Source organism: Schistocerca gregaria, chromosome 6, assembly GCF_023897955.1.
Source record: "Schistocerca gregaria isolate iqSchGreg1 chromosome 6, iqSchGreg1.2, whole genome shotgun sequence".
Taxonomy (NCBI): Eukaryota; Metazoa; Arthropoda; class Insecta; order Orthoptera; family Acrididae; genus Schistocerca; species Schistocerca gregaria.
The window spans coordinates 126,519,442-126,657,056 of NC_064925.1; the positions used below are offsets into that span (position 1 = coordinate 126,519,442).

The 137,615-nt window shown below is 42.0% G+C and overlaps 1 protein-coding gene across 1 annotated transcript; it reads right to left on the minus strand.

Annotated features, from left to right (window-relative positions):
• Positions 1–40,905: 40,905 nt before the first annotated feature.
• LOC126278763 (odorant receptor 59a-like) lies at positions 40,906–101,083 on the minus strand. Its single transcript, XM_049979040.1, has 7 exons — positions 100,829–101,083; positions 88,359–88,502; positions 78,248–78,762; positions 71,315–71,414; positions 67,780–67,893; positions 57,813–57,968; positions 40,906–40,965 (listed from the first exon to the last, which is right to left on the minus strand). The coding sequence occupies exons 1-7, from the start codon at positions 101,081–101,083 to the stop codon at positions 40,906–40,908; spliced, it is 1,344 nt and encodes a 447-aa protein (XP_049834997.1).
• Positions 101,084–137,615: the final 36,532 nt, after the last annotated feature.

Sequence of the window (137,615 nt, forward strand, 5' to 3'; positions counted from 1 at the left end):
TCACAGTGAATGGTTATATTCGGCTACAGGCAGAGTACTTGCAACCATTTACTAACTTCATGCTGCCAAACAGTGATATCATGTCGTCGGGCCACAGTTGTTCGTGACTGGTTTGAGAACGTTCTGGATAAATCGAGCGAATGATTTGGCCACCCAGATCTCCCAACATGAATCCCACCGAACATTTATGAGACATAATCGGGATGTCAGTCACCACATAAAATCCAGGGCCTAGAACTCTTCTGTAATTATGGCCGCCTGCAGTGGCAGCTTGGCTCCATCGGTAGGTGACTTTTAAAGATTTGTTGAATCTGTGCCACGTCGGGTTGCTGCACTGCGCATGGCGAGAGAAGGTCAGACATTATATTAGGAGGTACCCAAACGTCGTTCCGGACCTAGCGTTCTGTGTACATTGGAGTGGAAACAGACATAGGAGGTATCCCATGCTTGTTGCCACCTTAATGTACGTAGAAGTATTTTCTGGCCATGACTGACATTTGCATAGTGTTGCGGACATCGTACAGTTTCTGTTCGTGGTGAAATACAACAACGCAAAGTGCAGGTTCGTTTGTCGTCTGTATTTACGTTCAAATGAGAATTTATCGCGGTGTTTTCATATTTTTGTCTAACCTCTCTAAGTCATCACAGCAGACAACACGAAGAGCACTTCCACGAATAAGATAGGGGATGACGCCACTTGGCATAATGAAGCTGATGCCGCATCGGAGCCCTGACATTCGCGAGTAGTGATGTTAGCTACAGAGCTATCCTGACACGACTCACGACAGGTGCCCAAAGCTTTGATTTTGCGACAACTTCTTTCCTTTATGAGGATACTTGTGAAAATTTACCGATGCGTTTGAGTCCCGGCCCGTCACATAATTTTAATCTACCAGGAAATTTCAGATTAGAGAACAGTCATCTTAAGGCTGATAGACTCACTCACGAAACGCAGAGACCTTCAAGATTTACGAAACGACATGACACAATGATGATGCTCTCGCAAAGTTATGACGTTGTATGTTCATTATCACGAATGAAATGTTACCCCTGCAAGCATTACCAGAGTCCACGACATTAACCTCATTTGTACTGAGACGACAGTCAGTATGGGGCTTGCAGTTGGATCTAAACGTATCAGGAAAATCGCAGAACTCTGTAGGTTGTACTTACTTGGCGTCTTAATCCAAGCACTTTGTCCCAGCGCATTGATAGGCGAGACTACTGTCTTCGAGCGGGAACTGATGTTAGAAATGTCGTGACTCACATACTTTGGCTTATGCAGACTATTAACTGACTCAGTCGAAGTTTTATGAGGGATTTCAGTTATGTTATTCACGCTCCTCTGGTTCCATGTCAGCTATGAGCAGTTAACCGAATCGCATTACCATGTGACATACAGAACATAGATGTGGCGGTGCATATCAGACAGACCAGCATCCCTTGCAGTAAGATATTCAGTTACTGGCCAAGCATCCTAACAGTACAAGCAGTGACACGTACTGCACAATTAGTTTTGCACTATTCTTTCCTTGAGATTCTCATGCATGTTAAATCGGAATTAAGTGCGAGGAATGAGCGCACCATTTTAGACGCACTGTGTCCTTACACTGTACTTATAGATCCACTTTATCACGAGAGAGTGAAGGCACTGTGTTCTCCTCTTCAGAACACTCCTACATCCACACACGCGACCTGCTTCCCATGCTTGCTATTGGTGAAACCGTTGATGTGAATTCGTCAGTAAACTTCAGCAGAGGTTTGAAGGCCTTTCTCGTCAGCAGATTTAATCGGAGAGGCCTCATTTCTGAAAGGAAGGCAGTTTGGGTCGCTTAGATTCATCCTAAATTACATTCGAAGAGTCCGCCCATATAGCTGAATGGTCGACTGCCGTCCTAAGGTGCCCGGTTTCGCTTCCCGGCTGGGTTGGGGATTTTCTTCGCTCAGGGACTGGATGTTGTGTTGCTTTCATCATCATTTCATCCCATGCCGCCACGGTAGCTCATCGTGTTCGCTCAGAGAGCTGGTTGGCCTCTGTAATAAAAAATTGAGAGAAAGGATCAACAACCAACTTCAATGGATATCATGTGACGTCCGCAACGACCAAGCACAACGATAAACAACGAACAAAATGCAAAATAAATAAATAAATGAACTGGTCAGCACGACGGACTGCCGTCCTAAGGGCCCAGGTTCGATTCCCGGCTGGGTCGGGGATTTTCTCCGCTCAGGGTGTTGTGTGTCTTCATCGTCATTTCATCCCCATCCGGCGCGCAGCTCGCCCAATGTCGAGTCGAATGTAATAACACTTGCTTGATAGCGATCTGTTATACTATTTCATTTAATGTAAAATGATTTGAATATAGTTATATTTCAAATTTCATCAGATAGTTAAATAGTGTAATATTAAATGGTCAGCTGAAGTCATCAGTCATAATTATAGCTTATTGAGTATAACAAAATAACGAAACAAGCTTTCGAGCTGTAATTGATTAAAACAATTTCTCTTAACTGTGTAGTGTTACAGTGCTAAACTCGGTGTAATAAAGTATCGATTGAAGTGAATCAGCACTGATCTTTTAATGGTTTTCAAGGGCCCCTAGTAATGTGTAGTTGTTTGTGTTGTTCTGCAATTGTCAATCTCGTTGCTACATACTGGAATCAACGTCAAAAATATAAAATTCGTTATCAATATGACAATATACTTCATCATATCGAAATCAATGTAATGAGTCACAAAAATAATAAATTAATCTACTTCAATTTTGATAAACCCAACTGTGATTAGAAATGAATCAAACACCTTTGAAAATCGGTAACAACAAAGGTAAAATCGTGGTACATTCTTCACCTACCTTATGGGTAGTAGTTGCACAAAGTTCCAAATTATATACACAATTTCAATAAAATACAGAATTAATTTAGCAAGAGAAAGGGATCGTATATCGTAAAACACTTAACCCAAACCTTAGCTATATATCCCGTGTTAAAATACAGACGTGAGGAATCTTTTCTTGTGTTACTCAGTACATCCCCATTGAGAGTAACAGAAGAATTTCTAACTGTCAAACACAAATAGGTGGTTGATTTCCTCAGAATGCCAGGAATTTATGTTCTACCATAATAATGGCGAAGTAGAGTAACGATAAAATAACGCCTCAAGAAATATACGTAGACTGTTTCACTTGAGGACGGTCATCTGGTTTTAAAATTGAAAAGAACGTATAAAATAGATCCAGAGATAAATAAAATTCAAAATGGTAAGTTATTCTGCTTAATGAAGTTGAATAAAGGTTAAATACAATTCATAAAAGCAATTATTGAAATACATAACTTGTAGGCTGATTCTGTTACTATGAAATAGTTTAAAAGACAGTGTCCTGAGAATGTATTTAAATTTTGCAATAAAATTAAGGGATAAGCAAAGGCTGCACCACAAAACCCACTAATTTCTAATATTAAAATTCTACCTACTCACTGTAAGACATCTCAAATTACGTCATCCTTCAGTACATTGCGTACTTAGGAATGCACAGCAAGTGAAATGTTACACCTACTTCAAAGTTAGACTGTGGTTTCACCTGGAAAGATGGTAGCATAAACTAACCAGTCGGCTTGGAGTATCACTGAAACCAGGCCAAGAAATCAAAATACTAATGAAAATCTCAGAGCATTAATTTGTGTCATGCCCAGTACATACCAGCCATACATATCAGGAAGGTGTAGAGATAACAAATCTGGCCAAAAGTGGGTTGCTCACGTGGTAGGAAGGTGTCAGCACACTTAAGGAGTCAAAAAAACAATACGTGTGAGAATAGCGAGTCAATATTCCTTACAATTACCAAATTTATACTACACATAAATCAAAGCAAACACAGGGGGAACACACATACAAAATTCTGTTCTGACTAGCCCATGCGACCAAATTTACTATCATCATTTTCCCTAAAATAACAAATGTGCTTGGCAGTGATAGTGGTATCTTTAATAGTTTTGAATAGTTGTCAGTAATTAAGGTCCTCTATGGCCTTAATAACTGATATATTACTTACAGAGATGTTTACACCTGTAATGGGCGTCTTAAAGCTATAAGACTTTAAGGTGAATGAGTTCCATAGACTCACTTCATATCAAACTCAGAACAATGATATGCCTCAGAACAAGCAAAAAACCTGAAAACAACATGCAACTCATACATTATTGTCGCGTTTAATTACAGACTCTACGCCCGCCGGTGTGGCCGAACGGTTCTAGCCGCTTCAGTCTGGAACCGCGCGACCGCTACGGTTGCAGGTTCGAATCCTGCCTCGGGCATGGATGTGTGTGATATCCTTAGGTTAATTCGGTTTCGGTAGTTATAGGGGACTGATGACCTCAGATGTTAAGTCCCATAGTGCGGAGAGCCATTTGAACCGTTTCGAACAGCTTCTACACAATTTCTTTAAGGGCTGAACGTCATATGAAACAAAATAAAAGTTATTCCTATTAACTTAAAAATTTCTTAAATTACCTCATGAGCTAATGGTCCTAATGCACATTGCATAATTAAATTTTACAGACTGACTGGCACGTACATTAAATAAAGCAAATGACGTTTAACAAGGCTGGAAAAGTCACTGCTCAAGATTCCAGACAGTATTGCAAAATGAGGATCAGCTACGACCTTAAATGTTTGTGCACCGAATGCACCTAACGTTAAGCTCATTCTAGACGTCATACAGTTCCATTTATACTCATTAACTGCAGAAAACATACACTCCTTTCCACCCTTACCGAAATCCCAGAACCACAAAGTAAAATCATCAACATATTCCACCTCATTACATCATACTTATAATCAAACATGAAGTAAAAAATAATTGAAGGAACAGATCTGTGACAACTAGTTACTGTCCGCCGAACGAAAAAGTACTAGACTTATTCCACGTCAGTTATCTTACACAGAACACTGCTCACTACCTCATCAATCAGTTCAGTACCAGTCTAAGTCTCTTCGGTAGAAAAACACACGAAAAAATTTTAATTACCATTAAACCAAAGAGTTAAAATGTCAAAATAAACCGGGAAAATATACTACAAAATGTAGAGTAATTGGCGTGAAGAAGCACAAGGCTAAACCCCGGAAAAGGTGAATTAAACATAAGTGTCTACTAAAACGGAAAGCCTAAAAATGTCCTCTTCCTACTAATGAAATTTCAGATAAAGTAAAGGAAAGAGATTACTAAGTTCACCAAATACCGAATGGTTGATGGCTAGAATGTGAATCAGCGCACATACTTGACTGACAGACTGAAGGCAAAAGAATACTTGGACGCCGTGGCGAAGATAACCTATAATTCAGTGTGACGTCGCTAAAACATAATGGCGCCACACACACGCACACACACACACATGATGGATGGGTGTGGTATAGCACCGAAAGGCACAGGTGTGACGGGTGCATAAGGCAGGAGTAAAAGGGGAGGGGTGAGATCACGAATTGATCTCCTGTGCCCTCCTCTTTATCTGAGACTAGCTCTTGCAACTTATATCCTCAATTATCTGTTGGATGTATTCCAATCTCAGCCTTTTTCTACAGTTTTTGCCCTCTACAGCTCCCTATAATACCACGGAAGTAATGTGTCTTAACACATATCCTGTTATCCTGTGCCTTCTCCTTCTAAGTATTTTCTGTCACATAAGACAAATCGCCCCTATCATAGAGGCCTTCATTTCACTCTGTCCACCTGTCCGCTCTTTCCTCTGCATTTAACAGTGGCATTCCCGTTACACTCTTAACGTTACCACCCTTGCCTTCAGTGTCACCAAAGGCACTACTTTCTCTATTTCTTCACATTTTTTATGTAGTCATTTCGTCTTAGGTTCTCAAATCTTACTGTTTATTTCATTCCCGGGGCCTTGTATTGCTGTATTCCTCAATTTCCCCGAACATTTCTGTACTTCTTTCATCGATCATCTGAAGTATTACTTCTGTTATCGTTTGCTCCTTCAGAGTTACCTTCCTTGTGCCTGTATTTTTCATTCCAGCGTCTGTGATTGCCCGATTTACAGATGTCTTCTTCAACTACACTGCCTACTGATCTACTTCTGTATCCCACTTCTTTGTATATTGGTTCTTCCTGACTAATCTCTTGAACTTCAGCCTACTCTTTATAACTATTAGATTGTGATCAGAGACAGGAAAGGACTTGGAAGAGCAGTTGAACTGAATGGACAGTGACTCGAAAGGAGGATATAAGATGAACATCAAAAAAAGCAAGATGAGGATAATGAATTGTAGTCGAATTAAGTTGGGTGATGCTGAGCGAATTAGATTAGGAAATGAGACACTTGAAGTAGTAAAGGAGTTTTGCTATTTGGGGACCAAAATAACTGATGATTGTCGAAGTAGAGAGGATATAAAATGTAGACTGGCAATGGCAAGGAAAGCGTTTCTCAAGAAGAGAAATTTGTTAACATCGAGTAGAGATTCAAGTGTCAGGAAGCCTTTTCTCAAAGTATTTATATGGAGTGTAGCCAAGTATGGAAGTGAAACATGGACGATAAATAGTTTGGACAAGAAGTGAATAGAAGCTTTCGAAATGTGGTGCTACAGAAGAATGCTGAAGATTAGATGGGTAAGTCATATAACTAATGAGTGGGTATTGAATAGAATTGGGGAGAAGAGGAGTTTGTGGCACAACTTGACAAGAAGAAGGGACAGCTTTGTAGGACATGTTCTGAGGCATCAAGGGATCACAAGTTTAGCATTGTGGGGCAGAGTGGAGGGTAAAAATCGTAGAGGGAGACCAAGAGATGAATACACTAAGCACATTCAGAAGGATGTAGTTTGAAGTAAGTACTGGGAGATGAAGAAGCTTGCACAAGATAGAGTAGCAGGGAGAGCCGCATCAAACCAGTATCAGGACTGAAGACCACACAACAATAGCATTGTGATCTGGGTCTATAGCTGCTCCTCGGTACGCCTTACAATCCGATACCTGATTTCGGAATCTCTGTCTGACCATCATGTAATCTAGTTGAAATCTTCCCAAATCACCCGACATTTTCCTAATATACCGCCTCCTCTTGTGATTCTTAAACAGAATATTCCCTATTATAACTGAAATTACTCTTTATTCTCTCTCTCATTCTTTGTCCCAAGCCCATATTCTCCTGTGCCCTTTTCTTCTACTCGTTTTCCTACAACTACATTCCAGTTCCCCATGAGTACTAGATTGTCATCTCCCTTTATGTGCTGTATTAAGCTTTCAGTATTCTTATATACTTTCTGTATCTCTTCATCTTCAGCTTGCGACGTCGGCATGTACCTCCTCCGCCCTCTTGGACAATTCCGTTTACAGAATGAGGGCGACTTCTTACGACGGAAGTCTTGGGCCGCCAGTGCCGATAATTAATTAAAATTTAAGGACTGACGCGGTCCGAACCCGGGACGGAGGATGTTTTTGTTAGTAATCAAATGCGCTACCGTAGAACAAAGGTCGCTAGAGATGTAAAGGTTGTAGCAGTGGATGGGGGCAAGGAGGCGAGAAAGGACAAGAGGGGAGATTGGGAATTCGCTGCCAGAGCTCGTAGCGGTAAATATGTTTTCTAAAGCGACCAAGGAGAAAACATACGTTTTTAAACTCACAGCTTGTGATACATTCCACTAGTATGAGCCAAGTACGCGTAAGTAGAGAGTAAGACAATGCTACTGACAGCAAGTTAAGCACCAATAACTATCAGCACAGAGTAACTCCTAATTTGTAAGTAATCGTAAAAGGATCTTAACTGATATAAGACAAGTAACAAGGTTTCATAAGATAGAGTTCAGATCGTTAATACAATACCTGACTTAATTTTGAAACAGAAATAGCAAGAATGGCGGGTACAGTAGAATTTTCTCTTTTCAGCATGGTAAAGTGTAGTAACTCGAACAGGTAAACGAAAACACACAAATTAAATTTACAGAGGTGTCCTAGAGAATTTCCGTGTGTAATCTCAACAAACTCAAACTCAAGAAGTATTGCTACTGTTTGAATTGACACACAATATAGATGGTCCATGACAACACATATTTTTACACGAAAAAAAGCCGAGGTGTCAAGGGGTATTGCAGCTTAAGTTGCGGATAAAAGTTACGCTGCTTAATACAGAGGAGCAGCAAAAGAGTGCTTATTAGTCTCATCTATCACAGCAGAAGGGAATATCGTGAAGAAATGCAGAGGAAAGGCAGTTCACTAGACATAAGAATTAAACATACGCGAATTTTTTTGAACTCTTATTACTGGTGTTCTGGAAGGAAAGATCAGACATAAATGCTTATAAACCGACAATGGACTTAGCTCATCTGCAGAGCAGTGGAACAATAGCTACAAAAATTGGATAAAAATTCGAAGTGTAATTGTCCATTGAACAATAAAAGACACCGCAAAGAGAAGGTGCACGTTCTATATTTGACAACAAAATGAAACACCCAACAAATCAGAGCTGCAAAATCAAAATATAACAAAACTTTAGGTAGGTACTTAACGTATTCTTTCAAAAGATGCTCAAAAATAGGTAGATCAAAAGCCTTGTCAAGAAAAAAGGTATTTTAGAAAGTCCACGTCCTCATTTCTATAAGGGAAGTGCAATACTTACAAATTCTAAAACAAAACTCAATATTGCAAACGGATGAGAGATGGCACCTTCAAGCACCTGAAAAATCTTAAGAAATACTTAAACACTCCACAAAATAAAAATACGCATGCACCTCCTCACAAACCTGTTAATGTTTATAACCACGTAAAAAAACCACATAAGCTCATTGAACCACAACAGTTATTGCACCTAGTTTAGTTGAAAAAGAAACTGGATTCTTTCTCTGGAGGTCTCTAATGTTCACAACCATTAAAAACAAATACCAAACATTACAGTTAGCTAAACAAATACGTTATACCATATACATTCTTAGAGAAAAACTACAAGTCAAAACACATGCAGTAGAGAAGAGATCCTTCAAAAGAAAACGGAATAGTTTCCCACAAAGTTTCACAGCTGTTTGTACTCACTTAAGTCGTATACAGCAAATGATTTATGAATCATATGAAAACTAGGCGTAATTATGGAAGACAAGACGAATAAGGGATGAGAAAGTGGCAGCACTATTTTGCATGGTGGTCAACGGTATGTACCTTACGCAATTTAAATGACCCAAAACCATACTGTTGCCTCAGCTCGAAACTCGTGCAGTGGTGGAATGGAATATGGCTAACTGCTAACCTCTAAGCTTTAAATAAGCCATTTGACTGACTCAAGCGGTCTTTTGTGTACATTTAACAACATTATTAGCATTCAATGTATCTTCCTTAGCTTCCACCGGCCGCGGTGGCCTAGCGGTTCTAGGCGCTTCAGTCCGGAACCGCGAGACTGCTACGGTCGCAGGTTCGAATCCTGCCTCGGGCATGGATGTATGTAATGTCCTTAGGTTAGTTAGGTTTAAGTAGTTATAAGTTATGGGAGACTGATGACCTCAGATGTTAAGTCCCAAAGTGCTCAGAGCCATTTGAACCTTAGCTTCCACAACAAAACATTATCTGAACATCAGAAACAACAGACACAGTCCCTGTCGGCTGCACAAATAAACTCAATAACTGGCGAATAAAACTCTACGTATGTACTCAAAAACATTCGTATCTTCAAATAAAAAAGTTACACTCTCTTCTGGAGAATAACAGCCGGAATCCAACATATCCACACTTAACAGTTCACAATGATTCAACAGAAGAGTCATCCTTAATCATAAACTATAACTCACATTACATCGCTTAAAACTTCGTTGCTTCTTGCATTGATTTAATCAGTTACAGCAACTGCCAATTACGATAAAACAAAAGGCTTGGATAGAAAAATTGCATAAGGCGGAAACAGAAAGTGTAGAGAAACAGGATAGAAGAAAAGGAGAAGACGGACAAAATTCAAGCCTTCATGTGTCACACAACATCCCAGCTGTTCCAGCAGCTTAAGCGCTTGTCGTGTAATTACTGCTGTGTACACACCTGGAGCCTCATGACGCCTAATAATCTGATACACAATACGAGGCTGGATAGAAAAATTGCATAAGGCGGAAACAGAAAGTGTAGAGAAACAGGATAAAAGAAAAGGAGAAGACGGACAAAGTTTAAGCCTTCATTCCGCAATCTGGCGTGTCACACAACATCCCAGCTGTTCCAGCAGCTTAAGCGCTTGTCGCGTAATTACTACTGTGTGCACACCTGGAGCCTTATGACGCCTAGTAATCTGATACACAATACGAGGATGGTCTGAATCTAATGGTCTACCACTGTTCTTACACGACCTGGATGGCAGATAAATCGTCTGTGCCTGTTCTTGCAACAAAAAGAGATTCCCATGGAGGTTCAAAGGATTTAATGCGCCAGTGATTTCGGAAACCTTACAGAAGCCGTATGGAGCCACAGGGAGTTGCAGAACCCTCAAGGCACTCACGTCTCTAAAGCAAGGAGGACGAACCTATTTTTATCAGGGGTCCCAGAAATGGTGCTTCAAGGAAAGGTGAAAGAAAGTAGATCGGAACATGGCGTGAAAGCGAAACAGAAAAAAATGTCCATTAACGACCAGTAGACACTGTGGTTGCAAGACATATTTTTTGCCATGTGCAAATGTCTGGACATTAACTGAAAACTCTCAAAAATATACCTGTAGAAAGTTCTCCTCACAAAATGAAATCAAATAGTGTAACTTACCCACATTTTAAAAGCAAACATAGGGGTGGCCTGAAGCAGAGCAGGTCCTAAACAAAAAGAACACAAATACTGGCGCTCCAAGAACCAAGAATGTGTGACGAAAATGCATCTGATAGTCGAAATAACACCTTTTCACAACTCAAACGGACAAATGGACACGGAAAACATCACATGTTCAGGTGCCGTTTTTATCGTAAAGCGTACATAGTCGTCTTCGTAAAAAATGTGCAATCTGTAGACAATAGTCTTATGTCAGTGCTGGAAATAAATCCAACCGTAAATATATGCAAATCACGGAAAACACTAGAAAAGCTAGTACCTAATAATCCACTAACCAACGTAAAAAAAGATAGCAGGTGAAAATACTTCCCAACAAAATGCAGTAACTGAATACCCTACGAAACTTACTCCAGAACCGCCAACTTCTAAATATTGAAGGAAAACAGGCAGACAAACAGCAGTAGAAATGACTCATAAAATAATAAACTGGAATAGCAACACTACCGAAAACCCAACTCTGAATTGAAGTTGTAGGTACAAAAGGCACTAGACTTGCGCTCCCAGACGGAAAAACTTCCATAAGCAAAACGTTCATGAAATACACACACCATTTAAAAGATGTACGTAATCTACAATTTTTAAGGTTCGGCATTGGGATCTTGAACCATGCTTTAAGCGGAATTAACAAATTTACTCTTAAGTTCCTTGGCGTATATATGTTTAATTTTTTTATGAATTTAAAAATTTTCTTTTCAAAAAATAATATATGTACATTTTCCCCAGAAATTATTCAAGAGATTTCTACAGAATTTTCCCTGTTTAATCTGGTTGCATACAGTAAGCATCTCTCATGATGTTTTCTGAATATATCGAAGAATAGTAATAATTTTAGTTATAATTCTGCGAGTATAATGTATAAGTCGTGCAAAATTCCAAGCACTTGTCCCATATCCCATGTTACACTCAGAGTTTCAACATTTACTCTTGAAACAACACTCATTATGTTTATAGAAATAAGTGTACAATATTTCATGATTCTAGCCTTCACAGATTATAAGAAAAAGGTACATAAACTTAAGAAAGCAGAGTTTTCAGAAATTAACTTAAAGTTCAATCTAACGTTTTTCTTATGTCGACCCTTTAAAAGGCCCCAGATTTGTACCCGGGGTCCTCTCTCCCTTCAAGGCCCTGTTCTCTTTTTTTCCTTTACTATATCTTCAACTGACTTTTCAGTTTTAATGAGATACTGTAAATCTATTTTTCTCAAGATGTCTTGAGTACAATTTTAAAGCCATTCTCCCTAATACCTTCATCCTCCTTACGTTTCCATCATTAAATACACGAACTGCATCATAAATTGCAATTCTGACAATTGTGGCATAGGAAAATTTGTTTCTAGGGCATGGTTTCCTAACGAGTGAATATAGAGACCGATTTGAAATCTTGTTTTTGTCATGAACACACATTTCTAGACTTTCACCATCGGCCAGAAACCTGTAGCTGGGTTTGACAATACCCAGGATACAATTTGGAAGCCTCTCCATGTGAATGTAGGGGTTATCATCCCTCTGTTTCCAGCAGATATTCATACTTCCGACCTAATCTCATTATTGGTTTGTTGCGGTTTCTAACGTCTTGCAGTCACTAAATTCCGGAAACGTAAGGTTAAAACTGTGTGTCGGACTCACACACGAACTCGGGAACTTTGTCTTTCGTGGGCAAATGCTCTACCATCTGAGCTACCCAAGTACGACTCACGCCTCCTCCTCACAGCTTCACTTCTGCTACAACCTAGTCTCCTACCGTCTAAACATTACACAAGCTCTCCTGCAAAAGCTGATTATCTCAGTATTGTGTGGCAAATGTTAAACTCTACCCTACGAAACAACCGATGCCTGTGATAGGCAACAAGAGACTCTGATGGGTGGAGCTGTAACAAAGTACAAACACTCTGAATGGCCACCAGCTTTGACATAGGCAAATTGTGGACAGACTAGAAACTTCCTGGCAGATTAAAACTGTGTGCCCGACCGAGACTAGAACTCGAGACCATTGCCTTTCGCGGGCATGTGCTCTACCAACTGAGCTACCCAAGATAATGGCAGAAGTAAAGCTGTGAGGACGGGGCGTGAGTCGTGCTTGGTTAGCTCAGTTGGTAGAGCACTTTCCCGGGAAAGGCAAAGGTCCCGAATTCGAGTCTCGGTCCGCCACACAGTTTTAATCTGCCAGGAAGTTTCATATCAGCACACACTAAGCTGCAGAGTGAAAATCTCATTCCGGAAACGTAGTTTATCCAGTTTTTTGTACATTCCTTGTGACCGTGGCATCACTGAATGATGAAAGAATCCAAGATTAGCGTAAATCACCGTCAGTATCACAAGGCAAAACAAGAAATGATTCTTCATAGACAAAGCAGCTGGTCTGTTATTGTTTCTAAGATACGGAACAGAGTCCCAGATGATCTATAAAATCAAAGAGTTTATATCACAGCCTTCCAGATGTATCCCGTGCAAGCTTGCTTGCAAGCAGTCCACCGAATCATCGTCCAGAGAGCTAGTATTGCAGCGTTGATTCAAAAAGTGGGCGAGGCAGGAAGGTCGTATCACAAATTTAATTACTTTTTCATGCACGCCGGATGCGTTGTTGCCATTGAGACTTTGTGACTTATTGTTCATGAGCTCTATTAATGAATAAACGTAAACTGAAAATTGACATTTTCAGCTAATTTCATGAATGTTCCCACGTAGGGCGTGTAGTCTGCTCTGGAGGTGGCACTTTCTGCTAGTTTGTCGACACTTACAGTAGCTGTGGCGCATAGACAGCGGCCGACGGTGGCAGTGTTACGGCAGTGTTACGGCCTGGAAGTTCGCACGCGATACCCGCGCAACAGCGGCATGGCCGCTTGTAGCACGGCGATGAAGGTAGTGTCCCGGGCATTAAGGTTTGGACCCTCACGGAAATGGCAGCAAGAGGCTGTTCGGTGGCAAAAAAGCAGCGGTGTGAAGACAGGTGGGCCCCGGGCTGCAGCTTCATCAGGGTCCCGTATGCACCGTAGCGGAAAAGCAGCGTCGACAGCAACACTGCACTAAGCAGATGGACGGCGCTTGTGGGCGACGCAGGTGGGCGACATACGGCTGGGCAGCGGCGCCTGTAGGCGACGACAGCGACGGGGTAGCACATTTAGTGCGGCCCTAAGGTTGATGTGAACACAGGAGCGACACGGAAGAATCGCGCGTTTTGAAATGCCCTGTGAGCGCGGACGACTTTGCGAGAGGTAAGGCCGGTATTACACTATCAAATTTCGTTGTCAAACATTTTTGTCAAATGTCGTCCAGTATTTGATCAAATCTAGGGCCTCGCTGTAGATTTGATCAAAGAAGTCGCTTGTGTTCTGTTCATTGCAATGTGACATGTTAGCACATGGAGCGCTAGCATCGCTGCAGCTTTCTGTCGTCTGCAGTGTTTTTATAAACATTGCCAGTAAATAAAATTGGTGTGTGCCGATAACTACAAAATTAATTGAGATGTATGAAGCTGATGAGGCGCTTTACAACGTGGGGCACCCTGAATACAAAAATAGATTAAGAAGATTCGAGACCTGACCTGACCTGAGATAACCTAACCTAACCTAACCTAACCCTCTCCTGTAGCAAGGAATCGCAGTGTTACAGTGAGCCTGTTTTCTGCAGATGTAGCAGTTCTTAAGTGAATATTGTGCTTTGTGATATGAGGATACACTTCACTGAGCACATACTGAAATGTATGCTCATCCATTCTTACGTAATTCAGGTACGACTTGAAGCCCTCCACTATAAGCTCGGGCAACAAGTTGTGTTGAATGCTTTTATCGTGTCGTCGTAAAACCCACGGCTTCACCCAGGTATATTTCCTTTTTTCCCCGCATCTCTTCCGCATATACACAAAGTGCAATTGTTGTACATGCAACTGCTGCGGTTAATAACAAGTTGTTGTTGTCAGCAATCTTGAACTTTGACGAAAAATATGATGACAGTGTAATACCTCTTCTAGCGCTACGTCAAAGATCTTTGTCAAATATATTTGACGGAAAATTTGATCACTTCTTTGATCAAATCTTTGACAAAGAAATTTGATAGTGTAATACTGGCCTAAGGCGCAAGTGTGCCAACGGTTAACTACGGCTGGCAACTAGTGCGCAAGTGTCTGTCTACTGCTATGGAAAGCGCTGTGGACTAGGGACAGTGCTTCCTGGCCGGCAGCGAACTAGACTTTGCCTCGGAAACCAGTATGTGCTGGTGCAGCACCTGTTGTGACGTTAGCTGGCAACGAAGTAACGGTAGGGAATACATATAACATGAACCGAAAATGAACAGCCACTCTTTGGAAAAAAGGAGGGGTTCGAATTGCGCGTCCGACACCAATGTAGCAATGCAGCATTGGGAAGTAGGCGCTCAGAGCTGATGTTTAATGAGAACCGGAAATTGCGATAACTACAGAGCATATACACTTGGGTGACAGGAGACAGAGAATACATCTAGTGTCGGACCTCCTTTTCCCCAGGGTAATGCAGCAACAAAACGTGGCTTGGACTCAACAAGCCGCTGGAAGTCCCCTGCAAGCTGTCCTGCCTATACAGCTTGAGTCACCTTACGTTACCGCTGGATATATTTCGTGAACCACATCAAATACTGACGAACCGATTCCATAGACCGAACGTGAGAAGAGGGGCTAGTGTAATTGTTTAATACAAACCATGCAAAAATACACGGAAGTATATTTTTAACACAAACCTACGTTTTTTTAAATGGAACCCCGTTACCTTTGTTAGCACATCTGAACATATAAACAAGTACTTAATCAGTGCAGTTGTTTGCATTGTAAAATGTTGATTACATCTGGAGATATTGTAACCTAAAGTTGACGCTTGAAACCTCCGACGCTCAGTTGCGTGTTGTAACAAACACGGGCCACGGTCGGCGAGCAGCATCAGCAGGGACATGTTTATGATGACGACCTTGTTACCAGTGTGGCTGTAGTGCACTGTTATGGTTTGGTCTAGCTGTCGTAGTGTCCGCATGTAGCGCTTGCTGCTATTGTTATTCTGCATTCGTCTCCGCACGCAGACCAACTGTAGTACACCGTGTTACCATGCGTCTGTGATAGTGTAATATTGTAGGAACTGTGACCATGGTGTATTCGAACTCTGAAAAGGCGGAGCTGATACTCATCTGTGGCGATTGTCGACGAAATGCAGCTGTAGCCTGCAGGGTGTATGCAGAACGGTACCCGGACAGAGAGCATCCAACGTGCCGCACATTGCAAAACATCTACCGCTAACTGTATGCAACAGGTATGGTCGTAGCACGCAAACGGTTCCGTAGCAGGCCTGTCACAGGAGAAGCGGGTGCAGTTGGTGCGTTAGCTGCTGTTGCCATGAACCCACACATGAGAACACGGGGGCGCTGATGACCTCGATGTTGAGCGCCCATAAGCCCCAACACACCACCACCACCACGGGACATTGCGAGAGCCGGTGGACTGAGTCAAACAAGTGTCATGCGCATACTGCATCGTCACCGCCTTCACCCGTTTCAAGCGTCGCTACATCAGCAATTACATGGTGATGACATTAATCATCGAGTGCAATTCTGTCAATGGGCATTAACAGAGAATGCGTTGCAGTTCTACCTGTTTACCGATGAAGCGGGTTTCACAAACCACGGGGCAGTGAATCTAAGGAAAATGCATTACTGGTCCGTGGACAATCCTCGCTGGCTCATACAGGTAGAGCGACAGCGACCGTGGACTGTGAATGTATGGTGCGGAACCATTGGCGACCACCTCATTGGTCCTCACTTCATTGAAGAGGCCCAAACAGCTGCAACATACATCGCGTTACTACAGAATGATCTGCCAACGTTGCTCGAAAATGTCCCACTGGAAACGCGTCGACGTATGTGGTATCAGCATGATGGTGCACCTGCACATTCCGCAATTAACACTAGGCTGACCCTTGACAGGGTGTTCGACGGGCGTTTCATAGTACGTGGAGGACGCATAAATTGGCCAGCCCGTTCTCCTGATCTTACATCTCTGACTTTTTTCTCTGGGTACGTTAAAGGAGAATGTGTACCGTGATGTGCCTACAACCCCAGAGGATATGAAACAACGTATTGTGTCAGCCTGCGGCAACATTACGCCAGATGTACTGCGGCGTGTACGACATTCATTATGACAGAAATTGCAATTGTGTGCAGCAAATGATGGCTATCACACTGAACATCTATTGGCCTACAAGTCGGGACACATTTTATTCCACTCCGTAATTGAAAACGGAAACCACGTGTGTACGTGTACCTCACCCCTCATGGTAATGTACATGTGCGTCAGTGAAAAAGACCAATAAAAAGGTGTTAGCATGTGGGCGTAATGTGCTGTTCCAGTCTCTTCTGTACCTAAGGTACATCACCGTTCCCTTTGGATCCCTACGTAATTCGGTGCCCTCCGATATACACGATCGAACAGCGTAGGAGTGGTACTCAAGCGTCAACTTTAGGTTACAATATCTCCGGATGTAATTAACATTTTACAATGCAATAAACGGCACTGATTACGTATTTGTTTATATGTTCAGATGTGCTAACAAAACTAACGGGGTTCCATTTAAAAAAACGTAGGTTTATGTTAAAAAACATACTTCCGTGCATTTTTATGGCTTGTGTTAACCAATTACACTAGCCCCTCTCCTCACGTTCGGTCTGTGGAATCGATTCGTCAGAATTTGGTGTGGTTTACGAAATACATCCAGCGGTAACGTTAGGTGACTCCCCTGTATACCCATCCACAACAGAAGAAGTGTTGTCAGTGCAGGATGTCGTGCACGAACTGACCCCTCGATTATGTCCCGTAAATTTTTATTGCGATACATGATGGTCGCTTTGGGTGAGCAAAACATTCGATCGAATTGTCCAGAATGTCCTACAAACTGTGGGCCAGTGACATGGTGTATTTACATTCATAAAAGTTCCATCGTTGACCTCTCGATTATTTCCCTGAATGTTTGATACGATACACGTCGGGTTCTCTGGATGGCCAAATCATGTGCTCGAACTGTCCAGAACATTCTTCAAACCAATGGCGAACAACTGTGCCCTGGTGATATGTCGCACTGTCATTTATAAAAATTCCATCGCTGTTTGGGACCACGAAGTTCATGAAGGGCTGCAAATGGTCTCCAAATAGCCGAATGTAATCATTTCCAGTCAATGACCGATTCATTTGGACCAGAGGACCGAGTCAATTCCAAGTAAACGCAACCCCCACCATTATTGAGCCACCTGCAGCTTGCACAGTGCCTTGATGACAACTTGGGTCCATGGCTTCGTGGGTGCTGCGCCCCACTCGAACCTTACCATCGACTCTTACCGAATGAAATCGGACCTCAACTGACCAGGCCATTGTTTCCCACTCATCCAGACTCCAACCTGTATCGTCACGAGCGTAGGGGAGGTGCTGCAGACGATGTCGTGATATTAGTAAAGGCATTTTCTGCCATAGCCCATTAACGCTAAATTTCGGCGCCATGTCCTAACGGACACGTTCGTCTTACGTTCCACACCCATTTCTGCGGTTATTTCAGGCTGAGTTGCCTGTCTGTCTGCACGGCTATTCCTCCAGTGGAAACCCTTCCGCAGCACCATCTGAAATAATACATCTTCAACTTGTCATTAAATGGAACTAGAATATTCTTAGGACTATTATTAATCCCGTCAATGTTCTGACTTACACCATCACGAATTAATGTTATCTAAAATAAACTGAACTTAACTTTACACAAAGAATTTAAAGTACTACTAGGGCCAAAATCATTTAATGGAACAACATTTACCTTTATATTATTATAATAATATTTAATAATTTTATAGGACTATTCCCTTATATTTTTACTAGAACAAGACATTTCGCATTAACATTTGCAATCGCTTTGCCTATATGATTAGGATTTATGTTATTAGGATGAATTAATCATACTAACCATATACACTCCTGGAAATTGAAATAAGAACACCGTGAATTCATTGTCCCAGGAAGGGGAAACTTTATTGACACATTCCTGGGGTCAGATACATCACATGATCACACTGACAGAATCACAGGCACATAGACACAGGCAACAGAGCATGCACAATGTCGGCACTAGTACAGTGTATATCCACCTTTCGCAGCAATGCAGGCTGCTATTCTCCCATGGAGACGATCGTAGAGATGTTGGATGTAGTCCTGTGGAACGGCTTGCCATGCCATTTCCACCTGGCACCTCACTTGGACCAGCGTTCGTGCTGGACGTGCAGACCGCGTGAGACGACGCGTCATCCAGTCCCAAACATGCTCAATGGGGGACAGACCCGGAGATCTTGCTGGCCAGGGTAGTTGACTTACACCTTCTAGAGCACGTTGGGTGGCACGGGATACATGCGGACGTGCATTGTCCTGTTGGAACACTAAGTTCCCTTGCCGGTCTAGGGATGGTAGAACGATGGGTTCGATGACGGCTTGGATGTACCGTGCACTATTCAGTGTCCCCTCGACGATCACCAGAGGTGTACGGCCAGTGTAGGAGATCGCTCCCCACACCATGATGCCGGGTGTTGGCCCTGTGTGCCTCGGTCGTATGCAGTCCTGATTGTGGCGCTCACCTGCACGGCGCCAAACACGCATACGACCATCATTGGCATCAAGGCAAAAGCGACTCTCATCGCTGAAGACGACACGTCTCCATTCGTCCCTCCATTCACGCCTGTCGCGACACCACTGGAGGCGGGCTGCACGATGTTGGGGCGTGAGCGGAAGACGGCCTAACGGTGTGCGGGACCGTAGCCAAGCTTCATGGAGACGGTTGCGAATGCTCCTCGCCGATACCCCAGGAGCAACAGTGTCCCTAATTTGCTGGGAAGTGGCGGTGCGGTCCCCTACGGCACTGCGTAGGATCCTGCGGTCTTGGCGTGCATCCGTGCGTCGCTGCGGTCCGGTCCCAGGTCTACGGGCACGTGCACCTTCCGCCGACTACTGGCGACAACATCGATGTACTGTGGAGACCTCACGCCCCACGTGTTGAGCAATTCGGCGGTACGTCCACCCGACCTCCCGCATGACCACTATACGCCCTCGCTCAAAGTCCGTCAACTGCACATACGGTTCACGTCCACGCTGTCGCGGCATGCTACCACTGTTAAAGACTGCGATGGAGCTCCGTATGCCACGGCAAACTGGCTGACACTGACGGCGGCGGTGCACAAATGCTGCGCAGCTAGCGCCATTCGACGGCCAACACCGCGGTTCCTGGTGTGTCCGCTGTGCCGTGCGTGTGATCATTGCTTGTACAGCCCTCTCGCAGTGTCCGGAGCAAGTATGGTGGGTCTGACACACCGGTGTCAATGTGTTCTTTTTTCCATTTCCAGGGGTGTATTTACACACCTTGTACCACAAGAAACGCCACCTGCATTAATATCATTTATAGCAGGGATTCACAACGTGCGGACCGTGGACCCCTTCACCAAATCGTGTAAAATAATGAGTAAAATTATTGAATAAAAAAGTGAAAATAAAGTTCATCACTATTTGTTTTTTTCGTGTGAAAAACATGTGTACTTTTACTTCAGGTCGTATCCCCATGCAGCCTTCGCGTTTCCTAAGTGAGAACGTATACACAGTTTAGTGCTGGAGAATGCTGCTTCTCAGATCGACTATTTCGCACAATACGGGGGTCGTTTGTGCGCCGGCTCACGGCGCTAGATGCTCTGAAACGTCTTACGCATGCGCGGAGCGAGTTTTGTCGACCAATCACAGCGCTAGCTGACACGTATGATGTTTTTGTTGGAGCATTATTTACCAACAGCTGAAGATGAGACGCTTCAAAAATACGAATGAGTGGTCAACCCATTCACTGTATCCAAAAATCCGAAAATTCTATCATCAAATGAATATGAGTTGTTGATAGAAGTTGCCGCAGACCCTACTTTGAAATTAAGTTTTGACATTGACGGTTACTCACACTTTTGGATCCGTTTGGATAACAAGAAATACTACCCCCTTGTTGAAAAGGCAAAACGTGTACTTCTTCCGTTTACCAAACGTACATGTGTGAATCTGGATTCTCGATCTATGCTGCCCACAAAACTAAGTACCGAAGCTGTCTAGATGCGGAACCAGACATCCGTCTCCAGTTGTTAAGAAATGAACCCAACTTTTCAAAAGCACCCTCAACCATCACATTAGGATTCCATTATTATTAATACAGACTCATCTATAGTAAAGAAGAAAGCATTTTTCTTCATAAATGCTCAGTGAACGTACCTGAACTATAACTCTGTAGGAATTTATTTTCTGACTCCTATCATCTACAAAATAATTATTATTTGAATTCTGTAGGCATTGATATTTTTGTTACGAAAACTAAAATGATCTCTAAAGCTAATTTATTTTCTTTATAATACATTCCGTCCTCTCAGTTAAAAATATGGCCTGCCTATATTTCAATTACAATTACTTGCTATTACTCTGACACTATATTGTGGCAACTGGCTGCGAGCGTAAACAAATGAGGACTTTTCACGTATCACCTTGTAAAAGGTAAATATCCTCTGCCAGAATTGTTTCTTTGAGGAAAAAAGTCTTACGTTCAGTGAAATGTTTGGTATTCTTAAATAGAAATAAGAGAGTCTGTTTGTTTTCCTAATCGATTTACAGTAGAGGCTGACTGCGACGATGTAGTGTCCAAGTAGTAGTTGAAGTTGTCAGCTGTGGCTAAACTGTAGCCACGCCACCTGCCACTTGCCAGCTACCAACTGACAGTACATTCATTGTTGCAACGCCGACTGCTAGTTGCCGAATATGGACTCACAGCTTCCGTTCAGTAGATACGCAAAGACGTCAAAATAACTAGACTATCCGAGCTATTTACATGAGCACGAAAATCGATTGTAGAACTGGAATACGGCTTTATAAAAGTAGATTTCCAGAATCGATTTTGAAGTGTTTACCTGCGGAACTGGGACATCGGCTTACGAAATCCGGTTTTGGAAACGCATTTAAACTGGGTGAATGTATTCCCACACATTGCACAACAGATGTCACAAAAGCCCATTAATGGCAATTACTTGGCCTCTTTTCTTTCGTGATGTCTTTGTATCCCGGATCATGGGTCTGCCTCTTTTCTTCACAGCCGCGCGGAAAGGCCGCGCAGTCTCAGGCGCCATGTCGTCGTGGATTGCACGGCCGCTCCCGCTGGAGGTTCGAGTCCTCCCTCGGGCATGTGTGTGTGTGTGTGTGTGTGTGTGTGTGTGTGTGTGTGTATTATCCTTAGCGGAAGTTAAACTTAGGTTAATAGTGTGTAAGACTAGGGACTGATTACCTCAGTAGTTAAATCCCATAGACTCTAGACACATTTGAACATTTTTCTTCGGATTTCACGAAGAACCACACGCATACACTCACACACACACACACACACACACACACACACACACACACACACACACGACTGTTACAAAATATGCATGCTCCTTACACAACAGTAGCCAAATAGCGGAAGTGAACAGACCACAAGCGGCAACTTGTCAACAGAGAACAATTTGGACGTGACGTTGATTGCTGTTGGAGGAAGGCAGTTGACATGTGTGAAATGTCAATTACCAAGTAATTTTAATCACGCTAAAGTCTGTTGAATAAAGCGAGTAAATCCACTAGTAAGTGTCTGGATACAGGAGGATTGAAATTGGATCGTTAATTAATTTTAAGTTGTTTTCATTTATCTCTAAACTAAAGACTATTGATACTTAAAGGCGGGGAGGGGGGGGGGCATTGGGGACATGACACTTGCATTAACAAGGTTTCAGTTCACATGGGTTTTGCTCTGAAATTTAAAGTTACTGAGCTCTTGTCTGACTAGGGATCTGCCATGGATTTTCGACTGAAGAAGGGGTCCGCCAGCTGAAAACGTTGGGAAGCCCTGACTTACAGTATAAATTGAAACAATTAGAAATGTCATTCGACCAGGTACACTAGCAATACGACTAGCATCAAACATAACTGCAGGACACTTATTATTTACCTTATTAGGAAACACAGGACCGCCGGCCGGTGTGGCCGAGCGGCTCTAGGCGCTTCAGTTTGGAACCGCGCTACCCCTACGGTCGCAGGTTCCAATCCTGCCTTGGTTATGGATGTGTGTGCTGTCCGTAGATTGGTTAGGTTTCAGTAGTTCGAAGTTCTAGGTGACTGATGAACTCAGATGTTAAGTCCCATAGTACTCAGAGCCATTTGAACCAAACACAGGACCATCTATAGCAATAAACTTAATTTCACTACTAATTATTGCACAGATACTTTTATTAATCCCAGAATCAGCAGTAGCCATAATTCAAGCTTACGTTTTTTCAATTTTAAGAACTTTATATTCTAGAGAAGTATATTAAACCTATGTTAACATCTCACTCAAATAACCTATTCCACTTAGTAGACTATAGATCTTGACCACTAACAGGAGCAATTGGAGCAATAGTCCTAGTATCAGGATTAACAAAATGATTCCACCTATTTAACATTAATTTATTTATAATTGGATTGTATTGTATTATTCGAAAGAACCATTTTTCTTTCTCATGTCATCCATGACTTGCACGCGGCTACTTGCTTTTCGGCAAGCGGCACCTGCTCTCGCAAACTGCGTCCAACTTTTAGTTTTTGCCCCTTATAATGTTTCACCTGATTCCCAAACACTGTTGGAACCGCCGTCTAAACTTAACCACGATGACGAAGTCTTCTTCGATGCTGTGCTGGACCACCTCAAGACAATGTCTGCTGCTGGACTCCCTGCCTCGGATTATCAGTTTAAGTATCTCGTCGTTCCGACTTCCATATGTTTGGCCCAAGACAAATCGCTCCGCAGGAAGCAGTGAGTAGATGATGGGTAGGTTGCTGGTGTAGCAAGACGATGACTCCGACCTCGACAAATATGTGGAATCATGCGGGAGTACAGGCCCTTTCAGTAAGGTGGCGTAAGACAGTAGCATTGAAGGGAGATTATGTGGAATAATATGGTTTTGCTGCCAAAAGTATGGAGAACAACATGGTGTACCGGAATCCTGCTTTCATGAAAAATGTGTTTTGCATTACTTATTAACACCCCTCGTAATTGGAGTAAGTGGGAGTGGGGGACGGAGGGATCGGTTAACGTACACCAAGGTTTAGCCACACGTTCAAATGAATGTCGGTTGCGATAGAAACTAGCGTGGAAATTTGCATGGAATTAGTGTTTTGCACGACGACCACCCAGTCTATAAAATGAAGAGTAGAACATTATGATTTCTCAGCTACTTGTTTGTGATAATACAGTAGCAGCCACTGCTGATGATTTGTAGACCCTTGTACAAAGTATGTAGAGTATTTTCGCTAGGCTCCTATCTAAGAGTTTCGTATTAAAGCTTTGATGTTTAGAGGCTACGTTTACTAAACTTTCAGGCTTCATACCGCTCGGGATTTTCGGGGTCACACACTATGCAGTCTTCACTATTTCTTTAGTGTGGTTTATATAAAATGAGACTCAAGTTTTTATCGGTCATTCTTCTCGGTATCTCATGGTTTACAGACTACAGTATGGTGCAATTTAAAGTTCTCGTAAGTTTGAGGGTTACGAGTCTCAACCAAGACTCAGGATCTAGTTATATTGTAGAACGCTCTTTTCTCATTCATTGCTTCCTTTTTTCTGTGCGGCTACATGAAAGCAGTTCTAGTGTAGAGCTTCTGTTGCTAGAAGCCACAGGGCTCGCGGAATTTTCTCTTGAGAGATGAATGTTTACCGACGCAGCCTAACCTCTTCATCACTGTAATGTGAAAGCTGAATGTGAAATAAACGAACGTAATCGGTTGCAAATATATTAAACTTGGTGGTGCACGTGATGCCACATTACTACTGGAATCTAGATGAATCGGTAAATCTGTAGGCAAATGCGCAGCAATGTCATAGTAGCAAAAACCACCAGGTACAATATTTTTGATGGAAGAATCTTTCTATTTCAATAAATCATATTATTGGCACCAATTAAATATAATCCACGAAACGGTCCTTTTATTTTAATCGAGCTTTAACTTCCCTAGAACCTACATATATTTAATTTTTTGTTCAACTCAGATGTTGTTCAATATTTACATATTTCAGGTGAAGTTTGAATCTATTTCTTCATGTAAATAAATATTCAAAGAGGCATGATTATGCGTTTGTATCACATATTTATTTTCGCGGTACCTTTGTGCAGGTGTCTGTGAAGAAAATGAATAATTACAATAAATGTACTACCGATTGAATTTTTGCTATATTAGTGATGAGCATCATGACATACTTTTTGCTTCGGCAGTAGTTCATATCGACAATATAAAGTTCGATTTAATGTTAATGCTTTCTCGATTTAAAAAAAAATCTATATTGTGGAAACTAATTTTTCACATTTACTACAAGTCAAACCATTGTGAACAATGCTCGTGTGAATTGCGGCTGAATCTGAACAGTTTTGCATTTGATTGCCGTTCACACTGTTTGTTAGGGCATCTTAGGTTCCATTTTAACGCTGTGTCGGTCCAAACAACTTGTAGCACTAAAATCTTCTCCGCAGTTCAGGCTTGAGTCTTCAGTAACTTTCACGTAATGTTTTTGGAAGCTATACTGTACTTCACCACCAGTTTCTACTTTGGCAGTCATTTTGTTGTTGTAAATAATGTATCGAAATACACCCACAAACATTCATTTACTTTAAACGGGCAGTAGCGTTTCTTGAGAGTCAATACTTAAAGCGATGATTTTTGATTGACGTTAAATAAGCACTGACAGGTCAATAATATTTTGACAAATGTCAAAGAGCAACGAACATGCTTCTCTCTGAGCAGAACATTTTGAATATGTCAATGAAGTACTCCAATCAAATCAATAAACAGAAAATAATTAAAAAAGTAAATGATGTGACGCTACTCAGGTCACCAGCGACAAAAGTAACAGGAATATACATTAGTTTTCACCAATCCAGGGCTGAGTACAGGTGACAGAGAACCGCCAAAAGCAAAATAATTTACATAAACCTTAACGTATCACTACGCCACGAACACAGATCTGATTTTCGAACAGTGTAAATAGAGAAGCAGTACATAGATCATTTTTGCTTTGTTACACGTTTGTGACTCTGCACCTCCTTCTGTAACTTGGCAGTAAGTATAAAGGTACTAGAACGTCGTACCTTTTCCTCCATGTGACTCTGACCTGTAGCCTACACTTCCAGATCGCAAATGAACTGTAAAAAACGTTTGCATGTTAACGGGTGACAAGCAAACCAGACGTTTTTTTATATATCAGGCTCTACAAGCCACCAAACAATAGACTTTCTCGGCAACTGCCGTAAATTTCATAGTACCACGTCTCCATGCTAATCTAATGCCGAAATTTACGTTGGCTTTGACATTAAACGATTCAGTTTCTCTGTCATTATGTACGAGTAAAAACTAGCAGCAAACTTAGTGCAAAGTTCACGTGGCGCGCCTTACGCGACCTTCGGGAGTGACTGTTACACTGCTACGTTATTTACGAGTGTGGGAAACGACGAGTGCGATGACCCAGTTTAAATTACGCGTACGTCTCATGTATCCACTAGTCGTACTGAATATACGGTTAAATGTTACCTGATTATTGCCGCAGTTTCTCTGTTATTTAGTCATATCTCTGTAAAATTACTAACCTCTAGAATGTTAATTTCTTACGGATTAAGCTCATTAAAAGTATTCGCAGTTGCGAATATGGATAGCGGTCAGCTGTATAACGGAATGATGGTACTGAAAATTTGTGCCGGATTTTCAGCTTATAGCGAGCGGTAGCCTTACAGGCAGGATACCCAAGCGTGCTTCATGGCCAGACCCAATCTACCACTTATCGTCAACTATTTGTCTACAATCTTCACTAGTACACCCATTATGTATATTCCTGTAAAGAGAGACATTTTAATGGAAAATCACTTCCCCAAATTAAAAGTCTCTCCTGTACGGGAAAATATACGAAGTGGTCCATTGATAGTGACCGGGCCAAATATCTCACGAAATGAGCGTCAAACGAAAAAACTACAAACACGAAACTCGTCTAGCTTGAAGGGGGAAACCAGATGGCGCTATGGCTGGCCCGATAGATGGCGCTGCCATAGGTCACATGGATATCAACTGCGTTTTTCAAGTAGTAACCCCAAGTTTTCATTACATATTCGTGTAGTGCGTAAAGAAACATGAATGTTTTAGTTGGATCACTTTTTTCGCTTTGTGATACATGGCGCTGTAATAGTCACAAACGTATAAGTACGTGGCATCACGTAACATTCCGCCAGTGCGGACGGTATTTGCTTCGTGATACATTACCCGTGTTAAAATGGACCGTTTACGAATTGCGGAAAAGGTCGATATCTTGTTGATGTGTGGCTAGTGGGATCAAAATGCCAAACGGGCGTGTGCTATGTATGCTGCTCAGTATCCTGGAAGACATCCAAGTGTCCGTATCGTTCGCCGGATAGTTACGTTATTTAAAGAAACAGGAAGTGTTCAGCCACATGTGAAACGTCAACCACGACCTGCAACAAATGATAATGCCCAAGTGGGTGTTTTAGCTGCTGTCGCGGCTGATCCGCACATCAGTAGTAGACAAATTGTACGAGATTAGGGAATCTCAAAAACGTAGTTGTTGAGAATGCTACATCAACATCGATTGCACCCGTACCTTATTTCTATCCACCAGGAATTGCATGGCGACGACTTTGAATGTCGTGTATAGTTATGCCACTGGGCACAAGAGAAATTACTGGACGATGACAGATTCTATTTAGCGACGAAGCGTCATTCACCAACAGCGGTAACCTAAACCGGCATAATATACACTATTGGGCAACGGAAAATCCACAATGGCTGCGACAAGTGGAACGTCACCGAACTTAGCGGGTTAATGTATGGTGCGGCATTATGGGAGGAAGGATAATTGGTCCCCATTTTATCGATGGCTATCTAAATGGTGCAATGTATGCTGATTTCTTACGTAATGTTCTACCGATGCTACTACGAGATGTTTCAATGCATGACAGAATGTCGATGTGCTTCCAAAATGATGGAAGTCCGGCACATAGCTCGCGTGCTGTTAAAGCGGTATGGAACAGCATATTTCATGACATTGGTCGTCGAAGCACCATATGGCCAACATGTTCATCGGATCTGATGTCCCCGGATTTCTTTCTGTAGGGAAATTTGAAGGATATTCGCTATCGTGATCCACCGACATCGCCTGACGACATGCGTCAGCGCATTGTCAATGCATGTGCGAACATTCCCTCGCTCTTGAGAGAAAAGTCGTTACACGTATTGCCAAATGCATTGAGGTTGACGGACATTATTTTGAACATTTACTGCATTAATGTGGTACATACTGGTAATGGCGGTGTAACAGCATGCGTTCTCAGAAATGATAAGTTCACAAAGGTACATGTAGCACATTCGGACAACCGAAATAAAATATTCAAACGTACCTACGTTCTGTATTTTAATTTAAAAAACCTACCTGTTACCAACTGTTCGCTTAAATGGCTCAGATGGCTCTGTGCACTATGGGACTTAACATCTGAGATCATCAGTCCCCTTGAACTTAGAACTGCTTAAACCTAACTAACCTAAGGACATCACACACATCCATTCCCGAGGCAGGATTCGAACCTGCAACCGTAGTGGTCTCGCGGTTCCAGACTGTAGCGCCTAGAAGCGCTCGGCCACCCCGGCCGGCAACTGTTCGTCTAAAATTGTGAGCCATATGTTTGTGACTATTACAGCACCATCTGTAACAAAGCGAAGAAAGTGGTCCAACAAAAACATTCATATTTCTTTACGTACTATACGAATATGTAATAAAAAATGGGGGTACCTAATTAAAAAAACGCAGTTGATATGCGTTAGACCTATGGAAGCGCCATCTAGGGGGTCAACCATTGCGCCATCTGGTTTCCCCCTTCAAGCTAGACAAGTTTCGTTCTTTGTAGTTTTTTCGTTTGACGCTTATTTCGTGAGATATTTGACCTGGTCACGATCAATGGACCACCCTGTATAATGGAAGTACGAGTGCAGGTTGTAGGCACAGGGTCGACGAGATATGGAATTTTGGGTCTGCCTATGAAGGGTGATTCGACAGCCAAATTGTACGACAACTGCTGGCGATAAGCGGGAAATCCAGGTTCGAGCCCGGTTTTCGAGCCATGTTCGGCGCAAAATTTCGTTGTCGCCTTTCCATTATACAGCTGATGATTGTCCATATTCGCAGTTACGAATACATTTCGTATGTTTCATAACGGCTGCAGTCACCGTGGAGCCCGGACCTTCGGACATGCTTGCAAGTCCGAAGCGACATTGCATTATTCTTCTGAGCGACACAGGCACTGCAGTATCGTATCACTGTGAACACTGTTTACAAACATTTCCTGTTTAAAATCAAATTACTGAAAACTTGTATACCCGGCTGAAAACATTCATTTTTTAAAAAAAGTGTGATTGTATCTTTTTTTCTCTTTTATTAAATGCGTCAATTCAGAGAAAAAACAATAACGATACAAACACTCAAGATTTGATGTCAAACGACATGGACAGTTGTATTCAATATTCGCTTACAACATTTGGATTTGCGAAGTATCATCTACAGAACCGCGTCACCTGTGCATTTGACTTGATATTCAATAACAAAAAATTAAACCCTCACTACAATTAAAGTAATGCTTCAGCGCTGCAGGCGTCAGCTTTCTATGGAAACAGCTTCCCAGTTTACTTTGTACAACGCTTAGATGACTCCAGATATCAGCTTATGAAACGATTACAGTGTGTAAGGTGCCAGGACATGGGCACTTACACGTTAGCTTACCAACATTAGTATTAATAATAAATGGACTGGCAAGGGCATCAGATCATGACTATTGAATTATGATAAATATGAGGCACTCTCGAGCAGAATTCCCTGCATGTCTGCGTGATTAACTGAGTAACTTAAAGTGTTGGTGAAAAGTGTCGGAAGTTGAGAATTGTGGACTATAAAGTCTGCAGCTGGCCGTAGCTCGCCGGGCCGCCGTGGGCGGCAGGTAGCGGTCACCGGAAACGCGGGACAATACGACGCTTTTGGGGATAGACCGACATCCGAAGCCACCAGTGCTGGGCAACACGTGGCGAAGACGGGAACTTCGTTTTCCGCGGGGTGTTATGACCTACACGATCATTGAGTAGATCTCAGAAATGGCGTTGGAGGGATTTCAGCGATTATAGAGCGTTCGACATTGGCCGAAACTGAGTATTCTTCCGCCGCGTTTTCGTACCCGTGGGAGACGGGATAATTGTGGAGGGAGTGGACGTCGCCCTCAGCCATCTAGCGGTGAGGACTTGGAGACGGCGTCTTGGCCATCATCTTCGAAGGGAGATATACGGTCTGTGTAGCAGCACTGCACCAACGCGCGTTCCGTGCAGAGTTCTGCGGTTGGAGCCCTTTGTGTGCTCAGAAGCGAGATTTTCACCAACGCTTAACCACATTCAACAACTTACCTAATATTCTTGATATGGTAGTTATGCTTGTGAGGTGCCGAGTATTTATCAACGCAGCTGCCGGTAATAGGGGCCCGTAATAGCAAATTCTTAATGTGCCATTCTCAGGAGTGTGTGGGTGGACAAACAAATTCACTCCTTTTTTGTAAATTTTGTTACTTGGAGGGATGTCAAATTAACTGCCAGTATTACAATCGAATTAGCTCCTGTCCCAGCAAGCTTTACATGTACTCTAGTCACTGCACAGCTTGCCCGGAAGGGAGGGAAAGAAGGTTGGCGGTCTTCTCTCTCAGCGACTGACAAATAAGTTTACAAGTGCTTTTCACGTTTTGAGACCAAACTGTCTTGCTCACTAAACTGTCCTTTCAAGACCTCTTTATAGTGTGAAATACGACCTCAAGTTTTATAATTCTTAATAGCCCATATCTTAATGACCGCTATCGTCTAGGACAGGGGGCGGTCAACACCGAGGTTGCCAGCCCATGACCACTATCATATTGATCACCACAAAATGACTAGCAAAACGAACCTACGGTTAACCGTTCTACTGAAAGTATGCACGTAGTTACGAGAACCGTCGGATAGTTATGCATTCAGCCTGCACATGCAAATTCTCGGTATTAATCCTTTCGCGGCTACGAGGGCCGAGCGTCCTGGCTGCCCGGCCCTCTATCGGGAGGAAACATAGCGTGCGCCTGGCCGGCGGGTGGCGGACTCAGCCCTGTGGTCGCTGTAGGCTGCGGCCACTGCAGGCTTCCCGCACGTTCCGGCGCGCGCGTAACCACTGTTCTGTAATGTTCATTCTAAAAGCGGTGTACTATGTGTGGTCATAGTTTCTGGTAACCACGAATGATAGCTTCGAAACTAATCAACACTTCCAGATATATTTTTATTATGGGCTGAAAACAACTGGTTTAGAAAAATTATGAGAACTTTTTTAATAGTAATTCCTGTAACTATAGACTTACACTGTCGATGTATGTATCTACAACATATTAAAATTTCATTAACATCGAAAGAATATGTCTCAAGATATGTAGTTTTAAAGTGAGTAGTGCGTAGCGAAAACGCCCAATACTAGGACGATACTAGTTACTATCTTAAACAACAAAAACTTACAGATATTTCAAACCAAATTGTGTCATGTAACCGGACACAGAGTTAAAAAAGAATATATCTGGATAACAGGCCCTTGGCTTCGTTTACAATTAGGGCCTAAAGTCGATTGTCCACAGTAAGAAATCGGATAGTAAACGTCTGTCTTCTCCTTGCTCACGGTTTTCTTTTTTACCTTGTCACGTTCAGTACGGTTTACTTTAGTGGTTCTCCATCCTTAGTTTTGACGCAGGCTTTGGACTGCTGCTGGCTGAGTTAAAAACCAATTTTTTTGCTGTCATTTACTTTCTTTATTTTTTATTTTTTACTTTTCTTTCCTTGAAACGTACTCATTTACTAAAACATCCTAATATTTCTTTAGTGTGTGATATTTTTTGAAACATGTGACCATGCAGAGAGCCACATCTCACTCTTTGCATCTTATGCGTGTCATTTTTCGTTGTGAATGAGCAGTACATACTACACAGCATCTCTCGGGAATCTCCTTTTTCTCCGTTGCTACGAGGAACCCTGGATAATGTCCCTCTTTATTCTGCAGTCGGAAAGGGCTTTCTCCTTTGCCTGTCTGTGGGATCGCATTGTTACACACTTGGCTATGAAATTTATCAAGCAACTGACATTATTTCCAGTGGTATTTCGCTAGTGGTATCTTCTGATGCTTTTGTGTTTCAAAAATAGTTGTTGCATTAAGCACACACAACTCAGTCAAATAAACCGATACTTTCTTGTGCCACTTCATTGTCTTTCAGGTGCACTGTACAGAAGATAACAGCATGACTCTCTTATCAGTTGGACCCACAGACTTATTATAGCTGAGAGCACAGGTAGGTTTCAATTTGTTTGGCCCGTTCTATGTTCTTTCTTCTCTGTCTCCACAAACTCTGCTCCATTTTCGGTGGAAAGCAGTGTAGACAATATAATCCTAAATATAATTGGTTTGTACCTCACAAAGGACGAGAATTTTAATCCCAGATCGGCTACGTTTAATTGGTATGTACTGCTTAAATCGGAGCCTTCCTTTGGAAAGTAGCAGACTTTCCTCGATCTCTAGATTTTCAAAAGGTGCTACTGCGTCGCGGCATTTATTTATTGAGTGATCAACAATGACACGTAATTTTATAACAATATGTTGAGATGCGGGGGAATTTATTTATTTATTTATTTATGCATTTATTTTACCTGGCAAGATTAGGGCCTTCAGGCCCTCTCTTACACCTAACCAGGCATACTCAGATTGAACGAGTTACAGTTTCTACTTAACATTAAGGACATATAGCCTAATATGCAGTATTGATGTTAAAGAAAAAAATAGATATTATAACAGTAGTACAATGATAATTATAACAATAAAAAAAATTATAACAATCAATAATAATAATAATAATAATAATAGTGATAATAATAATAATAGTAATAATACTAATAATAATGACTATGTATATGAAAGCAAACATACTTTTCTTTTCTGAATGTCAGTCCCATTGTTAGTTGGGAATTTTCTCGTTATGTTCTTGCAGCTTGTGAGTTATTCTCATCGAGCAGAGACATAAGACGATAGAATGGGGTGAAAGAGATATATAAGAGGTAGATAGGTTAGAGGAAGAGAAATAGAACGGTAAAATTCGAAGCTGTGATGGAGAGGAGAAAGAAAGAGATGGGAGGGGCACAAGAATGGTGGCTATACCGTCCCTAATATGTAAGTTTTGAGTTCCCTCTTGAATGTTGAGTAGTTCTTGATAAGACGCAGATCACAGGGGAGCGCGTTCCATAGTCGTATGGCTGAGATGGAGCATGACACGGAGAAAGATTTTGTGTTATGTAAAGGTACAGCCAAGATGATAGACGTATCCGATCTGGTGTTGCGATTGTGGAATGATGATAGGTGTTTAATGTGAGAAGATAAGTATTGGGGGCACCAGTGGCTAAGAAATCGATGAAGTAAGCACATCGTGTGGAGATCGCGTGCCTTATGTGGGCGTATCCAACCTAGCTGGGAGTATGAAGGACTGATATGATCATACAACCGAATATTGCACACGTATCTAACGCAAGCATTCATCACTAGCTCGAGGCATCTAGAATTTTCACTATTTGTGCCGTGTTGAACTACATCGCAGTAGTAAAGATTAGGCAAGACTAGCGTTTGGACTAATTTGTGTTTAACATGGGTTGGAAATATTTTTCTAAATTTTTGAATTGCATGTAGGGAGGAGAGCGATTTCCGGCAAACTGTGACTGTTTGTTCTTCCCAGTTTAGGTGTTCATCCAAGATTATTCCAAGGTCTTTTACTGCTTTTTGGTATGGTAGTTGGGTACCATTGAGGAGTATTTTAGGGACTGTTTCGCGAAAGTACCGGCTGATTAACTTTGGGTGAGATATAAGTATGACCTGGGATTTCTTAGGGTTTAGTTTCAGACCTAGGTTCTGTGCCCATCGAGAAACAGAGCAAAGATCTGCGTTCATACTCGCTACTGCGCCAGCAATGTTTTTGGGGCTTGCACTTAAGTACAGTTGGATGTCGTCGGCATAAAGATGGTAGTTGCAGGAGTGAATCACTAAAGAAATAAGTCAGTTAAGTGCAATAAACGCAGGATAAACGTGTACCGGTCCCTGGCCATTATGTTAGAAAATATGGGTGTTTGAAGCAAACATTCTGTCGACCAAAATCAATCACATCTGACTTTTTAATTCTAGGCGTAAGCAGAGAACACGCTAGGAAGCAATAAAATTCTGCTGGCTCTGTATGCTTCCAGCGTGCTGATCTCCTGCGTATTGTCATCATTTTTTTGTAATAAATTTATAATAATTATTGATCGGTGTACACATGCCATAAACGAATTCCATGTGCATGAAGTAGAAAACAAATCTAAATGACTTGCTGACTCTTCGAAATATGCTTTTAACCTGCTGAATGTGTTCACAAAACGGTGTCCTTTCGTCACTGCGAGATTCTCTGTCCAGTCGCAGTTTCTTCTTCCAGACAAAGTTTCACTCATTTCATCTCCTCTTCCGCCTTCAGAGGAAGAATCTTCTATTCGTATATCGAGGATTCAGCAATACGTCCAGACGCACCCAACTCGTTGTCGGAAGAAAGCTTCGAAGTATCACTACATTCTTCGTCGCCTCTATTCATAAGAATATCCATGATCTCCTTGTCCTATAAATTGTCCCCCGACATGGCAAAGACTACACAGACGAAAGCTGTCGTCTCACCAGAAGCGAAAACAGGACTGGCCGAATGTTAGGGTCGTAAGCAGAAAGGGCGCAGGGGAGGTGAAAACTGAAGCGCTTTCCTACGTTATAAAGAAGACCAGATAATGACACTGTTGTCAGAAATGCGAGCGAGTAGCCGTTCTGTTGTGTACGTTTACGTGCACGCGATTTCGGGCGTAAATGAATGCCAGTAGCCATCTAGACTTCCTGCCCAGTGGGCGTACATCTGCCGGGCAAACATATTATTTGTCTTGCCATAAGAATGTGTAACTCGCTTTTTGAAGTTTCTCTTACTTTATGGTAAAGGCGACTTAACTTCTTCAGTCGCATGTTTTTGGAATGTTGAGCTAATTAGCAACTAATCAAATAGCTTCTGTGACTTAGCTAACAAACAACAGTTATAGGACACAACTTTTCAGTACTATCGTGAGACGAAGACTGAGAATACAATAAAATCGAAGGTAAATATAAACATAAAGGTAAACGTCACACACGGATTAGGCCTTACGCCTGTTGCGATTGGCCGAGTGCTATCAATCTTCATTTCATGATTATAAGATTATAGTGCATTCAGTGAGAGCAGTTACTTCCTTCAAATGTCTAGGAGTATGCCTAAGGTGCGATTTGAAGTGCAACAACAAGAGAAAATTAGCAGCAGTTGAGGCAGATGTCAGGCTGTCATTCACTGGTAGAATCCTCAGGAAACGCAGTCCGCCAACAAAGGAGATAGCGTACAAATAGCTTCGACCAAATCTATCTTGATCATTGGCCATCAGTATGTGATCCTTGTCTTATCGGTCTGATAGGAGAAACAGAGAAGATCCGAAGAAGACAGCACACTCCTTTGCAGGTTGATGTAGATAGAGCGAAATCGCCACGAAGATGACCAGCCAGTGCCTGTGGCAGACGCTGAAAGAGAGGCGTTCTACTCCGCGGTATGGTCTACTGCGGAAGTTGCAACAGCGTACGCTCCTAAAAGGCTCAACCAATACATTGCTTCCTCCTACGTATACAGGGCGGTCCATTGATCGTGACACACAGTTTTAATCTGCCAGGAATTTTCATATCAGCGCACACTCCGTTGGAGAGTGAAAAATCTCATTCTTAATTATGTTGTAAACTATGACCAGTTATCAGATTTAAATTGTTCCAAAGTAGAGGTTGCCAAAGTTGAACTGATATTAGAATACAAATTTAAAATGAAGAGTACTTTATTTTACCTCTATTAAAGTTACTATTGCACAGCTGGCAGTTGTCCGTTTTCACAAAAACATATTTACACAGATAGCTGATATGGAAGCGTTTCTGATACCTGTAGACTGTCAACTGTAATCAGTAATCATCAGAGGCCTACTGGAGGAGTTATGCTTAATGCCATTGAGGAAAAGATTCTCCTCACATACACGTGAACATAATGAGTAAACATTGTTCTTCCTTACCGTTTCTTCTGTTTTAGCTACCAAGCCGCTGTACAAAATTATCAGTGACGCTACCCTAGAGTCTCCTAATAAACACGAATATCATTCAAAACATAAGTTATTAGATTTATTAGTCACTGTTAATGTGGCTTGATACATGAAATTCTCTAGTATCAAGATATTTCCAACCCTCGTTTCGAGGGTCAAACTATTTACCGACTGTGAAAGACCTTTTGACAGAACTACTGGGAGAACTTCCCGTGACAAGGACTGATATCATGTGCCGTAAGTATGACGGAGTTACACTGCCAATGCACTATTTCCTGATGGGTAGACTGATCGTGCCTTAGCTATTTCTTTGTCACGAACATTTCTAGTCGTCAGTGCCTTACATTTCTGTTCTTGGCGTTAGGTGAAGCGTAAGTTGTGCTATGTAAAAGTTAATACACAGATTCATACACAGAAGATATTATTTGTTGGCGTGAACGACGCTAAATGCTATCAAGAAGAAACAAAATGCATATACGGAAAATATTACATGTTGACGTGAACGACGCTAATTACTGTCGAAAAGAAAACAAAGTGAGAAGAGACGAGTTAATAAATGACAAAATGAGTTATATTAGACGACTTTAATTGCAAACTCGTTTACTTGGAGTGTCTTTTTCATTCACCTTAAAAGAGATGTGGGAGTGCTCTTCCACCCAATCTCACGCCCTTTCAATCCTGCTGTCATTTTCGTAGGTCGACATTACGAGGATCCTTCTGCGACAGCCCTCTTCTTAGCTGATTCAAGGCTTTCGATATAAACAATGGTAGCTGCTGCCAGCTTTGTAGAGAATTCGTGACTGCTCGCTGGCTTTCTGCTCAAATAAATTCGATATTCTTGAAGCTTCATAAGGAATATAGTACTGCATTATATGAAGTGTTTTTCATTCCTGTATACGGAACTGCTGACTCTCTTCCAGCTTTACAGACGCAAGCGTGTTGGCTCGGTATGCAACAGAAGGGCGGCTTTTGAAATACTTAAATGCCCCAACCACATGAACAAAGAAGATAGTTTCAAGTTGCCGAGGGCCTAGCTCTTATTGGTTCCAGTCCATCAGGCGAGTTGGCTAGTCAGAAGCTCCTGAAGACATGGGCTCAGCAGTACGCACATGCAGCCACAAGAGAACTGCCATGTGAATCTGACGTCTTGCTACACGAAAATATAACCTCTTCGTACAAGCTTCCCTATCAGGCAATTGCCAGAGCAGCACAAGCAGTTGCCTAACGTGCAGACACCCATTCCAGAATGTGACATTCGTTGTCACCTGACAACCGAAATATGTCAGCATTTAGGGAAGACCTTCCCCAAACCAAACAGTTCCGTCCCCCTGACAGAAAAAAAAGGTCGCGGCAAAGATGTTGACGCTGCGTGCCATGAAAAAGGATTTTATTCATTGTAATTCATTGGTCTGTTTTAACATATGTTGTTACCTACTAGCCTCTTTTTCAACCTGTACTCTGTTCCTCACTTTACAAATTTGATTGTTGTTTGTTTACTTTCAGTACCATGAATCATTAAAATTGATGACTGAAAAGATGGGTCAAAACGCAGTATAGTGGCCACACCCTTTAACCGACAAAATTAGCCACTCTATTTAATACTGCTTTAATTGCGTCCGTTTGACTATAGGTCTAATTATTTATTTCTATTGCGATTGCAGCTGCAGAACAGTTTGCAAGTGCAGTGCTGAAAACTGAAACCAATAAAATATATAAATAACGAAGCACAGGGTCTAATATGGTTACATATGATAAACGCAATTTTTAGAAGCATTACTTACAAATTATTTAAAAATCAGTTATTACTGAACGGCATGTCGTCGTCGAAAAATTACATGACATATTTAGACATACACTGAGAGAAAAAACGCTACAGGAAAAAATAATTAATGTAGAGAAGTGCAATTTCGGAAATACATACGTCTATGTTGTATATTTAAGAGATTAACATTGAATATCACAATTTAATGCCCGAGATAAGCCATTGAAAAGTGAAATTAATTAAATAATAAACAGTGTAACTGCTACCATTTAAAAAGCATTGTGTTTTTCTGGTACTGTACGTCAGTTTGTGGGATTGAGCTCCATGTTTTTGCACTTGGTCAGTCAATATGGGGCTGGTTAATGCTGTTAGTGGATGATGCTTGTGTAGTCATCTAATGATGTCTTGAAAGGTGTCAAACAAATAACACACCTTACAACGAATTCCCGAAACAATTCTGGTTAACTCGATATGTCACACAACATAGTTATGTGAAATTAAATGAATGTTATTAAAAAGCTGATGTCATAAATAAGCCAGCATTTTGTGAATATACACCAGTAACACTCATGCTAGTAACTGCTCGCTAATAATTTTCCCTACCCGAACTACGAGATATAGTTCTGAGGGAAAGAGAATTTTATGATGGCAATGCCCGTCCCATGTAGGCTGACACAGTTCGCCACTGGACATCTAGCGGACAAAATGAGACGCCAGCCGCCACTGCGTAGGTCATCGGCAAAAGCTGCCCCTTGTCCCTTTTCTTAACGCCGACCCTTCAGAGAGCGTTTCTAAAGGAACACGGCAGGGGATGCCAGAAGAATGTCTAGGGGTAAAACATCTGGAGGAACCCAACATACCGAGCGGCTCTAGGCGCTTCAGTCTGGAACCACGTGACCGCTACGGTCGCAGGTTCGAATCCTGCCTCGCGCATGGATGTGTGTGATGTCCTTATGTTAGTTTGGTTTAAGTAGTTCTAAGTTTTAGGGGACTTGTGACCACAGATGTTAAGTCCCATAGTGCTCAGAGCCATTTATTTGAACCCAACATAGAACATAGGTGACTCACTGTAGCCATCTGCCTTAAAAACACCCATGAAAGAAACAGCTGTTTATCTCAGTATTGTGTGGCAAAAGTTAAACTCTATCGCACCAAAGAAACGATTCCTGTGATAGGATACAAAAAGAACTCTGGTGTGTGGAGCTATAACAAAGTACGAACGCTCTGACTGGCCAGAAAGGAAATGCGTGGCCACCAGCCTTGACATAGGCAAATTGTGGACAGAGTATTTGCCGCTCTTCTCTTGGAGAAATCGTCGAGTGTTTCAGCAAGACGTCTCCCGCCGCACTGAGACGATTGCGAGAGTCATTACGTGAACACTTGTTCACAGGCCCGTCTTAACTCCTGAAGAGTTAAAACTGCAAAGTCTCCTAGTATGGAGAATCGCACCGAACACTGACAGTTAACGCTTGCGATCACTTTGAGGGCGACGGCGTACGTACTATTCCCGCCCAATAGCGTGTACCATGACAGTTAACTTAGCTAGGGAATAACTAGGAGTCTTGGTTTCACCGAAAACGTAGGAAATGTATCTGACTGATGTTTAACAGTTGAGAGAGATTTAGAATTGATCCTCAGGCTCACAGCTCGCGCCGACAGCCGCCACTGCCGCCGCCGACACAAGGTAAACACACACGCGCCCGCACCACGCCAGCAAGTGATATACAGTTGACAATCAGAGCTGCAGTCGTCATCGTCTCTTCTATTTTTTTTTTATTTTACATTCAACCATGACATGTAGTTAAACATATTCACGATTGTTGGGCCCAATTGAAGCAGAAACGCGAGATGTCCGACCTGAGAAATTGATTGATAAGCCACTGCAGAGTTATGAATTGTTTTAATTGTGTACTTCTTTTTGATTGCTCTTTCCCGACGTTTATTCTATGCTGCGTATTTGCGTTGTACATTTTAGCGTAATTAATATCTCTGGTCCCAAGTGTATTTAATTTGTTTGTATTTTTATCGAGCCTAGACATGGTCATCAATCACGTTACCATTAAAGAACTTTGTAATGGTGAGGAATTTCCCTTCACAGTTGTGAACACCCAGTATCAATATTTTACCATCTTGTACGTAGTTCTGTTAACATCATGAACTCATACTTGGAGTAAAAATGAACCTTAATAACGAAAATCATATAGTTACTCCTGAAACTGTAAACTAACGTTTCCTTTACAGGGAATGTGGTGTAAGTAACATTGAGATCATTATCGTATTACATCACTGTCCTTACTGCTGAACTCTTACGAACTCTACATGTGTCAAATGGTGTCTTCCTACCTTGCAGGCCATAGGTTCAACACCAAATTCCTAAAACCCTCACAGAGCTTCCTTGTGCAACTGTGGTAGGAATCAGAACCAGTCACACACATGTTAAAGGAAAAAAAAACCCTTGCATTCAGTATCTGCTCTAAGAAGGGTAGAAGTGGGCATAGTAGGGGGTAGGTGAGGTATGAAGGAAGGAAGGAACAATTTTTAAGGAGCGAGCAAACGATATGGGCATTTAACAATATCAATTTATTTCAATTAGTCGGGAAACATTATTATACTTTACTCTTATGTAACCTAGAGCGCTGTCCCTATGTGCATAGCAAGGAACTGTGGCAACGATTTTGTTGGAAAGGGTGTTAATGCCGTCACCTTCAGACACGAAAAAACTTCTACTAATTACATAACACTGATTATTTTTATGTGATAAAAATACATAATTGTCTAATTTTGTCTGGTTGATGTGTTTCTAACTACAATAAAAAAATTATTAACTTGTTTACAATAAATTTTATGAATACCATACAAAATATATATGTAAGTGAATGGATCTATGACATATGAACATGTTTTGTGTGGCCTGTGGCATACATCAAGTCCTATATGTGCTCCAATATATCATTTTCATGTACTTGAAGAATCACTGGTTCAGACGCTGCAGTCGACTGAAGTTTTCTAACGTTACTTTCGTTTCTCTAGATTGAACAGCATGCTGAATATTGTGTATGAAGCATTTAGTGCCTGCAACAACAACAAAATGCGTTAATGACGGTTGAAACATTGTTATACATGCGCAATTACATAAACGGAAGTAAAAAAAATAGAAGAAATGGAACTCCGTCGACTTGCTATAAACTGACAAAACCTTTATTTCGAACAAAAATGAAATTATTCTCTGCAAGATTTTCTTGCAGCGGCAGCGGTTAAATAGTTTTCGTATGTACTCCCTTAGTCACGCTTCTGCTCTGTTGTTCTTGAACGCAGTGTTTAATTGCTGCTGTCACGTTCCATTCCATCGAATTCTCTGAAAACCTTGCACCGATTGATAGAAAAGATTCGACGGAAATGGTATTCAGCATTCTTGCAGGGGCTAAAGTAGTCTACAGTCTACCAGTAACATCTGTCCCTATTTGGTCCCTACCCCAAGGAAGAACCTAAGAGGTATTTTACAAATTTGGAACAGTTCGACTTTCTAAGCCCATTTGAGCTGATACGTAATATTTTTCCTGTCTTGTTTCATTGTACTGATAATCACTTTGAAATTACGCCGCAATTTATGAATTGTAGTTACCAAAATGCACGAAGCTTTTAGTCCGTTAGTGAGTTACGTTTCTAGATCGATATCCATACTCTGCACACCAATATGAGGATCATATCAGAGAGCTCTTCCGGCAGTACAAGGTATTGTAGTTACTTTTCGTTTCATTCATGTAAGAAGCGCGGGAAAACTGGCTGCGTAAATGCCTCTATGTGCTCTGTAATCAATATAAGATTGTCTTCGCAACCACTATGAGCGCAGTGTGAAGTGGCCTGTGGTATATTCCTAGATTCCTCAGTTGCGAATCTTTGAACATCGTAAGCAGGCTTTCACAGGAACGATTGACCAGAAACGTCTACCGAAGACGCTACAGAGTGCCAAAGTTACAGCCACTGGCACCTTCCACTAGCCCACCCCTATGGCAACAAATGTGACCTTATTTTTCATTCTGCGGAGCTATAGGCTAGACGTGTCGCAATGTTCTTTTGTTATTTAGTGATCACCTGTTCGCGACTGATTCCTATTATCGCCAGTGGAGAAGAAGGGGCTAGTCGCTGCGTAGGAAGGTGTTGTCTCTTACGAATAAGACTGTCTGTTGCCTCCATGGCTGATTGTTTGAACACCTGTTTCCATCCACAGTTTAGTTTTCTTCTGGTTTTAACATAATCTGCTTCAAACATTTATTGGCTCTCCTTTAAATTCATAGGTATTACACAGCATGTGGCGCACATCCTTATACACTGAAGGGCTAAACAAACTGGCACACCTACCTAATATCATGTAAGGCCCACGCGAGCACGCAGTAGTGCCGCAATAATACGTGGCAAGTAAGCTCGAAACCGACACCATGAATCCTGCAGAGCTGTCCATAAATCGGTAAGAGTAGCAGGGCGTTGATATCTCTTCTGAACAGCATGGTTTCAGGCATCCCAGACATGCTCAATAATGTTCATGTTGGGGAGTTTGATGACCTGTTTAAACTCAGAAGAGTGTTCCTGGAGCCCCCTCTGTAGCAATTCTGGACGTATGGGGTATCGCATTGGCCTGCTGGAATTGCCCAAGTCCGTCGAAATGCACAATACACATGAATAGATGCAGGTGATTAGATAGGACGCTTACGTGTGTGTCACCTGTCAGTCATACCTAGAAGATGTATCAGGGGTCCCATATTACTCCAACTGCACCAGCGTGAATAGTCCCCTGCTGACATGCAGGGTCCATGGATTCATGGCGTTATTTCCATACCCGTGCACGTCCATCTGATCGATACCATTCGAAACGAGACTCGTCCGACCGGGCAACATGTCTCCAGTCATCAACAGCCCAGTGTCGGTGTTGACGGACCTAGGAGAGGCGTAAGGCTTTGTGTCGTGCAGTCATCAAGGGTACACAAGTGAGCCTTTGGCTCCGAAAGCCCATATCAGCGATGTTTCGTTGAATGGTTCGCATGCTGACACTTGTTGATGGCCCAGCTTTGAAATCTGAAGCAATTTGCAGAATGGTTGCACTTCTGTCACGTTGAACAATTCTCTTCAGTCATCGTTGGTCCCGTTCTTTCAGGATCTTTTTCCGGCCGCAGCGATGCCGGAGATTTGATGTTTTACCGGATGTTTTACTCGTGAAATGGTCGTACGACAAAATCTCCACTTCACCGCTATCTCGGATATGCTGTGTGCCATCGTGCGTGCGCCGACTATAAAACCACGTTCAAACTCACTTAAATCTTGGTGACCTGCCTTTGTAGCAGCAGTAAGGAATATAACAACCGCAAGAGATTCTTGCAGTTCATTCATACTGAAAAGTGAAATAAGTGATTCATGTAATGTTAAAACAACAGCTGATTCCTCAAACTGGGGGGCTATCAAGTATGGGGTCCCACAGGGTGCGGTCTTGAATCCTTTGCTGTTCTTGATATACATTAATGACTTACCATTCCATATTGATGAAGATGCAAAGTTAGTTCTTTTTGCTGATGATACAAGTATAGTTATAACATCCAAAAACCAACAACTAAGTGATGTAATTGAAAATGATGTATTTCACAAAATTATTAAGTGGTTCTCAGGAAACGGACTCTCTTTAAATTTTGATAAAACACAGTATATACAGTTCTGTACAGTAAATGGCATAACTCCAGTAATAAATATAGACTTTGAACAGAAATCTGTAGCTAAGGTAGAATTTCCAAAATTTTTAGGTGTGGCCATTGATGAGAGGTTAAACTGGAAGCAACACATTGATGGTCTGCTGAAACGTCTGAGTTCAGCTACGTATGCTATTAGGGTTATTGCAAATTTTGGTGACAAGAATCTCAGTAAATTATCTTACTATGCAAACTTTCATTCACTGCTTTCGTATGGCATCATATTCTGGGGTAATTCATCGTTGAGTAGAAAAGTATTCATTGCTCAAGAACGTGTAATCAGAATAATTGCTAGAGCCCACCCACGGTCATCCTGCAGACATCTATTTAAGGATCTAGGGATCCTCACAGTAACCTCACGGTATATATATTCACTTATGAAATTTGTTGTTAAAAATCCTACCCATTTCAAAAGTAATAGCAGTGTACATAGCTAAAACACCGGCAGAAATGATGATCTTAACTATGCAGGGTTAAATCTGACTTTGGCACACAAAGGGGTAAATTATGCTGCCACAAAAGCCTTTGGTCACCTACCAAACATCATCAAAATCCTGACAGATAGTCAACCAACATTTAAAAATAGATTAAAAGAATTTCTAAATGACAACTCCTTGTACTCACTGGCTGAATTTTTAGATATAAATTAAGGGAGGAGAAGGAAAAAAAAACTAGCTTAAACATTAGTGTCATGCAATATTTTGCGTAATGTAATATCTTGTACAGACATCTTTTATTAACCTGACACGTTCCACATCATTACGAAGTGTCGTATTCATGATCTATGGAACAAGTATTAATCTAATCTAATCTAATCTAATCTTGTTGTCTTATATAGACGTTGACGACTGCAGCGCCGTATTCTACCTGTTTACATAGCTTTGTATCTGAATACGCATGACTATACCAGTTGCTTTGGTGCTTCAGTTTAGATTCCGAAGACGGCCGGTAGAAGACCGAAACTGATTACAGTTTGATAATTGTTCTGCGATTATTTCTAAAGCCAACAAAAGTATGTCTACAAAAATCATGTATTCTTCTCGCTAGTTGACAACGTTACAAAAACTGATTCGCTAATAGTATACAAACGTCTAGTACGTATTCGTGTATTGAAAATACGTAAATCACCAGTATCCTTAACGTCCCAGCTTACATTTGAAGTAGAAATCACCATCGTATTAAATATGTTAATTATTGTTGTTGATTCCGTTATTATTATTATTATTGTTATTATTATTATTATGATTATTATTATTAACCTAATGCATGACTCTCTTTCTGAGCTCAGTGCAATGTTATCTGTAAAAAGAAACTCCTGTGGTGCATGATTAGATGATGGAGATTGCATAACTGTGTCTGGTAAAATTAATTCGTGGAGGATTAAATACGGCATTCTGTGGGGGTAGTACGTAAAGCTGTAATAGTAATAGTTTTCTTCTTACTTATTATTTACTAAAGGCAAGCTAATTTACCTCGTCCAGCATACCAACGTCCAGTTTGTAAGAACCTTTCTGACAGTTAAACATGTGAGCGGAGGTGAGGTAAACCGACACTCGATTGCCTTTCCGACTGATTGTTTCAATCCGTCAGAAGGGATCATTTGAGTGAGCGCTCTGAATCATTGTGATGCCCTTTTACCTGTCTTGCTGATATATGTATTGTGCTTGCAGGTCTCCAAATTGCTGCTCGTTTCACAGAACAGATAAACCAAACGAATACATTTATATTTACACTGACCACCACCAGTTCATTTTAGCAGTATAGTACAAAAACGGGACAAGTAACTAACAACATCAAGCCGGATTATAGGTCTGATATTATATTCAATTTTCTTATTTATAATTTTAAATTCGGCGTTGGTGCAAGTGTAAAGACAGGAATACTGATATTCGTTGATAACAACTTACATTTTAGAAAGAAAAACAAGACTGAAACTAATCATCAAATAGAAAACTGCAAGAGATAGTTTGATGAATATGCCAGAATAATAATGAAAACCCCTAGCGAGTTTCATCAGAAGGTACAGATGAATAGATTCTGGCTTACAGTATAGATTTTATTTTCGCGTCTGGACTGTTCCTTAGCATAGTATCAACACAGAGGGTCTAGTTTTGTATGATATGACATGTAAGTTGATCAATACTTACACAGCATGTATGAAGTAGAGTCAGCAGAAATTAGATTTGCAGTGTGAATGATAATAAAACTTGGGAAACATGTATTTCAAGTGTTAACAACGTTAATTATACTGTAGAAAACTATTTAAGCAATTCGAAATATTAAGCCTCATTGATTAGTGCGTATGATTCTGTATAATACGAATTTTGGCGAAAACAAAGACGGATAAGAAATCTAGAAAAACTAAAACGTTCTTAAATGTAGCTCATAGACATATAATTTACCTCTAATATTCATAATAAATATCCATTTACATACAAAGTAACAAGTTGTCACGAAATAGGAATTTAAAAATAAACCGAAAATTTGGTATATGTAGATTTATTTTTTGAGTGTGTTTAAAACTAGTGCGGTAATTTAAATAGATTGTTAGCATGTTAGCATCAATTTACTCAGAAATAGCGTTAGGTCAATTATTGTAGAACAGTTGAAGGATTTTACGTTGTCCCATAGGTGGAACGTTACATCGTATGGGTGTTGAAGCTGCTGTTTAGTAGTTGGTAAAGAAATTTCATATAGACGTTGTTGGATTTAATATTCCCGTTTACTCTACGTCAGTGTGGAAATTCCTGGCTGCTTTGATCTTATGCGCTGCATATGTTACCCAACTTCTGAAGTTGGTAACTGCATTGCAGCAAAGGTGATACTTCAGAAAACACACGATTCGATAAAATAGATTAGAATATCATGTACTTATAAATCCAAAACTTTTTGAAAAAAAAAATGTGTTCAGTGCAACAGGTTAATAATGTCTGTTCTCGAACCAGTTTGATTTTTTACGAACGTTAAAACGTGGTAACAGCTAAAAGTAATTACGTTGGTGCAGTTCCCATTAACTTCTTCTGCGTCGCAGATTGTGGCATCTTGTACACAGAGATGACCCAAGTCATGGGACAGAGAAATGCACCTATACAGACTGCGATATTATCCCGTAGATAAAAGGGCAGTGCATTGGCGTTGTACTCAGGTGAGTTATGTGAAAAGGTTTCCGACGTGATTATGGCTGCACAACGAGTATTAACTTCATTTGAACGCGGAGTGGCAACTGGAGTTAGACGCATGGGGCATTCCATTTTGGATACTATTTGCGAATTCATACTCCTAAATCCATAGTGTCAAGAGTGTACTGAGAATATTAAATTTCAGGAATAATCTCTCACCACGGTCAGTCCCTTGGCCGAATGTCTTCACTTAACGGTCGAGAGTAGATGAGTTTGCGTACCTATGTCAATGCTAACAGAAAGCAACACAGCGTGAAATGACTGTAGTAATCGAAGTGGGACGTTGGACGAATGTAGCCGTTAGGATAGTGTGGCGAAATGTGGCGTTAATTGTCTGTGGGAGCTGACGGCCAACGCGAGTGCCTTTACTTACCAGCACGACATCGCCTACAGGGCCTCTCCTGGGCTCATGACATATAGGTGGGATCCTAAACGACTGGAAAACCTTGGTCCAGTCAGATGAGTCCCCTACATTGCTAAGAGTTCAAGGCAGGGTTCGAATGTGGTGCAGACTCTACGAAGCTGTGGACCCAGGTTGTCAGCAAGGTACTGTGCAATCTGTTGGTGGCTCGATATGTTGTGGGCTGTGTTCACATTGAATGCACTGGGTCGTAGGGCCCAACTGAAGCGATCTTCGGCTGGAAATGGTTATGTTCGGCTACCTATGGACCATTTTCAGCTATTCATGGAGTTGTTGTTCAAATGGCTCTGAGCACTATGGGACTTAACGTCTGAGGTCATCAGTCCCCTAGAACTACTTAAATTTAACTAACCTAAGGACATCACATACATCCATCCCCGAGACAGGATTCGAACCTGCGATCGTAGTGCCAGACTGTAGCGCCTAGAGCCGTTCGGCTACCCCGGCCGGCGAGTTGATGTTCCCAAACAACGATGTGCCATGTCACTTGGCCACACTGGTTTCAGGAACATACTGGATAATTCGAACTAATTGATTTCGACACCCAGATGGCCGGACTTGAGTCTCATAAACATTTACAGGACACGGATAATACTTCCGCAATTGTGGACGGCTGTAGAGGCACCAAGGTTCAACATTTCTGTATGGGACTTCCAACGACTTCTAGAATCCATGCGACATCGAGTTGCTGCACTGGCAAGGAAAAAGGTCAGACACGAAATTAGAGGGTATACTATGACTTCTGCCACTTCACAGTAAAGTGAAACACCAACGTGTGGGCTACTATTACGTTTTTGCGAGATGACGCTGTCTGCTAGCGAGACGAATTTTATGTAAAACTGATGTTGGCTGCCAGTACACGATTAAATCCAATAACGACAGCATAGACGAGCTCCTCGACAGACCGTAAGGCCCTACGGATATCTGCAGCCCTCGTGTGATCCACTGCCTTGCGGCATCACGCAGGTGCGATATGGAGGGACATGTGGTCAGTACACCGCTCTTAAGGCCGCTTTGCAGATTTTCCAGACCATGGAGTCGCTGCAATTGGTTCAAGTACATTACTGACCATTAAAATTGCTGCACTTAGAAGGAATGCAGATGATAAACGGGTATTCACTGGCCAACTATATTATATTAGAACTGACATGTGGTGACATTTTCAGGCAATTTGGGTGCATAGATCCTGAGAAATCAGTACAAAGAACAACCACCTCTGGTCGCAATAACGGCCTTGACACGCCTGGGCAATGAGTCAAACAGAGCTTCGATGCCGAGTGCAGGTACAGCTGCCCATGCAGCTTCAACACGATACCACAGTTCATCAAGAATAATTTTCTGTATCCAGAAAGCCCCGTACAGTATCTGCAACATGCGATCGTACTTTATCTTGCTGAAATATAGGGTTTCGCAGGGATCGAATGAAGGGTAGAGCTACAGGTCGTAACACATCTGAAATGTAACGTCCAGTGTTCAAAGTGCCATCAATGCGAACAAGAGGTGAACGAGACTTGTAACCAATGGCACCCCATACCATCTCGCCGGATGATACGCCAGTATGGTGATGACGAATACACGCTTCCAATGTACGTTCACCGCGATGTCACCAAACACGGATGTGACCATAATGATGCTGTAAGCAGAACCTGAATTCATCCGAAAAAATGACGTTTTGCCATTCGTGCAGCCAGGTTAGTCGCTGAGTACACCGCCGCAGGCGTTCCTGTCTGTGATGCAGCATCAAGGGTAACCGCAGCCATGGTCTCCGAGCTTATAGTCCATGCTGCTGCAAACGACGTCAATCTGTTAATGCAGATGGTCGTTGCCTTGCAAACGTCCCCAGCTGTAGACTCAGGGATGGAGACGTGGCTGCACGAACCGTTACATCCATGCGGATGAGGGCCTCGGTGGTCTCGCGGTTCTAGGCGCGCAGTCCGGAACCGTGTGACAGCTACGGTCGCAGGTTCGAATCCTGCCTCGGGCATGGATGTGTGTGATGTCCTTAGGTTAGTTAAGTTTAAGTAGTTCTAAGTTCTAGGGGACTGATGACCACAGCAGTTGAGTCCCATGGTGCTCAGAGCCATTAGAACCATTTTTTTTATCCATGCGGATAAGATGCCCGTCATCTCGACCGCTATTGATACGAAGCCGTTGGGATCCACCACGGCGTACCGTATTACCCTCCTGAAACAACCGATTTCATATTCTGCTAACAGTCATTGGATCTCGACCAAAGCGAGAAGCAATGTCGCGATACGATAAGCCGCAATCGCGATAGGCTACAATCCGACCTTTATAAAAGTCGGAAACGGGATGGTACGCTTTTCTCCTCCATACACGAAGCATCACAACAACGGTTCACCAGACAACGCCAGTCAACTGCTGTTTGTGTATGAGAAATCGGTTGTAAACTTTCCTCATGTCAGCACGTTGGAGGTGTCGCCACCGGCGCCAACCTTGTGTGAGTGCTCTGAAAAACTAATCATTTGCATATTACAGCATCTTCTTCCTGTCGGTTAAATTTTGAGCACGTTATCTTCGTGGTGTAGCAATTCTAATGGCCAATAGTGGTTTTCCTCAGTTGGTATCACGAGGTCGACTGCATCACGTAACCAGTCCTCTCATTCGAAAAAAATCCTTGGAAGTACTGCGAATCTAACGGGGGACCTTCACGTTCAGTCATCTGCTCTGACCTCTTTGCTAGGGACACGGACTAACCACAACATGTAATTAGTCATCATGGAAAAAGGTTAACAATCTTACGCTTTCCTGACATGCATTATTATCACCAGGAAGGTACGGACAGAAGAGATGTCGCCAACCGGAGCTGCACAGCTTATTTCCTCACCTCTAGAGAGTCTGGTAGTATGGAGTATCACGATGAGACCCTGAGAACGCAGTCGTAGTGGTGACGTGGTTGGCTAGAGTGTTGTGGTAGAGCTAGTGCCAAGGCCAGATGGTTCAAATGGCTGTGAACACTATGAGACTTAACATCTGAGGTCATCAGTCCCCTAGAACTTAGAACTACTTAAATCTAACTAACCTAACGACATCACACAAATCCATGCCCGAGGCAGGATTCCAGCCTCCGACCGTAGAGGTCGCGCGGTTCCAGACTGAAGCGCCTAGAACCGCACTGCCTCAAAGGCCTTGTGGCAGAGCTGTCAGTTGGTGCACGGAGACTAACGAGATGTTTCTGACCAGAGCCGTGAATGAGGGCCCCAAGAATCTGATGTGGTGTGACACTGACAGCCCGACCTCAATAGGGCTGGCACCACGTGTGACCACTATGTGACAGACTGTTGGTGCCATTTCCCAGCCGGAAGGACAGCGATCCCAGCTGAGGCGGCGAATGGCGCTTCCACATATTACATGAAACACTAGTTGACTAATTTTGCATTTGACGTTCGAAACGATCGTGGTTTTGTGGCTGATGCACTACACTGTGTACTACACAAGCAGCGCATTGGGTGTGTTCGCTAGCAGCGAATTCTGCACGGAGGTCCGTAGTTGTTGAGTGACAAGTTGTATTTGTCTACTGACGTCACACAGGAGGGAGTGTGTGTTTGCTTTGAGCCACAGGAGCTCAAATAATCACACAGGAGGGAGTGTGTGTTTGCTTTGAGCCACAGGAGCTCAAATTATTAACTAAGCACTGTGAGTGTGATTATTCGTATTAATCCTAGAGCTTTTTGCTGAAATTATGCCATGGGAATGAGCCAGTTGTTTACTCAATTCCGCAGAGAATTCATCTTGAATAACCACATAGACCCTATGATCACACTGCACGATTTTACTCTCTATGTTGATATTTTCTAGGAAACCTACATCCACCGATTCGATAATTCACAGTACTTCAAATCATCCTCTTAAGTATAAACAATGCTAAATAAGATGCGTGACGTACTTTATCTCGCGAGACACTTGATAAACAGTACCAACTCATAGCTTTACGTAATGGTTACAATGCCAGTTTTCTTAGTAATATTAATAAGGGTATTATAACGAAACGATATTCTGATTCGAGGTCTGGTCGTAGTCATGTCATTACACTCCAAGCCCGCGGTTACACCAAGCTCCTGTTCTATGTCAAGATCTCAGGGAAGATTGATGCCAGTCTCATAGCAAAAGCCACGAATTTCTCTCGTGTGCCAACCTCACATTTCAGAGTAGCACTTGCAACCTACGTCCTCAATTATTTGCTGGATGTATTCCAATCCCTATCTTCCTCAACACTTTTTGCCCTCTGCAGCTCCCTTTAGTGCCATGGAAGTCAGTCCCTGATGTCTTAACCAATGTCTTATCATCCTGTCCCCTCTCTTTGTCAGTGTTTTCCACATACTCCTTTCCTTTCTGATTCTTCGCAGAACCTCCTCATTTTCAACATTCGTCTGTAACACCTCATCCCAAATGCTTCGATTCTCTTCTGCTCCTGTTTTCCTACAGTCCATGTTTGCCTACCATACAATACTGTGCTCCAAACGTACATTCTCAAAAATTTCTTCCTCAAATTAAGGCCTATGTTTGATACTAGTTGACTTCTATTGGCGAGGAATGCCCTTTTTGCCAGTACTAGTCTGCTTTTGATGTCCGCCTTGCTCCGTCCTTCATTGGTTATTGTGCTGCCTAGGAAGCAGAATTCCTCAATTTCATCTATTTCATGGCCACCAATCCTGATGTCAAGTTTCTCACTGTTCTCATTTCTGCTATTTCTCATCACGTTCGTCTTTCTTCGATTTACTCTCAATCAACATCCTGTACTCATTGGACTATCCATTTTATTCAGTAGATCACGCAATTCTTCTTCACTCTGACTCAGGACAGCAATGTCATCACTGAATCGTATCACTGATATCCTTTCACTTGAATTTTAATTCTGCTCCTGAAACTTTCTTTTATTTCCATCATTCCTTCTTCAGTGTACAGATCGACTAATAGGGCGAAAGACTACATCCCTGTCTTACACCCTGTTTAAACCGATCCTTTCGTTCTTGGTCGTCCACTCTTATTATTCCCTCTTGGTCCTTGTACGTATTGTATATTACCCATCTCTCCCTAGAGCGTACCTCTATTTCTCTCAGAATTTCGAACATCTTGCACCATTTTACATTGTCGAACGCTTTTTCTAGGTCGACAAATCCTATGAACGTGTCTTGATTTTTCTTTAGTCTTGCTTCCATTATCAACCGCGACGTCAGAACTGACTCTCTGGTTCCTTTACCTTTCCTAAAGCCAAACTGATCGCCGTCTAATCCTCAATTTTTTTTTCTATTCTTCCATATATTACTCATGTCAACAACTTGGATGCATGAGCTGTTAAGTTGACTGTACTATAATTCTCGCACATGTAGCAAAAGAGATATCCCCTACGGAAGTTATAGCACAGGCCATGGATTGTAAATGTAGGCGTAAAGAATGTTCTACCGCTGATAAATTAGTTGCATCCTGCGTTTATATTATCCAATGTGGTGACTGTCCAGTGAGATCCATCTGCCAGACTGGTAGGTCATTTAATACAAACTTCCGGGAACATCTTAATTTGGTCATCTCGAAATCAGAGTTAAGCGCATACTTTCACGAAACGGGGTATACAATCACAATCATGGACCACAATTTATCTATTATGCACCATCAGGAGAAAGACCTCATTGTCATCATCGTTGAAGTGGTTGAAATTGCTCGCAGCAGGAAAATACACACGTTATATACTTTAAATAACCAGGTGGAGCTAAGAAACTGTGGTACTACATGTAATTTTGATTGTTTAAGACGTGGAATGTAATTTATTCGATCACACGACTTTTCTATTCAGTTCTGGTAGCTTATTCTCTCATTAATTATATTTCCAGCATTCTTACTAATACAAGGAACTTCCTTATGATAGTCACATCTTGGTTCTCACTATCTTCTTTGGTTCTACTGTTACGGCGTTTCCCACCCCATGGACTTCAAAATCCCGTCGCGCTCCCACTTGTGGTCTGCCATGGTAAAGTAGCACCTCCGGTCGTATGGCCAGTTTAGTGAACGACTGACCACGTCCAGTGCTATACCCTCGCAAAAACAAACTAAATTTCGTGTTGGTGCATTAGGACATTCAAGTTATGTTAGACGGTTAGTTAATCTGTTCTTCTGATTCCTTGATTTTTCCTAGTAAACCGAGTCCCACATTATCTTACGTTCATTCTCGTTAGTCACTAGCTTTTGGTTCAAATGGTTCAAATGGCTCTGAGCACTATGGGACTTAACATCTGTGGTCATCAGTCCCCTAGAACTTAGAACTACTTAAACCTAACTAACCTAAGGACATCACACACATCCATACCCGAGGCAGGTTTCGAACCTACGACCGTAGCGGTCACGCTATTCCAGACTGAAGCGCCTAGAAACTCATGGCCACACCAGCCGACTTAGCTTTTGGCAAATCCCTTAAAACTTATAAGGCTTAAAATACGTTTAGTCCTTCACCTGCGTTCATTTTGCGCATGGATGCGGTTAGTTCGTAGACTACGAATCTCTTTGCCATAGTGCCTAATTCTATACACTATTCACCACAAATGCTCCGTCGATTATTATTTGTTGACTGCGTATCCTCTTCATGGTGTTGACTTATGTGACAACGAAAGATGAGGGCATCTCCAAGTGCTAATATGTGTGACATTAATATTAGTAATTTTATTAGGTCTATGTTATTGGCTCTCCTTAATTGTCTATAATATATAGATTACAAGATTCCTTCCCTTTCTATGTATAACCACCGAAATTCGCTGCTTTAATGCAGTAAAATCAGTCGTGAATAAATCATCAATTAACAGCTGTTTGAGGTTCTATTCACCTTCAGTTGACTTAGTTTCAACGGCTGTGGCTGCCCGTCTTGTAAAGTTGTGTGTGAATAATTAGAATAAGAATTTATTGAGATGCATGCATAGATATTTGGTAGAGAGTTGTGGTAGCAATGTGGTGAAAATATTAGTAGTAGACCAAGTAGTTTTGTGTTACAAACCGAGTTAAGAATTATTTTACCGGTGAAATTGTCTCAGATATTATTACTTGATACGGCCACAGACCAAACATTGTACACTGAAGCGCCAAAGAAACTGGTGTAACAAGCGCATTCAAATACAGAGATACGTAAACACGCAGAATACGACGCTGCTGTCGGCAACGACTGTATAAGGCAACAAGTGTCTGACGCAGCTGTTACATCGGTTCCTCCTGCTACAATGGCAGGTTATCAAGATTTAAGTGAGTTTGAACGTGGTGTTGTGGTCGGCGCACGAGCGGTGGGACACAGCATCCCCGAGGTAGTTATGAAGAGGGGATTTCCCCGTACGACCATTTCACGAGTATACCATGAATATCAGTGATCCGGTTAAACATCATATCTCCGACATAGCTGCGGCCGGAAAAATATCCTGCAAGAATGGGACCAACGACGACTGAAGAGAATCGTTCAACGTGACAGAAGTGTAATCCTTCCAAAAACTGCCTCAGGTTTCAAGTATCAGCGTGCGGACCATTCAACGAAACGAAGGCGCACTCGTGTATCCTTGATGACTGCACGACACAATGCTTTACGCCTCGCCTGGGCCCGTCAACATTGACACTGGACTGTTGATGACTGGAAACATGTTGCCTGGTCGGACTAGTCTCGTTTCAAATTGTATCGAGTGGATGGACGAGTGCGGGTATGGAGACAACTCATGAATCCATGGTCCCTGCATGTCAGCAGGGGACTGTTCAAGCTGGTGGATGCTCTGTAATGGTCTGTAATGTTGTGCAGTTGGAAGGATATGGGACCCCTGACACATCTAGAAACGACTCTGACAGGTTACATGTACGTAAGCATCCTGTCTGATCACCTGCATCCATTCACGTCCATTGTGCATTGCAACGGCCTTGGGTAATTCCAGCAGGACAGTACGACAACCCACACCTCCAGACTTGCTACAGAGTGGCTCCAGGAACACTTCTCTGAGTTTAAACACGTCCGCTGGCCACAAAACTCCACAGGCATGAACATTATTGAGCATATCTGCAATGCCTTGCAAGATGCGTTTCAGAAGAGATCTCCAACCTGTCGTACGCTTCCGGATTTATGTTAACCTTCTTGCCAAGTGATGTGTACTGAGACAAATCGAACACATTTTTCAGTATTGATTGTTTGGTTCTGTGTAAACATCTTTACGGTGTATCTAAATAGAGGAATAGCGCTAAAATTAGACCACATCCGTTCAAGGAGGCTCCTCACATCTGTTTTCACTCACTTCGGAGTGTAGTTAACCAATGGCGCCACAGGACCCCAACAAAAACCAAATATAGTTGTTAATCCAGAATGAGATTTTCACTCTGCAGTGGAGTGTGCGCTGATATGAAACTTCCTGGCAGATTAAAAATGTGTGCCGGACCGAGACTCGAACTCGGGACATTTGCCTTTCGCGGGCAAGTGCTCTACCAACTGAGCTTCACTCTGGACAGTTTTTTTTTTTTTTTTTTTAGTGTAGCATGCAACCAGTCACCTACTAAATCTGCAGCCATTTTGTGCACCATAACTAGTTTTCGAAACACTACAGGCTCATCACCAAATGGAGGTATTACAGGGTTTTTCTAGATCCGTGTGGAGCTTGTCCAGTGTCGCGGTTATTATATTCCCGTAAACGAACGTCGTATCCTCGATTGTTGCATCCAGCTTGGTCCCTCTTAAGTTGAAACTTCCGGGCTGAGAGGCACTGGTCGATGTATAAAATTTCCACCTTACGTTTCGTCTCCATCTGCCACCGAGGCTTCAGGTACTGTCGCACTTTTAGAGCAGTGGAGGGCACCACCATTCGTCACGTGATGTCGACGGGACGCCTACCTTTGGAAGGCGTCGTCATTCTCGATTAAGAAAAATCGATTGTCATTCTGCTGGCGGAACGTCGATATCCATATTTTGTCCAACTTTAAAACTTCCTCTTTTCTATTAAAATTATTATGGTGTTTGTAAATCTCTATTGCTCTTTTATACATGCGAGCATGATAATGGGATGTTTGTGTTAGAACGCTTGTCTCATTAAATTTAATTTCGTGGTTCCCATCTCGAATAACATGCTCAGCTACGGCCGATTTTTCGATGTGTCCTAAGCGACAACCCTAGCTAATATATGCGATAGACTGGTGGACATTTTGAAGGCAGAAATAAGGAATACCTGTCAGATCAGAAAGGGAGAAATTCCTTCTTCTTTTGCTGAACATGTACTTATTCCAGACAATTCTCAGAGGGAATTAGAAGAAGCCGTAAGTTTACGTATGGAAATAAAAGGCTGTAAATTGGATTTATTATAAGAACTTAAAATTTATTAACATCTTGCTAAGTGAGACGGTAACATTTTGAATAATCAGTAACCCACGAGTAAGTACTTCCTTGACGGATTTAAACATCTGCTCACGGTCTCATAATACGTGCTTACCGATCGCCACTAACATGGCCGAATGTGCCGTTTTCTTCAAAATACTTCCTCTCTATCGTTGAGCTACTTACATTTCTCGTGGCTTTTTCAGTCCATGGTCCTACAGTTGGTACTCTAAAAAATTGTGTTTCGTAATTTTGGTCTTTAAGCCCCCATACAGTTAAGCGGAAGGTTTTCATCTCCTGCACGTTAAAATGTCCGGCAGTATCACTCTGCTACGTAAATGCACAAGTGTTTTGCAGATAATTGTATATTTAATGTATACGTCTAAAATTGTTGCATTTGGTACCGGGCTTCTATAAGAGACGCAGTGCTAACACGGATATATTTGCATATAGCGTCAAGTGCATTCCAAATTCTCACTATCGCTTAAGCTTCAGTAATGTTAAGCTGAAATTTCTCTTTTTTGGTGACATTGTTTTAGCTCATATTTTTATCTTCTTCTCTCACGCATTTGTAACAGTGGTCCTTTATAAATAGAGCTCAGGATTTTGCATGCTCAATTTGCGTACAGTATTTCTCTGTCAGCAAATGTATTAGAGATTTTATACGTAATGTATAGTACCTTTGAACAGTTGGCCTTTATCTCTGGCATATTGAGTACTTATGTTATGCAAGCATTTTATTCTTTGGAATGCTGTTATCAGTTTATGTAGACAAGAGCCTTTACCAGTGGACGAATACATTTGTGCACTTAATCTGACGTACGCTGAGTGTAATCTGTCTACTGTCTCAACCCATGGCATGTGATGTTTCTGATTTTCATATCAGTTTTATCTATGATAAGAGCCACTCGGCTTGTAATGCAATTTACCACGATGTGATGTAACATGTGTGTATGCTTAACTCAAATATTATTCTGTTATAATATTGTGTTATGTATGTAAAACTAGTTTGCAACTGTTTATATATATGTTTTGACACCACTGCTTCTGAAGAAGATATTTTTATAAAAATCGAAAGCTAGGTCGAGGACTAAATAAACGTTTGGTTTGCAACTGGTTGACTGACTTTTTTCTACATTTCAAACATATACAGTTGCTGAATCGAAGGTACGCTTAAGAGTTTGAAGCAAATAAAGCTGATTTATTGTACGATCCACGGTAGCACACTCCACCAAGTGGTGAGGGGAAGCAGGTACCTGCAGGAATGAGTTCCTGGAGAGCGTGACGAGTTTTCCGACCCTGACGCTGAGCGGTCGCGCGGCCTGCAGCATGAAGATGCGCAGCGACCTCCGAAACGTCTCGTCTGCCTGCGGCCAGTCACAGCTGAAGCCAGAGAACTGCAGCCGATCCGCCTGCAACAGCACACCACAGGCCACGGCGTGACAAGCGAAAGTGAGACGTTTCCCCTTCACAGCAAGAGGGCCCCGGGGGTTTGAATTAATAGAAATCGTGTATTGTCAGATTTCGTTTCATAGTCTTCCTACAATTTAATGTGTAGCTATACTCGATATCCAACTGTGTTTCGCATTTCCGCTGCTTCCGTCTCGAAATGCTATTATGAGTGTCGGCCTTTTCGGTAGAGCATATCCCTAAGCGCTATAATGATCCGTATATTTATTAAATAAATCACCCAACGAAGGAATTATCCGAATGGGCCTGAAATAGGTGGGTATGACGCGTACATGTGGTGTACGTGTACTAACAAACAAATAATTACAATTTCAAAAAAATTGGATGATGTAAACAAGTGAAAGAGCAAAAGCAACCATATAAGACAGAGTCATGAAATACGAGGTAATTGTCTAAAAGTGTAAGCATTTGCTATATATTTTATAATTAAAGTGCTACGTTACTTATTTATGTATTATGCAATATCTTGCCTACCCCCATGAACCGTGGACCTTGCCGTTGGTGGGGAGGCTTGCGTGCCTCAGCGATACAGACGGCCGTACCGTAGGTGCAACCACAACGGAGGGGTACCTGTTGAGAGATCAGACAAACGTGTGGTTCCGAAAGAGGGGCAGCAGCCTTTTATGTAGTTGCAAGAGCAACAGTCTGGATGATTGACTGATCTGGCCTAGCAACACTAACCAAAACGGCCTTACTGTGCTGCTACTGTGAACGGCTGAAAGCAAGGAGAAACTACAGCCGTAATTTTTCCCGAGGGCATGCAGATTTACTGTATGGTTAAATGATGATGGCGTCCTCTTGGGTAAAATATTCCGGAGGTGAAATAGTCCCCCATTCGGATCTCCGGGCGGGGACTAGTCATGAGGACGTCGTTATAAGGAGAAAGAAAACTGGCGTTTTACGGATCGGAGCGTGGAATATCAGATCCCTTAATCGGGCAGGTAGGTTAGAAAATTTAAAAAGTGAAATGAATAAGTTGAAGTTAGAAATACTGGGAATTAGTGAAGTTCAGTGGCAGGAGGAACAAGACTTTTGGTCAGGTGAATACAGAGTTATAAATACAAAAAGTGGCTGAAGTGTCTCTGAGCATTATGCGACTTAACATCTATGGTCATCAGTCCCCTAGAACTTAGAACCACTTAAACCTAACTAACGTAAGGACATCACACAACACCCAGTCATCACGAGGCAGAGAAAATCCCTGACCCCGTTGGGAATCGAACCCGGGAACCCGGGCGTGGGAAGCGAGAACGCTACCGCACGACCTATAAATAGAAAATCAAATAGGGTTAATGCAGGAGTAGGTTAATTAATAAATAAAGAAATAGGAATGCGAGTGAGCTACTACCAACAGCATAGTGAACGCATTATTGAGGCCAAGATAGACTCGAAGCCCATGCCTACCACAGTAGTACAAGTTTATATGACAACTAGCTCTGCAGATGATGAAGAAATTGATGAAATGTATGATGAGATGAAAGAAATTATTCGGGTAGTGAAGGGAGACGAAAATTTAATAGTCACGGGTGACTGGAATTTGAGAATAGGAAAAGGGAGAGAAGGAAACATAGTGGGCGAATATGGATTGGGGGAGAGAAATGAAAGCGGAAGCCGTCTGGCAGAATTTTGCACAGAGCATAACTTAATCATAGCTAACACTTGGTTCAGGAATCATAAAAGAAGGAAGTATACATGTAGATACTAGATGGTTACAGATAGATTATATAATGGTAAGACAGAGGTTTAGGAACCAGGTTTTAAATTGTAAGTCATTTCCAGGGGCAGAAGTGGACTCTGACCACAATCTATTGGTTTTAAACTTTAGATTAAAACTGAAGAAACTGCAAAAAGGCGGAAATTTAAGGAGATGGGACCTGGATAAACTGACTAAACCAGAGGTTGTACAGGGTTTCAGAGAGAGGGTAAGGGAACAATTGACAGGAATGGGGGAAAGAAATATAGTAGAAGAAGAATGGGTTGCTCTGAGGGATGAAGTAGTGAAGGCAGCAGGTAAAAAGACGAGGACTAGTAGAAATCCTTGGGTAACAGAAGAAATGTTGAATTAAATTGATGAAAGGAGTAAATATAAAAGCGTAGTAAATAAAGCAGGCAAAAAGGAATACAAACGTCTCAAAAATGAGATCGAAAGGGAGTGCAAAATTGCTAAGCAGGGATGGTTAGAGGACAAATGTAAGGACGTAGAGGCTTATCTCACTAGGGGTAAGATAGATACGGCCTACAGGAAAATTCAAGAGACAATTGGAGAAAAGAGAGCCAATTGTATGGATATCAAGAGCTGAGATGGAAACCCAGTTCTAAGCAAAGAAGGAAAAGCTGAAAGGTGGAAGGAGTATATAGAAGTTCTATACAAGGGCGATGTACTTGAGGACAGTAATATGGAAAAGGAGGAGGATGCAGATGAAGATGAAATGGGAGATACGATACTGCGTGAAGAGTTTGACACAGTCGAAACAAGGCCCCGGGAGTAGACAACATTCCATTAGAAGTACGGACAGCCTTGGGAGAGCCAATCCTAACAAAACTCTACCATCTGGTGAGAAAGATGTATGAGACAGGCGAAATACCCTCAGACTTCAAGAAGCATATAATAATTCCAATCCCAAAGAAAGAAGAAGTTGAAAAATGTGAAAATTAGCGAACTATCACTTTAATAAGTCACAGTAGGAAAATACTAATGCGAATTCTTTAAAGACGAATCGGAAAACTGGTAGAAGCCGACCTCGGTGAAGATCAGTTCGGATTCCGCAGAAATGAGGCAATACTGGCGTTACGGCTTACCTTAGGAAGTAGAATAAGGAAAGGGAAACCTACGTTTCTAGCATTTGTACACTTAGAGAGATCTTTTGACAACGTTGACTGGAATAGTCTCTTTCAAATTCTAAAGGTGGCAGGGGTAAAATACAGGGAGAGAAAGGCTATTTACAATTTGTACACAAACCAGGTGGTAGTTGTAAGAGTCGTCGGGCACGATAGGGAAGCAGTCGTTGGGACGGGAGTGAGACAGGGCTGTAGCCTCTCCCCAATGTTATTTAATCTGGATATTGAGCAAGCAGTAAAGGAAACAAAAGAAAACTTCGGAGAAGGTAATAAAATCAATGGAGAAGAAATAAAAACGTTGAGGTTCACCGATGACATTGTAATTCTGTCAGAGACAGCAAAGGACTTAGGGGAGCTGTTGAACGGAGTGGACAGTGTCTTGAGAGGAGGATATAAGATGAACATCAACAAAAGGAAAACGAGGCTAATGGAATGTAGTCGAATTTAGTGGGATGATGCTGAGGGAATTTAGGAAAAGAGACACTTAAAAAGTAAAGGAGTTTTGCTATTTGGGGAGCAAAATAACTGATGATGGTCGAAGTAGAGAGGGTATAAAATGTAGACTGGCAATGGCAAGGAAAGCGTTTCTGAAGAACAGAAATTTGTTAACATCGATTACAGGAAATCGTTTCTGAAAGTATTTGTATGGAGTGTAGCCATGTATGGAAGTGAAACATGGACGATAAATAGTTTGGACAAGGAGAGAATACAAGCTTTCGAAATGTGGTGCTACAGAAGGATGCTGAAGATTAGATGGGTAGATCACATAACTAATGAGGCGGTATTGAATAGAATTGGGAAGAACAGGAGTTTGTGGCACAGCTTGACAAGAAGAAGGTTTCGGTTGCTACGAGATTTTCTGAGGCATCATGGGATCACAAATTTAGCATTGGAAGGGAGCGTGGAGGGTAAAAATCGTAGAGGGAGACCAAGAGATGAATACACTAGACATATTCAGAAGGATGTCGGTTGCAGTAGGTACTGTGAGATAAAGAAGCTTGCACAGGATAGAGTAGCATGGAGAGCTGTATCAAACCAGTCTCAGGACTGAAGACAACAACAACAACATGCAATATCTTGATGCAGAAAGGAGAGGGATGCTGAAGTACTGAGGAATTATCATATTCCTTTGAAATTCTCTATGGCTGTAGATTCCGCGGTAAAGATTACAACAGTAGGAGATCCCGTAGAAGCGGAGTAGACATATCTAAAAAAGGGGAATTATAGAAGTTTTACAGACCAATATAGCTACAATGAACGGAACTCTAAAGAAATTTGGTAACAGAATAAATACTTCAACTAGACGACGAAGGAAGGAATAACAAATATGTTCAGAGAAACACAAGAATACACCATTATTTGGGATCCAGTATTAGAATCATAGTTTCACAGATCTTCGAACAATTTGATAGCAAATAAGAAGGAATACATGGGTGACATTTCTTCTCAAAAAAAAAAAAATAAATAAATAAATAAATCTGCGGTCATCAATCCCCTACATCCTAGAACTACTGAAACCTAACTAACATAAGGTCATCACACACGTCCATGCCCGAGGCAGGATTCGAACCTGCGACCGTAGCTGATTTCTTCTAAGTTTTACAGAGTTTTAGAAGGCTTAAGATGAAATAAGAAGGAAGATGTTGATAATATTCTGTTGGAATCATTGACAATCAAGCCACTGTTCAAGTTGTAATGTAGATTCTTCGAGACTGCAGAAAATGTAAATGTTGTGTGTCTAAGGCGTCCCGTCGGGTAGACCGTTTGCCAGGTGCAAGTCCCCCATTTGACGCCACTTTGGCGCCTTGCCTGTGGATGAGGATGAAATAATGATGATTGGGACAGCAAAACATCCACGGAGAAAATCTCCGGGAATGGAACCCGGGCCCTTAGGATTGACATTCTTTTGCGCTGACCGCTCAGCTACCGGGGGCGGACGAGGCTGTAGTTATTTCACCAGACTTTAGAAGAAATATCATCAACACAATCTCGAAGTTGACTAGGTCAGATAATTACGAAAACTATCGTTCAATCGGCTTCGCAGATTATGCATCAGTGCTAGTGGCAGGAATAACATACATAAGAAAGGAAATAGAACTCATGTCGGAAATAAACGAAAGGTTCAAGAGTTGGATTAAAACTGAGGGTAAAAGTATATCAATGATTAGATTAGCTCGTGACATTCCTATCCTCAGTAAAAATTGAGAATTATTACAGGATGCGTTAAATGAGTTATCATTATGGATTGAGAGTAAACCGAAGAAAGATGGAAGTATTGAAGGGTAACATCAGAAATGGTAACCTCGAAGTAGAACAAATTAAGGAATTCTGCAATCTAGCTGACGAAGCAAGGAGAACATAGAAAACAGCCTAGCATGATCGAGTCACTAGAAATCTGCTAGTATATTCTGAGAGTCCCGTTTCGAGCGGAGCAATGTGTGATTTATGGGAAAATCAGTGAATGTTATGTTTCTCCACAGAATCGCGAGATGAAATGGACATACAGAGAGTACTGACGAAAGGAGGGGATGGGATTATAGGACATAATATGGAATTATTCCATGGTTATAGTGGTAGTTATAGATGGCAAAAACTGCAGGGGAATACAGAGACAGGAGTATATGCAACAAATAATTAGGAACATTTGGTGTCAGCGCTATTCTGAATATGTTGACCCAGATGGGAAATCACTGCGGGCCGCATCAGATCAGTCAGAAGACTGACGACCCCAAATTAAGTGACAACTGAAGAGAACTTCACAAGCCAAGACTCCTAAAAAAAAATTATAGATGACCGATTTAGACAGAGCCTTGCTTACGTCGTGAGATATTATGTTTCAAAATTATTACAACATATTGCCCATCAGTATTGCAAGTCGCTTCACATTGCAAATGCATTTATCACTAAAGCTGGAATGACGGTGTAGCTGTCTCGAGACCGGTCATATAACAAAATGCTTTTTCAGTGAGCTTGGCTTACAAAGTTTTCTTTGCAGAATCCCACCCACCTACCAAACTGACAGTGTCTCGAATACTTTACAAAAGGCATCTTAATTTATTTGCTTTACCTCTATTATGTATGCAGATGGCCTAATGGTATCACCTGAAGGACAAAAACCTAATTTTAAAATACCTCGTCTGAGAATTTCTGGAACCTGTGAGTAGGTCCACACCACATACGACAAAATACAAGTGGCAGAGATATATCAGAAATTCCAATCAGTACAAGGAAATATTACTTACATCAGTCTTTTGTTTCACCCATTTGGCTTCTTTCCTTTGTTATTTTATCGTTTTCATATTATTTTGTTAGATGCGTAAGCCACTTCTTGCATATGTTATTTTTTTCATCTAAAATCATTACGAAGTCGTCTTAGAATCACATATTGTCACCCAATCGTTTCGTCTTTAACAATTTTAAAATTAACTTCAGTCTTGTTTTTATTATATTTTACCACTGTAATAACTTATACACTTGGAAGTGCACTATTGACTTCACCTATTGTATTCTTCATTTATTGCATTCTGTACTTCCATGTGATTGTCGAAAGTGTATAGATTTTTTTGACGCTGTCAATAAGGCTTCATTACATTAGGACATGTTTAAAAACAGGAATGGCTCGTTACATGTTAAGCGCTTGTTTTCCACATTTATGGAAATTACACATTTACACATTTCATTATGGCCTATTTTATTGTTTTAGACTGTAGACTATCCACAGTTTGTACTTGATTTGAAAGGGGACTGTACTGTTTAACACAACGATTTACAGGTAGTTTCGCCCTAAATGTGAATGAAGTAGCGAATTTGCGAAATGTAATCAACCTCTGTACTATCGACATAATCATATTCCTTGAACGACTTTGTCTGAGACCAGATATACTGATCAGAGTAAGTCAGAGAGCAGAAATAGCAGAGTATGTTGGACATTCTAGAAAAGTACTTGCTTTAAAATGGATGGAAGCTGGTGTGCTGTGTAGTGCAGGAAGAATTATTTTAAAAGAATTTTGTATAAATATGTTTTGAGGAAAGATATTGGGCAAATGAGGTAAAATTAACGGAAGAATGATGAAAGCTAACATTTAAGGTAGTAACCTGTCTTATATCATTTGTAACTGTGTGGTTTCTTATTGTTAGAACGTTGGTTATGATTGAAGTTTGCTGTAGAAATTTTTCAGTGAAGTATATAGCCTTGTCTGATATTTGAAACAAGTGTCAAGAAATGCAGTTGTATACAGGAGAGTTATTAACTAACATTTTGCTAACTTGTCTACATGTGAGAACTTTATGAAAAGGTGTATTGTTGTCATGGCTTCATGAAGCATAGTAAAATTGGAGTTTTGTTGTCTTTTATCAGTCGTTAAGATTACTTCCCCAGTTTCGTTTTTACTTTCATTACTCTGTTTGCACACTCGCATTGCGCATCGCCATTTCTGTACTGAGAAGCTTTTTATGAAAGTTGGTAAGATACCTTCTTGCAATGGTCATCACAAATGCTGCAAATTTGATTTTTGCCATTCACATGATTGTTCTTAATAGCAAAAAGTTGCAGAGCAGACGAGCGTTGTGTGAGTACAAGTAGATCAATAAATTTAATTACAATCAAAGTTAATGTCCACTGTAAGGTACAGTGATTATCAGAGTGTATTTGTGACAATACCATCACATAACTTCAGTGATACCAGTAGAAGATTTCAGTAAAATCCTATCTTTTGGCTTTTCAAACAGTTTCATCAGAAAGTTATTTTTTATGTTCCTTTATTTATTTATTTAACCTGATCAGATTAGGGCCATCAGGCCCTCTCTAACATCGGACCAGTGTTCCACACATGCAGCATTTCACACATCGGAGTTACATCATGATAATAGTTTAAATAAGAATATTAGATTACTCTAGTGACAATATGAATAAAGAGTAGTGACTAAGACCTAACAAAGTAAATGCGGCAGTATTTTTGCAGCAGGTGCTATACATACAGATTATGATAAAAGCAATAATAATAACAGTAAAAAAATCAAATAATAATGATAAACATGACTAAGACCTAATAGAGTAAATGCTGGCAGTATTTTACAACAGGTGCTATACGTACAGATTATGATAAAAGCAATAATAATAACAGTAAAAAGTTAAATAATAATGATAAACATGAGAAAAATTGCAATAGTAATGAAGATTTGTGCAGATGTACATTAATATCTTGGTGTGTAAAGTAGATGTTTACTAGTATAGCAAGTTTTGGGAACGGGAGATTTAAGGAGGCGGAAAGCGGGAAGTAATGAAGTGAAGTGCATTCATGTACAGAGGAAGTCATTACTGTTGCTTAAGTAGATACGTCATTAACTGTTTTCTGAAGCTGGACTTGTTTTTAAGTTCTCTAACATAACGAGGGAGGTTATTCCATAGTCGGGTTCCTGCTACTGCAAAGGACATGGAGAAGGTGACTGAATGATGCAGTGAAACAGTAACGATTTTATTATAATGGGAACGCGTGTTTCTGTCATGTTGTTCTGACATGAGCGTTAGGGACGAGGAGAGATACGAGGGACAGAGTACATTTATAAGGCAGTAGAGGACACATAGTGTACGAAAATTGTGGTGTCACCCCAAGACAACACACTTGCTAGGTGGTAGCCTTTAAATCGGCCGCGGTCCGGTAGTATACGTCGGACCCGCGTATCGCCACTATCAGTGATTGCAGACCGAGCGCCGCCACACGGCAGGTCTAGAGAGACTTCCTAGCACTATCCCCAGTTGTACAACCGACTTTGCTAGCGATGGTTCACTGACTTCTACGCTCTCATTTGCCGAGACAATATTTAGCATAGCCTTCAGCTACGTTATTTGCTACAACCTAGCAAGGCGCCATTATCAGTTACCATTGATATTGTGAATCATGTACTGTCTCGTGCGACGTGCATCATTAATGGATTAAAGTTAAGTATTCCACCAGCTACGTCCGTTTTTCTCAATTCTAATTCCCTTGTCATGTTCCAGACCTCACGCTAGCCTGCGTGAGCTGAGATGCGTGCATTTCGGCCTCCTTTAGTAATACGGTGTTGGCTCTCCTGCCAACCACAACAAAAATCTCTGCGTTTGTCTGCACGCAGCCAGGACAATTTTGCTTATGCTGGTGAAATGTGATCAAAAAGTCGAACGTCACACATATATCAGACGCAGGGATTCATGACCAGTGCTAGACGTGGCGAATTTTCCTGAGAGAGGCCTTGTAGGATAATATCACTGTATTATCAATGACTGGGAGAATAAGCATTTGTACTAATTTCTTTTTCAGATCGAAAGGGAAGAGTTTTTTATATTTTTGTAGGACATGAAGGGATGCTGACGCTTTTTTGCACACTGCAGTTACGTGCTCTGTCCAATTTAGATTTTCATCTATTATTACTCCCAAACTCTTTGCTGAGGGAGAGAAGTTAATATTTGTTCCATTTAGGATAATTACAATCACAGCTCTGATACAGTGACTGTTTGCAAGACTAAAGATAAAGATCAACAATACTGAGGGCCAACATTTTGTTTTGTAGTCAACAAGAGGCATATGCAAATTTCAGTGAAAACAGATTGGTTTTTCGCAGACGAATTGTCTGATGCACCTGTTGGTCTGGATTTCGTATCGTGCAGCGTGACGCCTTTCCGTTCAGAATTAAATGTTCACTTATTTCTGTTGCTCTGCACTGAGATTTAGATACCTCTACATTAAAATAAGTTTTACACATTTCTCAGACACCAACTTAACATTTACGAACACGAGTTTAAATATATAAGAAACTTTCAGGTTTCCCATATTTTTCTGCAGAACTGGAGATGGTCACTGCTGAGCGACACTGGTAATGACCAAACAATTTTGTCATCATAGACGAAAATATAAAAAATATATTCTAAATATTAAATACCTGGTCGATTACTAACTGTCCGAAGAAGCAGTACAGCGCCGTCTGACCGAGGAAGGATGGGAACGAGAGCACTTCTTTAATTACGGTCGAGCCTGTAGCTCCCTCCTGAAACAACTACAACACCAGCGTTTCAAATAGCACACAATATTTATCAATACAGCTATTATAAATACAAAATTTTATTTATAAGCAAGACTGTAAAAAAGTGAGGTAAAAAGCCCAAAAACTTCAGTTACATTCTTTTCAAAGGAAACGGAAGTTGAAATTAATCAAGAATAAAGACTCGATGACACTCGTAACATGAAAATGAATCAACCCCCACAGTCTACACTCCGAAAGAAGTCTTCTGTTGGTATGTCACAATAATATTCATCTCGGGCGAATTAGCAAAATATTAAAAAATGTTCTAAGTGCTACAGCTTTGGTTTTGTTCTACTCCGATGCTTTGCCAGAAACAATTTCCTACTTCTTAATTTCCGTGTTGATTTTTCAGTTTGCGACTTCAGTTGCTTCAGCTACTGTAGTCCGAGATGCAATTTGTATACAGTATGAAACTTCCTGGCAGGTTAAAACTGTGTGCCCGACCGAGACTCGAACTCGGGACCTTTGCCTTTCGCGGGCAAGTGCTCTACCATCTGAGCTACCGAAGCACGATTCACGCCCGGTACTCACAGCTTCACTTCTGCCAGTGTCTCGTCTCCTACCTTGCAAACTTTACAGAAGCTCTCCTGCGAACGTTGCAGAACTAGCACTCCTGAAAGAAAGGATATTGCGGAGACATGGCTTGGCCACAGCCTGCAAGGTTCGCAGGAGAGCTTCTGTAAAGTTTGGAAGATAGGAGACGAGATACTGGCAGAAGTAAAGCTATGAGTACCGGGCGTGAGTCATGCTTCGGTAGCTCAGTTGGTAGAGCACTTGCGCGCGAAAGGCATAGGTCCCGAGTTCGAGTCTCGGTCTGGCACACAGTTTTAATCTGCTAGGAAGTTTCCTGTCAGCGTACACAATCCTGCAGAGTGAAAATCTCATTCTGGAAACATCTCCCAGGCTGTGGCCAAGCCATGTCTCCGCAGTATCCTTTCATTCAGGAGTGCTAGTTCTGCAAGGTTCGCAGGAGAGCTTCTGTAAAGTTTGGAAGGTAGGAGACGATATACTGTCAGAAGTAAAGCTGTGAGTACTGGGAGTGAGTCGTGCTTTGGTAACTCAGATGGTCGCCGGCACGGTAGCTCAGCGTGTTCGGTCAGAGGGTCAGCTTCCCTCTGTAATAAAAAAACGGAGTTAATCGATCAACAACGAACTTAACCGGATGTCTTACGACGGCCGCTCCGAGCAGATGAAACGAACACAAGCAAACAAAATGAGATTAAAAGAAAAAAAAGATGGTAGAGCACTTGCCCGCGAAAGGCAATGGTCCCCAGTTCGAGTCTCGGTCGGGCACATAGTTTCAATCTGCCAGAAAGTTTGATATCAGCGCACACTTCGCAACAGAGTGAAAATCTCATTCTTGTATACAGTATGTTTCAAATTTTTTGCATGAAATATCCAGGGGTGATAACTCAAGTCATGGGGAACAACTTATGTTCCACTGTACCCACCAAAGTTACGGGCCTTTTTACACTGGCTGTGCCGCTGAGAGGCAGCAGGGCTTACGCATTCTGCTGTGTGTATGCAATGTGTGTTCCCTGTAATCCAGTCATTGATACACGTAGACCGTTCTAGGAAGAACAAAATTAATATTCCTGATTCGCTTCTATATCGCGTTTTTCCACTTAGACAATCTTTTATGAGGTTTTCTTGTTGAAAATTAGTTAATTTATTTGAGTGGGGAGTAAGCAGTACAACTAGTTAGTAGAATCCGCTGTTTTGGTGAAGCATCGTCGTCCCAACACTGGCGAATACTAAAGGACGCCTGTGAACCATTAGTGAACATTTTCTCTCTAACAAACAGTTCTTCCCCATGATGTGACCTATCACTCATCTCCTGCAAATAGTTTGAAACACCATTTATAAGTAACCTCATGAGCATTACATAACGTCGTAACCCCTTATGAATAGATAAAAATATGAAACAGATAATCATTATACAATGTAAAAAATTGGGCATTGATTTACCTCGCGATGGAGTGTATAATCAGTCACTTTATGTCAAAAGATAGTCTTTCATTTTTTCCACAGTGTTTTTCGGTAGAGGATAACATCGGGCGTCATCTCTATCCCATTTCTAAGATAATATTCAGCAACGCGAAAATAGCTTCCGCGGTCGACTGATGGTGCTGTTTTACGGTTGTCAAGACAATAACTGACGTGCTTTCGAAAAAGAACTTAATATTATTATGGACTGTGGCTATGTAAGTAGGCTCTTTAGGTTTTCTTATTGGTAACGTCACGTAGCGCTCTGTATGAAAGTCAATGGCTGTGCTGGGTGCACTCTGTGGCTAGTTTGCAGTGTTGTCTGCCATTGTAGTGTTGGGCAGCTGGATGTTAACAGCGCGTACCGTTGCGCAGTTGGAGGTGAGCCGCCAGCAGTGGTGGATGTGGGGAGAGAGATGGCGGAGTTTTGAAATTTGTAAGATTGGATGTCATGAACTCCTATATACATTATTACGTTTGAACACTATTGAGGTAAATACATTGCTTGTTCTTTATCAAAATCTTTCATTAGCTAACTATGCCTATCAGTAGTTAGTGCCGTCAGTAGTTTGAATCTTTTATATAGCTGGCAGTAGTGGCGCTCGCTGTATTGCAGTACTTCGAGTAACGAAGATTTGTGTGAGGTAAGTGATTTGTGAAAGGTATTGGTTAATGTTCGTCAGGGACATTCTTTTGTAAGGATTATTGAAAGTCAGATTGCGTTGCGCTAAAATAAACATTGTGTGTAAGCTTAAGCACAGTCATGTATAATTGCTCTAAGGGGACGTTTCAAGATAGTGTAGTAAGGACGATGCTCCTGTCATGTGCTACGTCGGTGAATGCACCGATCAGTAGTAGACTGGTCAGTTTTAGGGTTGCTGTGTTAATTTCCTAATCATTTTTTCTATAATTTGGAGGTGCAGCCAGCCCAAACAACGATTTTTTTAGCAGACTTTACGTGTCCTCAAATCCGCGAAAAACAACGAATCAGTCTCCGTCAAAGAGTTTTCTCCATAGATATTTACTAACACCGTATGTAAAACATGAAAAGTAAGACATTTCAGCATGCCACGTATAGAAAAATTATGTATGGTGAATCTTTTTATTTTGATGAAGCAGTATTCTGAAATGACCTTAAAATTATTTTTTTAGGTCTAGTTTTTTAATTGCACCAATTTCTTTATTTTTAAATTGTGAAAATTCGGCACATACGTACGCTGTTAATAAGTGTTTTCCCAGACGTGTGTTGTAAATATTCCTTCTTTCACTGAGAAACATGCGCAGTACGTAGACATACAAACAGTAATCTGATTTAATTTACTCACGAATTTGGCGTCACTCTGAAGGGTACATACACAAACAACGTTACTACTCATACATACCGATATATGGTGACATGTGCACTTACCGCTACGAATCCAAAAGAATGCAAACAAACATTCAGCGCATTCGCAAGCAGCAGGAGGTAAAGAGATGTGCTCGTCACCACTTCCAGATCTTTGACGTACCTGAGAATGTAAACAGAATGCTATACTACCGTATTTAGTTTGACACAAAAGTCATAGACATTGTGCGGTTTGATCCCGTGGGAAAGCAGGTACTTATTTCAATTAGTAAAGGGTAGAGCAATCAGTCGTAAATAATATTTATTGTATATCCAGATTTCAGTCGCTTCTTGTCGAACTTCAATCGATTAAAGGTGGGTAAAAACATTAAAATCACTTATATGTGTACATACACCCAAAGGGACTGTTCATACACTATGTGATCAAAAGTGTCCGGACACCCCCCACAAACATATGTATTTCATTAGGTGCATTGTGCTGCCACCTACCGCCAGGTACTCCATATCAGCGAACTCCGTAATCATTAGACATCGTCGGAGAGCAGAATGGGGCGCTCCACGGAACTCATGGACTTCGAACGTGGTCAGGTGATAGGGTCTCACTTGTGACATACGTCAGTACGCGAGATTTCTACACTCCTAAACGTCCCTAGGTCCAATGTTTCAGATGTTATAGTGAGGTGGAAACGTGAACGGACACGTACAACACAAAAGCGTACTGGCCGAGGTCGTCTGTTCACTGACAGAGACTGCCGACAGTTGAAGAGGTTCGTAATATGTTCAAAAATGGTTCAAATGGCTCTGAGCACTATGGGACTCAACTGCTGTGGTCATAAGTCCCCTAGAACTTAGAACTACTTAAACCTAACTAACCTAAGGACATCACACACATCCATGCCCGAGACAGGATTCGAACCTGCGACCGTAGCAGTCGCACGGTTCCGGACTGCGCGTTTAGAACCCCGAGACCACCGCCGCCGGCTTGTAATATGTAATAGGCAGACATCTATCTAGGCCATCACACGGGAATTCCAGATTGCAGCAATATCCACTGCAAGTACTGTGACAGTTAGGCGGGAGGTGAGAAAGTTTGGATTTCATGGTCGAGTGGTTGCTCATAAGCCAACCGTCACGCCGGCAAATGACAAACTACGCCTCGCTTGGTGCAAGCAGCCTTGCAAAATTTCTGTTTGATGTTTTAATTTTTGACACAATATTTCTCCTATATCTCTAGCGAATGTCAAACTGCTGTTTCGGTTTCCATATGCTCATTGTTTATCATGTCATATCTCCTGAACTATGTGTCGTACAATGATATAATTTTGTAGGCACATTCAGCGGCATGAGAGGAAACTGCCTGCGAAAGTTTCTACAAACAAAACTTGTTGCGAAAAACTAATAAATTAAAACGCCATGCCTGATGCGACAGTTTTACTGCATGAACAGTGAAAAATGTACTCCGCGATAAACCTTTCCTTTCATCATTTTTTGGGGATTGTCAGTGATAAAAAGTTTCCTAAAAGTTTGAAATTATTTGTAATGTTTGCCACTAATTTCCTCAATCATAAATAGTGGATGAAAAAAGTCTGTGTAAACGTGCGTCATGGGCTATAGTTCTTTTTCACCCTCATAGAAACAGGTATTCGTGCGAGCTGCGGTTCTCAGTCGTATTTTATGAATAGCTTAGCGGCCACTGCTTTTCTCGCGTAGACCGTGTGGCCTGCAGAGATTTTTTTTTTATAATTTATTCGAATTTTTATGTTGTTCACAAACTGCAACACGTTCTCAAGTTTTGATGTTATAAGCTTGCTCTTTCCCAAGTTTACACTGACAGGGCAGCGGTTCTGGTAGCTGGAGTCCAAAGTTTTCGTTAATCATGCCTTTTGCGTTCTTGTGGAGATATTTCCACAGCAACTTTCATCTCCTAACAAATATTTCTTTATATGTAACCGAAAAGTGAAATGCCAATTTTCATAAATTTACCATTACAATTTTTTAATGTAAGGCAATATTTTCTTAAAGATTTTCATTCCCTATTTCACTCCCTTAGCTGCTGAATTTCCAGGAACACAGAAACTAGTTTTTTTTTCCTAACCGAGAAGTCGAATCCCAGCTGTCATAGACGAAGTCTTAAAAATCCTCTATTGATTTTTTAGTAACTATTTATTTTCAGGAAACTTTTCAGCACTATTTTACCCTCTTTGTAGCTGAATTTCCAAAAATGCTGAATCATGTATTTATTTTCTGACTGAGAAGCCAAATACCAGTTTTAGTAGTTCTAGCTTCAAATTCCCTTAGTAGCGAAAAACTTTCAAAGACTCTTTCATCCCCTGTTTCATCACCATAGGAGTGGAATTTCGGACAGATCCTTCTAAAACAATGCCTACAGTGTAACATCCACACCATCTCCAAACATCAAGTTTCTATCCATAGCGGTTTAGGCTAGGCGATGATGATTCACTGAATCAGTCTGACCCTATTGCACCCCCTTAGTAGTTGAAATTCTATAAATACAGAAACAAGTATTTTTTTCATCTCTAATCGAAGAGCGAAACACCAGTTTTCAAAGATTTAGCTTTACAAATGCTTTCGCAATGAAATATTTTCATAAAACGTTTCATCCCCTGTTTCGCTCTCTTAAGGGGCAGAATTTTCAAAAACGGAGAAGCGAAATACAAATTTTCATAGACATAGCTTCAAAAATGCTTGAACAATTAAACATTTCCATAATATTAAATAATATTAACCCCCCACCCCTCCCGCTGCCGTTTCACCCACATAGAGGTTCAATTCTCAGAAACAGTGAAATACATTTTTTTTATTTTTAACTGGGAAGTCAAATTCAAATTTTGATAGATGTAGCTTTATAATGCTTTCGTAATGAAATATTTTCATAAAGAATCTCAGCCCCTATTTCGCCCCCTTAGGGGTTCCATTTCAAACGACAGTGAACCACTTTTCATGCTTTCCCGACGGATATGTTGCAAATGCACTTCTCGGGTTTGTCGCCGGTTTGCCGCGGTGCGTAGACCACATGTGGTCTCAGATGCCAACAGTCTGCCTGGTGATCTACAGCATCTAAGAACGGTATTCTAACAGAATGCTTATTCTGATAGGCAGATACGCCATGCATTCCTTTCTAAGCAAATTCGAGGCAGGGCGGTAAATGAAGATGCGGAGGAGCCCACTGCAACAGGCTTCTTACCCTATTTTGGCGGCATGTCTTCAAAAATAGAAAAAAGCCACATAACGCACGATATCGTGTGTTTTTCGGCCACCAGCAAAATTGAGGAACTTGTTGTGCTCGGTCAAAGACGACCTTGCCATAGGAAACGTGGCGTGTATAAAATCCCATGTCAATGTGGAAAATCTTATATTGAGCATACATGCCGTGGAAGAATGTTTCGTGGAACACCATCGACATACCTTATAAATCAGCAGTAGCGGAGCCGTACCTGGACACGAGACATTGTATATTTTACGAAAAGACTGAAATTTTATCTCCAGTGTCATCTTTCTGGGACTTTGTTAAGGAGGCCATACAAATTTGTACGGCCCACAATCTTATCAACAGGGATGTAGGTTTTGAACTAAGAGCCGCCTGGAATCCAGCACTGGCTGCCATTAAATCAAAACAGGGGAAACAAGAGCTTCCGATTCATCACGAGATGCAACACACTGATGAGGTTTAGTTCGGACTTTAACCACAGGAGTGTCCGGCAGCACAGTCATTGCCCACCGCGCTCGCGCGGATAGACTTTCTGCGGCTCCCAGCAGGGTGCACCAGGAGAGCCGCTTTCCTCCAACTAAGAGCGTCTTCCCGTGAACGCGTATTGCGTGCTCCCGACATGATAAATTTCGATGCCGCCGCGCGATTACCGTCAGTCGCGCCTCGCAGCAGTGATAGGAGCAGCTGATGATGTCGAGCGGTTGCATCAATGAAATACTGTACAACTTACACAAAACAATCCTGCGGCAAACCCGAGAAGTGTATTTGCAACGATGTTTTTTTAATTTGTAAACGAAAAACAAAATACCAATGTTCATAGATGTAGCTTTAAAAACACTATAGTGGTTCTTTAATAATGAAATATTTTCAAGAAAACCTTTCGCCTACTGTTTCAACATCATAGGATTAAATACTTTTGAATACGTTGTGGGAGTGAACAGTGATCAATGTGTTACAGATATTTACTATCAAAAACAGTCTTGATCACAATTTATTTATACGGTGACCAGTTTCGTCCATTACTATGGTCATCTTCAGACCAATGAGTAAGAACCTCCTTCTGCTGGAAAAGGTAGTAAATACACATAGGATTAAACTTCCAAAAATACTGAAACACATATCTCTTTATTTCTGACCGAGAACTAAATACTAATTTTCATAGGTCTAACTTAAAAATGGCCTTAATAATTCAAAAAACAAAAATGCACTGATCCCTGTTATACCTCCTGTGCGCTGGAAAATCACTTCTTAGCACTATAAGTCCCATGCATTCTCCAGGTTTCTAGTTTCTGTCATCATCGGTTTGGGCTGGGCGATCATGAGGCAGTCAGTCAATTAGTCACGACACAATATGCATCTGACAACTAACAAGAACGTCAACTAACGTTAAGATGTTCTTCAAAAGGGTAGCTTTCCAGCGCAGTAACAGATAATAGTAGTAACAGAGATAGGAATTTGTGACACGCTCAACTTTAATTGACATTGGCGAATTCGGCCGTGAGCTACGTGAATTGGCCACTTACCCCAGGGACAGAATGTTAGGTAACGCGGCCGTTGCAGTGTTACAGGATCTGGGATGTGTATAACCCGATCGTAGGTAGAACCAGCACTGGTGACGCTTCCTAACAACGAAGAAACGAACTGCATACACTGTTTGTCTTCCAGTACTGTCAAGTCACGGACGTGCCAGACACTTACTGATCAGTTGCTGCCGTATAAATTTTGTGGCCCAGTGGTTCTAGGCGCTACAGTCCGGAACCGCGCTGCTGCTGCGGTCGCAGGTTCGAATCCTGCCTCGGGCTTGATGTGTGTGATGTCCTTAGGTTAGTTAGGTTTAAGTAGTTCTAAGTCCAGGGGACTGATGACCTCAGATGTTAAGCCCCATAATGCTCAGAGCAATTTGAACCATCTTTTTTTGTATGAATTTTGACACTGAAGGAATAAACATTACGGAGACGGTGATCTTCAAATGCGGTACCTATTTGTAGCAAGGAACATTAAATTAATTAAGACTGTTGTAACACAATGTAGTGAGAAAAAGAGAAAATGGAGTTGAAAATATTTAGTAAGTAATTTTGATCGTGTCGCATATTGCATACAGAACACATTTAATTTAAATAAACTACTCTTATTAATCAGTTATTCATCTGTGCACATAAACAACAAAACAAAACTTGTCAGGCAATTACAGTGTTTCAGCTCTGGGGTCTCAGAGAGGCAGCAAACGGAACAAGGTGAGCAGTCGACGCTAAGAGTTCCGAATCGTGCTCACTTTTAACAAACAGTAATGAGGGCACCACCTGCCAACCTCACGCACTCTTACAATAGGTAGTCCATTGGCAGCTCATTACATATTAATTTATGTAGGTTACCAAACGCAGCCCCTGTTACCGCCTCACAATGTCAGTTTTGGCTCTGGAGCGAAAAAGCTTGACGACCGCTGGTCTAGATCTTGTTCCTGTAATTACCGACCACGAGTAATATACGACTTGGCATAGTGATTTGGCCTGTCTGCTGGCCAGTTGCAGACTGTAAGCCGCGTAAATGTTAAATGCTTACTATCTTACCCCAGACTCTCACGAACCGGCACTGGGAAGTTTCATCATTTCATCAAACAAACAGTACGATGTTATCCTAACTCTTGCCTGTCAGGCTGTCTAACGCGAACCGACATGGAGATGTTAGTCAGATACCCGCCGGTCGTAAACTGGCGAATCTGGTGGTGGGATGGCTCTTCAAAGACATGAGTAAGAGTATGATGTAATCTCGGAAATTACTTGAAGCTTAAGTGAGCTTTCAGTATTCTGTATGGGCTCTAAGACTTCAGTACTACCAAGACAACGAAAAATATTTGGGGTCAGGCAATCAAAAAGTATATGGAACATTAATATTTATCTGTCATCCCCATATTTAAGAGTATGGCTTCTATCTTTATTATTTTGATGGGTCTCTATGGAGCCTCATAATGGTTATTCATTAAAAAAAAAATTCCATTCGATTGGCCTCTTAATTCTAGGAGAAATGAAATTCGCAAGAAACATAACTTACGAACGGAATATACGGTTCTGATCAGAATTTGATGCTGGTATTCTAAACTGAATTCTTTAACAGCGTACGTAGCCATTCTGCGATATATTCAAAATTCTATTTTCGGTGAACGCTTATGCCTCGATTTTGTGAGCGAAGAAAATCAAATTTGTTTCAACACGTCAACATTTTATTAAAACTTAATAATTTTACACTATCTTATGTATGCTGACATAAATTATATTGAAAATAACTTATACAAAATTATTTTTTTGGGGGTCGAAGATTTCCCGCCGGTGACCAATGTTCCGTCTGCAAGTGAACAATACATCTGGTGCAGCGGTATCATGGAGCGCCCTACGCGAACACAAAAATGATGTATTGAAGAGACCGAATCGTAAGGAGTAAAATTATATCCTCACATTTAGCATTACTTTTAACTAACTTGAACAAAAACTACGAAAATCACGTAATTTTGACGCGTTCAAAGAAGGTTACCTCATTAAGTAGCTACGTCTCGACCAACTGATGGAGTGCATCCAAGCATATTACAGTACTAATAAATTCTTCAGTCCCTGTTCTCGATAAGGTGGTTCAATACGGATTTCCAAGTACGCATGTGATGCTAAAATTTTAGAACAGTTAACGCGCTTCATTTTATTCACTCGTATTATACATGATTCTACTAATGTAAGAAATGTCCGAGCATACTGTAGTCTATAAATGAAACACATACTTACTCTATAATAAGTTGATGATGTCGTATGTTGTTCACTAAAGAGTTGTACAGTTTCCAACCCTTGTGGTCTCTGTTCAGAAAGAACAGATCCCCCTGACTATCTGCATCTACCTCTGGTGCAACCAAATATCCGCTGAACACATAGTTTGTTTGTGATCTGTGCAGTTCATCAGTGCAGTTTTCCAGAGGCTGTACTCTCATGTCTCGCTCTTCTTTATTTGCCCGCCCACGCAGCTTCGAAAGCCCCATTACTTCGACGTTCTCGTTCAGAACAGCTAGTTCGGATGCTGCGTGAATTAAGAGAACGACGATGAATATATCCATCAAGATGCTCGTCTGTCCGATAGCTCCTATGCCAACAGCCTGGATGGCGTAGGTGATTTCGTACGCGGGCGAGTGTTGCACGTCTACGGGAAGCCAGAAGATGAGCGGCCTGGTGCCGTTCTCCCCTGGTGGCGACGTGAGGACCCGTATGAGTGGATCTGCCATCCACAGCACCACCGTCACAGTCACCCCCTGAAACACGGTGGGATCACCTCTCACCTTCAAATCCAGTACGTCAAGTCTAATACGTATAATTCTATTGAATCTTCTGCCATAATTGTAGCCCATACTGATGGGTGGGACTTGACATTCTGCTAAGCATTACTAAATGTCATCTCTCAGAATTGTCTAGACCAGATAGTTCAGGGGCCCTCTCATAAAGGAAACAGAACAGACCTAATAGCAACATGTAGACCAGATCTCTTTGAGAATATCCCTACTGAAACTGATGACCAAGACCCAGTTGTAGCAATAATGATTAATACAGTAAAAAGAGTAGTTAAATGAAAGGTTTACACACTTAGTAGGAAGGTTTACATATTTAGTAAGTTAGATAAAGGGGCAGCTGTCTCACATCTCAGTGAGGAACTCATAACATTTATCTTTGGACATCAGCGTGTGGGTGGACTGTGGCTCAATTATGAAAGGACAGATGACCAAACACTGGATATGTACATGTATACAGAACAGTGCATGATGGGAAAAAGCGTAAATTATACTTAGCAACTGCAAAGAAACAGAGACTTATGCTTAATAGACCTGAAACAAAGTATACAACCATGAACAGAAAGCTGATGAATGAAAGCAAGCTGTCAAGTAAGCAATGCATGAAGCTTTCAGTGACTACTGTAAGAGAATCTTATTGAAAGATATCTCACAAAACCCAAAGAGCTTCTAGCCACATTCAGACACTGTCAATGGCACTCATGGATGACATGAGAACTGAAATTAACAATAGCATAACAAAAGCTAAAATACTTAGCTCCATTTACAAATATTGCATTACTAAATAAGATACAGATGTGCTTTCCCAGTGTACTTCTCACACTACTGCAAAGGTGAGTGATAAACAACTGTGACACGAGATTAAAAAAAAGCACAGATTACACCTGTCTATAAGGAAGGTAGCAGGAAGAACGCACGAAACTTTACCGAAACCATTTCTTTAGAACGAAGACCAGTTTTTCATCATAACCTAAATTATCTCACGGTAATTGCTGGTTCTGATGTACTGTAACAGTAACTTTCAACCATACATAAACTTGGTTGAAATTAAGCGTCTCTTTCCAGATAGCTCTATTTACTGATACACTGAAGCGCCAAAGAAACTGTGTGATACAATGGCAGGTTATCAAGATTTAAGTCAGTTTGAATGTGCGCTGTTATAGTCGGCACACGAGCGATGGGACACAGTATCTCCGAGGAAGCGATGACGTGGGGATTTTCCCGTACGTCCCTTTAACGAGTTAATCGTGAATACCAGAAATCCGGTCAAACATCAAATCTCCGACATCGCTGCGGCCGGAAAAAATATACTGCAAGATCGGGACAACGACGGTTGAAGAGAATCGTTCAATGCATATCAGTGCAACCCTTCAGCAAATTGCTGCAGATTTAAGTGCTGGACCATCAACAAGTCCCAGCGTGCGAACCATTCAACGAAACATCATCGATATGCGCTTCCGGAGCTCAAGGTCCACTCGTGTACCCTTGATGTCTGCACAACACAAAGCTTTACACCTCGCCTTGGCCCATCAACAACGACATAGGACTATTGATGAATGGAAAGATGTTGTCTGGTCGGATGAGTCACGTTTCAAATAGTATCGAGCAGATGGACTTGAACGGGGATGGAGACAACTCCATGAATCCATGGACCCTGCATGTCAGCAGGAAGCTCCTCAAGTTGGAGGAGTCTGTAATGGTGTGGGGTGTGTGCAGTTGGAATGGTATGGGACCCCTGTTACATCCCGATACGATTCTGCCTGGTGACAAGTACGTGAGAATCCTGTCTGATCACTAGCATCCATTCATATCCATTCTGCATTCCGGAATGCATCAGATGGAAAACTAGCAGTAACTAACCAAGAGAATTGTCAAGAATTGGCACGTTATTTCTCCGGTCTCCTTAACTGCCCTGAACCTGTAACAAGATTTCCAGTACAGAACTGTACCTCCACCCAACCAGAGTCACTCCCACCAACTTGTGAAAAGATCAACAAACACACACTCAAACTAAAAAACAGCAGAACATCTGTTGAAGACGGCATCATTCCACAATTACTGAAGAACCTTGGACCAAAGTCACTACAGAGGCTTACGCAAATAATCTCTACCATCTGGCAAATAGAAAAACTTCCTGACGATTGGAAATGTGCACTTACCCCTCCACCGCACAAGCAAAGAGATAGGACCTGAAAGTGAACAACTACAGAGGTATCTCCCTGCTACAAGTTACCTACAAAATTTTCTCACCATGCTTACTCCAGAGAATACAAGAACAGTTAAAACACAAAATCGGTGAATACCATCATGGCTCTCGCCTCGGTCATTCATGACAGAACAAATCCTCATTCTGAAAACAATACTAAAATACAAGGGCATCATGAATGCACCAGTCGTTTGCACCTTCATAGATTTCAAGGAAGCGAATTATTCTGTTGACCGACGATCCTTGTTCAGTGTTTTATAATAACAGGGACTCGAACCAGAAACAGTATGAGTAATCAGATAATCAGACAGATATTAGCTGACACAACAAGGAAATTTAAATTCATGGGTGAAATCTCTGATCCCCTCATGATCAAAACAAGGACACCAAGGCGAGAGATTATTCCCACTATTATTCTCTGTAGTCGTGGACAAAGTAATGATGGAATAGGAAAAAGAACTGAAAACTCAAGGACATTGGAAACAAACAGAGCTAGATAGATGCCGATACAAAATAGAAATATCAAACCTAGCTTTCGCAGACGCCCTTGTCGTACTCTCAGACAAGGAAGCAACAACAACCATCAACTGAGGGACTAAAAGAATGCGCGTAAAAAGTTGGGCTGCAATTCTCATCGAGAAGTCTGAATTTTTCTGTTCAAAATTAACCGTAACAAAATCAAACACAAAATATGGCAAAATAAACAGAGTTGCACACTTCAAGTATCTAGGTGAACTCCTTGAACCTACAGGAGGAGAAAATATCGCAAAGAAGATTCGACAAAAAGAAAATGAAAAGATCGTTCGGCAAGACACAGCACGTATATAATAAAAAGAGCATGTCCATTCACACAAAAGTCAGACACTACAACACAGTAATCAAGCCTGGAATACTGTATGCAACTGGGACGCTAACACTCCACAAGAAAAGTGAATTCGAAAACATACTAAAGGAAGATAGGAAAATCATGACGAAAATTCTCGGCCCAAAGCTGACAGAAGAGGGATACAGATTACACTCTAGGAAAACTGCAGAGAAGATGTCAGACATAGCAGCAAGTGTCGGAAAGAGAAGGTTGAGTTCTGTGGGCACATCATCAGGGTATCACCAAAATAACTCACCGAAAGAATTATAACATACACACAAGGGGTTAAACCAGCAACACCGTGGATCACACAAGTCATACTTGGACCTGGAACCATCAAAAATCGATCCAATAGAAATTGATGACAGAAATGTATACAGGGACAAGATAACCAAGTGGAATGTGAGGCCAGAGAATGAAGTCCCAACGAAGCCAGGGAGAAACTGGACTGAAGATGGAGACTCCATAGAGAAAAAAATGAGAGAATCGTGGAAGATGAGAAATAAAGCTCAAATGAGGCCGAATGATTTGCATGATCCTACAGAGTCTTGACGCAAATAATAATAATAATAATAATAATAATAATAATACATACACACATACAGGGTGACAATTATTGAACGATGTGAAATATAATCGTCATAACTTCTGAACGGTTTGCGTTAGGATGTTCAAACTGCACGGTCGGCGGCGGGGAATGATGGGGGTTACTATGTATTGTATGGTTTGGCTTACCGAGAAAGCCCACTTTCATTTGGATAGGTTTGTTAATAAGCAAAACCGGCGCATTTTGAGGACCGAGAATCCACATTACGCGATCGAGAAGCCTCTTCACCTTCAGTAAGTGACTATGTGGTGTGCCATGTCCAGTCACGGAATAATCGGTGCGATATTTCTTGATGGAACGGTGAAACGGTGACTACCGAACGGTACGTGAAGACTTTGGAAGATGATTTAGTTCCCATTATTCAAAGCGACCCTGATTTCGACAAGATGTGATTCATGCAAGTCAGGGCTCGACCCCATCTAAGCAGGAGAGTGTTTGATATCCTGGAGGACCAATTTGGGTACCGCATTCTGGCTCTATGGTACCCAGAGGCCACCGGTATGGGCCTCGATAGGCCACCATAGTCTCCGAATTTGAACACATGCGAGTGCTTTTTGTGGGGCCATATTAAAGACATGGTGTACAGCAATAACTCCAAAACCATTGCTGAGGTGAAAACAGCCATTCAGGTCATGGACAGCATCAATGTCCCGACATTTCAGCAGGTCATGCAGAATTTTGCTATCCGTTTGCGCCACATCATCGCCGATGATGGCAGGCATATCGAACATGGCACACCGTAAATCCGAATATCTGTAGTGACGTTTGCATTTTTAATTGTCGCCTCTGTGTCTGGGTGCGTGTGTGATTTTGAAATTTGTGTAATGATTTCACGTTTGTGTGATTTTAGCTCCTTTCTATTTCAGCGTCAAACGCTTTTAAGCAGCATGCCATTAACATGATTTTTCATGCAAACAGGACCAGCAGCATGGGAGAGTCCATGAATTACAAGTTAATCCTCTGAAACATACTGGAAAGACGATGACGGCAACAGTGCCAATACCATGCTGAAGTGGAACAGTATAATACTGACTGTTATTGAATGATTGTCAACAAACATTACGCAAAATTTGAATTTGTTTTTCAGATATTTCAAATCAAGTCAGACATATGATGCCGTAAACCTGCAACCCAGGAGCAGTAGTGATTTTAAAATTTGCTGATGAGGGCATCTGTTTTATACTAGATACATGCAGATATTTTGACATCTCAAAATATTCCTACCTTTAAAAAAAATAAAAAAAAACCTACTACTAAATTACGTATCTGGAAACGTGTGATACATACTTGTGAGCTAACGCTTTAGAAACAGGGACTCGCGCATTTGAAACTACTGTGTGTGCTCTATTGCAGCTCACATAACTGAAACGTAACTGTTATCGTCATCTGTTTACTCCAAGCGAGATGATGTGCAGGTGACTCCCTCAATTCCCAACACCACTGACACGGCCTACATCAATGTGACACGAATGACTCAACGGCTTCTTTCCTCTTAGCTGTTTCCCCAAATTCCAACTCGTTGTCTAGAAGCCCATGAATAACCCGACGTTGAAATTAATTCCGATGACAGTTGGAAAAATTGTCGTTTTATTGAAACACAGTCGGTTTCGTAGCCAAAGCCGTATCATCAGTTGCAACAATGTTAAAATGTTATAGGTGTAACGATAGCTCCTAGACAAGATATACTACTCTGTTTCGTGTCAGCTCACACTCCGTTGCAGAGTGAAAATTTCATTCTGGAAACACACCCCAAGCTATGGCAAAGCCCATGTCTCCGCAATGTCCTTTCTTCCAAGAGTGTTACTTCTGTAAGTTTCGCAGGAAAGCTTCTCTGAAGTTTGGAAGGTAGGTACTGTGGGAACGGAAGCTGTGAGGACTGGTCGTTAGTCGTGCTTGGGTAGCTCAGATGGTAGAGCACTTGCCCGTGAAAGGCAAAGGTCGCGAGTTTGAGTCCCGGTCTGGCACATACTTTTAATCTGTCAGGAAGATTCAGGTGAATCACAGTTCTTAGACGAACTTTGAACATTGTTGGGCCTGATAATGCTGCTTTAGGCCGCGAATCCGGTTACGTATCAATAAAACAACAATTTTACTAATTCTCAAAGGAATTCTTCTTAACATCATGCCTTTCAGCAGCTGCAGATGTCCGGAGTATAAAATGCTTTTTCCATCAATAACGAGGACATCATCTGATGAACACAAAACATTTAGCTTAATTCTCTCCTTGTCTCCTCTGCTAGATTCATTTCCGTTTGTGGTGTTGAATCTTAGCAGTTTCCTCGGGCCTCATATTTTCTAATCTCAGTAAACATTCTGATGGACCAATCATGAACTTCTCCGCGCATAGGACATAAGACAATGGTCAAATAAATATTAATGATCAAGACTGACCCAGTCTCATATTGTGTTCAGTATGAAGTAGGCGACAGTGTGATACAGAAAAAGTCCACATAGACCACGACATACTCCAGAGAGCAAATCCGTAATTAAACCGAGTCAGAAGGAATCAGCACTACCATAACGGATCCCTGAGGGAAGCACTGACAGCACAGCGGGTAGGGAAATGAAATTACACTGTCTGACAAACAAAGTGAAGTACCCAGAAGATGTAGTCTGGTATGAGTTTAATGTCGTCAACGTATACTACTGGCCATTAAAATTGCTACACCAAGAAGAAATGCAGATGATAAACGGGTATTCATTGGACAAATATATTTTACTACAACTAACATGTGATTACATTTTCACGAAATTTTGATGCATAGATCCTGAGAAATCAGTACCCAGAACAACCACTTCTGGCAGAAAGAACGGCCATGATACGCCTGGGCGTTGTGTCAAACAGAGCTTGGATGGCGTGTAGACGTACAGCTGCCCATGCAGCTTCAACACGATACCACAGTTCATCATCTGGAGAATGTGCTGGCCAGGGCAGCAGTCGAACATTTTCTGCATCCAGCAAGGCCCGTACAGGAACTGCAACACGGGGTCGTGCATTATCCTGCTGAAATGTAGGGTTTCGTAGGGATCTAATGAAGGGTGATTGCTCTGAAAAGCTAATCATTTGCCTATCACAGTATCTTCTTCCTGTCGGTTAAATTTCGCGTCTGTAGCACGTCATCTTCGTGGTGTAGCAATTTTAATTGCCAGTAGTGTAGATACTATTTGCCGGTACGTAAATGATTTCTTTGTGACAGAACAGCCATAAGAGTGCAATAGTGTGTTCATGTTTAGGTTATTGCCACGCCTGGCAGGGTATATAAAGAGCCTGAGCTGCGGCAGATGTTGAGTGATCACCGAAAGACCTAGATATGACGCTCATTGGTATGAGACAATGTTATCATCACATAACCGCGTTTGAATGTACCTCGTCTCAGTCTCCATTTTTCCGGATGGACGAATCGTTCTGTATTCAGAATAGTGAGGATCTGCAGCAGATTCTAAAAGCAGGCATACTCGTCATCAAGGTTCGGGTCGACCCCGTCTGATTAAGACAAGGGAGGATTGCCGTATTGAGCCCCAATGACATCTTAACCTGCACTCACCATCCGAGAACAAGAAATGTATCTTCTGCCACGATCTCTGTCATTCTGCAGTCGGCCGAGGGAATTACCGTACCATGTGTAGGCTGCACTTAAGGCAAATTACGCTTGGAGTGGTTCTGTAACAGAGATTCATGGACTGATGATGCAAATAGTCGCATCATGTTTAGCGATGAATCGCTGTCCTGGACTACCCCGGATGACCATCGTTGTTGCGTATGACGGGGACCTGGGGAGAAATCTTATTCTTCCCGTGGTTTTCAAGGGTACAGCGGTGTTACTCCTAATGTCACGGCGTAGGGAGCCAGCAGTGTGATCTCTGGTACTGGCTGGTAGTGACTGTTGGAAATCGAATGGCACACGGTGCGTCAGCGGTATCCTGCATCCTCATGTGCTACCTCTCGTGTGACAGTCTCTTGGTGCCATTTTCCAACAGCAAAAGACGCGTCTACACATGTTTATATGAACTGTCTGCATGTAATGGAGGTCTCCGGTGGCTAGTAAGATCTCCACATGCGTCCCTGATAGAGCAAGTGTGGAACTATTTCAGACGTCCCAGTGCCAGAATCAAGAACATCAAGGGCTAATTACAATAGTGGTGGGCCCGTTTGCCTCAGGAGTGGACACAATGGCTTGATGACATGCTTTCCAGTGAAATCAGTGCATGCATCCCGGAGAGAGTGCCTGCAACGTCATTACTGATAAGCGGGCACATACTGCCAACCTGACTTCACCTTGTAATAATTGCAGTAACATCACATATTCTCTCAACACGTGAAGTTCCATTTTGCTTACTCTTTTCCATCTTCACGGTTCACTTTTTCTGTCAGGCAATGTGGTAGGTTCTGATGTAACGTAAGCAAGAAAGAGGCAATTCTGCACAACTGTGGGACGTGATACTGGAAGGAAAGTAGGGTTTTAATAAGGAAACGTTAGTATGTTTCGTTCACAAAGTTCCTTTTCGTAGCATCACAGTCTGCAATCGGTCTGAGCTTGCTTAAGCTTGAAATTGCTGTCTGAGTTTATGTAGACTCTGATGATGTCTGCAGAATGAGAAGGTGAAAAGTGAGGCGGAGAAAAATGACAAGCTCACTAAGGATGGAATCATTTTGCTTTCGCAGAAATATCAATCTCTGATCTCTCTCAAATGAGTGGATAAAGGGAAAAAAGTGGAGCTACAAAGTAATATTTCTCCGAGTATTTTTACCACTTGATGTCATCACCGTCTACCATCAGCATTATTTTTGTTAAAATTAATCGCGTTAAGTGACAGTGACAAACCTAACTTCAAAACACATTGTAGAGGAAAAATGTGACACAGCGCACCATATGTCATGTACATCTACAGACAAACAAATGATCACACTTTTAGAAAAATTGGATTATTTATTGAAGAGAAACAGATTCATAAATAGAGCAAGCAGTAAAGCGTTGGTCTTCGTCTGGCCCTTATGCAAGTAGCTACTCGTCTTGGTGTTAATTGATAGCGTTTTCGGATGTCCTCCTCAGTGTATCGTGCCAAACTCTGCTCAACTCGCGCTGTAAGTAGTCTGGCCATAATGCTTCAATCTTTCCCAATTGTGGAGAGCTTCAGCAAACTTGCTGACCGAGGTAAGGTGGCCCAAGAACGGAGACAAGCAGTAAAAACTCTGGCTGTTTGCGGCTGGCATTACCCTGCTGAAATTTAAACCGACATGGGTTGCCATGAAGGCCAGCAGAACGGGACGCAGAATATAGTCGACGTACGGCTGTGCTGTGAAGGTGCTGCGGACTACCACTAAAGGCGTCTGCTGTGAAAACAAATGGCGCCCTAGACAATCACTCCTGATGGTCGGCCCTTACGTCTTCGAACTCGCTAAACCGTACCTCGCCATATCTCTCCATAGCTTAGAACATTTGGAGCACTGATGGTAGAGCCGTCCTACCATCTCGGGATTTTGAAGGTCTAACGTCCTAACTGGAAGTAATTCTGAAAGATATCAGTCAGGATGACACAACAGCTCTGTCAACCACTGCCAAGCCAAATAACTAATTGCACAAGGGCTAGAAGGGAACCAACGAGATATTCAGTTGCCCAATTTGTGAAGGTGTTTTTCTCTTATTTTTGTTTTTGTTTTAGAGTGTAAATTTGCGACCATTTATGTCATAGTATCATCAAAATAAGAAAAAGTTTAATAATGTACGGTGATGGAAAAGTGGTATATCAGTTTAAAAAGGAGTGTACAGTAGCGTAAAATATTATGTGGAGTGTACTGGGAGGTCTCGTGTCGGTTCCCATGCAGGCATGACAATTCTGTCCGACCTCTGAGCACAGACTGGCTGTCACTGTATGAGAGAACTGACCAGCCAGAGTTTCCACACTCTGTCGGCGGTCCTGCTGTACTTCTCGCGGACGCCTGTTCCATAGTCGGGGAACCGCTCCCTGGCGTCCAGCAGACTCAGAACCATCCGCTGCAGTCGCTTCCGGTGCAGCATGAACGTCACCACCTGCCAGCATAATTCACAACAGCGTGTCAGGCCAAGATCAGAGCCTTCAACACCGCAGCGCGTCAGCAATCGTTGGTTAATATATTAAAAAACGAAGACAGTTGGTAATACAAATGTATATTAATAATAAAAATAATAATAAAAAATAATAAAAATAATAATAAAAATAGTAATAAAAATAATAATAAAAATAATATTACGTCTTCCACCTTAGGTGATGCGTTAGATGACAAACAGGTGGCAACGAAATCTATCCCTTACATAGGCAATATTAGTTACAAATTGGGGCGTTTACTCAGAGCCCATAGTTTCAGAGTCGCCTATTCTACTGATAATAGTTTACATAGGAATTTAATTCACTCCTTGCTGAGTAAGAGCGAGAAACTTTCCCAATGAGGAGTCTACAAAATTACATGCGGGGATTGTCCAAAATTTGACATCGGGCAGACGGGGCGAGATCTGGGTCTCAGGTATAAAGAGCATATTCCTACTAGAAGCGGCGACGGTACTAAGGGCTCTACTTATGCGGAACAACCTTGTGCAGACGGCTCATGCGCCGAGCCCTTCAGTTAATATCGAGTTACTTCATGCCGAGGTTAAGGGCTTAAAACTGGATGTTTTGGAAGAAATGCAGATCTTTAATCATCTGCAACATGTTAAAGACAATATCCTCAATGACCAACTCCTACTAAGAAATAGAAAATTTTAGAACCTGTATACTTGTAAATCTGATGATCTGGGGACTATCACATGGGCGCGCTGTTTGGCGAGCGCGGTTGTTCAAGCTGTTCATCTTATTTCTTTTTATCCTCATTTTCCTTTTACAATGAAGGTGACTTCAGCCCGTTGAACGCCTTACGTTTTATCCCCATATCTTCATTACCATGACTTCTTTAGATTACGTCCCCTCAGCCCCCCCCCCCCCCCCCCTACTGGCTCTAGGTACAGTTTTTAATAGTTCCTCCTGTTGTCATACGTAGCTTCACATGTAATTTTCTTTACTAGCGTAAGCAACTTTTTGCGGTTATGTTTTATCTCCTATTTAGCTTGTCTCTTGTTGTATCCATTTTATTTTTTGATGTACGTTGATCCACGGTTGGGAATATATGGGCTATTTAGCCCCGACCCATGTATAAACTTTCTCGTATTTGTATGGGCATGCGCATTCAAGTAACTTCCCTTGTCTTGCGAATGTGCATAGATAGCGGGTCAGGTCTGTAAGAGAGCGACCGTTTGTAGTTGAAGTTTGTGACGGGTCATGGCCCATCGAACATAGGCCGTTGTGAGGTGGAGCGTACACCATTTCGTTAAGTAGTGGTTTCGACTTTGTACATATGTACTGTTCGTGTTGCCCTATTCTTCTTCGTTTATAAATGTACAGCTATGTTGTTCTTTTAATCATTGACAAAGGTCTTCCTAGACACTTGTGGGTTTTATTGTTGTTCTGAAGAAGGTGTAGTTATCTAAGCCGAATCCTGGGTTAACACTTTTTTCGCAATCGAGAAGCGTTTTCAGTTTTTTAATACAAGATCAGAGCTCTCCTTGGCTCGGTTAAACGGGATGTAACATTCCGCAAAATCCTTCGCCATTGTGGGAAAGTATTTCACCGACGGGAAAAAATCCTGACGCCAAGAAAGAATTTTGCGACATAAACGAAAGCTTGCAGACGCGTTTCTGCATTTGAAAGATGATATCTGTTCAAATTTTGTGGCATTCGCATATGAGTAGCGCTAATAGCGCCACTACGTGGATACAATTCAGGTTTGCTTTAAATACACCCCGTAATGGTCGTGGGCGTTAGTTGCCTTTGAGTCTGGACGTGGTGAGTTGATACTAGTCAAGAAATCCGTTAATACGGCGAAGACGACATTATCAACAGCTTACTGAGGTCGAGTAGTAGGCCTACGGGAAGTTGGATGTTGTTTCCATGATACTGCAGAAAGACTTGGCAAGAATGTAGCCATTGTACATGATTGCTAGCAGTGATGGCACGGACAGATACAGTCGCAAGAAGTCCAGGCTGTGGACAGCCACTACAGACCGTCCTCTTCATCGTCTGCACATTGCTATGCACCCTATCCAAAAGATCATTTATGTAGATAGAAAACAACAGCGGACTTAACACACTTCCCTGGGGCACTCCAGATGATACCTTAATCGGAGGTGAGGGTATCATCTGGAGTGCGCCAGGGAAGTTTGGTAGGTCCGCTGTTGTTTTCTATCTACATAAATTATATTTTGGATAGGGTGGATAGAATGGCAGCTAACTCTATATATATATATATATATATATATATATATATATATATATATATATATATATATATATATATAAATGTAAATTAATGCAGATGAATAGGGAAAAAATCCTGTAATGCTTGGATACTCCATTAGTAGTTTAGCGCTTGACACAGTCACGTCGATTAAATATTTGAGCGTAACATTGCAGAGCGATATGAAGTGGGACACGCATGTAATGGCAGTTGTGGGGAAGGCAGACAGCCGTTTTCGGTTCATTGGTAGAATTTTGGGAAGATGTGGTTCATCTGTAAAGGAGACCGCTTGTAAAATCCGAATACGACCTATTCTTGAGTACTGCTAGATTGTTTCGGATCCCTATCAGGTCGTATTGAGGGAGGACACAGAAGCAATTCAGAGGCAGGCTGCTAGATTTGTTACTGGTAGGTTTCATCATCACGCGAGTGTTACGGAAATGCTTCAGCAACTCGGGTGGAAAGGAGGCGTTCTTTTCGTGAATCGATAGTGAAGAAATTTTGAGAACCAGCATTTGAGACTGACTGCAGTACAATTTTACTGCCGCCAACTTATATTTCGCGGAACAAAAAGATAAGATAACAGAGATTAGAGCTCGTACAGAGGCATATAGGCAGTCATTTTTCCCTCCTTCTGTTTGGGAGTGGAACAGGGAGAGAAGATGCTAGTTGTGGTACGAGGTACCCTCCGCCTCGCACCATATCGTGGATTATGGAGTATGTATGTAGATGTAGGTATATGGCTGTGGCGTGTCGTACCACTTTCGCAGTAGCAGTTCGAGCATCTTTTGGCACCATAGTGACGTAATGAACTGTTGCATATCGGCTACTTCGAGGAGAGCCACGTACCATACGCCAAACAACGTGCTCTCCATTGACCTCAAACCACCACCTATGGCGATTTAGGTGGCGGCGAGTGAGAGTTCACGGCAGAGTGGAGGTCTGTTGTGTTTTCTGATAAAAGTTGGTTCTGCATAGGTGCCAGTGATGTCCGTTTGTTGGTTAGAGGGCCGGGTAAGCGCCTGCAGCCATCCGTCTGCAGCTTAGATAGTCTGGACTAGTCCCTAGAGTTAAAGTCTGAGGTGCGATTTCGTATGACGGCAGAAGATATCTTGTGTTTATCCCACGCACCTTGGCTGTAAATTTTTACGACAGTCTGACGACTCAACCTCACGTGTTGCCATTCATGAACAGTATTAGAGAGTTTTTTTTTCCAACAGGATAACGTACGTCCACATACCGCTGTTGTAACCCAACATGCTCTACTGGGTATCCAAATGTTGCCTAGACCACTTAGAATTTATTCTTTGGTTTCGGCCTCTGATAGGAGACACAATATCATCTATGGTGAATGGTGAAGTGAAAGGAGTACACGTACCGCCCTGCTTTAAGTTCGTAAAAATTGTTTCAATTCCCAAAAGAACAAGACGTCTATCCGTGGCTCAGGACGAATCTACAGCGCCTCTCAATTTTGATTATAAAATCGGAGCTCGGGCGATAGAGAGCCGTTTGTCGGTTTTGCTTGCTGACATTGTCGCGCGTTGTCGAAATTGTCTCCCGGATCGTACTCTCCTGACTCCCGCATCTGCACGTCGTGATCTCACCTCGACTACTTCCACTGTTCCTGTGTAAGCAGATTTACTTTTTATTGATTTTAATCACACATTTGTCCTCGTTAATCATGATTTTCTGTTGCGAGTGTTGACGGCTCTTGGTTTTATGATGCCGCACGACTGATCTTCACCTCTCTTGTTAGTGTACTCAGGCGTCCGTTGACGTGAATGATCTTCTTACTCCCCCCACAGAAGAGCGCCGAGGTGTCCTGTAGGGGAGTCTCATTTCAGTGTCATTATTGGTCTTATTTCTGGAACCCCTCTTACCTACATAGCTGCTCGACTGCGTGGCTAGTCATATTTCGCGATTATGCTGATGACGTTATGGTACATCTTTGTATTCATGCCGGCTTATCGAAACTCAAGGACCTTTTGGAAGCAATTTAGCGTCTTACGACATTAACGACTGGAAACATCTGTTACGCAGTTTGCGACGATTTAATACGGTTGAGATTCCATGGGCTGTGGCTGTTGCCATCGTTCGTTGGGCGTTATAACTGATAGTTGTCCGATGAACATGGCTGTGCTAAACTGGAAATTCAAGGAGCGATAGTTGAACACGATCTTCGTTCCCAGTCGTTACTTCAGAAAGTTCGGACCTTGCAAACTTATGTGTAGAGCAAAGCCTGTTTTCTTGGCCAAATTCTTCCCCTTCCTGCGATGATGTCACGAAGCTACAACGATTATCGGCAAGTTTATCTGGCGAAGATCTGTTTTACGTGTGCGCTATAAGGTTATAGCGAGATCCCGGCTGATGGGGAAGTCTGGGCCTCCCTTATGTTCAGGTCAAGGCTTTCGTTTTATTTCTTCGACGCAATGTTTTAACGTGTCTATGCGTAACTCAATCACTTACAGCTGGCCTTCTTTGCCCGTCTCCGACCTACGAGCTTAACCTCTCCAACAGATTCTGGTAGAATAAATAATAAATTAAGACATAAAGTGAAACGTCCCCTTAGAACAATTATACAAGACTGTGCTTAAACTGGCACACAATATTTTTAGCGCAACGCAATCTGACTTTCAAAAATCCCTACAAAAAAATGGCCCTGACTAAGTTTAACCTATACGTTTCACAAATTGCTTACCTCACAAAAATCTTCGTTACTCGAACTACTGCAATACAGTGAGCGCCACTACTGCCAGCTAAATAAAAGATTCAAACTACGGGAGGCACTAACTACTGATAGGCATAGTTAGCAAATGAAAGATTTTAATAGAGAACAAACAATGTATTTACCTTAATATCATCAAAAGTCATAATATATATAGCAGTGCCAGTCTTACAAATTTCAAAACCCCGCCATTTCTCTCCCCACATCCACCACTGCTGGCGGCTCACCTCCAACTGCACAACGCTACGCGCTGTTAACAGCCAACTGCCCAACACTACAATGGCGAGTATTACAACAATGCCAACCAGCCACTGACTGCACACAGCACAGCCAGTGATTATCTTACAAAGCGCTACGTGGCGTTACCAACATAAAAAACCTAAACAGCTTACTTACAAAAGGTGAATTTTTTCTTTATTTCAGTTATTTAATGTTTGATATTCTTTCCCTTTCAAAATGCTGGTATGTAGCTGGACGTTTCCAAATCTCGCTTCTTCTGTGGACTCCCTATCGCCAGCGACAGACTGGAAGGTTGTTTGCTTCAGTTCCAGCATAACTATATTTCGGATGGAAGTGTTGTCTTCGTAGTACGAAATCGTTCGTTACCTTGTCCCCACGAAAGTTCGAATTTTTGGCACTGACCTTTGTCAGACACACCGATGCAGTCGTTGCCGTGAAACGGATACATTACTTCATTGGTTGGTCGCCTGCGGACACAGACATTGGAGTTACCTCCACCGACAATTTTCCTTCCTTTCCAGGACGACGGAAGCGGCAGTCTCCAGTGAGATTCTCCTGCGCCGGGTTTCAACCCTCTTTCCCAGAACGAAGAACAATACACTTAGGTGGCTTGTCGGACATTATGTTCATTACGTGATGGCGTGCTGGTATGACACCGACATTAGTGCCTTTTACCAATATATGATTACGGCGCGTTAGACATAGTAAAAGATGCCACACTGTCGTGAGCGTTTTGCAAATATACTGTACCTGATTTTTGGAGGTGAAGGACTTCGATGAAGTGTGGAATCCCTTTCCTGTTCGTATGTTTCATTCTTGTTACCATGCTTGTGGTTAAATTCGAAAAAAAATCAAGAAAGGGCGTTTTGTTAAGTGGCACTCATGGTGTTTTCCTCATGGTCCCTTATCAGGTGTTCAAAATTGTTCAAATGTCTCTGAGCACTATGGGACTTAACATCTGAGGTCATCGGTCCTCTAGAACTTAGAACTACTTAAACCTAACTAACGTAAGGACACCACACACATCCATGCCCGAGGCAGGTTTCGAACCTGCGACCTCAGCGGTCGCGAGGCTCCAGATCGAAGTGCCTAGAACCGATAGGCCACAACGGCCGGCATATCTGGTATATTGTTAGACAGTTTATTTTATTTTCATGGCCCTATTCTCTTAAAAATTGTTGATGGCCAGGACTGGAAATGATTTTTTTCTTCTTTTTCACTACGAAATCGACTCCTGCCTACGTCGTCTCCACCTAGACTGAAGCTCTGACTGTGTCCGTCCTTTCCGGCCCCTCTACAGATAGCTCAGTGACACGAGACAAAGTTGTAGTGAACAATATGAAGACTCGCCGATGTTCGAATCGAGTACGCTCCAAACATTCTTTTTTTCATTTAAATCATCAAATTGTATCCAATATATATCTTGTGTCTTTCCTTCTGTTATTGTTACCTTTATTTAAACATTAAGACTTAACATGAACTTGATAAGACGTAAACAACCAATTTGTTTCGTCCAGTGCCAAAATAAATCCAATAGAAAATAATCGTCTGTGTCCAGTGGGTACAAAAAACATCGTAGATGAAAAAAGAAACAAACCTGGACAGATTTTTGGAACCTCAAACCCACATACACCATATTTCGAGTCCTCTAGGTTCCTTCTTATATTTTTTAGACGTCCGTTCCTTAGTTGCTTGGTTGGCAGGTTGAAGAAAAAGGGGGTGGCGGAGGGAAGGGACCAAACTGCTAGTTCATCTGTCCTGTTCCTTAGTTCTTGTCTTTTATGAGCAAAAATGTTCAAATGTGTGTGAGATTTTATTGGACTTAGCTGCTAAGGTCATCAGTCCCTAAGCTTACACACTACTTAACCTAAATTATCCGAAGGACAAACACACACATCTATGCCCGAGGGAGGACTCGAATCTCCACCGAGACCAGCCGCTCAGTCCATGACTGCTGCTCCCAGACCCCTCGGCTAATCCCGATCGGTGTTTATGAGCAGGGCATAATTTTGTTACATTAATAGCCTATCACATGAATGTGGGATCCATTAAACTGCATGAATATGTCTGATAACCATGCAGTGCACAGCGATAACTGGTCCTGTCGAGGTCATGTGGGGCAGCTTCCCGATAGAGTAAACAAATGCTGAAATCATCGATATGTTTTTGGTGCTGGATGCGTCCCGAAAAATATTTCTCGTCATCTAGATCAATACCTTCGGGAAACCGGTAATCTTCGTCAGCAAGTAACTTGCGGGAGCCGTCCAAAGACTGGACGTTCTCCACAAACACTGGACATGATTCTTGTAACCGTTCATCAGTCACCCTAGTGAAGTACCCATGATATTGAAGGCATTCCATATATCTGAAAGACTGGCTGTTGAAGTGTTGCACGAAGATGAACGGCATCCCTATCATTACATATTAACACTAGACTCTATGTGATAAGTGCAGTTGTTTGAATGGTTTTGCACCAAATAGAAGGTAACAATTAAAAAAAAAATAACGTGAAATGGACTTCCTACCTCCACGACAGGCATCCAGGGATGCTTTGGCATAAAACTGTGGAGTGAAATCGTGAGAGGAGTGCTTTCGGGCCCTTACCCGTAATTGTTTAAATGAATTGTTTCCAGAAAACTGGAATGGTCGCCTAGGTCCAACGTCCTGGCCTCTACATTACTCAGACCTTAATCCATTATATTTTTATTTGTGTGGTCATTTAAAGGAGCAAGTTTACAGTACTCCACCGATGTACACGACCTATTAGCTTGCGTCTTTCCTGCTTACGAAATGGTGAATGCTGGTATATTGCCAAGGGCCCAGAAAAGTATGATTCAGTAAGTGACTAAGTGCTTGCAGAAGCAAGGTGGTTACATTGAACATCTTCTCTAAAGAGAACTTTAGTCATACGTGTACGTCCCGGACCTGTGAAGATGAGCTTGGACGTCACACGTATCGTAAGGGATCAGACCGAGGTGACAAAATCATGGCATAGCCGATGTGCGGATACACAGATGGCGGTAATGACGCGTACGCAAGGTATAAAAGGGCAGTGCATTCATGGAGCTGTCATTGAATACTCAGGTGGAAATGTTTCCTACGTGGTTACGGCGGCATGACGAGAATTGACAGACTTTGAACAAGGAATTGAACATTTCATTTCGGAAATCGTCAGGGAATTCAGTATCCCGCGATCCACAACGTCATGAGCGTGTCTCAAATACAACATTTCGGGCAGTACCTCTCACAACGGAAAACACAGTGGCCGACGGCCTTAACAACCTGGAGGATCGGCGTTTGCGTAAATGTGTCCGCGTTCACAGACAAACAACACTGCGAGAAATAACCGCAGAAATCAATGTGGGACGTACGACAAACGTATCTGATAGGATAGGACTGTTACATTTGGCGTTAATGGGCTATGGCAGCAGACGACTAAATCGAGTGCCTTTGCTAACAATGCGACATCGCTTACAGCGCCTCTCCTGGGCTCATAACCGTATCGGTTGGTTCCTAGGCGACTGGAAAACCGTGGCCATGTCAGATTCGATATGAAGCCATGAGCACAAGTTGAAAGAAGGACACTGTGCAAGCTGGTGATTGATCCATAATGGTATGAGCTGTATTTACATGGAATTGACTGGGTACTCTGGATGTTCTGTTACTTTGAGACCATTTGCAACCATTCATGGACTTCATGTTGCCAAACAGCGACGAAATTTGTAAGATGGCAAGTCACCGGGCCAAAATTGTTCACCACCGGTTTGAAGATGATTCTGGACAATTTGAATGAATTATTTGGCCACCCAGATCGACCGTCATGAATCCCGTCGAACATTTGTGAGACATAATAGAGAGGTCAGTTAACGAACAAGACCTTTCTCCGGCGACACCTTCGCAGTTATGGACGGCTATAGAGACAGCGAGGTTCACTGTATCTGCCGGGGTCTTCCAACGACTTGTTGAGTCCATGCCACGTCGAATTGCTGCATTACGTCGGGGAGAAGGATATCCGACACCAAACTAGGCGATATACCATGACTTTTGCTTCTCAGTGTATTGTGCATAGAGTAATGTGCAGTCTGGTATGGCCTACTAATTGTGTTTTTGTACCTCACTGTATACTAACGATGGTTGTGTACCCACTATTTTTTCTGTTGGATTTCTTTGTGTCGTGGACAAAATATAGCATTAGTTTGCATATCAAGTTCATGTTAAGTCTTATTGCTTGGATAAAGGTAATACTAACAGAAGGAACACATTATGGAGGTGTAAATTGGATACAGTTTAATGCTTCAACTGAAGAAGAGAAAACGTTTGTCGCGAACGCAATTCCGGCATTCCCTCGTCACACTGAGCTAATGAGACAGCTCCGGCACAGTGTATAGTTCATGATAACTGTTCTTGGGCACACTGCGCTCAGTTACAGCGTTGCCACAGCCTCTATTTTTAATCGCATTTCTATTAAACCTATTGCCGGGTACAGGCAATTGTCTTCAGCTGGGATGAAGAGTCACATGCTGACCGCCAGGTGTTGCATTTTTCTTCAGCCTGTACGTTAACGATACGAGAGACACTGTGACCAGCACTCTTAAGCTGAAGACCGTGCTGTAGATCAACTTCTAGTAAACTCATCAGAATATCAAAGCGAACTGAAATATCATATAAACAAGGTATCTGTGTTGTGGAAAGAAAACGAGTGAGGCCCTCCACGAGAGAACTACCCGATAAATTACACAAATGGGCATGGGCTACAGTTACGAACAATTTAAATTGGGACACTCACATACCTGAATGAAATCGTCTCAGTTTTCAAGCCTCGACAATTCGAATAACATTCTCGGGCTTTTGATGGCCATCTCCGCAATCGCGGAAGGCGACATGGGCAACTCATAGCAGCTCAGGTCCGCCGCTGTACCGAATGGCGTCAGTTGGCGCGAGGAGACGGCGCCACGCTTGCAACTGCCCCTCCTGCCTCCCTACAAGCGTTAAGCATCTGTCATTGCTTCCTTTCGACATCCAAAGCCCGCCCCCATGTCCTACTCAGTATGTAAAATTGTTCCTGTTCATTCTAATCTAAAAAATGGTTCAAATGGCTCTGAGATAACACCTGCGGTCATCAGTCCCCCAAAACGTACAACTACTTAAACCTTAGTTACCTAAGGACGTCACACACGTCCATGCCCGAGGCAGGATTCGAACCTGCGACCCGTAGCGGACGCGCGGTCTCGGACTGAAGCGCCTAGAACCACTAGGACACACCAGCCGGCCATTCTAATCTCAGTTGCCTTTTTTATAACAGAATCTCATAATGTTGGCCCATGAGCCAAGACTCTTGAGTTCTCAAACGTATTTTGTGTCCATTTTCCAAGCAATGCTCATCTATGGGCACTTGAACTCCTTTTGGTTGTCTCTTGTGCTCGGTTAAGTGCTCTGCAACTGTGCGAATTTTCTGGATTATACAGTGGTCGCCGCATTCGCAAGGGACATCATACACACCGAGAACACGAACAGCTATGTGATCTTTAACAGGGCACAACGTATCTCGTATGTTGGGAGTTGGCCGGAACACTGGTCTCAGTCCATACCTCTCCTGTACACGTCGTCACTTGCTGCTCGTTGCCCAACAGTATGGCAGAAAAGCTGCCGCCCCGGCTTCTTCTGCTGATTCACGAGGCGCCCTTCTTCAATGATACCAGAAAGCGTTTGCAATGTCTCTTTTGCTACGACAATTATCTCTGAACATGTGTCGCAATGGCTGCACTGCAGACTGTAGGTAGTCGTCATCAGAAATAACCTCTGTTCTGGGTATTAACGTGTTCGGGACGGCTTTCTTGTGTACATTCTAGTGAAAACTATCGGCATTCAAATATCGATCAGTGTGCGTCGGATTCCTGTACACTGCCGGGCGGGATAGCCACGCGGTCTCTGGCGCCTGGCCAATGATCGCTCGGCTCTCCCCATCGGAGGTCCAGGTCCGAGTCCTCCCTCGATCATGGGTGTGTGTGTGTGTGTGTGTGTGTGCGTGTGTGTTGTCCTTAGCGTAACTTAGATAAAGTAGAGTGTAAGCCTAGGGAGCGATGACCTCAGCAATTTGGTCCCATAAGAACTTACCACAAATTTGAATAAAAAAAATTCCTGTGCACTGTATGATGAAGGCGACCTCTTTCCTGCCGGCCTGAATGACCGAGCCGTTCTAGGCGCTACAGTCCGGAACCGCGCGATCGCTACGGTCGCAGGTTCAAATCCTGCCTCGGGCATGGATGTGTGTGATGTCTTTTGGTTAGATAGGTTTAAGTAGTTCTAGGGGACTGATGACCTCAGGAGTTAAGTCCCATAGTGCTCAGAGCCATTTGAACCAATCGTCCTCTTCCTTTTCACTCAACTAAAGCACCCAAGAACGGCAGCTTGTCGTCATTCTCCATCTCGATGGTACATTTAATGTTGGGATGGGCAGCGTTCATGTGATGGTTCAAATGGGTCTGAGCACTATGCGACATAAATTCTGAGGTCATCAGCCGCCTAGAATTTAGAACTAATTAAACCTAACTAACCTAAGGACATCACACACATCCATGCCCGAGGCAGGATTCGAACCTACGACCGTAGCGGTCGCTCGGTTCCAGACTGTACCGTCTAGAACCGCACGGCCACTCCGGACTGCTACAGTAAAATTTCATCCTGAGGCCATATCAGGAAGGTATCATCTATGAGCCTTGGGAAGCAAGACGAATGCAACATCACAACCTCAAAGTGACCCATGAAGAAATTCGCGACTGCAGGAGACAGTGGTGAGACAGTTGCTGTGCCATCCATCATTTCATATCATTCATCGTGGTACAACAAGCATGTTGTCATTAGAACATGAAGGAACAACTTGACGATTCCAGATGCCAGCGGCCGTAATCATACCTACGTAAGCAGAGAATCGTGCCAGCCCGGGCAATCAGTAGATTTACCCTGACGACGGTGGCGGGGATAGCCACTGAAAGCTCGAGAATTTTATTCGAATTCACCCGGGTTGAAAACCGAGAAGGTTTTATTCAGACACGCAACCGCGAAAGAATCACGTCTCTGAAGATGCTCACCCTAACGGTCCAAGAGAAGCAGCAGGAGCAGAGGAAGAAGACCTCGCGGAAGGCTGCAGGGTCCTCCGGTGTGTCGACGAACATCTGCAAGCCCGAGTTGAAGCTTATGGCGATGTTGACGGCGGTGACGAAGGCGGCTCCCAGCAGCCGGAAGCCCGGCTCGCGGCCACCAGGAGGTCTCCAGAGACCCAACCAAGACAGCGCCGCCGCGCTGGGGCCCAGCAACGCGTCGCTTTGGAGGGTCGTGTCCGACATCGCACACTGCCAGCAGTCTGTCCAGAGGACCTGCATGTTCAGAACAGGGACCTAGGGAAGTCACTGACGAAGCACCATATACCGGGAGATCAAAAAGTCACTATAAATTTGAAAACTTAGTAAAGCACGGAATAATGTAGATAGAAAGCTAAAAAGTGACACACATGCTTGGAATGACACGGGATTTTATTAGAACAAAAAAAAGTTCACAAAATGTCCAACAGATAGCGCTGGTCAGCAAAACGTCAGTGACTGCGCATGACAATCGTGTACAAAAGGAGCTGTAATGAGAGAGAGAGAATCAGATGCGCCAGCAGTCGCTGCATGTTGACATTACCTGAAAAGGCGCTTTTAGTGAAGCTGTATTATCATAATGGGGAATGTGTTAGTTCAGCGTGACGATCCTATCTCCGTAGTTAGGGCATTGGAACGGGTAAAGGTCCGTTGACAAATGCAGCTGTGGCGAGAATGATTTCGAAGTTCGAAGCCACGAGTAGTTCAGGCGATAGACCCCGTAGTGGCCGACCGTGTACAAGGCGTAATGCTGCTGAGGCAGTTCAGGAAGAAATGGAGACCGTAGTGGGTTCGTCTAAGCAAGGGGAAGTCAGCGCTCGTGCAGTCGCACGTCGCACCGGCATTCCATACACTACTGTTTGGTTGGCACTTAGGCATACCCTCCGATGCCACCCGTACAAAATCCATCTGTCAATGAACACAACTGCGATATTTGGGATACCGAAAATCCTAGAACTGTCTTGGAAACTCCATTGCACGACGAGAAAGTCACAGTATTGGTTGGATTTACCACATCTACCGTTATCGGGCTTTTTTTCTTCGAGGAAATGCGTGATTCTTGTTTTGTAACTGCTACCGTGACGGATGAGAGGTACGTCGATATGTTACAGAATCGCATCATCCCCAGCCTGGCTGATAAACACCTGCTAGACTTTTTGATCACCCGGTACTTAGACCTTGCAGCCTTCAGTCCGATGACTAATTTGATGGAGCTCTGCTCTTAACCTGTCTCTTCATCTCCGTGTACCTACTCCAAGTACACCCACATCAACCTTCTTACTATAGTCGAGTGATAGGCCACCCCTCTAAAAATTTACCACCCAAGCTTCCCTACTTCACAAAATTAACAATTCTTTGGTGCCACAGCACGTGTCCTGCAACTAATCCTTCCTTGTAGTGAAATAGCGTTCTGTTGCTCCTTTCTCCTCAGTACTTCGTTAGTTACTCGACCTACCAAACTAAATCTCCAGCATTCTTCTGCGGCACTGCTTCTATTCTCTTCTCGCCTTTAATCACCTTGACCGCACTCACAGGCAAACGAAAGTGACACACCGTGGAAGAGTTATGCAGATCGGTCACAAATTAATATTCATACAGGTATCGACAGAAAATTGTAAGCCGGCCGTTGTGGCCGAGCGGTTCTGGCCCTTCAGTCCGGAACCACGCGACCCCTACGGTCGCAGGTTCGAGTCCTGCCTAGGGCATGGATGTGTGTAATGTTCTTAGGTTAGTTAGGTTTAAGTAGTTCTAAGTTTTATGGGACTGCAACCAACCTGTCTGCTAGAATGCACACAGGATCTACACTAGATTATATGGTCTGGGGTGCGATATCGTATGACAGCAGGAGCACTCTTGCAGTTATCCCACGCACACTGGCTGCAAATTTGAGTGTCATTCTGTTGATTCGATCTATTGGGCTGCCATTCATGAACAGCAGTCAATTGGGAGTTTTCCAACACGATAACGCTCGCCCACATAACGCTGTCATAACCCAACATGCTCGACAGTGTGTCGAGATGTTGCCTTGGCCTGGTCGATAACCACATACATCTATGGACGCAAATGTGTGTGGTGGCACCGGCAAGAACAGGGCTGTCTAATTGCATTCGTCATTGTCAGAAGGACCCAGCGCTTCGTGTCATGTTGTCAGGTACCATTGGTGGAGGAAACGGAATAATATGTGTTGCATAGATCTTTTTATTTCCCTCGGACGCACAATCCGCGTACACTATTTTAATTGTTGCCATCTTTAGCATGCTTAAGTCTTACGTGGCATGTGCCGACGTGAATAGTAAATATATTTGAAAACGCAGAATTTGGGTTCTTCGTTTTCCATATCCACGTAAAAATAACCTTTTAAGGCCGCAACCAATCATGACTAGAAACCTGTTCTGTGTCTGAGTCTACAATAAGTTTAAGTGGCAGTCAAACGAAAACGACAAAGGCTGGATAAAATTAAGTAAACGTTTACCAGAGGATATATGGTCCTATGGAAGCACAAAAAACGCCAGTAAGCACCAGTTTAGGAGGATTATGACTGAAAAGTGCGGTACCAGCTACATAATTCTACCGTCCTCAGCACCTTTAACAATTTTTCCAGGCATTTTGGCATGCGACCATATTCGTGCTCTTTTTCACATGCAACTCATCTCGCACTCAAAAAAGCTCCATTAATTGTACGTCACACGTATCCACTACTCAATCGCTGTAACTCGCTCTACCTATCCAATCACATTCAGCCCAGCTGACTCTATTTACCTCTTTTTGTCACTGTAACTGTCGTTGTCCTCTATCTCACAACCACAGTCTCCTTCGTTCTGTCCTACTACTACTATTATCTCGTCTCAGTGTCACTCCTTTCACTCCTTCTTGCTCTCTGTTAGTGCTACCATCTCATTTATTCCGTCTCATTGCTGCTGTCTCTTCTCACTGTCATTATATCTCCTTTCCCCGTAGTCACTGTCATAGACTCTGTCTCTCATTATTACTGTCTCTCAGTCACTTCTTCTTTTTCCTTCTCTCTGTTACTCTTCCACTGGCGCTATCTCCTTCATTCTTTTTCGGACGCTGTTGTGTCACTTTTTCAACTATGTTCCACTGCCACTATGTCTCTCTCTTCCTCTCACTTGGCCATTGCATCCTTCCATTTTTCTATACTATAACCACTGTTTACTGTCTTCCAGTGTTCTTATACTTTCCCGTCTCTTTCCCACCACCACTGTCTCTTTCTCTCTCAGCATTATAAAGCTTGAATACGTTCGCAGGTCAAAATTTTTGGGGAAATTTTTAAGATTGTTGAGGAAGGTAGAGTGAAGCAGCTGGTAGCCCACTTTTCAGTCATAGCCTGTTAAACAGGAACTTCATCACTTTTTTTGTGCTCAGATAGAAGCATTTTCCCTCTAATTGCTTCTTTTCCCTGCCACAGCAGTGTGTGTCATTTATATGGAAAGAACTATACGGGGCAGTAAAATTTTATAGTCTGCCTATGTAAAACTGAAATAACGCAAAACTAATTTTACAGCTCAGAAGGGGTTGGACTGACACAAAAATTTTGCATGTGCTTCTGTACTAAAACATGGGGTTCTCGAAAACTTCTGATGATAACGGAGACACTGCAAAGCACATTTCTCAGTTCTACGTCACTTTATAAATTACATTTTCTCCTTGATTTGACGTACGTATTTTACATGTAGAATTAGGGTGACATCCAAACTCTGTTTCTCGGAACTTTCAAGGTTATTCTTGATCGGGATCTTAGGAATATGTCTTACTTGCTGTGCATAGTCGACGTGGAGTCCGCGGCTCAATGTTGTTTCTTTCGAAGGAGGCGTCCATGAACTAATGGTGCCTATATAAGCTTCTTGAGGACAATCTTTTCTCTCTCTCTCTCTCCCTCTCTTTTTTGAGTCATCAGTCTTCTGTCTGGTTTGATGCTACCCGCCATGAAATTTCTCTCCTGCGCCAACCTCTTCATCTCAGAGTAGCACATGCAATCTACGTCCTCAATTATATGCTGGATGTATCCCAATCTCTGTTTTCCTCTACATTTTTTTGCTCTCTACAGCTCCATCTAGTACCATGGAAGTCAGTACCTGCTGACTTAACAGATGTCCTTTCATCGTGTCTGTTCTCGTTGTCAGTGTTTTCCGCATATTCCTTTCCTCTCCGGTTCTGTGGGTATTCCTTACTTTATCAGTACATGTACTTTTCAACACTAAATTTGTAGCACCACATCTCAAATGCCTCGATTCTCTTCTGTTCTGGTTTTCCAACAGTCCATGTTTCACATCCATACAATGCTCTGCTACAGAGGTACATTGTCAGAAATTTCTTCCTCAAATCAAGGCCTATATTTGATACTAGTAGACTTCTCTTGACCAGGAATGCTGTTTTTTCCAGTGCTATTCTGCTTTTGGTTTCCTCCTTGCCCCGTCCATCACTGGTTATTTTGCTGCCTAGGCAGCAGAATTCCTTAACTTCATCTTCTTCGTAACCATCAATCCCGATGTTAAGTTCTTCGCTGTTCTCATTTCTGCTACTTCTCATCACTTCCGTCTTTCGTCGATGTACTCTCAATCCATATTCTGGAATCATTAGACTATTTATCCCATTCAGATTATATAATTCTTCACTTTCACTCAGGATAACCATGTCGTCAGCGAAATATATTATTGATGCCCTTTCATCTTGAACTTTAATTCCACTCCTGAACCTTTCTTTTATCTCCATTATTCCTTCTGCGAAGTACTGATTGAACTTCTTACACCATTTTACGTTGTCGAACCCTTTTTCCAGGTTGACAAATTCTATGAACGTATCTTTATCCTTCTTTAGTCTTGTTTCCATTATCAACTGCAGCGTCAATGGAATTCTCGTTTTACTCTAAATGTTATCGCCCTTGCTTTTAATTTCACCAAAGCTTAGTTTCACTTTCGTAGTCCTTCCGACTATCATTTCTTTTTCAATTTCTTCACATTTTTCATGCAGCCGTTTCTTCATAGCTTCCCTGCATCTCCTATTTACTTCATTCCTCAGCGACTTGTATTTCTGTATTCCTGAATTTCCCTGAACATTTTTGTACTTTCTACTTTCATCGATCAGCTGAAATATTTCCTCTGTTACCCAGGGTTTCTCTACTGTTACCTTCTTTGTACCTCGGATTCTCTTCCCGGTTTCTGTGATTTCCCTTTTTAGAGATGTCCATTCCTCTTCAACTATACTGGCTACTGAACTATTCTTTATTGCTGTACCTACAGCCTTAGGTAACTCCACGCGTGTCTCGTCATTGCTTACTAATCCCGTATCCCAGTTCTTTGCGTATTGATCCTACCTGAGTAGTCTCTTAAGTTTCACTCTATTCTTCATCACTACTACATTGTGATCTGAGTCTATATCTGCTCATGTGTACACTGTACAATGTACAATCTGATTACGGAATCTCTGTCTGACCATGATATAATCTAACTGAAATCTTCCCGTATCATCCGGCCCTTTCCAAGTATACTTCCTCCTGTTGTGATTCTTGAACAGAATATCCGCTATTACTACTTTAGATTTATTACAGAACTCATCTGGTCTTTCTCGTCTCTCATTCCTTGTTCCAAACCCATATTCTCCTGTACTCATTCTCCCACAACTGCGTTCCAGTCCTCCATGACTATTAGATTTTCATTTCTCTTTGCGTACTGTATTACCGTTTCATTATCCTCATACACTCTATCTCTTCATCTTCAGCTTGTGATCGGTACGTATACCTGAACTATCGTTTACGGTGATATTTTCCTGTCGATTCTGATAGGAGTAACCCTTTCACTGAACTGTTTACAGTAACACACTACCTGTCCTACCTTCCAGTCCATAACGAATCCTACTCTCGTTATGCCATTTTCCAATGCTGTCGGTTACCCAATACTCATCGGACCATAAATCCTTGTCTTCGTCCATTTCGCTTCACTGACCCCTACAATAACTAGATTAATCCGTTGCATATCCCTTTATAAATTTTCTAGCTACCCTACCACGTTCAAGCTTTTGACATCCCACGCCCCTTATGCTTTCATCATAGAGCCCATCACAGAGCGCATCCAATGCGAAGGAACCAACCGATTTGCTCCATTTGCCTAAATAGGAGGAAGTGTGTAATGTTCAAACTTCGACCATGTACTATAGGATGGAGTCACTAAGACGATCTTCCTGTTGGGTACACAAATGGTCCCTACCAAAGGGCTATCCTAAATTCTTATACCTACCTTTCTATTAACGATAGAGCCCGAGAGAAGGAATGAAGATTGGATTTAACGCCCCGTCGATAACGAGGTCATTTGAGATGGAACACAATCTCGGATTCTGCCAAGGATGGGTAAGGACATCGTGTGGTGTCACCGCCAGACACCACACTTGCTAGGTGGTAGCCTTTAAATCGGCCACGGTCCGGTAGTATAAGTCGGACCGGCGTGTCGCCACTATCAGTGATTGCAGACCCAGCGCTGCCACACGGCAGGTCTGGAGAGACTTCGCAGCACTCGCCCCAGTTGTAGAGCCGACTTTGCTAGCGATGGTTCACTGCCTACTTACGTTCTCATTTGCAGGGAAGATAGTTTAGCATAGCCTTCAGCTACGTCATTTGCTACGACCTATCAAGGCCCCATTATCAGTTACTGTTGATATTGTGAACTATTTACCGTCAAGAGTGACGTTCATCATTAATGGATTAAAGTTAAGTATTCCACCAGCTACGTACGTTGTTTCTAAATTCTAATTTCCTTGTTCTGTTCCAGACCTCACGCCAGCCTGCGTGAGCTAAATCGCGTGCCTTTCGGCCTCCTCTATTAACACTGTGTTGGCTCTCCTGCCAACCACAAAACATCGGACGTGACCTTTCAATTGAGCCATCCTGACATTTGTCTGGAACGATTTAGGGCAATCGCAGAAAACCTAAATGTGGATCACCAGACGCAGGTCTGAAAAGTCGTTCTCAAGAATGTGATCAAGAGTGCTAACCACTGCGCCACCTCGCTCGGTGACAGACCCTGTGGTATGAGCCCCAGAAGAATACCTTTTCTATGGACGGCGTTTTGGGTCATATCTTAGAGCGAATGGTGTCGCATGCGTACCGATTATTTAAAAAACTAATCGCCATAACAGTTAATACATTTATCCCATTGTGAGAGAAGATGCTCAGTGTCTTCATAGAAAAATATTTGCGGTTGTCTTCGGAAACACTACTGCGCCCAAGCGTGCACCACTTCGTCTGAAGCAAATCCACGGCCACGAATTTATTTCTCCAGGGCTCCAAAAATATGGGATTCGCGAGGGGAGAGATCAGCACTATATGGAGGATGTGTAAGGGCTTCCCAGCGAAACTTCTAGACGGGTGCACGTGTTGTTAAGGTTGTTTCGATTACGCTCTAGAAGTTTCACATCTTTCATAGAGTTTCGAAATCTCTCCACACGATTTCCATATTTTTAGAACCCCGCAGAAAACCATTCGTGGCCATCGATTTGCTTCGACTAAGAAGTGTACGCCTTGGTACAATCATAGTACCGTAGGCAGTCGCGTAAATTTTCCCATGAAGGCATTGATCGTATTGTCTCGCAGTAGGATAATTCTATTAACAGTTATGATGATTACTTTTGAAATAATTTACAGTATACTTAATATTTTCTCATCTGTATCGTTTTCATTTCATTGCCCCTTATATATACAGTAAGTGGAAAATGGTGTCGGCGAATGAAAATAAATTTTTAAATACCAACATTTTGGGTTTAGCTTCACCATTACTGTTATGAATTACATCTATAATACAAATTACTGGAACCATGTCCAATTTATTTTCTTTCCATTGCAAGTTTCAGGGGTTTCAATGTCCACGATAAGGTGCATTTTAATATGTATGTATTTTATGCACGACTTATACTTGTAACAAAGACAAAAACACTATTTCTGTATAAGCAGATACAAACTTGCACATAAATTTGAAACTAGCACTAAATGTTTTTTTTCTTTTTTTTTCTGCTAGCGGATGGTGTCAGGCTACAAACAAGTCATAGCTACAAGCAGTTCGTAAATGTCATATGAAATGATATCTCATGACGGAGGTTTAAATACGGATGTTGGTCATCCGTGCAACGACAAGTTTTTGGTTATACCGGTCTTTTGCATCTCCATGTTAACATGGTCGTTAACATTTGCATTATTCCTTTCACCATACATGGAACCCAAAATCTGAAATTAAATAGGTAAATAAGTAAAAATTTTGTCCATCCACCATTACTTGACTTTCTCGGAAAATTTGTGATTCACTGGGTTCCCCTACTGATCCTAATTTGTTTAACCTCTGCTCAAAAGTCGTATTGTAATCGAGAACTACACCACTATTTTGACATTACGAATAGTCAGGCCGTAAGGATGAAGGGCAGAGCTCTAGTCCTCGTGTTACGTTATGCAGATAGAGCCATATAATTTAGACACAGGTAGACGTTCAGCTAATTTCTATTTTCATTGTCAAGTATGAATCAATTGTTAAGATTCAAATTTTTTGCTGTCACATTGTATTTCTGTTTTATTATCTTATAGAAACGACAGACGAATAGCACGTTTCTGTATAAATTTTTCAGCGTTCTTTTTCATTAATGATTTCGAGTGGAAAACCCATATTTAGTCAGATATAGATCTTTGCTTTTTAATGAGATTTTGAATAAAATTGATTTTGAGCTGACAAAACCAAAAATGCTCTTTCAATTAATTCAAAAGAAGAATTTAGATACTATGCAAAATATAAAACTTACCAGGTGTAATTATGTGGCAATAGTTACAATTTCAGTAATGAATTAATCCATTGGTCAATATTTATTGGCTCATCGGTTCATAAGTACGTTCCGTGGTATGTTGATCTGTAAGTTGTCTCCATTCATCAGAAACAATATCATTCAAGGACGAAACCAGTCTTTCAGAAACCGCAGCACTTGCTACGAAACTCGTTTCTAAAAAATGATAAAAAAACACAAGAACTATAGCCCTATTGCTGTACCAAACTTATACATCGGTTTTATGTTCCATTTATCACTGATAAATAAAAATACCGATTACGGAGGACTAAAATACCGATATCAGTTTTTCCCATCCATAGGTTAATCCTTACGAAGCAACCAGTGGAGGGAAAATTTATTATGCTTAGTCACGGAAATTTTTAATTTAAATTAAAAGCGAATATATCTGAATATTGAATCCAATAATGAGGCGTATGTCTGGAAATAATAGCGACAGGTATCGCACAAAAACTGTCGTACCTTTCAGTCGTCGTATGTGCAAATCGAAGATCGTTAAGGTAGGGCGCAAGGATGCTACTGGAATCTGATGATGTACGTACGGCTGAGAGGGAGACACCTGGCAACACTGCGTACAGAAGTTTGCATCAGTGTGCCTTCGATGTTCCGAGTATTAAGTGCCAGTCTGAATAATTCCGCGTTGCAGCTCCACAGATTTTCGACGTTCTGTCAGTTTGCCTTCAGTTTTCCTCGTCCCGCAAGTACCATCCTAAATAATTCCACCTTCCCATTCGGCAGATTTATGACAACTGCACACGCCCAAGTGAAGAACTTGCTAAGTAACGTGCTGTATTGTGGCTGACAAGCGGACAGTCCAATGAATCGGCTCTCAAATATTAAGAGACGCTTATTATATAGCAATTCCCGGCCAAGGGCGTGCTCTGCTCTTCCCAGTTCGCCTCGTTGTCCATTTTCCAGTGGCGGGAAACATGAATTTGTGAAGCGAAAAGTGGACAGCCGTCTCTACTTACTAGATTGTTCCACCTTAACTTTTAATCCGTAATTTCGTTTATTGTGGGTTCTCTCTGGCAGTATGCAATTTTACCGTAATTCATGTTGATCTCCCGTTATTGGTGGTATTATTGTTTATGATTAAGTGAAGCTCCTCACTTACTGCATTCACGTTTCCCTGCTTCTGAGCCATTTTGGTGAGAAAGGAATCACTGCACGTCTCTTATTGCAGCTTCAGTTACAGCGATTTGGCGCTATAAGCTAGGACATGGAGAGGCTGTGATAATTATCTTTCATAACAGACATTCGCTAAACGCTTTACAAGCTCATTTTGTATTAGGTTGCCTCCAGCTTTAACCATTTCTCCTGGAACACGTACATCTACTTCCGCATTTCCTACTTCATATACGTATTGTTTAGTTATTAAATCTTCGACGCATTTGCCTAAACTTTCAATTTTAGTCGTATGCAGAAGTATTTTGATTGGTCATCTTTCACTGTTTTCCTCTCTGTGGTAATTTAAATACTGGTGTCTGCTGCCTTCAGACACACCAATGTTTGTCTTCATCCCTATTTCCGTTCTGCGATTTTACCATTATACCACATAGTTGCCTAAACGAATCAGGCGATATTGAGCTAAATAAATTAGGAATTGAGACATTAATATTGCGGGTCTATTTGGGCAGAAAAATAACTGACAATGGTTGACCTAAAGAGGCTATAAAATGTAGACTGACAGTAGCAAGAAAAGCTTTTCTATAAAAGAGAAGTTTGTAAACATGAGATATAAATTTTAAGTCTTTTATGGAAATATTTGTTTGACGAATACTAAGTAACACACTAGTCCCGTGTGTGATAGACATAATGCGTGATTATCAGTGAGGCTTTAGGCCTAACAGATAAATTGTGGACCAAATATTCCTACTGAGACAAATAAGGGAAAAGCATATGAGTGTAGTATAGAACTTAACAATATGTACTTGGATATCAAGGAGGCCTTCGATAGTTATAGAAGGGAAGAGACGTTAGAAAATACAAAACTACTTGTCATACCATCCAGACATATTTCGGTTCTTAAGGCGGCTTTCACTAGTTCGCGGACAGTGTTGAGAATGCGCGCACATCTACATCTACATCCATATTCCGCAAGCCGCCTGACGGTGTGTGGCGGAGGGTACCCTGAGTACCTCTATCGGTTCTCCCTTCTATTCCAGTCTCGTATTGTTCGTGGAAAGAAGGATTATCGGTATGCTTCTGTGTGGGCTCTAATCTCTCTGATTTTATCCTCATGGTCTCTTCGCGAGGTATACGTACGAGGGAGCAACATACTGCTTGACTCTTCGGTGAAGGTATGTTCTCGAAACTATAACAAAAGCCCGTACCGAGCTACTGAGCGTCTCTCCTGCAGAGTCTTCCACTGGAGTTTATCTATCATCTCCATAACGCTTTCGCGATACATTCCACAATGCTTTTCAAATTGACCTTACAGGCAATTATACGAAAACTGCAAATATGCTGTTGGCTACTTATGCTGAAGACGATGCAGTTATCTGTAGACGAACGGGGTCATTTGAGAGATTAGTGGTGGAACTGAAAGAAGCTGTACAACACTGGGGAGTGGGAATTAATGAATCGAAAACTAAATATATGGAACTCCATAAAGCAAGGGACAATAATTTGGATAGCTGATCAGCAGCTGGTTTCAGTTTTCGGCCAGCATTTAGAAGGTTTTGAATACCTAGGAGCTGATGTAAATGTAGTTAATTCCATGCCCAGTGTGAAATAATAGCTGGCATTTTAAGTAGCAGTTGGTATTATCGCACATTTAAGAAGCTAATGACATCTAGGGTGGTAAAACAACATTTCAGAATTACTATTTATAATGTTATGATTAGGCCAGTGATTACATGAAGATGTGATTACATAATTATGGATACTAACCAGCATTGATGAACAACAACTCGGAATATTTGAAAGAAGAAAGTAAGGAAAACTTATGGAGGATTCGGAATAATGAAGGTACATGGAGAGCATGGTTCAATTGTGAGTTGGATCGTGTCATGCAAGGAGCTGATATTGTAAGGCTAATTAAAAGTAAAATAGCCTCGCTGGGGAATGTCCGAATTACAAGGAAGGTATTCTAATGAAAACGGACAGGATTAAGATTAAAGAGAAGGCCAAGTAAACGCTACATGGGCGACATGAAAGAAATCATCAGGGCCTCAGAAATCAGAGGATGGAGAAGAAAAGTAAACGAGAGGGCAGAATGGAAGAAAGTCGTTAAGAACGGAAAGACCACATAGAAGAGCGTGTAGAGGGTGAACTACAGCTCATAGCAACTGTTAAAAGCGAAGACTACTACTCTTACGGAACTTAATTGACAGCAGTCTACTTCTGTTTTAAAAATATTTTGCCCCATTTGTAACATTTATTGCAAAAGGTATGGTTTGTTATTGCTGCTCAATCAGTAAAGTCCAAAAAGTATTCTACGTGACGTGCATTCCAATACAAGCTGAAGGTTAAGCATTGATGTGTCTCCGCTACAGGATCTGTAACTGTATTCTCAAAAGCCGGCCGGAGGGGCCGAGCGATACTAGGCGCTTCAGTCTGGAAGTGCGCGACCGCTACTGTCGCAGTTTCGAATCCTGCCTCGGGCATGGATGTGTGTGATGTCCTTAGGTTAGTTAGGTTTAAGTAGTTCTACGTTCTAGGGGACTGATAACCTCAGAAGTTAAGTCCCATAGTGCTCAGAATCATTTGAACCATTTGTGTTCTCAAATTATAGTTTGTGAAAATCAGATTAACACGAGCAACAAAAATTGGCTTAACCAATAATATTGAAAGCATGCGAGTGGTGAACTATCAAAAACGTAATATCATAAACAAAAAATTATATTTGATAAAAAAAATTATATTTCAGTTTCTCCTCTTAATCATGTGAATTTTGACATTAGCAGTTAAACACAAGGATACAAGGGAAAAGTCTAATAGTTGAAAATTTAGAAACTTTACATCGGCGTTTGAAAGCATTTTTGATATTTCCAACTTAATGTAGCAAAAAATTGTTAGTTGAATATTGAGAACCTTTCAGATGAAGTCTGAAGCACGAGATAGCGTGGACCTTCTACCAAAACGATTTTAAATGGCTCAGTATGGTATCCAGATCTATGTAGAATGCATCAAGTAGGTTAGAGTTAACACCCGCAAGGCTTACAGTAATAAAAGCAGTTAAATTAACCATGGACACAGAATTAAATCACACAAATGTATGGGTGATATAGATAAATTAAAAACTGGGCCCTAACTCGCTAAACAAAAATGCCTGCAATGAAATTAATACCATTAGCTGCATACAGGCGTTAATATACGTCAATGGGCATAGTTGAAAATGTGTGCCCCGACCGGGACTCGAACCCGGAATCTCCTGCTTACATGACAGACGCTCTAGACATTTTTTTTATTTTTTATTTATTTATTAATCTCATTTTGTTCGCTTTGTTCGTTGCTTCGTTTCATTGTTGATCGATTAACTCAGTTTTTTTTATTACAGAAGGTACCTAACCCTCTGACCGAAATCGCTGAGCTGCCGTGCCGGCATCCATCTGAGCCACCGAGGACACAGAAGATAGCGCGACTGCAGGGACTTATTTCTGGTACGCCTCCCGTGTGACCCACATTCGCAACTTATTGTCCAGCACTATATTCATTGTGACCCTGCCAATCTTACTCATTACGTAAGAGTTCGGGCACTGTTTGTGCATTCGCACAGAAGAAGATGGTCAAATGGCCGGTGAGCCTTAACTACATATATATAAAGATAGTAACTGTTCTTTCGGGCATGACCGAAAGAAGAGATACTATCGGTGACCATGCAGCTCGTTAGAATGAAATTATAATGAAATGAATACCCTTAGCTGTATACAGGCGTCTTGCATGTAAGCAGCAGATCCCGGGTTCGAGTCCCGGTCGGGGCACACATTTTCAACTGTCCCCTTTGACTTATATCAACCCCTGCATGCAGCTAAGGGTATTCGTTTCATTTTAATTCCATTCTAACGAGCTGCATGGTCACCGATAGTATCTGTTCTTTGGGACATGTCCGAAAGACCAGATACCATCTTCATATATATCAAAATGACTGCTCCATAACCAGACAGTAACCTTCAGCAGTATAGGTTAGGTTTTCATGGAATCTTTTGAACATAATGAAAGATACCACAACTGTCACGCAAATGTGCGATCGATGGGTTCTGGAGGGGAATACTCAACTTCGTGTAGGAATTCCGTGTCCCCACGCGACTAGCGCGTGAGAGCACCGATATTATTTGCTTGGCCATCTGGGATCGTACAGCCACGACATGTGGATTCGTTTGCTGCAAGAAGAGGATCCACGGGAACAGAGTGGATCACACTGGACTGTCATCAACGCGACCACTGTTGTGGCTTCCCTTGATGCAGCAGCAGAGTCAGGCGCGCCAACAGATATGCACCAATCGAAAACAATGGTGGCAGGAGTGGCATTGCATTGTCTTTTCAAATGGGTGCAGGCTGTGTGTACAGCATCACGACGTAACTATACGGAAGTATAGACATTCATCGCCGTTTTATGGGCCCAGCACCTAGAGCGATGCTATAGTGTGCCACTGGGTACTCAACACAGTCATTCTTCGTGCACGTAGCTGGTAACTTGTAAGCAGTATTAATTCTAATGTCTGGGCTATATCTTCGTTGCGTACATCTTAAGTTTACAGCCTGTAAAGTTTTACAGAGCGCTTCATTCGACCAAGCCTTAGAAATCTTTTCCTGGCCATTTCCATTACAAGACAGAAACAGGTTTTCAATAGGCTGAAAGTAGCGCAAGCTGTAACCTTTTGTTCTTGGTTAAAGCTTAGTACGATATGATGACACATTAGTCATTAGTGATGGTGGGAAATTTCAAAATGCAGTACGATGGTAGTGGAAAATTTAAAACCACAAGATCGTAGCGGATATTCATTGACATAAGAGGTTTCGATAAAGTGCACATTGTTACTGCACTCGGGCATCTCTCAAACTGCGAAGCTGGTCGTCTTTAGGCATACTACTGTCGTGAACCTCTATGGAAAGTGGTTGACGGCTGGTGAAATAACGAGTAGGCCATATCGTGTGGGACGTCCAAGTTTCCACACAAAACGCAGAAAGCTAGGATCCCTCACTGTGTAATCCAGGCTGGGCAGTGATCCGTGGCAGATCTAATTTCAGAGTACAGGTCTGGTGCAGGCGCAAGTGTTTCAGAGCACGTGGTTCAAAGTCCATTGTTGAACATGGAGCTCCACAGCACACGACCCTTACGTTTTCCCGAGTAGACCCAACGACATCGTCAATTAAGATTTCAGCGGGCACACAATCACAGAGTTTTCACCTGATCAAATGAATCACATTTATTGTTATACCAGGTCTACCGTTGTGACCTTACACACCATCATCCAGGTGAATGGCTGATTGAAACATGCACCACGTCACACGTACAGGACGGAGAGGACAGTTCTACTGTACTGGTACAGGACAGTATTAATGTTCATTTTTGGAGCATTACCTGCGACCAGCTTTGAGAAAGAAGCGAACACACTTTCTGGGCAACCCACACCTCATTTTGGATGACAGTACGCGTGTGCATACAGCGGAAGCTGTGGCTGCTCTGGGACTGGGAAGTACTGTTCCCTCCACCATACTCCTCGGACTTAAGTCTTTGTGACTTTTGTTTGATTCCGAAGTCGAAGGAACCACATCGTGGCATTCGCTTCAGAACTGTTCCAGACATTCGACAGGCAGTTGACCGACCCATTCGCACAATCAACAGAACAGGCTCTCCTATCGGTATACTACGCCTTCCACATCGCTGGCAACGGGTTCTACACAACACTGTTGGCTACTTCGAAGGACAGTAACAGTTGCAAACGTGTACTTGTTTTGTATCGGTTGTGTATAAATAGTTGCCACTATTTAAGTTCCAACCCTCGTATTATACAATCAGTTTTTCTTCAATAGGCTAACTGCTTCAACAAACTTACATCTGAATGTATTTGAGCAAAGGTTGAAGGTACTGCTTCCACGGATTACATCTTTCACCAAGATAGACGACCCTGACATTGGTATATAGAGGTTTGCACATTTTTAAATAACATTGAAACGTCCCCTTAGAAAAATTATAAATGACTGTACTTAAACTGACACTCAATATTCTTAGCTCAACGCAATCTGACATTCAAAAATCTCTACAAAAAAAATGGCCCTGACTAATAATAACCTATACCTTTCATGAATCACTTACCTCACAAAAATCTTTTTTACCCGAACTACTGCAATACAGCGACTGAAAGCACGAACTACTGGTAGGCATAATTAGCAAATGAAAGATTTTTGCGACTGCTACGGTCGCAGGTTCGAATCCTGCCTCGGCCATGGATGTGTGTGATGTCCTTAGGTTAGTTAGGTTTAAGAAGTTCTAAGTTCTAGGGGACTAATGACCACAGCAGTTGAGTCCCATAGTGCTCAGAGCCATTTGAACCATTTTTGAAAGATTTTGATAGTGAACAAACAATGTATTTACCTTAATCGTGTTCAAAAGCGTAAGTCACCTAACATTACCGCTGGATATATTTCGTAAACCACATCAAATACTGATACTGTGCCGGACATGGCGACGCTGTGTTCTGCTCTTGGCCATGTAACTCCCCGTACCTGACGCACAAGAATTTTTTATCATCAGAATGCCTTAAGGATCATGTGCAAAATGGACCTGTCTGATTCACTCGCGTCACTGGCTCCAAAAATGGTTCAAATGGCTCTGAGCACTATGGGACTTAACAACTATGGTCATCAGTCCCATAGAACTTAGAACTACTTAAACCTAACTAACCTAAGGACATCACACAACATCCAGTCATTACGAGGCAGAGAAAATCCCTGACCCCGCCGGGAATCGAACCCGGAAACTCGCTGACTCCAAGCACCGTATGCTGAAGAGTCCACTGCCTGCAATGGAGTATAGTTTAGATATTGCAACACATCATCAAGTGGAGTTATGTAGAATAAAATGCGTAAAACAAGAGAACTTTGTTTTTCATTCTCTGTAGTTCTTTTCGGTGTGTCGCTGTGCATGAAACGTACTTTCTAGTAACAATATTCATTTTTAAATTGCCTGCATTTTTTAAAATCATTTGGAAAATAGCCCACAGTCAGCTATACTTATTGCGTGTCTCATTCACTTGGACAGCATGCTAACAGTGCAGAAATTGTACCCAAACCTGTTGCCAGCAGTTCAGTTTTACGCGCAAATAAAAGCTTTCGCTATCATCTGAGTTGCATCACGAGGCAATTTCCCGAAGGCGTGTGGAAGCCTTTGCCACGAAATGCCTTGTTTTTGCTTCCGAACCGTGTTAATTTTATTCGCAGGTTTCGTGGGCCGCAGGCTTATTTAAACGGCACGTTTGTTCCATCCGGTCGTAACTCACATCCTCCGGATTCATTCTGACCTGGTTCCGGCCTTTCTAATCCCCTGTCCCCTTTCCAGCACTGGAAAAACATATGACTGCCAACAAAACGAAGGTAGGCTCCCACACGCATTTGTAACCGATTGTAAAACGTTGTAGCGTCTTCCTCTCCAGTTTTGCTCTTTTATGCCGATTGCGACCGTTTTCTACTTCGGTTTCCGCTGTAACGATTTTTTCGCCTGCCACGCAACTTTAATTTCTGCTGAGACAAAACATAATTTCCATTGTTTCTTGCACGTTTCTCTCCTGTATTTTGCGGTTGCCTAAATATTTGAAATGACAGGAAATTCATCTCTTCACGTAGTTCGCGTGTAGCCACACTTGGTCGTCGTTAATCCTAAACAGAAAAAGAAGTTTCTAATGTTGCCAGTCTCGTAATGTCAGTAATGTCGTAATTATCAGTGATTTCTTCTACGCACCTTCACATGATAAAACAGTGAGTTACCTGTCTTCCCCACAGCCTAAATGTAACATTGTTGAACTGCCTGGACCGCTGTTGCGTTCAACATAGGATAACCAAAGTGCTGTTACCTCCGTATTGTGCTCTCAGCGTGCAGTTTGACTAGAGTTCACTATGCTGCATTTTGCATCAGGTTACTTGAGTCCCAAATATTTTTCAAAAATTAATCGTCTTTCATTCTTCAGCCCACGATTCTGCTACTTTTGCTTCTCAGGATGCCACTACCCCTTGACAGAACTTTTTGATCCATTGCGTACTTCGTACCCTCCCCTCCCCCCTCCACTCCCTGCCACCAGGAAGTTTTCTGTTAACATCATAGAAAACGTTCTGAGGATGGAAAATGGAATGCTACTGGTGTGCCACATATTCCGCACCAGACATCGTACAAATACAAACGCTTCATCAACAGTAACAGTTGAGGCCATGTCGCAGGTGTGATCGTACATAGAATAATAGTAGAAAATATCAGCATGGTGCAAATACTGGAACGAGCTGGCTCATAAATCAGAATAAAGTTGGGTATTCCCCTAAGGAAAATGAAAAAGTTTTTTCATTAGCGAGTCATTCATGTCTCAGAATTCCCTGGGAGTAATAATATGCCGGAACCCCAAGCGAAACGCAAAAATTGAATATAGTCTTGGTAGGGTAATGGGAAAATGTAGCCTATGGGATATCCTACACCAGAATATTCGTAAGTGTTTTTGACCCATTATAGGTTAGGCTAACAAAGAATATCGAGTCTATGCAATGACACCAGTAGAGCCTTTTACTTGTTGTTGTTGTTGTTGTTGTCTTCAGTCCTGAGACTGGTTTGATGCAGCTCTCCATGCTACTCTATCCTGTGCAAGCTGCTTCATCTCCCAGTACCTACTGCAACCTACATCCTTCTGAATCTGCTTAGTGTACTCATCTCTCGGTCTCCCTCTACGATTTTTACCCTCCACACTGCCCTCCAATGCTAAATTTGTGATCCCTTGATGCCTCAAAACATGTCCTACCAACCGATCCCTTCTTCTAGTCACGTTGTGCCACAAACTTCTCTTCTCCCCAATCCTATTCAATACCTCCTCATTAGTTACGTGATCTATCCACCTTATCTTCAGTATTCTTCTGTAGCACCACATTTCGAAAGCTTCTATTCTCTTCCTGTCCAAACTAGTTATCGTCCATGTTTCACTTCCATACATGGCTACACTCCAAACAAATATTTTCAGAAACGACTTCCTGATACATAAATCTATATTCGATGTTAACAAATTTCTCTTCTTCAGAAACGCTTTCCTTGCCATTGCCAGTCTACATTTTATATCCTCTCTACTTCGACCATCATCAGTTATTTTACTTCCTAAATAGCAAAACTCCTTTACTACTTTAAGTGTCTCATTTCCTAATCTAATTCCCTCAGCATCACCCGATTTAATTTGACTGCATTCAATTATCCTCGTTTTGCTTTTGTTGATGTTCATCTTATATCCTCCTTACAAGACACTGTCCATTCCGTTCAACTGCCCTTCCAAGTCCTTTGCCGTGTCTGACAGAATTACAATGTCATCGGCGAACCTCAAAGTTTTTGCTTCGTCTCCATGAATTTTAATACCTACTCCAAATTTTTCTTTTGTTTCCCTTACTGCTTGCTCAATATACAGATTGAATAACATCGGGGAGAGGCTACAACCCTGTCTCACTCCTTTCCCAACCACTGCTTCCCTTTCATGCCCCTCGACTCTTATGACTGCCATCTGGTTTCTGTACAAATTGTAAATAGCCTTTCGCTCCCTGTATTTTACCCCTGCCACATTTAGAATTTGAAAAAGAGTATTCCAGTCGACATTGTCAAAAGCTTTCTCTAAGTCTACAAATGCTAGAAACGTAGGTTTGCCTTTTCTTAATCTTTCTTCTAAGATAAGTCGTAAGGTCAGTATTGCCTCACGTGTTCCAACATTTCGACGGAATCCAAACTGATCCTCCCCGAGGTCCGCATCTACCAGTTTTTCCATTCGTCTGTAAAGAATTCGCGTTAGTATTTTGCAGCTGTGACTTATTAAACTGATAGTTCGGTAATTTTCACATCTGTCAGCACTTGCTTTCTTTGGGATTGGAATTATTATATTCTTCTTGAAGTCTGATGGTATTTCGCCTGTCTCATACATCTTGCTCACCAGCTGGTAGAGTTTTGTCATGACTGGCTCTCCCAAGCCCGTCAGTAGTTCTAATGGAATGTTACTTAGAAGAGATAATTTTTGCTATATTTATTTTCATGTATTCATCAGGTTGCGTGAGGCTGTGAGAGCCAAACCTCATTATTCATTGTAATCAGTATTTATTTTACAGAAAAGTAGTTAGAAAATTTCAAAAGTTTTTAAGGAAGTATGTGAGCAAATACTGTAACACATTACAGCTGCTGCTATTGCCAATTATGAGTTTAAGGAGACTAAATATCTAAGGCCATCAGTCTCCTCTACACCACTCTGGACTCTGTCTGCGTCTAGAGTAAATCCAATGTGAAAGTGCGAGAGAGATTGCGAAATGTTTGTCTTGCGTGTATCTGAAGCGGAACGTGGGTGTCAGCCCGATATTGAGGTAGTGGAATATGGGAAACGGCCGAAAAACCAAATCAAGTCTGGCAGGCATTTGAGTCCCATAACTTATTCTACCGGGCAGACTCGAACCAGGGCCGATGTACAAGGGCTATTTGCAAAGTTAGGTCCGATCAGTCGCAAAATAGAAATCACAGTGTACACCAAAAGTGTTTTATTTGCAATATAGTCGCCTCTCTGACTTAGATATTTGTCGTAACGTTGAATCAATTTTCCAGTACCCTCGTCACATCGTATAAGGCAGCCGTCTGTGTTTTATGCCACTTCTCTAAGCTGGTCTGCAGTTTGTTGTCTGTGCCAAAATGCTGTCTTCTTAGTCAACTGTTGATGTGAGCAGAGGTGAACATCAGAAGGAGCCAAGTCTGGGATGTATGGTGAGTGACAAATATTTCCCATAGAAAACGCTGCAGGGACGTCCTTATTGGGGTTGCATGACATCCGATGAAAGCTCGCAGCGGGCATCCATACTTTGCGGGAGACGCTGTTGTTCTAGACAACTTTACATGTTCACTGTGTGCTCATAACGGAAAAGAGCGACATGACAGGCATACTAGAGATACTGCCCAACACATCTGTGCAAAGTTTCACAATATTTTCACTTTCGTTTCAATTTCGCAACCTACCGGATCTTACTTCCCGAATACCTCTTGTACTTCCCTATATGGGACGAGAGCGCTTTTACGCGCAAGAATATCTGGACGGATGTAACATGAGAAAGAGAAAAGTTTACAGCTGCTCCAAGGAGGTCCTGAATAGAAGGACCATGTCATAAGGCCACAATTTACCTTTAAACTAAATCCGTGTCGGAAACAATATGCATTGTGTTTTGTTTCTGTTAAGCGTGAATCATCTGCAAAACGTGTGCTGACGTTACCGAACGTCATACTAGACAGACATTTACATTACGGTCAATGTCTTTTACACTAACACTAGCGCCATCTGCAAAGAGACTAACTCATCGAATCTTGTATCACCATTAGAGGAAGATGATTGGTTTATATCAAGGAAACTAAAGTAACAGGAACATAAACCTGCTCCACGTTACATTTTACATTGGCAAACAATCAGATACAAACGTCTTCACTGTTTGTTGAGATTTAGGTAAACGTTCTCTCCTGCTTTCCAGATATCAACCGAGCCACTGGTGAGTATGGCGTCTCTCCTTACCTTTTGAGTTGTACTTATACGACGAATTAAAACAGGTAGCTATGGCACAAACTCATGCATAGCGGGGAGGGAGACGGTTGTAGGTTCGGGTGTTGAGGAGAGCCAAGTATCCACAATATTATTGGCTATAAAATTACTTGGGTCACTTAAAGTTTTTATTCGCAGCTCCCCTCTAGTTTTATGCTGTCTTATTATAGCAGTTATTTTTATATACTTTAATTTTTAATTTTTATTGGCCCTTATTATTCTGATTATTAAGGTGAGTATTTTATCAGTAATTTTCAAAACATTAGTTACCAGTAATAACTGTCATTGTTTGTTGTCATGACAAGATTTAGCTATTGAACACTGTCGTAGCTCACAGCCTGCATGCGCCATCTTCCGAGAGGTGCATGCACTAGTCTTAGCGGTCTTATGTGTTTTCATACCCAGTGTGATGTGTGCAACCAGAATAGGCACTACACCTCTATCATGTTTACGATATATAGCTTTAATGTAAATCTGATCCCGCTTGGTTTGTATTGGAATGTACTACGTGCCGTAATGAAGTAACTTGCTAATTCCTTCTCGTTTCCAGGTTGAGTTCTCAATTTAGGGACGGAGAAGGTTACATGTTTTTAAAAAATACCTTTAGGTACATTTTTTGTTTTATACTTTTGTATAGGACACCGAGCAGTGTTTCTAAGATCTGAAAGGGCCACATATCAGCCGTGGCATACAATCGATACCAAACATCAATAAGTTGTTCAATATTTTCTTGGTAATCTAATCTCACTAAATGGAGTCACGACAAAATAATTAACTTTTGTATTTATTTCGCATGGGAAGCCGAAGATGCCTAACTAAAGGTGAAACTTGTTTCTTCACATCACACATACTGGATGCTGTACCACGCCGTTATGAAATGGAGAAAGTTTTAAATCAATATCATCAGCTGTCGACTTCGTAAAGAGTCTAAATCGGTAATGATACCATCTGAGTAAACTGGGGCTGAAATATACAATTCTTTGTACCCAAACACATGTATAAAGGTATCGCGAAGATATAATCTGTCTCTTACCAATACATACAGAAAAATAGAACCTATTATTCTTACGAAGCCGGATAACGGTAAAGGTTTAGTCCGTGGAGCTTTGAAAATTATCTACTTTAATGCCATAACGAATCGCGAAGAACCGAGAAAATGGTACCGCTTCGTCCTAGTACTGCTGCAGATACATCGACCGTGACAATGAATTTTACGTAGGATGAATTTTGATAAATGACGATTACTACAGAAGTGTAGTTTCTAGACAATTATTATCATTTTAGTTTTCTTACCATCATTTTTTTTTATTACCTACAGATAAGATGGCGCACGTGAGGTCTCAGATTCACACATTAACAAATATTTACGGATGCTGTACTTTAACCAATAGCTTTGATCAGGTTGTTACTTTTGTTCCTTGGGGTTCGTCTATCGCCAACACTTCTTTACGTATGTTTTGGTACATTTATACTATACTTGTGGCTTACCTGCACCATGTGCGGTCTTTGCTGCCGTTTTTCATAACTTTTACCACTTCTACAATCTTTTACATCTCATGTTTGTTGTATATTACTGTATGTTTTTCAGTTATGATATGTTCGACATTGTGGCATTTTCAAAACTTATAATTGTTGGAGGCCATGTTGTTTTATACTGCCATAGTTTTAAAGTTAACCAATAGTTACCTTACAAGATTCCAGCTTTTTCACGTGGACTACTAACCACACGTATGATTACTATGATATACTTTTATACTGTGTTTTCAAGTTCATGTACTTTTAGTCATTGTATGGTTGAAGTTACTGTATAACAAAGAAAAAGAATATAAAGCTTTTCCAAGTATTGATGTGTACACTCATAGGGTACTTTGGTTGTGTTTTGTTTTTGTGTGATGTTATGCAGTTGTGGTATCTAATTTTTTTCGTTAGCTGAGTCATTACACAAAGGCACTGTAAACATATAAGCTGTTTTTTGATAAACAGGACCTGGGGGATGACGCAGATGTAGCGTTGACTTGTCGTCTGAGTAACAAATACTTACGAAATAGGGCTCTGGCTTCCATTCCCATTTACTTACACTACTGACCATTAAAACTGCTACAAGAAAAATTGTAGATGATAAACGGGTATTCATTTGACAAATATATTACACTAGAACTGACATTTGATTACATTTTCACGCAATTAGGGTGCATAGATCCTGAGAAATCAGTACCCGGAACAACGGCCTTGATACGCCTGGGCATTGAGTCTAACAGAGCTTGGATGGCGTATACAGGTACAGCTGCCCATGCAGCTTCACCACGATACCACAGTTCATCAAGAGTAGTGATTGGCGTATTGTGACGAGACAGTTGCTCTGCCACTATTGACCAGACGTTTCCAATTGGTGAGAGATTAGGAGAATGTGCTGGCCAAGGCAGCAGTCGAATGTTTTCTGTATCCAGAAAGGCCTGTACAGGACCTGCAACATGCGGTCGTGCATTATCCTGCTGAAATGTAGGGTTTCGCAGCCACAGGTCGTAACACATCTTAAATGTAACGTCCACTGTTTAAAGAGCCGTCAATGCGAACAATAGGTGACAGAGACGTGTATCCAATGGCACCCCATACCATCACGCCGGCTGATACGCCAGTATGGCGATGACGAACACACGCTTCCAATGTGCGTTCACCGCAACGTCGCCAAACACGGATGCGACCATCATGAAGCTGTAAACAGAACCTGGATTAATCCGAAAAAATGACGTTTTGCCATTCGTGCACCCAGGTTCATCGTTGAGTACACTATCGCAGGCGCTTCTATCTGTGATGCAGCGTCAAGGGTAACCGCAGCCATGGTCTCTGAGCTGATAGTCCATGCTGCTGGAAACGTGGTCGAACTGTTCGTGCAAATGGCTCTTGTCTTGCAAACGTCCCCATCTGTTGACTAAGGGATAGAGACGTGGCTGGACGATCCGTTACAGCCATGCCGAGAAGATGGCGGTCATCTCGACTGCTAGTGATACGAGGCCGTTGGAATTCAGCACGGCGTTCCGTATAACCCTCCTGAACCCATCGATTCCATATTCTGCTAACAGTCATTGGATCTCGACAAACGAGAGTAGCAATGTCGCGATACAATAAATCGCAGTCTCGGTAGGCTACAATCCTCCTTACACGAAGCGTCACAACAACGTTTCACCAGGCAACGCCGGTCAACTGCTGTTTGTGTATGAGAAATCGGTTGGAAACGTTCGTCATATCAGCACGTTGTAGGTCTATACACCGGCCTCAACCTTGTATGAATACGCTGAAAAGCTAATCATTTGCATATCACAGCATCTTCTTTGTGTCGGTTAAATTTCGCGTCTGTAGCACATCATCTTCGTGGTGTAGCAGTTATAATGGCCAGTAGTTTAAATTGTTAGCCTCTGTCCCATGTCTACAAGAAGAATGGACTTTCACAAGCTGGATACAAATGAAGACCTCTTGATGTTTATAACGTCGGTAATTTACCACTATCGACCAATGGTGATGTTTCGTCATTCGGAATAAACTCCTTATACAACACAAGAGACAGTGCTATGTCTGCTGCAGAGAGCGTCAACAAGCGGTGTCCACATTTCCGACGTGTCTGAGAAGCTCCTCTCCAGCCACACATCTGCTGCCATCGCCCCAGTGTTTCTCCCGGTACGTTACTGCGCGAAAAATTGTCACACCTGGAATGCGGCACCAGTGAGCTCGGCGACGCACGTTCCGACGCGTCACACACAGGACCAGCGCGGCGAGGCGCGGCGTGAATTCCAAAAGCGAATCTCCGTGGGGCAGCCTGTCTCGCAGCCTGTTTCGTGGGCGCTGCCTCCGTTCTTGCGAAGCACAACTTGCGCGCCTTTTGTGGCTGGTGTGCAAATGAAACACGACAGCTGCCCCATGTTTTGTATTACGAAGACTGAGATCTCGTTCTATTCTTCTGGTCGAAGTAGATAGTGGGGAGAGAGAAAACTTGCTCTTACCATTTTTGATGCAATTCCGTGGAGCTTTTCGTTTAAAAATGACGTCAGCAAAAACATTAAGAGGGATAGAACGTCAAACGGGACGTCTTGGAGCAGGAGAGGCATCACAGGACATTTTAATTTCCACTGTCTATACTTTTAAAAATAAATTCATAAAACTTTGTCAGCATTACCAGGAAGGATTCAGGATTCACTCTCAGTACAGTGGAAGTTCGAAAACATAACAAAATAATTTTTTTTACATGTGAAATTTCATTATTTTTTTCACTTACTAATGGCAGCATTTTTTGCTGTAGGTACACTTTTCTTCATAAGTTAGAGAGATTCTTCGATGACTTTTGCACAGCATACAAACCATACATACAGGTGTATGGAACTCTAGAATATATTTCATTTATGAAAAAACGAATGAGCTGTTATATTTTAAACTTCATGTTTAGAAAAAGCACAGATTTTCTAGTTAATTACCTCAATTTTACCACAGTTTTTAATAGATTTATAAAATTCTAGAGCTTCATACACCTTTGAGTATGGTTTCTACGCTGTGCAAAATTCATCTAAGAATCTCTCTTACTTATGAAGAAAACTGTACCTACAGCAACAAATGCTGCCATTAGTAACTGAAAAAAATAATGAAATTTCACATGTAAAAAAAATTTGTTATGTTTTCGAACTTCCACTGCTGTGAGTGTAAATCCTGAATCTTTCCTGGTCATGCTGACACAGTTTTATGAATTTATTTGTAAAATATAGACAGTGGAAATTAAAATGTTCTGTGATGCCTCTCCGGCTCCAAGTCGGCCTGTTTGACGTCCTACCCCCCCCCCCCCCCCCCCCCTCTTTAATAAATGTTTTACGTCCTTTCGTGAACTTTTTCAAACAAAAATTACATTTGTGTGACTGAACGCCACGTGTAAGAGAAACTTTGGCATAATGAGAATATAACCTTTTGCTCCCATTGTTGACGATATTAAAAGTTCTCGAGTACTATGTCAAACTGAAGAATATTCCGACAGGACGTTTCGGCTCCCGTGGTGAGGTCTTCTTCAGGCAGTTGCCGTACACTGTGGCATACTGCCAAACTTTCGATAACTTAAAGACAATATTTCCCACGTTTATCACCATGGTTGTTGATAACCGGCTATTTGTGAAAGCTTTCACCCTTTTAATATTGGTTGGGGACGAATATTTGGGTGCCACCTCGTTCGTGTATACAGGGTGTTACAAAAAGGTACTGCCAAACTTTCAGGAAACATTCCTCACACAAAAATAAAGAAAAGATGTTATGTGGACATGTTTCCGGAAACGCTTAATTTCCATGTTAGAGCTCATTTTAGTTTAGTCAGTATGAACTGTACTTCCTCGATTCACCGCCAGTTGGCCCAATTGAAGGAAGGTAATGTTGACTTCGGCGCTTGTGTTGACATGCGACTCATTGCTCTACAGTACAAGCATCAAGCACATCAGTACGTAGCATCAACAGGTTACTGTTCATCACGAACGTGGTTTTGCAGTCAGTGCAATGTTTACAAATGCGGAGTTAGCAGATGCCCAGTTGATGTATGGATTAGCACGGGGCAATAGCCGTGGCGCGGTACGTTTGTATCGAGACAGATTTCCACAACTAAGGTGTCCCGACAGGAAGACGTTCGAAGCAATTGATCGGCGTATTAGCGAGCACGGAACATTCCGGCCTATGACTCGTGACTGGGGAAGACCTAGAACGACGAGGAAACCTGCAATGGACGAGGAAATTCTTAGTGCAGTTGGCGATAACCCTAATGTCAGCGTCAGAGAAGTTGCTGCTGTACAAGGTAACGTTGACCACGTCACTGTATGGAGAGTGCTACGGGAGAACCAGTTGTTTCCGTACCATGTGCAGCGTGTGCAGGCACTATCAGCGGCTGATTGGCCTCCACGGGTACACTTCTGCGAATGGTTCATCCAACAATGTGTCAATCCTCATTTCAGTGCAAATGTTCTCTTTACGGAAGAGGCTTTATTCCAACGTGATCAACTTGTAAATTTTCACAATCAACATGTGTGGGCTGACGAGAATCCGCACGCATTTGTGCAATCACGTCATCAACACAGATTTTCTGTGGACGTTTGGCCAGGCATTGTTGGTGCTGTCTTGATTGGGCCCCACGTTCTTCCACCTACCCTCAATGGAGCACGTTATCATGATTTCATACGTGATACTCTAGCTGTGCTGCTAGAACATGTTCCTTTACAAGAACGCCACAACATGTGGTGCACGATGGAGCTCCTGCACATTTCAGTCGAAGTGTTCCTACGCTTCTCAACAACAGATTCGGTGACCGATTGATTGGTAGAGGCGGATCAATTCCATGGCCTCCACGCCCTCCTGACCTCAACCCTCTTGACTTTCATTTATGGGGGCATTTGAAAGCTCTTGTCTACGCAACCCCGGTACCAGATATAGAGACTCTTCGTGCTCGTATTGTGGACGGCTGTGATACAATACGCCATTCTCCAGGGCTGCAGCAGCGCATCAGGGATTTCATGCGACGGAGGGTGGATGCATGTATCCTCGCTAACGGAGGACATTTTGAACATTTCCTGTAACAAAGTGTTTGAAGTCACGCTGGTACGTTCTATTGCTGTTTGTTTCCATTCCATGATTAATGTGGTTTGAAGAGCAGTAATAAAATGAGCTCTAACATGGAAAGTAAACGTTTCAGGACACATGCCCACATAACATATTTTCTTTCTTTGTGTGTGAGGAATGTTTCCTGAAAGTTTGGCCGTACCTTTTTCTAACAGCATATATGTAAGTTGGGTTGCCTACGTTAAGGTGGCAGCTGTTGGAGCCACTGTTTGGCAGCGTGCAGAAGGGAGTCATCGTCTTCAAACCTTGTTCCACGAAGAAAGTCTTTCAGTTTCCCAAAGAGATGACAGTCCCATGGAGCCAGGTCAGGACTGTAAGGGGGCTGTTTCAGAGTTGTCCATCCGAGTTTTGTGATCGCTTCCATGATGTTTTGACTGACATGTGGCAGTGCATTGTCGTACAACAGCGACACATCCTGCTTTTGTCGATGAGGCCGAACACGACTCAGTCGAGCTTGAAGTTTCTTCAGTGTCGTCACATATGCATCAGAATTTATGGTGGTTCCACTTGGCATGATTTTCACAAGCAAGAGTCCTTCGGAATCGGAAAATACCATAGGCATAACTTTTCCAGCACAAGGTGTGGTTTTGAATTTTTTTCCTCGGGTGAATTTGCATGACGCCACTCCATTGATTGCCTCTTCGTCTCTGGTGAAAAATGATGGAGCCATGTTTCATCATCTGTCACAATTCTTCCAAGAGATTCATCTCCACCATTCTCGTACTGTTCCAAAAGTTCACTGTATACCGTTTTTCTTGTTTCTTTGCGAGCCACTGTGAACATCCTGGGAATTCACCTGGCAGAAACCTTTTTTAACGCCAACACTTTCAGTATTCTGCAAACACTTCCTTCCCCTACCCCAGCGTATCGTGACAATTCATTCACTGTGATGTGACTGTCAGGAGACGCCAATTCGTTAACTCTCTGCACATTGTCTGGAGTGTGCGCAGTACGAGGCCTGCCGCTGCGGGGACAATCCTCAATATTGCCGTGCCCGCTTTCATCACGTAACCTGCTTGCCCACCGACTAACTGTACTGCGATCGACAGCAGTATCTCCATACACCTTTTTCAACCACTTGTGGATGTTTCCCACAGTCTCTTTTTCACAGCACAGGAATTCTATGACAGCACGTTGCTTCTGACGAAAGTCAAGTGTAGCAGCCATCTTGAAGACATGCTGTGACGGCACCACTCACGGGAACAGGTTGAACTAAGTTTGAAAACAAGCGGGAAGAATGTATCTACACACTGTAAAACTTACACACATGCAGAATGAAAATTGTATTTATACAAAAATGGTGTGCATTTCTTTCGGAGTGATCCTCGTATTAAAGTAGCTGAAAGGTTTGTGGGACAGATGTTGCATGGCACAAGGAGGGCCATAATATGGCTTTGGTTTTTTGTTGCTAGGTGGGGTCACTTTAGAAATATGAAGGTAAACTTTTTTTTTAATGGGATGCCACAGTTTGGTACTGGTCTTTGAAGGTCAGTGTAGGTCAAAAATGGGGCAAGAACGTCCATTCACAGAAGGCGTTCGAAGTGGTGACTATTGGTATCAATGCAGTACTGCGATCTTCTTATCATGGATTGAGTGGTATTCCATATCAGTTCGGCACTTACGAAGCACGTGCTCTGACATTTCTCTCTCGCAAATCGTGCAAACAGCAAATATTCGCCGAATACGGATTATCCATCCAACGTGTCATTGACATGTAAATACCATTCCGATTGATCGCGAAATGGAAACCACTGTGATAATCAGAAATATTTCACTTGAAACAGTTAGCTACAGCTTCCAGCAACTGCTCTGAGTAGTCACCACTCCGACTCAGAAATTTGTCGTAGCGTTGTACCAACTTTCCAATATCCTCGTTACAGAAGGCAGCCGCCTGTGCATTCCGCCAATTCTGTATGCTCATCTGTAGCTCGTTGTCTGTGGGAAAATGTTGTTTTCATAGCCAGTAATTAAAGTGAGCAGAGGGAGCCAATTACCGGCTGTAGTGTGGGTAATCAAACACTTCCCATCGAAAACGCTGCAGGAGCATTTGCATTGCCCCTTCAGATTGCGACCGAGAACTGCCACGAAGTAAGAACAGTATGACATTTCAGTAAAGTGGGCTGCATAACATCAGGCGCAATCTCTCATCAGTTATTCATACTTGGCGGGAGACACTATTTTCTACGCATCTTTATGTGCTCACCATGCGCTCAGAACTGCAAAGAGGGAAGTGATGCAACCGACAGGCATACGAGAGACACTGTCGAACCCAAATGTGCAAAGGTTTATTAGATTTTCACAGTGGTTTCCATTACTTGACCGATAGGATCTTACTTTCCGAATATCCCTCATAGGAACGGTAAGACTAGTATCGTCGAATCAAGCGAATGTGAATGATGTATTCCTTCGAAGAACAAGTCGATATGTTTCTCATTTATGGCGAAAGCCTAGGAAATATAGTGAGAGCTAGAGACTTACACGCTGTAAGATATCCTCATCGTACTCAGCCTACACGTCGTACATTTAAATATGTGTATGATAAATTGAAAACAACTGGATCTTTAACGCACCTGAAACATCTTCTGAAAAGGAAAGTTACTAACGAGGAGACGGAAATTCGTACTCTTGCCACTGTGGCTCGAGATTGTTGTGTTTGCGTCAAACCGCTAGGGAATCCGGCGTCAGCCAGAGTAGTGTGGGTCGTGTTCTGCATCGCCATAAATATAATCCTTACCTTATCAGTCTCCTCCAAGAATTTACTGGTACGGATTGTATGCGCCACATTGAATTCTAGTCTCAACCTCAGATTCAGAGGGATGACACATTTATTAATTCGATTTTATTTACTGACGAGCCTACATTCGCGAACCATGGGAATATTAATTTGATAACATGCATATTGGGCAACTGAAAATCCATGTTGACTGTGGCAAGTTGCACACCAAACACCGTGATCGGTGAATGTATGGTGTGGGACTCTGGAGGGCAGCATTATAGGCCCCTATTTCATCGAAGGAAATCTTATTGGTAGGAAGTACACCACATTCCTGCAAGAAACATTAGGTCTGTTATTGGAATAAATATCTTTAGAAACAAGGAACAAAATGTGGTATCAACACGTTGGGTTTCCGGCCCATTTTTTGCTGATGGCTAGAAATGAGTTGCAGAGACAATTCCCCTATCGTTGGATAGGATGCGGAGGAGATGCGTCGTCTCCTGCTTGTTCGCCAGACTGGACGTCTCTGGAATTTTTCTTGTGGAGATTCGTAAAAAAATATTGTTTATAAGTACGTTCTAACTACACCAGAAGATATACGAGAGAGAATTGTCAGAGCATGTGCTTCGATAAGCGGTGATGTAATAACCACTCAATCCATGATAAGAAGATTGCATTATAGCATTGACACCAATGGTCATCACTTGGAACACCTTCTGCAAATGGACGTTCATGCCACCTTTTTGACGTTCGTTGACCTTCAAAGACCTTACTGTTACACATCATTGGATTCGTCTCGATAGAAGCTATTAGAAAATAAGTGCCAAATTATAGCATACCATTAAAAAAACATTTTACCCTTCGTATCTTTGAAGCGACCTAACCTAGCAACAAAAAACCAAAGTCATATTATGGTCCCATGCAACGTTTGTCCCACAAACTTTTGAGCACCTATGTCACACTTTCGGAGTTATTCTTAGCGGCAATAGTTAGGGACTAGCCCCGTATTTTGCGAGCCAGTTTTATTTTACCAGCCGTGTACAACTATATGTGTGAAAACTTTAAAAGTTTAGTTGAGATCATTCATTTACGGTTGGGAATGATCCGTTGGAGTCGCTGAAGTACTTCCTAAAGTTGTTTTTCTAGATTTAAATTGCAAGTTCAGAACGTCGTGAGGAATCAAAAATAATTACAACAGGGATAGTACCGCAACCCCAAAGTCTAAAACCAAATAAAAAATATTTTAAAATATGGAGATGTTTCTATTGTACCACCCATCAAAGTCATTAAGTTGCAAATCTAAGTAATTGGTGTAACATTCCTGGATCTTGCAACCATGGTTCCTTTATAGTCTATCAAAGCATCCTACGTCCTGTAGTGGGCAGCTACCTTCACAACAACGTATTTTTGGTGTATACGACGAATGATAGCGATATAGCTGAGAGATAGAAAGAATATTTTCGACAGCTTATAAATTGTGATAAACCAGAACTGCAGTTTGATTTCCAGTACCCAATTACAGCCGATACAGATTACCTCCCACCTACCCTGGATGAGATAAAAACCAGAATCAAAACCCTTTACCAGAATAAGAGTCCAGGTGAAGATGGAATACAGGCTGAAATGATCCTGGCAGGAGAAGAGAAAATTGTAGAAAGAATACACTGACTGATACAGGCAATATGGACCAAAGAAGAACTACCAGCAGAACGGAAAACAGCTTTGACTTGTCCAGTACATAAGAAGGGTGACAGACTGAAATATGACAACTATCAAGGAATCACCCTGCTTAACGCCTGCTATGAGATCCTGTCCAATTGCCTCATACACAGAATTCAGTCAGTGGCGGAATCGGTGATTGGGGAGTTCCAGGGAGGTTTTCGGCCAGGGCGGTCTACAGAAGATCACATCTTCAATCTCCGGCATCTCACTGAGAAACTGGATAAATATGGTAATGATTTGCGTATTTTATTCCTTGATTTTAAGAAGACCTATGACTGCATACATCGAAAGAGCCTGCTCAGCTGTTTAAGGTAGTTTGGCATGGCAGAGAAACTCATTAATCTGATAAAGATATTTATAGAAGACATCATATTTTCGTCAGTGACTGTAACACTTTCTTTATTTCACGATTGTTATTTCTGCCTTAGGACATTATCAAGTGCATATTTTTATGGCTTTAAGCCATGTCAACTTAAAATGAGCTGATGCATTTATTTGTCGTTGTCATCACTATTAAATACATTCGTAACACTAATGACAACGACATGTAAATGTGTCAGCTCATTTTGAGTTGACATGGCCGAAAATCACAAAAGTCTTCACTTCATAATGGCCTAAGGCCGAAATTGCAATGGTGAAATAAAGAAAGTGATGCAGTCGCTGGCGTAAATATGATGTCTTTTATGAAGTTCTACATGACAGTGAATCTCAGGTTTAAAAAGTTAATTGATAAAGATCTGTCAGAGTGAAGCACTTGCAAAGGTGAAGATGGGAAATCGCGTAACTGAGGAATTTGAAATCGTGTCAGGACTTAGGCAAGGAGATGGGTTGTCCCATTTCCTTTTCAACTTTGCCCTCGAGAAGATCGTACGCGAGACCTTCCAAGAGAACGAAGGGATTGAAATCGAAGGAAAGAGACTGGCCGATGCAGACGACATCTGTTTACTCTCTTGGTCTGAAGAGGAGTTGGAGCAAATGACCAGAGCACTATGGCTGTGAGACATGGAGTATCCGGAAATAGGACTTCCTTAAGCTCCTCGTTTTTTAGAGAAAAGTGCTTCGAAAGATCTTCGGTCCAGTTCTGGAATCAGACATAGGGGAATGGAGGATCAGACACAGCCAAGAGCTTCAGGAAGTATACCAGGAGCCTAACATAGCAGGAACTGTCAAAGCCAGACGAGCGCAGTTTGCTGACCATGTGGCACGGATGGAGGAATACAGATGGCCTCTGAAGCTCCTGGATTTCACACCTACAGGAAAGAGACCCCCAGGGAAGCCCAAGAAGAGTTGGAGGGATGGCCTCGATGAAGATTTAAACCAAGCATCAATAGATACGGACGGAAGGCGGATAGCAGCAATGGACAGAATACAAAGGAGGAGGAATCTAGCAGCAGCGTGCAGTTTACTGGGCCTGATCACGTAGAAGAAGATACGACCGAGGAAGGCTACACGCACATGTCGTTTTGCACACGGAAGTGTAGTTCTGTGGGCTCCTTCACTTAGGTATTTAATCTGCGAAATGATTCTACGCTTTGGTTGCATGCTGTAACGTTGCATGCAGCCCAAAATTTATCTTCTTTAATTATTACTTGCTAAATAAGACGTGAAATTGGAATTTGCTTGGGTGTAATGAGTTTCTCAAAAATGTAGTCATTAGGAAGTACTAATGAAAATGGTCTGACATTAACATTTGAAACACAACAAACGTTACGAACAGGCTGTATCACTTCGTACGCTGATTTATTGTCATAAATGAAACCCCACGAGAGTGGCCCGCGCTGCCTGTGAAGAGAGCTCTAGACATTCCGGCATCCAGCAAAGTCGTGTATTTACGGACTAGCCTTGACGCCAACCAGAGAGGTTGTGTATTTGCGGACTATGGGGCTACAGGTCCAAAAACAACGCATTTTTTGCGACGAATCTTAATGCAATTCACTCCCGGTACACATTCATTTCTGTATAAAAAATATGTTAATTATATCTGTGGATCGTTTTGCAAGTGTATTTGTAGATCGTCTATCGATGTGAAGAAACGATTTTGTGATGACTGTGGTTGCTGTTAATTTAATGAACGCCAACGTCGTGAATAAAATCACTGGTATCCCGTTTGAAATTTTGACTACGTTACTTAATAGTCTGCCTGTGCATGATATCCTAGTGGCGTACAGTAAATCTTTCCTGCAAAAACAAAACCTAAGAACCCAAAATTTACTACATTTTGAGGCGGTATCGCTTTAGGTTTTCGGACAATGTTCTAGTTCAGTACTCAGTTGTGTTACTCCCAAGTAGCAATCTATTTGTTGCATACTACAAACCGCGTTATTAGTGGCGCATGTCATCATAAACTAATAACACACCAGAATAAAGTAAGAGAGCTAAAACATGAAAGCCATACAATTACACTGGATGTAGCATTGTAGAAACATAGTAATTACCTACAATAACAGATATGACTACATGATTCTCATTTTGTCAAATATCACACGTCTTGCATACTTTTGCACGTCACACACCATAAACCTCAAGCTACTTTTATTTCGGACGTCCAATGAGCTGGCGATAATTCCAGAACCCAAAGACATGAAAATATGTAACAGATTAAAGTAATATGTAACCTTACACAACACCTATGAAGTTGCTTAATAGACTGATTACCGTAGACACCGGAATAATCCACTTTAGAAAGGACAGTTCCAGATACTAAAAATGCATATAAAAATTTAACACACAGTCTGGTGGAATGATATACTTCTTCACATTTACTGAGACTGTGGGGCCTACCCAGAAGAAATTGGTTCAATGTACTATTGTGTTCTGATGGACCTTATATGGTATAGCTATTTAACATTCTTCTTTTATACTGAGATGCATGCATTCATGTTATACAGTTGCACAAGAATTGGTGGTTATCTGAAGTCTGGATTATTATTATTACATTTTTGTGTTGCAATAGACAGAGATGAGTAGCTTCTAATTATCTTGTTATTCTTCTTATTTGTTAAAAGGTAGATAGGAGTGTTTTAGTTCACAGAGAGGCCAGGAGTAACAGAGTGAACAATTGTGTTGAAAGAGCTGCAAATCCTATGTCCACATCACAGTCTAGTGCAAGTGATGTTTTTATCAGTAACTCAACGAAGTGAGAACACTGTCTTCTGATACTCTTAGAATAGTGGATACGCATGTGTAGAACGATGAAGTTTATGATGACTGTATGATGTGAGGACAGTAACTGTAGTGTACTGCTAAACATGTAAGCCATTCTGAACCAACTGTCCTAATGCTGCTAAATAATTATGAAAATCCATCAGTTGTTTCTTCTCCTCATCTGTCAGTAAAACTCAGATAGGTATGCAAAGTGATGTTTTTTCTTCTGAGTGTTCTGCACCAAGAAATGATTTAGGGGCTTTATTGAGCTCGTTAATGGCAACGGAAGGAGGTCCCGTTACGAGATTGGAAGCTAACTCTCTCATATTAAGAGAACAAATATCTAGAAATTAAGAGAAGACCACAAAGCAGGTAACCAGGAACTATAGAACAACACAGGGCTAGTTAGCATCGATGAATTAAAGAGGCTACTGGTAATTGTAGAAAACGATAGCAGTAAAGCACTGGAAGAAAAAGGGGTCCTATAAAAGAATTAAAAACAGAAATCCAGAATTTTTTAAATAAGTCTGAATACATTGGACAAGGCAGTTCAAGTAGATTTAATGAAGCCAGTACTGAAATTAGAGGAAATCTGCGATCTGAATATGATGATAGAGACTGTTGATAGTAAGGTTATTGCAATTGAAGGAAGTCAAATTGAATTAGGGAAAGTCGTAAATGAACAGAATAAATACTTCCAGGACAATTTCAATGCCTTATGGGGCAAAGAGTCTAACGACGATTAGTAAATTTCGGATAGTATATAGTCTGCTCGTACATAGCTGTTACGAAACAGCTAATCATGCCACTTCTCTGCAGAGTATAGAGAAATAAGCAGAACTACTTAAACTCAGCACAGAGAATGAAACTGTGTTACTTGTGACTTGGTAACATATTTACGACGCCGATTGATACTGAAAATGTTTTACGTCAGTAGTCCAGCAGACCGAAATCTGTAATGAAAAAA

Coding starts and splice junctions, on each gene's coding strand:
- LOC126278763 (XM_049979040.1), bottom strand. CDS start 101,083: ATGTCGGACACGACCCTCCAAAGCGACGCGTTGCTGGGCCCCAGCGCG. Junction 71,415..78,247: donor CATCATCAACTTATTATAGA/GTAAGTATGTGT, acceptor TTACATTCTCAG/GTACGTCAAAGATCTGGAAG. Junction 40,966..57,812: donor CCAGGAACTCATTCCTGCAG/GTACCTGCTTCC, acceptor TTGTTGTTGCAG/GCACTAAATGCTTCATACAC.